The 144,179-nt window shown below is 32.2% G+C and overlaps 4 protein-coding genes, 1 long non-coding RNA gene and 1 other non-coding gene across 10 annotated transcripts; 4 read left to right on the plus strand and 2 right to left on the minus strand.

Moving 5' to 3' along the window:
* The first annotated feature begins 22,534 nt into the window (after window positions 1-22,534).
* LOC8264280 (isocitrate lyase) lies at window positions 22,535-26,015 on the plus strand. The gene is given in 3 exon segments (NM_001323712.1): window positions 22,535-22,587; window positions 23,959-25,561; window positions 25,636-26,015. Coding segments are annotated over 3 exon segments (1,731 nt in total). The 5' UTR covers window positions 22,535-22,557; the 3' UTR covers window positions 25,734-26,015.
* An 8,663-nt stretch (window positions 26,016-34,678) lies between these two features.
* On the plus strand, window positions 34,679-38,487 carry LOC8264281 (peptidyl-prolyl cis-trans isomerase FKBP16-3, chloroplastic). Its single transcript, XM_048377025.1, has 7 exons — window positions 34,679-34,812; window positions 34,923-35,173; window positions 35,601-35,684; window positions 36,473-36,522; window positions 36,969-37,017; window positions 37,485-37,559; window positions 38,204-38,487. Exons 1-7 carry the CDS (start codon window positions 34,776-34,778, stop codon window positions 38,321-38,323), a joined length of 666 nt encoding a protein of 221 aa, XP_048232982.1. The 5' UTR covers window positions 34,679-34,775; the 3' UTR covers window positions 38,324-38,487.
* Window positions 38,488-39,208: 721 nt separating this feature from the next.
* Window positions 39,209-46,804, minus strand: LOC8264282 (syntaxin-132). Of its 4 annotated transcripts, none has more exons than XM_025159205.2 (14): window positions 46,561-46,804; window positions 45,762-45,872; window positions 45,328-45,384; window positions 44,600-44,648; window positions 44,192-44,280; window positions 44,017-44,090; window positions 43,818-43,860; window positions 43,690-43,750; window positions 43,526-43,551; window positions 43,367-43,444; window positions 42,450-42,530; window positions 42,317-42,382; window positions 39,838-40,017; window positions 39,209-39,414 (listed from the first exon to the last, which is right to left on the minus strand). In XM_025159205.2, the coding sequence occupies exons 1-13, from the start codon at window positions 46,576-46,578 to the stop codon at window positions 39,856-39,858; spliced, it is 915 nt and encodes a 304-aa protein (XP_025014973.1). In that variant the 5' UTR covers window positions 46,579-46,804; the 3' UTR covers window positions 39,209-39,414; window positions 39,838-39,855. The 4 variants fall into 4 exon arrangements, with proteins under 4 accessions (XP_025014973.1, XP_015581197.1, XP_015581196.1 ...); XM_015725711.3 differs by having other exon boundaries at window positions 39,209-39,479; XM_015725710.3 differs by lacking the exon at window positions 39,209-39,414 and having other exon boundaries at window positions 39,541-40,017; window positions 46,561-46,803.
* Window positions 46,805-62,227: 15,423 nt separating this feature from the next.
* LOC107262092 lies at window positions 62,228-66,485 on the minus strand. 2 transcript variants are annotated; one of them, XR_001535992.2, is made up of 4 exons: window positions 65,687-66,485; window positions 64,782-65,065; window positions 62,570-62,826; window positions 62,228-62,476 (listed from the first exon to the last, which is right to left on the minus strand). It is a non-coding gene; the product is annotated as an uncharacterized LOC107262092 (long non-coding RNA). The 2 variants fall into 2 exon arrangements; XR_001535993.2 differs by having other exon boundaries at window positions 63,786-65,065.
* Window positions 66,486-71,608: 5,123 nt separating this feature from the next.
* LOC8264283 lies at window positions 71,609-72,535 on the plus strand. Its single transcript, XM_002529698.2, has one exon. It carries the CDS (start codon window positions 71,966-71,968, stop codon window positions 72,533-72,535), a length of 570 nt encoding a protein of 189 aa, XP_002529744.1. The 5' UTR covers window positions 71,609-71,965.
* Window positions 72,536-114,593: 42,058 nt separating this feature from the next.
* On the plus strand, window positions 114,594-114,699 carry LOC112536922. Its single transcript, XR_003080832.1, has one exon. It is a non-coding gene; the product is annotated as a small nucleolar RNA R71 (small nucleolar RNA).
* The last annotated feature ends 29,480 nt before the right edge of the window (window positions 114,700-144,179 follow it).

Here is a 144,179-nt window from a genome sequence, read left to right on the forward strand (position 1 = left end):
ATTTGAGAAAATAATAGAAAATAAAAAAGTTGTATTTGCTTGGTCCTATGATGATATTGCCAGGTCTAGATAGAAAAATTATAGAGAACCATATCCCAACTTATTCGCATATTAAGTTGGTCAAACAGAAAGTGAGAAGACTAAGGCTAAAATGGGTAGATAAGATACAAGAAGAGGTTGTCAAGTAGGTTATAGCTAATTTCCTCGATGCGGCTGACTACCTCGAGTGGTTGGCAAACATTGTTCTGATCTTGAAGAGTGATGGTAAGGTCCAAGGTCCAAGGCATGCCTAAGGACGACTTTACACTTCCCCACATAGACTTAATAATCGACAGTGCCGCTTCAAACGCGATGTATTCCTTTACAAATGTGTCGTATAGGTATAATCAGATCATGATGGCAGTAGTGGACAAGCTGAAGATATCTTTTATCACCGATTAGGGGACATACTGCTACAAGGTTATACCTTTTGGAATAAAGAACACATGGGAAACTTATAAGAGAGCAGCCACAATCTTGTTTCATGACATGATACATAAAGAGGTGGAGGTGTATATATTAATGGCATAATGGTAGAGTCTGAAACAAGGAAAGTGCACTTTTAAGCTCTTGATAAGTTTTTAGGACGAGTGGAAAGGTATAACCTGAGACCCAACCCGAAGAAGAGCATATTCGGAGTTACACCAGAGAAGCTGCTAGAGCACATAGTGAGTCAGCGAAACATAAAGATCAACCTGGACAAGGTCAAGGCTATTTAAGAGATGCCACCACCGATGATCGAGAAAGAAGTCAAAGGTTTTCTAGGACGCTTGCAATACAACAGCAGGTTCATTTTCAAGCTCACAATGGTCTGTGATCCTATCTTTAAGTTTTTAAGGAAACATCAACCTATTGTGTGGGATGAACATTGTCAAAAAGCTATTGACAGAATCAAGGATTATTTGATGAAGCCACCATTAATCAAGCCGTCGAAGGATGGCATGTTGATCCTATACTTGGCCTTAGAGGAGGAAGCTATAGAGGCAATGGTAGTGCAGTGCAAACTTAATGATGTAGAGCATGCAGTCTATTATCTCAGTAAGAAGTTGGTGCCTTATGAGTTGAAGTATAATCTCATGGAAAAGATGTGCCTAGCCATGATATAGGCTATAAGAAAGTTGAGACATTATTTTTAGTCTTATAAGGTCTAGAAAAATTCAAAAATAGACCATTTGAAGTACTTATTTGAAGCTCAATCTCTTACAAAAAAGTTGTCTAGATGGTTGGTACTCCTAACAGAATTCGATATTGAGTACATCACTAAGAATGTAGTCAAAAGTAGGGTTGTAGTTGAGTTTGTAGCCTAAAATACGATCAAAGGAGACGACCATTAGGATATGAAATTTTCTGATAAGAATTTGAGGGCAATTGAGATCCATGAGTTGAAGATATACTTTGATTGAGCTGTGAACGCAAGAGGTGCAGGCTTATGAGTGGCTCTGATTACGCTAGAAGGAGAGATACTAGCAATGGCCAAGATATTGGACTTTAAAGTGATCATTAACATGGCTGAGTATATAGCATGTTTATTTGGATTAGAAGCGGCAGTGGTAGCAGGAGCTAAGCATTTGATGGTCTACAGGGACTCCATGCTGGTAATCTAACAAGCCCTCAAGGAACGAGAAGTAAAAGAAGAGAGGTTGAAGCTGTATATCAATTATCTTAAAACTTTAGTGTGCAACTTCTCCAAGTTTTCCTTTGTACACTTGCCGTGGGACGAGAAAAAGATGGCGGATGCACTAGCTACTCTGTCGTCTATTTGGGTCAACTCCTTATGGATTTTGATGAAGCCTTTGGTGATCGTAAAATCGGGTGCCCCTTGGTATCAAGGGGATCAAATAATACAAGTTCAGATGGGACCGAAAGAGAAGCTATGGTTCTATGATCTAAAGCAGTTCATAGAAAGCAAGGAATATCCAGAGGAAGCGACTGCCGAGGAAAGATACGTGTTATAGATTCAAGCTAGGAACTACATCAGCCACGAGGGAGTCCTATATAGAAGAATAAAGTTGGGTGTACAACTCTGATATGTGACTAAAATAGAAGTTCAAGTAATGATGAAGAAAATGCACAAAGGAGTATGCGGGCCTCATATAAAGGGCATAGTGTTAACTAGGAAGATCATGCGATAAGGTTATTACTGGTTAACAATGGAGAAGGATTGCATAGCTAGTGATGAAATGCCGAGAATGCCAGCTGTAGAGTGACTTAAGTCATGTGTTTCCAACATCGATTGGGTAAACACCATACTCTATGGTTTATAGGATTGAAGTAATTTTGCCGGTTGAGTTAGAGTTGAAGTCTTTAAGAGTTTTATTGGGGCCTGGAATACCGAAATACTAATGGATTGCGTAAAGATACCAGCAATTGGCTTTGGTTGATGAGGAAAGGATGAAAGCCCTATACCACATGCAATTGTATCAAAAAAGGATAGTCAGGGCATTTAATAAGAAAGTAAAGCCAGGAAATATTAGAGCTGGTGATCCAGTATTGAAGTATACAAGGCCTATTGCATTCGACCCGAGAGGGAAGTTTAGGCTAAACTAGGAAGGGTCATACTTAGTAAAGAAGATTTTGCCTAGAGGTGTTGCTAAGATCTCAAACCTAGAGAGGAACGAGTTCACTAAGCTAATCAACATATATTGTCTCAAGAAATACTATGTATAATAAAAAAAATAGTAAGAATATAAGAATAATAGAAAAATAGCCTGCTAATAAGAAAACCTGAAATGGCGGGTCAGCCAAAAGTTAGGGCAAAAGAGAGAAAATAATTAGCTAAAAAATCTAAAAAGACTGGCTGATGATAGGAGTTATATCGTGAGAAATCAAAATGTATCCATTTGGACTTTTATTAAATGAATAAAATTGTTTAGAACTGTTATCAAACATATATATATCTATTTATCATCTTACGCACTAACTGAAAGGAAAACAAAGCTAAAAGTCCTAAGCAAAATCAATGCGATCTATAAAGAAGCATAATTTTTCTATCTTCTCATCCTTTTTTCGTCTGCATCTACATCCTTAGATAGAGCCTTGAAATTGTCATCAGTGGTAAGATCACCCTCGAACTCAAGGTTTCGCTCTATGTCTTGATGGGGCCACTTATCTAGAAAATCATGTCTGAGTGGGAAGCCTTTGAATTCAAGTAGAGATTCCAAGATTCATTCCTTTTGCCCGCATTGGCGGCAAAGTCTCGAAGGAGTGTATAAGGTGGATACTTGTATTTCAGATAAGAGTACGCAATCACCGTACACTATGAGCCTGACATGCTTAATTCTCCACTAAGGGCAAGTTTAGCGAATAAACGTGTCTGAAATGTCTGTCATCTAGGAATCCAGCCATCATGACCTCGTGGGATAACAATAGAACGGGTTTGCACAGGCTTCAGCTCGTACTTATCAATATCCCTCAGGATGGTCAATAAATAGAGCTTCTCCGCATCCAAATATGAAAAAGAGGTAAATAAAAAATGAAAAGAAAAGAAAAAAAAGAAAAAGCTAAGTTGAAAACTCGAAAGGGCGGCTTAGGCAAAAATAAAATCTGCTAAGTCGAAAACTCAAAATGGCGGTTTAGATAAAAGTTAAGACAAAAAAGCCTATTAAGTTGAAAATCCGAAAGAGCAGCTTAGGAAAAAATTAAGGCAAAACAATGAAAAAGTAAAAAAAAAAAAAGAGATTTAGTAATGTACCTATAAAAAATGAGGCTGACATTAAACCATTGATAGGTTTTATACATTGTCTAACTTAATGATGGTTTCAGCCAAGATGACTAGAACTAGATCTGCTCCATGCTCCACCTAATCAATAATGCCAACAATTCTGATATCTCCTTCTCCTTAAGGAGAAATCAGCAGAAATTGGGCATAAAGCCAAAAGCCCAACATCCGAATCCATGAAGGTGTGTCATTCTCCTTCTCACAACAAGAGATTAATGAAGTAAGGATAATATACTCGTCAACAGAATAGGAAAGTGCCTCAACTGGGGGATGTCGAATAAATCCACTAGTTTTTCAAGAAAGGGCTCATTGAGTTTTGACAGGGTGATAGGATGTGTAGAATCCTTGGGAAGACCAGTAGAAAATTCCTTAATCATGGGGCACAACTCTAACCCACCGAATCTAAAGACATAGTCCCTTGGACGCTAGAAGTTGATAGTATAGTGGAGAAACCCATAATCAAGCTTGGTGTGTTGCACGGCCTTAATAGATGAAAGATGGAATTTCCTAAGTTTGATCTAATCATTGCCCGTTAGATTTCTAAAAAGAGTTTATAGGCATTTGGCATTTTTCCAAGACATATTTTTTGACTTTTGAAATATAAAATCATGTATGGGAAAGTAGGAGGGGCTCATAGTTTATATAGGCCTTAAATTAGTGTTCGAATCGAACTCTACAACCGCAAAGCCGATCAACACTACGTACAGCCAATCGACTCAGCATACAACCGATCGACTATATGGCCTCCTAGGCCATTTTTGTAGGTTTTTTGGGTGATCACTTGATTTTTAATGCACAAAAGCTCTATGCAAAAATAAAGGAAATGAGCAAAAATAGAGGCAATTCAAAAGCCAAAATCATATTTTATACCTTCAAAAGTCAGAAGTCTACAAAAAGTTTTAAGTTCTACAAGCAATAAGAAGAAAGTACAAAGGAAGAATCAGAAGCCGGGGTTCTCTCCCAAACCCTCAATCTCGTCATCAAAGTCAGTGTCCATCCCTTGGGTCTGCAATGCTGATAGCTAAAGAGTTAGTGTGTCGATCCAACATTGCTGAGTGTCAATCTGATGCTGTCAGTCATCTAGTTGCCCCTGCAAGCCCTCATGGTCCCTCTATTGAAAACTCAAAAGGATATTAGTTAGTGCATTGCATACATGCATACATACATATTGCATAAGTCATTTTTTTACCCATTAGTCCTCACTAAGGATAAAGAATTGCCCTCTTGCAGTACCAACCAGTTGATGTACGTGCTTCAACTAATCCCTATGAAGTTGTATTTGCATAAATATGTCACTAACCTTTCAAGAAAACAAAGAGGTGAAAACACAGAAGAGAAGAGTAACTTACATGAATGCAAGTACTCAAATGAACTCTAGAGGGAGGCACTACTTCATGGCAAGCCGATGCTCCATCACATCATTTGGGTTCCAGTATAAAACCATCGGATCAAGAGGGAATAAAAAAATCCCTGGTACCACATCAGACATGGCCATGTGAGGTGCCTCAGAGGCTACACCGGTAGAAGAGCCTGCGATATGGGATGGCTTGGAGCATCGAGAGGACTGTCCCTGAGTCGGTTTACGAGCACCAAGAGCCTAGTGGATGAGCTGTAAATAACTGATTAAGAAAGTAGCACACAGTAAAAAGGGAATTCTAACTAAATTCAAGAAACTACTTGAGCTACAACATCATCGCCATGAGGCACGGCCCCCAATAACTGAGGGATGAATGAGGTATAGTCCGTCCGTTGGGATCAGATGGTAAGGTCTTCAGACTCGTCATACCCCGTCAAGCACTCTACTAATTTCTCCCCAGCAAGATATGATGTCCAAAACATGGAAAGAGGATGGGGATAATGGGACTTGACGCCTGCTGGAGCCTCATTCTTAGCTATAGATCCTCTCTCCTAAGTACCAAGCCCGATAGGCAGGTTCGGTCAGTAGGATCTTCCTCTGCTCAAGGTCAGTTGTAGACAACATATAAATAAAGCATGAATATAACTAACAAATTATATTTACCCTATCCCAAGTCAAGCTGTTGATCCACATGCAGTGCACGTGAACCTTAGACCACTTTAGAGTAACGGTCCTGATCGAACCCCAACAATTAAGCAAGGAAAAGCCCATGAGGTGCAGATGGATGATGAGTCCACCAGAAGTCTAATCTCTAGGGCCCAAACCTGCAGAGTAAAGAGTTGGATCGCATGCTAAAAACTGCATTCACTATTTTTATATAAGAAACTAAAGAAAAAGAAGTCAGTGCCTAATTTACGTGGATCGCATGCTAAGAACTACAGATCCTATTGTTGCCTCGGACGGTAATGTTCATCTGATGATACAAATATAAGAGAGCTGCAGATCCTAATTGTAAGAAGAGACCGGGTCCAAATCCCGTAGTGGTGCTAGATAGTGGAAGTTTAGTGAGTTCCCCGAGTCATTGAATAATGTTGTACCGAAGAGGTATACCAAAAATACTTGGGCCATCTAGTCAACCTCCCAAACATTCTAAGGAACGAAGCCCCGATAGTGGAAGGGGATGCGCTGATAAGCGATGCATCGTGATTTCTTGTACGTCGGTAAGAACGTGAGTAAGTCAGCTCGGATGTCGGAACACTGATTATGGATCACATCATCGAATGGCACATGAGTGCTAGAAAAGTCGATATTAGTGATAGTAGAAAAAGAAAGAGGAGAGAGAGTCAACTCACTAACCAGATTGTGGAAGGTATGGGCCGCGTCCATCCATCTCTCGAGCAAGGCATAGATAAAATTGTAATCAACCCTCTCGATGATTGATGGGACTGTGGCCACAAACTTACGGAAGCTAGTGTCTTTGATCCTGGCCTGAACTGAGCTAAAAAGTTCATCGAACCACTCACGAGCAGCATAGTAGATTTGCATTGGGCAGAGTCTATTAGCTCTGCATAGAGCCAATCAACATTGCACAGAGCCGATCAGTTCTACAGGTTAGGACACCAAATTTTTTTATTGATTTTTTATAATTTCTCACACATTTCGAACAAATAACGCATATATAAAGTCCTTTAGTTGTAGAAAATAAAGTTTAAGCCGAGAAATTACCTCTCAGACGGAAATAAGTGTGTAGTGGATGTTCAATTTTGCTAGAAGTGGAATCTCCTCTCCCATCACAAGTCCCAGATCATTTTGGCGAGAAATTAGAGCGGAAAACTCCTAATTTATTGCAATCAGAGTGCGCTAGGAAGTCTAGAAGATGAGCTTGCTATTTTGGGATGATTTTGCAAAATTTGATGAAATTTTGGGTGATGAATCGAAGAAAGAGTGAAAAAGGGTTTTTGAGAGAAAAGTAAGGAAGATGGATAAAGTAGAAGAAGTATGGAAATAAGGCTATATATGTGTCCTTGAGGAGGCAAAAATGTCATTTAGATCTCCAACTTATCAAAATCACATTTTAGTCTAAAAAGTTGATACAAGTTCGTAGAAGACATGTAGAAGCCGGTTGGCACCCCGAGGGAAAATTTTTGCAAAAATTATAAGTATGGTCTTACATTTTAGTCCCTAGATGGACTAAACACTGGTGTAGCTTCTAGACAGCATCAAAATAAATCAAAGCATACTCCAAGGTGGGAAATTTTAACCTAAGTACCCGAAAGCGAAAAGTTACCAAATTGATCCGAAGTGGCAAATTATTTCCTAAAATGGAAAATAGCCAGAAGAAAATCTCTACAGTCGTAAATTCAATGGGCATAGTTCCCAATTCAACGGGCGTAGTCCCTAAACAGCAGGCTAAGTCCTCAACTAAAGCAGGTGAAGTCCTCAACTTGAGCAGGCGAAGTCCTCTACCTAAGTACGTGAAGTCCTCAACCCAAGCAGGTGAAGCCAACCCAAGTGGGCGTGGCACTCGCATCAAATCAATGATCGAAGTTTAAGCTTACGGGGTGTGGCTTTTACAACTAATATAATATCCTTTTGCTATATCCTTGATATATATGATTTGTCTCAATTTATTTAATGCATTGCGTGCTTATAAATCTTGACAAATCAGGGGCAGCTGTTAGCATTCCTTTTTTGGATCTAGATATCGAGAGAAATACAAATAACCCTATAATGAAAGTTACCGCCTTCTTGGGTCTCGGAAGATAAGGACAGGCGAATCCGAGGTTAGGATTGAGGTTATCTAATTGGAATTACTTTTTTAAAATCAATTTAGACTCAATTATCAATAAAAATAAAGTTTGAGAGTTAAAACAGCAGTTTTCACAAATTCAGGGACTTAATTGCAAGTTTTTTTAACTTTTCTTGTGTAGAGCTATTCGGCTCTACATTGTGCTGATTAGGTTTTTTTGCACTTCGATGTCATTTCTCTCGATGATTTCACATCCAAACACATATTCTAGAAGATTTTTAATGATAATCATGAATTCTTAATGATAATTATTTAAACTTAAAGAATTAAATTTGGATATTTATGAATTTTATTTTTTAAAATAATTAAAATTATCATTTTTCATAGGATTTTCTTTGAAATTCTACCTCTATAAATAGAAAGAGGTGATTGGAATTAGGGTTAACAAGTAATAACAGGTAATAATGAGAGATAACAAAAGACAAAAAAGAACAATAACTAGAAACAAAGAGAAAAAGCTAGAGAGAAAGAGATAAAAAAGATTATCGTTCTTATTTGGGTAGAGAATTCAAGTCACTAAGAAAGAAGCCACTCAAGAAAGAACTGTTTTTGGAAACTTATTTTTAAATCGACATAAATTTTCTCAACGCCAGATCCAGTACCGGACTCCCAACCAGTCTTTGACTCTATTGCCTCATCATCATTTGAGACACACAAAACCATCAACTACGGTGACAACCTAAAGGCTTTACCAAACATGCATTCATCATCATATTAAAATCATGTTTTTGTCCTTTTAATTTTCTTTTTTTATTATTTATTGTTAGAAACATGATTAGGATTACTGTTGTTATTTATGATTAGTATTATTAGTTTGGGTTTCTTGTGAATCTGCGTATTAATTGGATTTTGAATATGATAATAAGAACTCTAGAGTTTTGAATTTGATAATTTTACCAATTAGAATTTTGAATCTAGTTAGACATATGCAACAGGATTAATAATTAGATTTATATTTTCATCATGATTTAGTTATTAAATATATTGAATAGGATTGCATGACTGATTTGATATCTTTTTATTACTGTACTTTTAGTTTCTAGGGTTTCTGTCAGTTTTAGGATTTTTGATTGTTCGATTGATTCCTATTGTTTTGATTTTTATTTTCATTTTATTTCTTTCATATCTAATTAATTTTACTCTTTATGCATGTGAAATATGACTTTGAGAATGTAAGATGCACTGATGAATCGATAGAAAACTCATTGGAACCCTAGAGCCGATTGGTTATGCATTCTTCAGTCCTAGATTTTTTTGGCTTTGGACTATTTTGATGTATTTTAATGTACTGTATTAGATTTTTAGGTATTTTTTCTTTACAACTTTAGTTATAGGCCGAGTTTTAATAATTAAATTTATTTTCTGCCTTTATTTTATTTATTTTACTTACTGTATGATTATAAAATATGTGATTATGTAATTGATTAATTAAAATTGGCCACATAGATTTAGGGTTAAAACTGGATCCAATATGAATATTGTAATCCAATAGGCTAATCAACATTAAGTGGACCTAAACCTAAAACTGAAGTAGATTCAGTGGGCCTTAGCATGTTTTAATAAGGATTGGACTTCAGTAGAATTAGGATTATAATGAACGGGTGTTATCATAATAAATAGTCCATTAAGTCTAAAGGTTGAAAATCAAAAGCATAAGATGTAATTAAGCTATATTAGGCAAGCTATATATACATAATTAACTAGTAATTTAGGCTAACAACTCCAATATGGGCTGGGCTTGAATAAAACGGGCTAGACCATGGTGAATTATGTGTGTTATTTGGTATAACTGTGTATAGATTACTTGCATTTATAGAAAATAATTTATTAGATAATAAAATTAAAAACTAATATACACAAATAAGGAAGTTGGCTTCCGAATCAATCTTTGGATTTTGTGGCATAAGCTTCCTTATGGAATATGAGAAGCGCCTTTCATTAGTAAAAGTGTCTCGGTGACTACTCGATGGTGACTCCCATCTCCGCTCTAGTCTCAGTGACTAGTTAGCGGATTCCCAATTAAGTAAAAAAGTCTTACAGTGCCATAGTCGCTAAAAACACTTAAATAAACGCCTAAGATTATTGCCCAGACACGCTATTATAAATTTATATTTATAAAATTTTACTTAAAAGAAAATTACCATCACAAAGAGACAATGAAAAATCTTAAAACCAAGAATCTAGCATCAGAACTAGCTGGATTGGTGAAGAATGGACTTGACTGGTCCAAAAATTGAAGCCTTGAAAATGTGATTATATGGCATGGGACACAATTTGTTCAGTTTTGACTTACTAATGTCATGGGCAGTTTAGGATAATCGTTGTCTATCATATGGACATAACAAAAATATTGAAGAAAAAAAGATAAGAACGGATGATTGGAGGCGGCTACCAGAAGGTCGAAGGATCAATCTATAGGATAGATTCAAACAGTCATGCTTTTATTGTCAGATATTATGGGAAAGAAAGATTAAACACAGATAGGAGCCGGGGATAGGGACAGGGATAGGGATAGGGATAGGGTTATCCTTAGTTTCTCCTCGGGACTCCAAACACAACCTCTTCTAACTGTTTCTTTCATCAGCTTCGTGACTAATTCCTCCAAAAAAGAGGAAAAAAAGAAAAGAAAAAACTACAAACTTTTCAAGTTTATCGGACGGATTTATTTTTTTTTCCTTTTGCTTTTTTACTATCACAGACTTATTTGGAATTATCATTATTTTAAGAATTAAATTTAAATTGTTATAAATTTTTGTATAGATTTATATTACTGGGTTTACTTTAAAAGATAATTTTTATTTTCTTCAAATATTACTTTTCATAATTAAGAAAACAAAACGAAACAATTTAGATAAACAGATTTGGCAACCTACATTCAAATAGAGCTTTAACCAGCATATTTTCAAACAGAGCTTTAATTAGATATCTTGTAAATTAATAATTAATAAAACTAGTAAGTTTTAAAATTCAAATCTCATCCAACTTAAAACAGATATATTACAAAATAAAATTTTAACTCTTTTTGTATTATTATTTGTAAAAAAAAAAAAAGTGTTTACACCAGCTTATATATAAAAATTGAACCACAAAAAACTTTCTGATATATATATTAATAGTTTTAATATATAGATATGACAATAATAAATTTTTCTCAAAAAGTAATAATTTATAACTTTATTATTTATTATACAATTATAACTAAATCGTTTTGCTAATTAACTAATGATTTTAGATCAACCAAATAGAAGTTTAATTTATTTTTCGAATTATATTTAACTAATGTATCTAGTTTTTTTAGTTATACGATGACTTTTAACTAAAATTAGTATAATAATTATATTATAAAATAAATTTTTAAAGTAATTAATAATATTTTTAATGTAATTTTTATATTTATTGTATTACAGAAATTTAAAATATTAAAAAAATATATGTAATATTAGGTCAAATGCATACATATATCAATTTAATTTAATAGGCATTTAAAATCTAAATTTCTTTAATTTTAAATACTTTTAGCTTTTGATCTAATTTATTATATATTTAAATTTCACTTTTTGATCATATTTAGATAATTACATACTATACATCGTAGATGTATTAAATAAAGGTATATATAAAATTTATTAAGAAATTATAAAATATGTTTAGATGTTAGTAAATTATATTAAAAATTAAAATATTAAACTGATTAAATTATCAAAGCTTAGAGACATAAATATCTTTAGCTGAAATTTTATTAATTTTTAATAATTTATTTTAATTGATAATTATAATAAAATAATAATAACAAGTAGAAAATGAAATAAAAGTTAGTCTTGTTAAAATCTCCTACATTTAATCCGAGTCTTTCTATCAAGATTTCTAAACTGCAAGATGTCTGCTATTGTGTTGTATATTCGCAATTAATGATGGTTTTGGTCTGTTATTGTGTTGTATGTTCACAATTGATGACACTTTTGGTATTTTATCTGTCTATTATTGTGTTGTATGTTCACAATTTATAATAGTTTTGGTCTTTTATTGGTAATAATAGTGACTAAAGTTGGGACAAGACGAAGCTCTTCAGGTGTTTAATTTTTGTAAATCAACAAATGTATTCTGCTAAAATTAAAAATAATAGAAAATCTTGATTTTACTTTTGGTAAATGATTAATGAAATAATGGAAGGGACAAAAGTCTATTCTCTTCTATTTACTAAGAAAATTCCCAAAAGGAAAAGAGATAAGAGTTGAACTGTATTTTAGGACTTTTTTCTTTTCCCTTTTAGTTACAAAAAGAAACAAAATAACAATTTTTAACACAAAGAGAAAGCAGAAAACCGCAAGGGGATAAGCATGAAATTATTGATCTTATTAAAAAACTCTTAGATAACTTGTTACTTAAGAAAATTAATTTTGTAATGTAAATATATAATGAAGTATTAAAAATTTATACTACTAAAATAATATAATATTAAATATATTTATAAATAATACATTTCCTTCTTAAAATTTAAATTATAAACTAATAAGGCAAAATATTTAGCCTTCCACGTGTCTTACAGTTATAATAGCCATGTGAAGACATGCATGACAGTTACGTGAACCTCTTCCTCTCCTTCTTGGGTAGACATCTTACGTTGGAGTCATGCACCGCTTTCTGTCCATGCAAAAATCAATTAAATAATATTAGCTCTTCACCATATTGTATTTTAAATTTCTGTTCTTTATGTTATATGATCGAGTAATCTTATACTTAATTTTTATTTATGTAATAACAATATATTCTATATATTTATTAAATTATTTATTAGTATTTCTAGATTAAAGTAAAATTCTATAAAAATATTATCTACCATATCATATGAATAATAATATTAGAATAAATATTAATAAAACATTTAACATTTTCCTATATTGTCGGTTAAAATATTGTTTCTTGAAATTTGTGTGTATTATTTTACCCGCATATTACTCGATCATATACATTTCAGAAGAACTCAATAAAACTTTAACTTTTCTTTTTAATGCTAACTTTTCGTACGGTTTCATCTCATTACTGAATTGAAGCATAGGTTGTAATGTATATTTATTTTTAAATATTATCTTATAATTTTGGTTTTGCGAATAATTGTTTTTCTTTTTAAAACCAATTATAAACTTAATAGATATTAAACATAAACCAACCAAAACCAGCAGAAATCAAAACAAAGTTAATTTCTTAAAGACGTAGCGTATTTTTAGAAACTCAAAATTAATAACATATATTTTTTGTTATTTTCTAAATTTTATATATTTTTGTAAAAAGATGGCTAACATAGCATTATAAACATGAGTCATCTTACTAGTGCATAATATTTATTTTTTAAAACTTTATTTGACTTTTTAATTGTATATAATTTTCCTATATTTTTTGGATAATAAAATAGTTTTGTTACAAACTAATTAGTTATAAAACTCAAAAATTTATATTTAATTAATACTTTTATTAAATTTTAAATTGTAAAAATAATTTTATTTATTACTAAATATTATTTATTTATTTATTTATAAGTATATTAATTATTATCTCCTTCATTTCATACTAATTAACCTTTTTTAGTATTTTATTTAGATTAAGAAAATATTTAATAAATTTAATTATAAAGAACAAATAGCTAATTGAGACTAAGTGACTTTTCCATAGATAGTAATGTGTGTATTATATTTAATAAATGTCAAGTGTACATTTGATGATGAACTAGTAGTTTATAGATAATGAATATAATATGTTTAACCTATAAATATTGATTTGTTTTATGCACAAACAATATATTCATTACTAATAGATTATGTATCTATCTATTATTAGTGTCAAGTTCATTAAATATAAATTTTAAATTCATCATCTATAAAGTGTATATTCATACTAATTAACTTTAATATTTTATTTAGATTAAGAAAGTATTTAATAAGTTTTATTATAGGAAGCACATAGCTAAAATGAGACTAAATAATTCTTCTATAGATATTAATGTGTGTATTATATTAAATGAACCTCAAATGTACATTTAATGAACTTGCAGTTTATAGATAATGAATATGTTATTTTTATAACCTATGAATAGTGACTTATTTTATGTATAGACATTATACTCATTACTTATAAAATGTATATTCATTTATTATTAGTATTAAGTTCATTCAACACGAACTTTAGATTCTTCACTTGTAAATCGTATATCCATATTAATTAACATTTTTTAATATGTTATTTAGATTAAAAAAGTATTTAATAAGCTTAATTATAAAAAATAAATAGCTAATTGAGACTAGACTATTATATAGATATTAATGTGTGTACTATATTAAATGAACCTCAAGTGTACATTTGAAGAACTTGTAATTTATAGATAATAAACATTCTATATTTTAACCTATGAATACTGATTTGTTTTATGTACAGACGGTATATTCATTATTTATAAAGTGTATGCTCATTTGTTATTAGTATCAAATGCATCAAATATGAACTAGATTCATCACTTATAAAATATACATTCATTTATTATTAGCATCATATTTATTAAATATATATTTTAAGTTCATTACTTGTAAATTATATATACATATGTTACTAGTATAAGGTTCATTAAATATAAAATATATATTCATTAACTTTTATTTATGAATCTATCCTTAACATATGAATTTGTTATTTATTACTTATAAAGTGTATATTCATTTATTATCACTATCAGGTTCATTAAACATAAACTTTAGATTCATTACTTATAAATTATATATTAATATATTATTAATGCAAGATTTATTAAACATATTAGGTTCATTATTGATAAATTATAAATTTATTTATTAGATTCATTAAATATGAAAAGTATATTCATTAATTTTTACTCGTGAACTTGTTCTTAACATATGAATCTTTTTTTAATTTATAATTTTTTAAGCTGTAATTTATGAACTTCGGTCATACGTGTGATGAATCTACGATTTACAACACACGAACCTTGAAATCATTTTATAAATTTAAATTATATAATAATAATGTTTGGAGAAAAAATGTTAAAATTATTATTATTCTTTTGAAAACATAAAATTACTTTTTATTATATTTACTCTTCATTATGTTAATAAAACTTATATTATTTTAATATATAGTATAATTTTTGTAAAAGTATTAACATATTCCTAAAAATAATTTTAGTAATATAGTAAAAAAGAAATATAAAATATATTAAATTATAAAAATTATAATAAAGAATATAATATTTTTTTAAATAATAACATAATATAAAATTAAGAGATGAGACATGATAAAATAATATTTATGGTATATTGATTTATCTATTTTGTAATAAATCTAAATTTATATTATTAATTTATTTTTATTTTCTTAGTTTATTAACTATTTAAGGATATAAAATGTCAATTAATATCTAATTAAATAAATCCTAATTTTATAATTTATTAAAACACACACTCTGATTTTATTTCTAACAAGACAAGTATGTTTGACCTTAAATATATAAAATTTAATGTTTCTGTGCATGATATAACAATCTTTCAAAGGATGCATCATTGAGTTCTAGACACCGGACCCACTGTACTTACTAGTATTTCATGAGTCTGTGATATAGCAAAAATATAATAAAAGGAAACTTTCTTATAAGTCTATTGATTCAAAACATACATAAATAAACAATCTTTTAATAACTTGTTGACTATGATTTAATGATTTGTCTTGTTTCTCTGATAAGTTTTAGACTGTCTCGTTATTTGTGATGAGGTTTTTCACTTGTATTTTTCTTTGCTTTCATATTTTACCATAGCGCTATTATATGGTAACACTACTAAAATGGAGTTATATGGAAGATTTCGCTGGCGGATGAGAAAGAATAAGGATTGATTCTTGATGAAGCTGATCTGGTTTCTATTCAAGCAAATCACTCCATGGTCAGCTAAAAATATCCATGGAGAATAGCTTTTCTGCCTATGGTGCCAGCTGCTTCATGAGCACTATAGATCCTTTCATGGATTGCTCTAAGGACAAATTGCCTTTCCTTCAAGATACATGTATACCAAGGATAAGATATTGATTTCCTGTACAGGATACCCTCTTGAAAAGAGTACATGGTCAAGGTCTTTACAACTTTAATTGCAGCATTCTTGTTCTCTTGTAACTTTCCTTCTTCGAGGTACTAGATGATCTCCTTCATCCGAGGGTCATATTCTTCAATGACCAAATACCTCTTCTTTTGCTATAGTCGACTTTTCATATATGTTGAATGGGACATCATTGCTCGACTCACTTTGTGAGGCGAGTTTGGCTAAGTAGTCTGCTTCTTTGTTCTCATCTCGTAGGACTTGGATGATGCTCCATTAGCCCTCTTAACATTAGATGCTTTGTCAACATGCAAGGCCCATTTAATAAGAGCTTCATCGACTTTTTATGCACTTTTTGGCTTGCTCATTCTCTACCAAAAAGTCGGCTAATATTTGCACTTTCATAGCTTTTCTAGGCTCATATCAAACATGAAAAGCCCCCACCTGAACTGACCAATGACAAGTCACCCAGATGTTTCTAGCCTCTATAGTGCCTTCCTTAGTGGTTGATTTATTCTAACTATCACTATTGTGCTTCAAAATACTATCTGAGCTTAGTAATTATGGTGATTATAACTAGGGCTAATTTCTCTATTATGGGGTACCGAGTTTCTACTCTTTCTAAAATCTTACTCGTATAATAGATAGACTTTTGTTCGCTATCATCCTCCTTGACTAGTATAGAGGCAATGGTTTCCTTAGTCACCACCATATACAATTACAAGCTTTCCTCACTCAAAGGTCTGCTGAGTAAGGATGGCAAGCTCAAGAACTTCTTTGTTTCTTCAAAAGCCTTCTGACATTCAAAATTCTTAACATTCTTTAGAGTTTTGAAGAAAGGTAGGCATCTTTTAGCCGAGCAGCGAATGAACCGACCAAGAGCTATTATTCGGCCATTTAACTTGTGTACTTCGCTGATGCTACTTGGTGGGTCTCATTTCTATGATTGCCTTAATTCTATCGAAGTTAGCCAATATCCCTCTTTGTAAGATACATGAATCCTAAGAATTTTTCAGCTTTGACGCTAAAAGCACACTTGTCAAGGTTTAATTTGAGCTGGTATTTCTCTAAGATGTTAAATGATTCTTTTAGATCTCTAGATAATCCTCGGCCCTAGCCGACTTGATGATCATATCGTCCACATATACCTCTATAGTTTTGCCTATCTGATCTTTGAATATAGTGTTTACCAATCTTTAGTATGTGCTCTAGTGTTATTTAGACCAAAAGGCATTATTGTGTAACAAAAGGTAATTATATTCGTGAAAAAAGAAGTCTTCTCTTCGTTAGACTTATACATCTTGATTTGATGATACCTTTGAGCAGTAATGATGGTGATGATAACTAAGGCTAATTTCTCTACTATGGGGTACCGAGTTTCTACTCCTTTCAAAACCTTACTAGTATAATAGATAGGCTTTTGTTCGCCATCATCCTCCTTGACTAGTATAGAGGCGATGGTTTCCTTAGTCACCGCCAGATACAATTACAAGCTTTCCTCACTCAAAGGTCTATTGAGTAAGGATGGTGAGCTCATAAACTTCTTTATCTCTTCAAAAGCCTTCTGACATTCAAAATTCTTAACATTCTTCAGAGTTTTGAAGAAAGGTAGGCATCTTTTAGCCGAGCAGGGAATGAACCGACTTAGAGCTATTATTCAACCATTTAACTTATGTACTTCATTGTCCTAAGAATTTTTCAGCTTTGACACTAAAAACACACTTGTCAAGGTTTAATTTGAGCTGGTATTTCTCTAAGATGTTGAATGATTCTTTTCGATCTCTAAATAATCCTCGGTTCTAGCCGACTTGATGATCATATCGTCCACATATACCTCTATATTCTTGCCTATCTGATCTTTGAACATAGTGTTTAATAATCTTTAGTATGTGCTCTAGTGTTCTTTAGACCAAAAGGCATTACTGTGTAACAAAAGGTAATTCTATTCGTGAAAAAAAGTCTTCTCTTTATTAGACTTATACATCTTATACCTTTGAGGAGCGTCAATAAAGCTATATACTTTATAGCCACTTGTTGAATCCACTATCTGATAAATATTAGGGAGAGGATAACCATCCTTCAGGTTAGCCTTATTTAGATATGTAAAATCAACACACATCCTCTATCTCCTATTTGGCTTCTTAACCAAAACCAAATTTGCTTTCCAGTCAAGATACATTATCGGCCTGATGAACCCGACTTTCAGCAACTTGTTGACCTCCTCTACTGTGGCGATTTACCTTTCAGGAGCAAAACTTCTCTTCTGCTATTTAACCGGCTTGAAGCCTGGATTGACATTTAATTGATGGGAGATTATATTCAAATCAACCTTAACTATCTTAGAAAATGAGCTAGCGAACATTTGCTTTTTCTCAATAAGCACCTGTTCTATGCTCTCAATCATTTGACCGGATAACTCAGTGTTGATCTGAACTATTTCTCTGGATCTATGCCTACAGAGAACTTTCTTAACTCTCCCATCGACTCTACTTTAGTTAGACCTTCCACCAGTGGATGCATTAAAGTTTCTATAAGGTGTGTTTGGCATGTCCTTTTTAGCGCAGTAAGATAGCACTTCCTCGCCATCTTCTGATTACCGAGCACAGTAATGACCCCTCTAGAAGTCAGAATTTTCATCTTCAAATAGTTACTACTTGTGGTTGCCTTTGTTTCCATCAGCATAGGCCGTCCGAAGGCTATATTGTATGCAAACAAAATATCAATTACGGAGAAGGAAGTTCGCCACTTTTTGGTCAAACCTTTTATTCTATCCACTTTCCTGGTTTCTTCTCTGAGCTCTACCATTAGCTCGGCTATTCTTAAAAAGCTGCATTGGCTAGCTATCTAAACCAAGCAATGGAATCGTGCATGGCTTTAGATGCATCACTCCCCACCAATGGCTTTGTAGCACTATAGACTCGTGATGTTAATTGCACTTCCATGATCCACAAATAACCTCCTTACCTAATAGTTCTCAATAAATCCTGAGACTATTAAGGCAATTTGGTCAGGCATTTCAATTCCTTCTTCATTATTTTCTAAGAAAACTATATCTAGGAGCTTTTCCTTCTCGGCCATCATAACTCGGCTTTTCCTCTTAGCTACAAACATAGCTCCTTCATAGATTACATTATTATCGCCCTTTTTAGATCTCTCTTTCTTGTGGATCCCTCCTGATCTCAATCTCTTAATCATCTGGAATCCCTAGAACTCCTATTCTTGTCTGAATGACCCTTTTTTCCAACAAGAAATCTCTTGAGATGTCATTTCTCAATCAGTCAATCAATATCTCTTTTAAAGTGTATACAATCTTCAGTATCATGGCTATGATTGTTGTGGAACTTACAAAACTTATTTTTGTTCTTGGTATCTACAGTTTGCTCTCTTATAGGGTTTGGATACCTGATATCACCTTTATTCTTCTAGATTTACATCAAGATGTTGGTCTTTGATGTGTTCAGAGGAGCAAAGTCTTTCTCATTACTATTTCTAGAATCATTCCTCCTCCTATCATCCTTATACCTTTGCTTGATTGGTCAGATTTCCATTTTGATCGATTATCATAGTCTCCTTCCAACTCAGTAATCTTCGTTTAATCTGATGAAGCTGTGAGCTCGGTCCATAAGCTCGGCATATGACTCTAGCGGGTCAATGGTTAGCGAATCTTTGAACTTGTTCATGCAGTTATTGTCAGTTATTGCATCTATGGCTGTATCTTGGTTAATGTTATCTACTTAGACAGCTTCTTTATTGAATCTCTCTAAAAAAAATATAGGCTTTTACCACGCCTCTGAATACACTTCTTTAAATCGTTGAGCCTTTGTTTCAGAGGTATACTGGTGATGAACTAAGCTTTGAACAGTTCAACAAGTGTAGCAAAGTTGTATATCGAGCCCTCTGGCAAGCTTTGATACTACTTTCGAGCACTTTTCTTTACGGTTGTCAGAAAAATCCTGCACTTAATTAGATCTGACACATTATGCAACCCTATCTTAATTTTAAAATTATTAACATGACCTAACGGATCCCCCAGACCATTATAGGAATCTAAATATGGCAATTCCAACTTCTAAGAAAAGTGCTCTGCTAGGATGCTCGAGCATAGGGGATTACCCTTAAAGAGGACTTCATCTCCCATTATCCTTCTCGTACGATCTTTTTCAAAGCATTAGCCTCCTCAATCCATGCAGAGTCATGATTCTGAGAACTATAACTCTCTTTCTCGGTATCTCTAACTCAGCTATTTCTTTTCAAGACCGATTATCCTCCGCCCGAGTATTTGTTCTCCTCAGAATTTGTATGTTGGTGGCGAACCAATATCAATAGTATGCCTGGTAATTGCTAGAATTCGACTGGTGCTTGTCGACGTAGCTTGCCTTTCAAGTGTTTGAGCCAGGGCACTCTCATAATACTTTTTCATCTCTTCCACCTGTCGATTATACATACTAACGATGCCCTTTGGTATTGTTGCTAAGGATTCTAAGGAAGACCAGACGGTGAAGGTCAGCTCTAAGGTGTAATAGGTAATAGGAAGAATGGTGTCTGAGGCATAGGTGTTGAAGGTCTCTGTACCTTCTCCGTTTGTCGTGCAACTGAAACATCTTCCGTGAATGGTGGATCTCTCTAGGTATAATTTCTACTGAAGATCTGCTCAAGCATGGGGTAATTATCAAAAAGATTTCTTCTTTAAGGCTAGAAAAATGGTATGATCAATCTTGGGGGACCCGAGGATCGCTGATTGGCTTGCGGAGAAATTAAAGATCCAACAGGTTGATTACTAGAACCAACCCAGTTTTCGGTGAGAGAACATCCCCACTTTGATCCTGACCAGATGCCATTTAGCTTAATGAGGTAAGGAAATAAATCTTTTTGCATAAGAGTTTCTCACAAATGGCGCCAATTGATAACTCAGTCACAGAGTGAGCTATCAAAAAGATTTTGAAAGGTTAACTTGATCTCCAAAGTATCTGCAAGAATGGGTAGAAAGTGTCGGACAGATTTTTTCAGTCACTTACTCTGATGATTAGGTCAGTAATTTGTGAAAGAGTAGCTTAAGTATAATGAGTGTATAAAATAGCATGTACCTGTAAACATTGTACCATAGTTTCTTATATAGATGTTGGAGGTCTCCTCGTCCTACTAAGACAAGAACTCTGTAGATGTAGGTCGTCCCGATTATATTAGGACTTAGTTCTCTTATTTGCCACCAGAGTTCTAAGTTAGATTGAACTTTTCAACTAGAGTCCGATCATGACACGATCTCTTAAATCCCCATGTTGCAGTGGAATATAAACTTGGTTAACCCTATTTTTTTATCATAGTAAATTGACCGATAATACTTGGTTATTATTAATTATTTAATTTATAATTAATAAAAGACTTTTTAATTCTTAACTAGACAAATTTGAACTTAATTTGTTTAATATAATTATTGAGTTTCAACTTCAACTTGATTTGTCTAATTAATGAGTAGAGCTCAAGCTCTAACATCAGAGGTAAACTCTTCTTTTGCATCCCTAAGGATAACCTTGGCTCTGTTTTTCTCTCTAGTATTTGTTCATTTGACTATTAGCAAAATTCTCTTGACAAGATGATCGATGCCATGAAATACTTTGAAAAATCACATTTTCAAATGTTAAAAGGGGCATTTCTATGGCGCACACATATGATTCTCTTTTTCTTCCCATGTCAAGCTAGTGTGATCACATAGAGCAGTAGGTTAGTAGTTCAAATGTTTTCATCAGGTTATAAGATTCTAAATTTAAATTTCAGAGGTCGTTTTTAAAGTATTTATACCTTTCTAATATCATTCAACTTACATTCTAATTAGATTTTTTTTATTTAGCTACAGTAACGGACTTAAATTCTAATTTATAGGTCTACAAACATTCTGTAATAAAAGAAAATCTATTTAATTACGTTCAATAGTCGCTACAAGTGGTGGCTCACTTTGTCTTATTTGATTGAAAAAAGAACTAGTGTGAAAAAAGGAAAAAGAAGAAAAAAAAGAATTCCATCTAACCCGGTTTACATTATTGACCAAAAAAGTTTTCATTATAATTCAGAGGCAGATGATGAATATAATTATTACAAAAGGAAATAAGAAAAAAGAAAGAAAAGAAGACAAAACAGAAAAACAGAAATCAGTTATAACATCAATAAAAAATGATGACATCATGGAACACTGGAATAAGACAGGAGCATGGTGGCATTAACGTACATGGAAAGAATACGTGCCTCCAAAATGCACCTCCCTAGGGACGTGTTTCGCTCACTTTCTGAAGATAAATATGCAACTATATTTTATTACGAATTAGAGATTAGATTTAATTCAAGAAAACAATTTAGTGATTAAAATTTCTTGGTTTTTGTAATTCTTTGAATTCTTTTCCTTATCCAGAAAATATTACAACATCATTCTATTCCACTTTCTTTTTGTGTTATAAATTGAGGAGCTTGCGGTGACTCTTACATCAACTTCTCTTAGTTCTTTACACAAAAGAAAAAGCTTGCTTCCTCTTCCGAACAATCTTAAAAGCTTTTGGCAATGGCTGCATCTTTCTCTGGTCCTTCTATGGTTAGCATAACAAAACCTTCTCTTCTATTTTTCTATGTTTAATTTGCCAACATTGGGGTTTCTTATTGTAAGAATTCAGAATTCATTCTGTCATAATGGCGAACTAAACTATTTTGGATGTAGTTCAATTAGTACTGAAATCATCTCATTTTTAGAAGCGTGAGTTCTCCGAATTAATTAATCCAAAAAAAATGAGGGCAGCCCATATATTTTAGCATATGTTATGATGGTTGCTAAGATTCTTTATTTGTTTTCTTAAATTTGAATTTATATTCTCCCTTTTAAGATCATTTCATGATCATATGAAGGGTTTGTTTCAATCAGAAATTTGAGAAAAGGAAAAAGTACAAATTGAAGAACTAAATTCTCAACCTCTGCATTATTTTCTCTGAGTCTGCATTCTAAAAGCACATTTTAGTTTCAGTTTATACACTTAATAGGCCCCTTTATATCTAGTCTAATTCACTACTTAAGGTCTATTTTATCGCATTTTTAATTAATTTTATGTATTAAACATTTTATATTTGAATAAGTCGCATTTTAAATTTATGCTAATAAGAGTATATTTAGCGTTAAAATTTGAAAAAAAAAAGTGTTTCTTTTTATCTTTATTTTATTTTTAAACTCTGAAATTATTTTTGCAAAAAGTAAATTAATTGATGTTTTTTCTGAAAAATAATTTAAGGAAAATTATTTATAAAAAAATTTAAAAAATTAATATTTTAGGTTAAAAAGAGATTCTAAATTTATTTTTTTCAACACCCAATAATAATATCAAACACTCCAAGGGAAGTTGTAATACACTTTTGTCTATACGGTTCAATAGAATAGTTCTATCATTTGTTGTTTCTCTATAAAGCAAGAACTTCATCACAAACTTAAACGAGATAAAGTATATATTAGATCATATTGTTAAGATATATTGGACCTCACCGAGCATTTTAGGCACCGTTTGGTCTCTTCTCTAATTGTTAATAATATTTCAAAACTTTTCAACTTTTTCTGCAATACGTCTAATACATGGTAATTACAGATATTCTTTTGTATTTTCTTTTTCTTTATGAAAAAACATAAAAGGCAATTATAAATGCTATTATGCTATGACTGTCTAATTCAATGAAGAGCCAGAATAATATTATATATCATTGTATAATTAATTTTTGCTACTAGGTAGTTTCCTACTGCACCTGTGATACTTTCAAGTGTTCATCTTATAGAAAGTAAATAAATAATTTACTTTTTGTCTCAAGTTCAATAAATTGAAGTTTGAAAACTCAGATCAATTTAGTATCAAAGTAACCTGTGAAGTGATCGCTAAGGTTTTGTTTAGTTAGAACATTTTGTAATGAATATGAAAATTATGATGAACAGATAATGGAAGAAGAAGGGAGATTCGAGGCCGAAGTAGCTGAGGTGCAAGCATGGTGGAACTCAGAAAGGTTCAAGCTAACCAGGAGACCGTACACTGCAAGAGATGTTGTAGCATTGAGAGGCAATCTTAAACAAAGCTATGCCTCAAATGAATTGGCAAAGAAACTGTGGAGAACTCTGAAAACCCATCAAGCAAATGGCACCGCCTCAAGAACCTTTGGTGCCCTTGACCCTGTCCAAGTAACCATGATGGCTAAACACTTGGACAGCATTTATGTTTCTGGTTGGCAATGTTCATCAACTCACACTACCACCAATGAGCCAGGTCCTGATCTTGCTGATTATCCTTATGACACTGTCCCCAACAAAGTTGAACATCTATTCTTTGCTCAGCAATATCATGACAGGAAGCAAAGAGAGGCTAGAATGAGCATGAGCCGCGAGGAGAGGGCTAGAACCCCTTATGTTGATTATCTTAAGCCAATTATTGCTGACGGGGATACTGGATTTGGCGGAACTACCGCTACCGTTAAGCTTTGTAAATTGTTCGTTGAGCGTGGAGCGGCTGGTGTTCATATTGAGGATCAGTCTTCTGTTACCAAGAAATGTGGTCATATGGCAGGGAAAGTGCTTGTTGCTATTAGTGAACATATTAATAGACTTGTTGCAGCAAGGTTGCAGTTTGATGTTATGGGTGTGGAGACACTTTTGGTTGCAAGAACTGATGCCGAGGCAGCTAATTTAATTCAAAGTAATGTGGATACTAGAGATCATCAGTTCATTTTGGGTGTTACTAATCCAAATCTTAGAGGGAAAAGCTTGGCTACCCTTTTGGCAACTGGAATGGCTAATGGTAAAACAGGAGCTGAACTTCAAGCTATTGAGGACAATTGGCTAGCAATGGCACAGCTTAAGACATTTCCCGAATGTGTAATGGATGCAATTAAGAATATGAATGCCGGAGAAGATGAGAAGAGAAGGAGAATGAATGAATGGATGAATCATACTAGCTATGACAAGTGCCTTTCTTATGAGCAAGGAAGGGAGATTGCTGATAGAATGGGGCTCAAGAATCTCTTCTGGGATTGGGATTTGCCAAGAACAAGGGAAGGGTTTTATAGATTTAAAGGTTCTGTTATGGCTGCTGTTGTTCGCGGCAGGGCTTTTGCTCCTCATGCTGATATTATCTGGATGGAGACTGCAAAGCCAGACTTCGCTGAATGCACCGCATTTGCAGAAGGGGTGAAATCCATGCACCCAGAAATCATGTTAGCTTATAATCTTTCACCATCTTTCAACTGGGATGCATCAGGAATGACCGATGAACAAATGAGAGATTTCATTCCCAGGATAGCCAGGTTGGGATTCTGTTGGCAGTTTATAACACTGGGAGGTTTCCATGCTGATGCCCTCGTGATTGATACGTTTGCAAAAGACTATGCCAGGAGGGGAATGCTGGCATATGTGGAGAGGATCCAGAGAGAGGAAAGGAAAAATGGGGTTGACACTCTTGCCCATCAGAAATGGTCCGGTGCTAACTATTATGATAGGTACCTGAAAACAGTCCAGGGAGGTATCTCTTCCACTGCTGCCATGGGGAAAGGCAAGTACTAAAGAAACTGGCAACAATTCTTAACAATTTTACAAATTGGTCATTCTAATGTTTTTTTTTTACAGGGGTGACCGAAGAGCAGTTCAAAGAGACATGGACAAGGCCTGGGGCGATGGAAATGGGAAGTGCAGGGAGCGAGGTGGTTGCCAAGGCAAGGATGTAGGAGAGCATGGCATTCGAGTATATGGTCAAGTAAAGCTCTTGCAATTTGAGATATTAGCCAGTTCCCATATTTTGGAACTGGGGTCAATAATTTGTGGCAATAATTTAATAGGCAATTAGGCTGTACCAGGATTTTGAATTATAGCCACCTCGTTCTTGTTTTTGGTACCTGCTGCTTTAGCTCTTCTCTAAAGCTTTTCTTAGAAATGGAACCTATTCTTTTTGTTTTCTGTAATTCAGTTACTTTTCATATGCTTGAATATAATTCAATTGTTTGTTTGTTATGATGTTGAGGCATTTCGTATTGTGTCATTGATGAGTCTTGATTCATTCAGTATATAAGAATCTAAAATATATTAATGGTTTAAATTTTTATTTATTTAATTTTTCTATGATAATTTTAGTATCATGAATATTAATAGAAAAAATAAAGGATTAAATATTTATTCTGCATAAGATTTCTCAATGTAGTTTTTATTTATAGATTTAATATTTTATGGGTGATATATTTTAAATAGCTTTTAAAGATAATTTGATATTTTTACAAAAAATCATTATCTTTTATATGATATTGAATTTTCACACATATTTGTATATAAAAAGTTATAATCATTAAATATAATTTGTAGGCTTATTAGTAGCAAGATGTAGATTCATTGAAAATTCATTGTTTAGTATAGTTATAGCAACAAGTTTTTTTTTTCTTGAAACATTAATAAGATTGTTAAATTATCGCTTATAGGTATATCAAAGATAAGGTATAGATTCATCATTTGTAAACTGTAAATTCATTAGTTAATATAAAAATTTATTTTTTATTTATGAATTTTGAACTATGAATCTACGAATTTTTAAGTGTAAGTGTGATAAACCTATGATTTATATATAATTCATGAATCTTTTATTTTTAATTTATGAACTTGTAGTTTTTTAATGTATTTTTGAATTATAATATATGAACCTTATATATACCTGCGATAACTTATAGTTATAATTTATGAATCTGTAGTTTTTATAATTAATATTTATAATTTTTATTAATAAATTTGTGTTCATAACTTATAATTATTGCTTTGTAATTTTATTATTATGAATCTAATACTATTAATTTTATTTCATTATAATTATTAACTTTAAAAAAATTAAATTTTTATTATGTAATAATAAAAATAATTGTTAGATGTATGTCCTAAGAGCCAATTGGACTTTTACTTTTTGGTTCATACATTATTATATTATTATGTAATGAATATTATTTTTTTTAATGACAATTGTCTGTCAATTATTTTTGCAGTAATATAATTATTGAATGTGTCCAGTAATATTTATTAAAGACGCCATTCTAAAGAGTTGAGAATATAAGTGACAGATAATTTTTAGAATAAATATTATAAATAGTTCTTGGTTGTAGAATAAAATATTGGACATCTTTAATCGAAAAAACTAACATAATGTGTTTAACCTTATGATTAGTATGAGATACTAATATATATAAGATGGTGAGTATCATTGCCATTTAGTATGAGTTACTAAGTTAATCATTATGGGTCACTTGTGAGATAAGTGGATTGAACATGACTTGAAAAAATAGTAAATCACATGTATGATTTATTTAAGTCATTAATTCGTTACTAAGTTATGATGGTATAACTAATCCTTAGACCTAAGATGACAGAGTTGTCTCATGTATATGTAATTGAAATTTGCTTATGCTTTAAGTATCTGTTTATAATTAGAATGGGTACTTGCAAAGAGTGGCTCTAGTTGCATATGCATGGAGGAGAGTGCTCATCAATAAGAAATCCATTACTTTGAGTAAGCAAGGAGAATATCATGTGCGATCTGATATCAACTTGACTAGAAAATCTCTAGCTTTCCTTTTTCCATTAATCATATTCAATCAAGACATATCTTGAATTTGGTCATAGAATCAAATTAGTGAATTTGACTACTTCATGATCCTCACTTGATCAGGATATTGTTCAATGGAAGGATTCGAATACATGATAATTATAAATAAAGGGTTCGTGGATAATCAATACTTTTATTATTAATTGGGTAATTATGAAATGTTGCTAGACATCACTTATAATTTATGAAAAAGATTAAGGGATAATTGATTAATTATTCCTTTAGTTGATTAAAGTATTTTAATTAATGTTAAAGATTTTAATACTAAATTCTCATTGTCAATTAATAATGAACTTAGAAAGTTATACACGTTAAGAATGAATGTCTAATTAATAATGAACTTAGAAAATCACCTCGAGTAGAAACACTAGCATCTTCTGAAGTTAAAGTCCATGAATATCTAACTAATGATAATTTATTATATATAAGTGTTATATATTGAAGGAGCTTGACAAATTTCATCATAAAAGAGTTTGTAATGACATGTATTTGTATAGCAGCTTAACATGTGTCATCAAAAAAAGGATTTTAGGATGACATGTGTTAAGAAAGTAGCTTGACACATGTCATCACAAAAGAATTTGATGATGTCATGTGTTAAGAAAGTACTTCGACACATTTCATCATAAAAGGATTTTATGATGATATGCGTTAAGAAAGTTGCTTGGCACATATCATTACTAAAAGATCTTTTGATAACATATGTTCAAAGCATTTGGACATATGTTATCACAAAAAAAGTTTATGATGACATGTGTTAAGAAAGCAGCTTGACATGTGTCATCAGCAAAAGGATTTTATAATGATGTGTCAAGAAAGCAAGTCGAGCATGCATGAAGGAGTCAGATGCCTTTTCTGTTCTTTTCTTTGGCGCAGCTGGGCCATCTTAGACTTGAACTAGAGACCTTTCCTGTGAAGTAAATCATCGCACCTATGGTCCAACTAATTGGGAGATAATCAATAGATTCCTTTTCAGGAGCGATTCATCCTTTCCGAACGCAACATACAATTCTTCATTGTACTGCACTCTCCAACTGTGCTTGTTTCTCCCCTTCTTCCTTACCGCGGTAAGTCTTTTTGAAATAGCTTCAACGAGAAGAAAAAAGAAGGCGTTAAGAGACCAGACACTCCTGGCCCCATTTTAGACACTCTAATATCTTTTTTCAAAGCTTCTCCCATTTCAAGTCAAGAGATAGATAAATAGACACACCCTATTGTACTGATCGAGGGCGTTCGTAGTGACTGAGGGGGTCGAAGATCTTAACACGTACAGACAATATAGCTTAACATGTGTCATCATAAAATTTTTTATGATGACATGTTTAATTGAGCGTGACACATGTCATCACAAAAGAGTATTATGATGACATGTGTTAATATTGCTTGACACATGCCATCATAAAAGAGTTGTATGATGACATGTGTTATTATTGCATGACATATATTGTTATAAAAGAGTTTTGTAATGATATATGTTTGTACAACTGTTAAGGATTATTAATACTATATAAGAGAGTTTTATACTATTATTATCATGATCAACATACTTACTATGAAAACAAGATTATCATAGTAGGAAACTTGAAAAAGGAAAAGGAGTTCTTCATTTTTAAAGATTGAATAGCTTTGCTTAAGATTGGTTGTATGAGATAATCTAGAAGATTTACAATTGAAATATCTATTTGATTCTCTAATAGAAACATCATCAAAAATCAAGAATTGAATTCTGCTCTTCAAAGGTTGTAGTATTTCTCTTTATGTTCTTCACGTTTATAAAAGAAAAGTTATTTCCCTTTTCAACTTAAATTATCAATTACAACTTGTAATCTTAATTTCCATAGGATGTGAAATACTTAGAACTTTCATTGCACCACTACATGTGTTCTTTTAATAGTAATTTAAATTTAAATTTTTAGAAATGAGATATAATATAATTTAATATGAATATAAATTAAAATTTGATTTAGTTATATATTTTTATAAAAAATTGAATCGTATAAAATCTAATTTTAATATAATAAAAATACTAGTATATTATTAAAAATCAATTTCAGTATTATAATAAAAAAGTATGAAGTACATCCAAAATATTAAATAAATTAAAAATCATAGCAATAAATTATTATTAATAATATGATAGGATAAAAAATGAAAACAGCCTAAAGTAAGTTTGATACACAACGAATCATGGATTCAGTTCATAATATAACAATTTTTTTGCCATTTACTTCTTTTTCACTTGTAATATGGTTTACCCTTTGTGATTTATTGCTAATTGTCATTAGTCATTATGTTAGTTGCTAAATCTTTTAAGATTCTTCTTCTGCTATTGGCCTCAGGTGTTATTGTTCTTGATGTCTAGATGTGTGTTGTTATTGTTTGTTCTTCTTGATGATATCATTTTCTTTTCTTTTTCTTTTCTTGGGGAATGAGGATTTAAGGACAATAGTAAAATAAGAATCTTAAAACAAGTGTCTGATACTTAGTTGCAACTAGACTTCAGTTATTACTTTGGTTGTGTGGTTGATATAATGTTAGTAATTTTCTGACTCTGGATATTAAGAATGGAGGATGGGGACAAATATCTTTATGGCTTGAAAGATATTCTGGCTTTACTTGTGCTTTTTGTGGCTTAGTGATGGGATTCGTTCTTTTTCTTATTTGATACATCTCACTATTATAACTAATGGGAAACCTCAAGTGAAGGCAAGATAAGAGATTATAAGGAAATTAAACCGATGGTTATGCTATTTCTTCTCAATGAAAATGGTATTTAATCTTAGATAGCTCGTTATTAATGTTTGATCGTTTGATTTAAAAATTTAATGATTCTTATAACTAAATCATGTAATTGGTAGTTAATAATGATACTTTGTAACCTCAATTATATCAGAAATATATTCATCATGCACATAGTTTAAGGAATCTTGATTGTGACTAGGAAACTAATGAGCTTCTAAAGGATATTGGTAGAGTTCATTCCTTCAACTGTGAGGAACTTGAATAGCTTTTTAACCTTCATATATAATATTAGGTGTCCGTTGACTTGGCTAAATAGTTTACCATAGTCATGATACTTGTCCTAAATAGTTAGATGAGAAAAGGAAACTTATATTGATGTGGTGTGAAAAATTATTAAGTAGATTCCGTCTATCATGTCATCCGTAAATAAAACTAATTAGTAAAACATGGTTTTATCTTTAGAATCAATACAAATACAACAACCAATATATAACTCCACATATCACTATATAATTAATTTTATCTAGGAATGACGTAGTAGATTAAGTGTATTTAAGAATTTCTTGTATGGTGTTGGCTTAGTGGTTAAGTTGGCCGAGTCTCAAGTATTCTCCTAGTAAGGTCTAGAGTTAGCTGAATTTCTTCTCTAAAAAACGGAATAATATGTTATGGAAGATGAGTACTATAATTTAGGAAGTAATTTTCTATTTATACAGCCATTACATTTCTTTTCTCTCACACTATGTAAACAAATTGAGCCTTAAAAAATCACTCACTAGCACCTATATGCACAACTTAATAAAAGCATGAAGCAGTAATTTCGGCCATAGCAAAAAGTAATCGGACTAGCCTTAAAAATCTTGGACAGTGCATCATGAACAAGGAAGTGCAACTAATTTATTTATAGAAAGAAAGAATTTAGTATACAGTTTATGCCCAAGTAAGCATTAAGAGCATAATTGCAGCCAAAACTAATATGAGTACCTGTAGATAGTTAAAACAATCAAGCTATTCTCACATTAATTTTCATAGCATGCTACTTTGCTTGTTGCATTACTTCATAAAATTGTAAGAAGAGAGTTCAAGCTTTCCAGTAAATAAGATACTATATCAAATAGACACAAGACTTAATTTATACACATAAATCATCAAATAGTCTAATGTAATACATCTAGAGTATGTGACAATACAAAAAAAATGAAAAACTCAGCTTCTGCACAATTAAATAAAGCATGAAAAACACTACTAGACCAACATTAACAATCTTGCAGGTTGTTTGACAACATGAAGCATGCATACATTTGGCTACTTATTTATTTATAAAAAAAATTAAGAATAGGGTTTGTGCCCTTGTAAGCAATAGTAGCAAGATAGCAGAAAAAATTAAAATGAGGGTCCATGGATTGTTGAAATAATTGCACCTTAACTTGGCCATCCACACATTCTATCGCTTGCTGCAATGCTTGTTTATGGTGTTTATTGTTTCAACATAAAATGGATTGTTATGGTAGAACATATTCTCTTCAAGCTTGTTGAATAGAGTAGCAACCCTTTCATTATCATGTGACCAATTCTCATTGACTCCATGGCGACAAAGTAGTTCCACATCTTTAGCAGAGTTGATGAGGGAATCCAAGAATGCAATGTATTCAGTGATGAATATTGAAATTTTCTAGGAAATTAGTTGTTCATAGGCAATGAATTTTTTTTGAAAATGGACTCTGTTTGATCTCCAATTTTCAGTTTAAGGATCTTCAATATGCCATTTTCAAATTTTATATCAAACAAACTACATCAATCAACCTTCTTGAACTTAATCCCTGCCTCTTAGAGTTCTGTGGCACTGCGTGTAAAACTTCTTTCTACATCCCCTACCATCCTCAGATAATATCTTCCATGCTTGCAGGCGAAGGTTGCCAATTGTCGTATATTAACCCCAGTATATGTTAGAATTGCTTCATCTCTTGTGAACTGTATTGTTGCTTATTTCTCATTCTACCAGCATATTAGTCATAGTAAAGTGAAGTAACTTTTAGTAATTATAATAATTATTAAAAAATTAAAAATAGACAAAAAAGATCTTGACAAGTCCAAAAATATAATATCATATAATGCCATATTTTAAGATTAATGGAATGTTTTAGTTTCAATATATTGAAAGATATTGTCTGTTTTTCTTGTTTTTAATTCGTTATTGAATATGCAAATAAAGTGTTTGACGAATTGACTAAATAATATGAGAAAACATAAAAGATGTAAATAGTTTACATTTATTCTATATATACATGTACTTTACTATTTTAGATTTTAATAAGACTACATTAGAATTATCTAATCCTTGTAATTTCTTTCTTAAATATTCTTAGAACAATTGTTGGTTTATATGTAAGATTCATTGTAACTCTTGAATTGTGAAAGGTTTTATTTTAATTCTTGATTTTTGAGTATGTTTTCAATTAATTTCAACAATATATTTATTTTCATTTCAAGATTTACATTATAAAAGTTTATGTGCTTCAAAAAATTAATTAAATTTATTGGTGTAATTTAAAGATATAAAAATTATAAAGCCATTATATTAAAATAATTATGCAAATAAGTAGATGTATATATTTTAAATTAAAGAACTAGAAAAATTAAAAATATATTAAATATTTTAAATACTAGTTAAAAATATAATTTTATCTGTTTCTTTTAATACAATCTAATAACATTTATTATATAAATTATATTATAATAAACATTAAAATGATATAAAACTGATACAATAAATTAAGTTTATGAAAATAGAATAACACATAAAAATAAATATATCAAAAGGAAATATACTAAATATATGAAACTAGATACCTTAAATATACTAAGTATATGCTAATTGGATATTAAAATATGTGAAATATATATGGACTAGAAACCAAAATGCTCAATACTATGTATTTATAAATATATATTTAATATATACTTTTATTTTATTTAAAAAAATTATTTTTAAATAATTAATTGGCATATATGTAAAATAAATCACATACCAGTTATATACTAATTATACATCAAATATATACGAAATAATATATACAGATCTATAAACTGTATACTATTATATAACTTTTGTTCGTATTTTTCTAAAAATATAAATATAGTAAGTATATTATATATACAAAGCATATATTAAAATTAGTTGAATTTATTTCATTATATTGAATAAATACTAGTATTATATATATTACTACTAGAAAAAAATGAAATATTAAAATTAAAATATGCCAAACAAATTTAGATTTTGATTAAAAGATACTAGACATATACATAAATTATCCCTAAATTAAAGTAGAATGGTATTAAATGTATAAATGTATACTTAATATATATGAAATACATACTAAAATATGTGAAATGGTACTAAAAGAATAGTTTCAAATATAAGCTTCGAATACCAGTTATGTATACCAAATATTATCAACCAGATACTAAACATATACTAAATATATACCAAACAACTTAATACTATAAAATTTTTGAGAACATATACCAAATTACTAATAACACATACTATTTTATAAAAAAAAAAAGTGTACCTAACATATATTATCATATTTTTGAGATAAAATTTTTAATTTATAGCATTTATGAAAAAAAATTTACTATGAAAAATGATATTTTTAGCATTTTTTAGGATATTTTTTAAAGTTAATATTCCTAAAAAAATCCGGTTCAGAGTAATTCTATGCATTGTATCAACAACCGTAACAAATATGAGTTATGTTAATTTATTAATTTATTTAAAAAGGCTTGTACAATTTAAAAGTATAGATAAGAATTTATATTCTAATATTATCATTATTTTAAAAATAATATACACATAATTACTATTATCAGTTACAAATACATTACTCGATAATTCATCATTCCATTGTTCAACATAACCTAACAAACTAGAATCATTATCAACATCAACACTAAAGCTACATTACCACCAACTTCTTTATTTATTTAAGCAACTAATTAAGAATTTAAAACATACAAAAATAATTAATATATATATTTAATAAAATAACATTATAATTAGATTATTTTCTAAAAGGGTTAAATTGAGATTGTGCAAAAAATAGAGTGGCCAAAGTGAGCCGATATTAGAAGTTGGGTGGCCATATTAAGCTTTATAACTTGACATTTTCAGAAAATGGGCTAAATCGTACCTATTAGAAAAGTTTAAGGATTAAACTGATTGCAAAAGTGAAAAAAGCCCAAAAATGGCCGAATTCAACCTTATTGCTGAGCATTAACTAACAAGATTTCGTTATCCACTTCTAAACATTACAAACTCACTCATTTCTCTATCAGAAACAGCAAGTGAAGAAAGAAAAAGAGGCGCAAGGAGCGAGAAACAAAAATGGCGGCTTCGGTTTCATCTTTAATGGTTCCAATGGGTAATAATCTTTACTGAATCAATCAAATATGATTTTTCATGCATACATATTTATGTCTTAATTCCAATATCCAATAAATGGTTGATATTAATATAGAACATCTGTGCTAGCCTCTGCATCCGTGAAGAATCTATCTACCACTCGCCGTGGCAATAAAGTTCGAGGTTTCACTGTGCAATGCTCCAACTCGGAGCTCAATTTTTGTTCAATTAAGCGTAGAGATATAATCGGTCTTGTTTTTGGAGTTTCAAGCAGCATTATGCTAGTAGACTCATCATCTGAAGTGGCCAAGGGAGCAGGGTTGCCTCCTGAAGAAAAACCAAGATTATGTGATGATGCTTGTGAGAAGGAGCTTGAAAATGTATGGTGAGATTGCATAGCCTCCCTGACCATCTGTTTCATTTTTTTTTTCCAATACATTTCTGCTTTGTTTTTGTTTTTGTTTTTATTTCTGGCATATAAATATTAGTAGATGTGCTTTGCCTACTTTTCAATGCAATAACTTGGATCAATAGTAACATTACCTTCAAATTTGTTAATATTCTAGACATGGGTAATCATCCATTGTTGCTCAGTGACCAATCTGCATTTTTTCTATTTCAAATTGAGGCTTATTTGAGGTTCTATAGAGTTGTTATAATATTATTGCTAGAGCACTATATCATTGTGGTAAAATATTTACCTGTGATCATGTATATAGTGGATCATTAGTTCTGGTTTATATTAGCTAAAGGCTTACAATAGATGATGTTTATTTCTAAGAATGGAAGTAATTCTCTTCAATGAAGGTACCTATGGTAACTACGGAGTCTGGATTGCAGTACAAGGATATTAAAGTTGGTAAAGGCCCTAGTCCTCCTATTGGTTTCCAGGTGCGTAAATTTCCCTGGCTTTTATGAAATAAAATTACAAATACACATATATGATAATGTATCAACTCAGGGTAACCCTTTAGGAGCTGAGCTGACTTGTAGCAAATCAAAATTAATAGGTAAGTTATTTAGCTATAGCTATCTTGGCCTACATAAGCTTTGGAAGATTTCCACATTTTCTTTAAACTCTATTAATTCATATAGACTTATTAACAAGTATTTTTTACAATCTGCTGTCAAGCTTATGAGTTATGATGTATTTCACGCTCCAAAAATTTTATTATTGCCTCCATGAATTGGAGATATATTTCATTACACCTACAGCTAACTGTATGTGGGGAGTTCGACAACTAGTCCCTTCCCCAAAAACCCTTTATTTTCAGTGATGCCAAAAATGAAATGGTTCACTGCCTTATCACTTTCAAACTTCCTAGTTCGACCAGAATTTGGCTTGTCTGCAGAGAGTAGCACAATTTCTTTTGGGTTAGGAGCACAGTCCAGAAAATCAATGGACTTTATACATAATTTCACCATTTATACACGTGGCTTGTTTTGTCAAAAGACGAACAAAAGTTGATTGAATTATGTTTTCTGAGATGTTTCTTAACTTAGGTAGACCAAACAATGATTCATGATAGCACCTTGATTAATTTAGGCATGACTAGTTGGCCCAACATTTTGTCCTGCCAATACTTGAATATTTATTTTACTCTTTCTCATTTTTGATTGCCTTATGTCAGTATGTGATGCCTGACTGTATCTCATGCAAGTACTGTTCGTAATCCCAGGTGGCTGCTAATTATGTTGCTATGGTTCCATCTGGACAAATATTTGATAGGTGAGTTTCATGAATGAAAATGTATAATATACAAGACATTTCTTATGGCTGTTTCTGGATACTTCATATGCTGCTAAATTTGAAATTTTACATGGTCTAGAAAATATGGCTATAAGAATAAGGAGGCCTTCATGTGAATATCTATATAAAACCTTGAGTTTGTGACTCTGTATTTTGTCCATATGAATTTGAGGTTTGTGATGTTAAATAGTTGGATGGTGGAGTAACTTGGTCTTAGAGGGGGCAGAAACCGTGGTTAATCTTTTATGCTGCAGGCTATTTCTGCATTTGTAGAAATATGGATTATTGGTGATTATTTGGCATATAAAATCACTAATTGTTCTTGCACTTCTTTGCATGGCTTGCTATGGTACCACAAAAACAATGAAAAATTTACAGTAAATATGTTTATGATATATTTTTATTTTCATTTGCTTCTTTTGCAGTTCACTGGAGAAAGGGCAGTTCTACATTTTCCGTGTTGGCTCTGGTCAGGTAAGCTCCATATGGGGTTCCTGATGAATATGGGTTCAAATTTCTTCAATTCCCCACTGCCAACTAAATCATTAACGAGATAATTAAGCTTAGTAGATATTCATGTATGTATGTGAGTTGTGTTGTTTAGCTGCATTTGCATCTCAATCTTTTAGATATGGCATAAAGCCTCTTGAGTCATCAAAACAAGTATTATATTCATATGTTGCTAATAATCCTAGCATTTCTTTATTTCATATCAGTGAAAAATATCACAATGTTAACAATGATGACTGGAACACATCTTAAAATGGACTACTGATGCCTTCTTTTTCCTTTTTCTATTTTTCTTTTTCCTGGATGATGCGGTCCTTAAATTTTTAGTAATAAAAGAAGCAAACTTGCTCACTATTTCACTTAAGAATGTTTCTGTCGCTTGTGATTCTTTCAGCCTTATTTCTCATTTTCAATTTGAATGACTAGAATAGGTGATCAAGGGACTTGATGAAGGGATTCTGAGTATGAAAGCTGGGGGGAAGCGGCGACTCTATATTCCAGGATCGGTAATTTAATATTGTTCTCAACTTTCTATTAAAATGATGAACATATATTACTAATTGAGCTGGCTGGATCTCGGGTTTATTTGGCCCTGAATTAGATAATAGTGGGACTTGCAAGATGGTGAAATTATGTTCTTTATAGTGCCTGTGTTTCTGGTTTAAGGAGTTGGAAAGATTCCAATACTTTAAAGGCATAGATTCCACATACATCAAGGACTGCCATCTGGATATTTAATAATGGCTCCAGTTATGCTGTCTTCATTGGGGATTTTCCCCTCACCCACATTTCTACCCATAACAAATTTCTTCAAGGTTTATGCTTTAGGGGGATGCAAAATTAAATTTTTATTTTGTGGTGTTTATGAGCTTGCCTTAATCTCCTGGATCATTCATGAACTCATTCAGATGCTTATTAAGAGATAATTTGGCAGGAAATATTTTTCACTGACATATTTCTTCACTTTACCTTCTAGGAAACTTGTTCACTAGACAATAAAATTATTTCAATTAGCTTGTTAGTTCCTAAGATGTCAAGTGCATTTCTTTATTTTCCAATCTCTTTGATGACAACCATATTAGAATTTCTATTATGAATAAATTATCATAACTTTGTAATAACTTGATTTCTATCTCATTCTTGTCATTAGTTGGCATTCCCAAAAGGTCTCACTTCAGCTCCAGGGAGGCCAAGGGTGGCGCCAAATAGTCCTGTAATATTTGATGTCAGTTTGGAATACATACCCGGTCTGGAAGTGGACGAAGAGTAGTAATGTTGTAAATCTTCATCCAAAATTTGTCATTAATTTCACCAATGTAAGTTACTTCATTGTATGCCTTCATAATTCAATTTTGTTATTCCTGTATAAATTGAGAAGTGTTCTTTTCTTATACAAGTTTAAACTTCTATGGCTTTTTACCAAGAAGTTTGACATCTCTTTTCTTTTACCATCAGAAGCCCCTTTTTTTTTTTTCAAATTATGTAAACGTTTATTATCTCAGTCTGTTTTAGTAACTTTATCAGGCTTTAATACTGCAGAAGTGAATATCAGTCCTGTAAGTATTGAAGTTTCCATGTGCTGTAATTTTCCTGCTCATATATTAGTTTCTGAGATTACTACATGAGATAGGTAGTGTCCTAACTCACAGAGCTTATGAGTCCCAAATGCATGACAGGGGAGTGCATACATCAATCCTATCTATTAATTTCCCTTTGCTTTTACAGAATAGTTCTGGATTTATTACTGGTAAAAATATCTACTTGATAAGTCATGTTGGTTATCCCTGGTCCAAATTGGCCAATTCTAGTTCAAATATTTTGTTCAAGAACAAACATACACTGCAAGGGAAAAAAAAAAAAAAAAATCAAATTTGTTTGAAAAACAAAAATGCTTGCAGGGAGATATTATCTCCCAAATGCTTTAGTGATTCAAATCTAGTGGTCTTGAGGTCTGTCTACATGCTATGGAGCTTCAACCATTTTGAAGACTCTTAAAAACTACTAGAAAACGTCTTAACAATGCTTTGTATTTCTTGTGCAATGCTTATGGATTCATGATGACCATTGCATATTTTGGCTACTGAACTTTTCATGACATGGGATAGTAGTTCTGATGTGCCTTTGTCAAGGTTTATGCTCTGAAGAAATTGAGATATGCATGCCAAATGAAAGTTTCCTGTGATAGAAAGTGCAGATTCAACTTTGTGGTTGACATGTGAAATTTTAGAATTTACTTGTATTCTGGTAGTCTATCAAACTAAGCTTTTCTTCTGTCTTGCCATTGATTTGTTTGTTTACTTACTGTTTTGGTGATTCATTTGAAAAACTTGGTACAGTACCTATTCATCAGCTACCTGTTTCCTGAATAATAAGCAAAACCCTCCATCAAATTTGAGCATGTGATGTTGCTAAGTTCTTGAAATTACCTGAAAATAAGTGTTTCATTTAAAAATGGAAAACAATAAGGTTATAAATGAGAGAACTGCATGCTTTGGAATGTTAAAATTTTGCATTATTTGTTAACAAAATCAAAATACAAGATGCCACCCTGCAACATGGTTTCTTACATTATTTGTTGGTTGTCCAAAATGAGAACCTAAAGAAATAAACTGAGGAAGAATTGTTCAAAAGAAAAGAAAATAATAATAATAATTATATATATATATTAATAACAAAGCTATTGCACATTATAATGGGTTGTTGTACTACTGGTGTTTGAGAGGATTGGTACTAGGAAACAGCACGCCTAGAGAGAGAGAGAGAGAGAGAGAGAGAAAATTGTACTTTCTTTCTTGCTGATGGTTACTTTTTCCAAGGTTTCAGAATAGAGAGCACAATGATGAGTGCAATAATCAGTAGCAAAATAATGGCAATCATCATGCATTTCCTTGACTTTCTCTGCAAGCTCTTTGCAGTTCGAAGAGCTTCTGTACCATTTTGAACATGGTCCACTGCATTTGTCACCTGTATTCAGATCAAACATGAATATCAAAAATAGCTCAAAGGATCATGCTTCTAGCGCTACACTGTAAGATAGTGTAGATTTGATATTGAACTAGGAAGATGAAATATAATTACTCAAAAAGAGTAATAAAGCTTCTCATCTTTGATGCACTATGATTTCATTAAATCTTTTAGATACGATAGCCTAGCAATAAAATAAGCCTATTTTCAAAATTGAATATCAGCGCTTAAATCTCATCATGCTAAAAGAATTCATATAACTTATTTAGATGATATAATAATTTTATTTTTTAAATATTTTCTAATAAGAACATTATTAGTATGTTAGTATGTCAGACATGAAAAAATAAATTTCTATATAACAGAAAATAAACCGCTATATTTAAAAAAGAAAGCTTTTAACTTCAACATTAAATGTATGGCTATCATATCAAAACATGGTGGATTAACATGTTAATTTTTTCTAAAAAAAAAAGAAAACAAGAAAAGAAAAGAAAAGGGTTAGGTTATAATTCTCAACTTATTTTTGCACTGCAATACCGAGCTACTAGTCTAATGGTAACTTGACTCTAAAGTTAAAGCTTATTGACATGTACCTCTCTCATTAGCTTGAGTTGGAATAATGCAAAGCAACCATCAACTCCAATTAAGTTCTTTTTCTTTTTTAATAGATCTTTAGTACTTTGCTAAGGGTTATTCTCAAAAAAAGGACAAAAAAGAGGTTCTCAATTCAATTCATCGATAAAAAGCCTACATCATAAAATAGGGACATAGAAAAAGAAGAGAACATATGAGAGGGAAGGTGAAGAAACTACACTCCTACAAATAAAGTGGTCAAGGGGCTCAAGCTAAAGAGCCCAATCAAATATTTGTCCAACTGACAAAGGCCATGAAAACTCTAAGTTGGTATTCTGTTTAAAAATAGTGGCAACAATGCTCAACAAGGCCCTTGGGCTATCAGTCCTGACACAGAGCTAATGTTCAAGAAGGCCCTTGAGGGCAGTCCACCCATACAACCTTTCCGTATCATAAAGGGTCAATTCACAGAGTCTTTTTCTTTGTAAAGAAGAATTACTTAGCCCTAACAATTTATAACAAACTCTGATAATGAATCAAAATATATTTATTTTTCAGTTTTGATGAGTTGAACAAAATTGCAATCATCTCAAATATATATATATATATATGTATATATATATATATATATGTTTTTTTTTATCTGAAAGGAAACTTTTGAAAACTAGTCTTTACTTTCCATTAATTTTGTGATAGAATTTTGAAATTCAATAAAAAATATTTTCAATATAATAAGAGTGATGTTTTATATTTTTTTTTTTCTACATGAAAACTACCCTCTTCTTTTTCTTTTTTCTTTTCCACCCATTGTATTTCACCAAACTCCACATTCTTAGGTGTAATAAGATCATAAAGAGTCTTTAAAATGGACCTAATGATGCTATATGTTCTTCTTCTTTTTTTCGTGTACACCAATAGATTAATTAGAGCAATTCTAGCTCATATTCTGTAAGGCTGTTGCTGCTACCTATTGGTGAAATCCAACTCCTGTATGTATTTCTTTCATTTATTTCTCTAATGTACTCAATAGGATTCTAATGTACTGGCAAGAAAATGACATTAGAAGATGTGCATCCCATATGATTGCAAACGATATTAGGTTTGCAATATCAATGGGAAAGGATAGTAAAATCAATACTATGTTGATCACCAGCATAAATCAGATAACCAAATTGCACAAATAAGCAGAAAGCTCCTTTTTCTATCAAAACGAAGTATTCCCATTTGTCAGGACAATTAGTATATATGGTTATGTTTAACATTTGACGCACAAAAATCAAGCTCTGCACAAGCAGTAAAACCGCACCCAGAAAGAAAACAGAAAGATTTTTGAAAAAGAAAGAGGAAAGGGGGAAAAGGGAGACACACCAATAGGACCCAAAAACCATTTCAATCACATATAGGTACAAATGGTCAAGCAAGAAAAGGGCAGACTCAAGCACCCTTGTTACTCTTCCAAGGTTTGATGACACCGACGACTATAACAGCTACTATAATCAAAAGAATTATAATGGCAATGCACATCCATTTTCGGGAATTCCTCTGAAGTTTCTTTGCATTTTGAAGTGCAGTTGTCCCTGTTTGGACATGATTGACTGCATTCGCGACCTGAACAACATTTCCATTAACATACAACATTCTAGCAAAATGCAATTTTGCTGCAAACCATGGAAGTACACATACAATCACCAAGCCTAAAAGACCTGTGTAGAGAAAAACAAACCTGGCTTTCAATGTTATCTAATATCTCTCCTTGAGCCTCAACAAGAACAGCCATATCAAGGTAAATCTGGCAAATAGTAGTCAGATTAACAAGTTTGAATTTGATAGTGCACAACTAGGTCTAGCTGCAGTACCTGGTGAAGGTCAAGAAGCTTTTTCTCAATTTCCTTCACAGCATCATGCCTCTCCTGGATTTCTTCGAGGGTATTTAGCACCTGCAATTGCAGCTCAAAATTAGAAACTCAATGGAGAGCTTTCCAATTGAATTTAGGATGACCTATGAACAACTTGTGCACATATCTAGAGCACCCACAAGGGGGCAATTATCTATTAAACGTTTTTTATTCCTTAATGCTTGCCCTAATGTTTTAAGACTTGCTATAAAAGAGCTCCTTGATGCAGGAAGAACAAGCTTTTATACTCGAAAGATGTAGTGTCTACCTGCCTGTGGGACCCAATAGAAGAAAATATTTAGACAACTAGTATTCCCTATTTGATAAACTTCATGCAACCCTTGAAGCATGATTCGTATACCAGAAGAATAATGGATGGACAAAGAGGTCTCATAATCACAGGCAATCTCTTTCAATTCAAGTGCATGCCTTCAAGTTATTATGGATAGGATAAATGTATGGTGTGTAGAGAGGTTTGTAATGCAAAATAAGACCCAAACTGTTTCATGCAAGCTGGAAATAATGTAAAAGTCTTCTCCTGGGAACTCAATCTTTGAACAGAAAATCATCAAAAAGTCTTGAATTATCAACTCTTGCACTAACCCTCATAAGCAAGTGAAGATTTACTTTAAATAATATTTCAGGATAGTGAAGTAACTTATATAAAGCTTAATATTTTTCAGTACTTTTCACTTAGCACAAGACATAGATGAAATGAAACAAAGTAACATATTTGTAGGAAATTCCATAATTGAATTCTAAGTTGCAATATACAGTACATAGATTCAATTCTACTAGATGCTATGCCAAATATCAACAATGAAAAGAAGTTTGGAATCTTCCATATAACTTGGAGGTGGATAAAATAAGAGATTTACCTGTCCACGGCCCATTTCTTGAATTGCCTTCTGAAAGATTTGCTCACTATTTCCAGTTTCGATCAGGTTGTCAATTGTCTAATGGTAAGTAGATTTTGACAGTTATGATGACATTCATATCCATATATGCATAATTTATAGTTTCAAAATCAGGCTCACCTCTTCATCTGGTTTAGTTCCAGTTACTGCTCAACCATACATAGCAAACATGCAAATTGTTATTACTAAAACTGGATCTGCTGATTTAAAAAGGACAAAGAAAGTACTAATTTGCAATCATCCTACAAATTTACTTCCTATAATTTGCAAAAGACTTTTCAAACCTGTAATGACCCTTCTCTCCACAACTTCACGATACTCGTTTTGAATCTTTTGTCTTAAGGTCTGAAAGAAAATGTAACAGTTAACAAAGAAAGCAACTATGATTAACTGCCATAACATGTAGATTTACCTGGAATTCTATCATCAAATCCTTGAACCTTTTTGTTAAGGAACTGCGCAGGATTATGAAATCATATATAAATAAAGAATACAGTTTATGATATGCACAAATATTTATACAGCTAGTAGTCTTGTGTAAGAAGTGTATAAACTTTGTACGATAAGAACAACGACATTAAATATTAAATACATCTTCACAGGCAACTCACTTTGTAACATTCATCCTTGCTCTGTCAACCCCAGTGCCCTTTTCACATCCAGGTTTCTGTCTATTAGCTAAATTCTAGAGACAACAAGAGCAGAAAAGAGGAATTAGAAGAAAAAATTTGATAGCCTTGAATATTGTTACAGAAATGAAAAGTGAACTAGTAAAAGAAGTATTACTTCTTTGTTAATTGCCTCTATTTTGGTTTTTATAGCACGGGCAATCCTACCCACTTCGTCAACATCTTTTTCCATACGCTTCTTGATAGCTACAGAAGTTTGACAATATTCTCAGAGTGCAACAAAAGTAAGACTACAAACAACAATCACGAGAATTTTTAAGATGAGGGAACTACAGGTTTATAGAACACAACTACAAAGTCTCTAAACCAAGTTTCAAGAATGATTCATAAATTTACTCAAGGTTTTCCTGGATTAGGGTGGCCGAGCTTTTAGATGTAGTTTCCATTCTGTGACTCAACCAGTGGTGAGCCTACACCAATATGGTTTATAGAGCATCCTTCATAAATGCCAGACTCGCAGTTCAAGTATTTTTATATGGACAATGGGTGTAGACACAGACTCTACCTTTCATCGCGGACGCTTTTGTTACAGATTTGGACTCCTCATTAGCTTCCTGCCAGAAGTTAACCTTAGAAGTTAGAATGCTATATGAAAACAAATGCTTCCTTCATTTTCTTCTCAGGTTGAAATCCATGATTCTCCAGTGTTCAGCAACAGTTGTTGATACACTACTTGAATATGGTTTAAAAGGTTCTTTGGAGAAATAGCAAAATAAAGGATACATGAAAATAGCATTGATCATATTTCAACTACAATAAATCATTACTGTTTTGGACAACAAGCTAAGCAGTTCTCCAGCTAGGTGAATGGATGGTATACAAAATTCAAACAATTATCCACGAAGTGTACATAAGTCAACATGGAAAAAACTCCTTAATTTGGATTATTTTTTATCCAGTTAAAATTATTATTGGCTATTGCAGGCCATATAACTAATGTTAGAAGTTGTAGAACTAAACTAGAAAAACTACATTAGTCCCTTCTTTCAGTTGCTTGTTTGGTTATTGTTTTATTACGAATACACTGACATTATTTGCACATTGCAAGATCTGCTCATAAATTGAAGATAAACGTCCGATCAGTTGTACACAAGTATATTAGAAATGTTATATGTGATAGGATGATTTAAGCATGCAACTTTTGCTTCTATAAATCTCTCAGCAATTCAAGCCAACGTGATTAATCACTAAGCATTAAATTGGAAGAGTGGCCTTGGCAACCATCAAACATACCTTCAATTTCTTGAGAAGTCCAGAGACCATATCGACCTGTCTCTCAACCTCTTGTATCTAAGACAGAAGAACAAGGAAACCAATGAGAAGCTATGTAAACAAAGAAGCAGAGGAAATCTATCATAGAGTCATAAGTCAATCAAGACACTGCAGAAGAAAGAAGAATGAGATGAATAGGCTTTACATGAACATTCAATCTTGTGATTTTACAATTTAGTATGTATACATATATATATATTAGCCAAAACTGTTTGAAGTAGAGAAAGATAATCCATATAGCTTACCCAATTAATTGGCAAAGGCTTAGCTGAGTTGAATTATCGATTGTGTGTGTGAGTCTCAAGTGCATAACTAAAGCAAACATTCTTTTATGAATATTTTCTGCATGAATTTTGCTTCTTGAAAGAACCACAAATAATTGGAATACAAGATACCTGCTTATTGAAAGCTTCCATTCCTGTGTCAGAGTTGCTTCTTTGCATTGGCATCCCCATTTCGATATCATCATTGTTTGGAGGCCTTTTGGCATCACCAACAAATGAATCCTGTGAATGGAACACGTTAACAGGAAATAAATCCCCAACTCAATAGTAGGTAATAGAACAGCTTGACAGAACAATCAAATTTCCATGATAAAAAAAGTCACAATCACTCTCAATGCTTCAAACAGAAGTATTATCTTTAAAAGGAAACAAAATTTCATTAATTAATAAAAAAATCCAACACAAAGTCTTCATAACTAGGAAATGAGGCGTTTTCTTGGTGCTGTAGGAGTTGTATTTGTAAGAAACGAATACAACAAACACTGGCCTCAGACTCATAATCCTTCTAAATTAAAGAATTAACTTGAGAACTATACTACAGTTTCTTTTCTTTTTTTCTTTAACTTAGTCTCCAAGTGAATACATGCCAATTCAAATTCCTTTTCATCATTCACAAGGTTGAATTCAAATAAAATCCCTACAGGGAAAATAAAAAACAGGAATTAAAATTAAACTGTAAGCATGCAGAACTAAGCCAGCTCCAAATAAACCAAATTCAAGAAACAAATGAAGCACTAAACTAAAATGAAAACCCATAATTAAGAAATAAACTTTTGATGATCTCAAGTAACATACTCTAAACTACAGTCACCAATCCGCATATACAAATACAACCCACAAACTAAACTAAAAATTCTGAGAGAGAAAACAGTTGACTTCACAAAGCAAAGAAAAAGGGAAATCAGGTTACCGTGAGCAAATCGTTCATGTTGATCAAACCAAAGAATAAGGGGAGAGAGAGGCAAGAAAGAAAATGTGTTTGTTTGTGTTGAAAAGGAAAGAAAAGAGAATGCGAAAAGAAGATTTTGTATATGTTATTAATATGTTGGCCGGCAAAGACGTTATTTACTACAGAAACACCTTTGAAATCTACAGTCTCTGTCTTTCAGTTTCTAATAATAATAACAGTAACAATAACATTGTTTTGCTTCGTTGTGAGCTGTAGAGATACTTTAGGATCTTCTTGATGTTAAATATAAGAGAAAATCATAAATTTATTGGCTTAATTCTTTAATTTGATCCTTCTATTCTTTTTTATTTAATTAAATATTTAAATTTGTTAATACATATATATATATTTTTATATATTTTATATATTAAAATAATAATTTAAATATTTTATTATTTATTACTTACAATTTTTTCTATTTATTTTTTTATATTCTCTCTATTTTTTATTAATTTTTTTAAACAATAAAAAGTAAGGTACGTTAAATTAATTTTTATTTTTTTAATTTTTAGAAAGAAAAATATTTATTCATCATTTTTAGTTTCTTTCCTTTTTAATATCTTCCCCCTTTGGTGCTATTATTTCCTTAAACGACATGCTCTGGTGTGTATTTATTATGCTTCAACTGTGCTTGAAAAGAGGGATTTTGAGCCCAAGATAAAGTGGACGCAACCACAGGGAGAGAAAAGCCCAAGGAAAATGAAATTTAGAGACCCATTGTGTTCCACCTAGGCTGGGCAGGAATAAACAAGAAAGCTGCCCGAACAAGGTAGAAAACTAAGAAGTAAGTCTAATTATTCCATTCGAATCAGGCAAAATGAGAGACAGAGGAGGAACTCGAGTTGGAAGCTCTGTCAGTTGACCCGAACTCTGCAGAAGTTTGTGGCAACCTGGTCTAGTTTGACCCTGGAAACTCCTGAATAATATTAACACTTGGACACTTATCCTGGGGACGTATATATTCAGCATTTGAAGATTTTTAGGGTAAGAAATATGCTTCAGGGAGCCGCTTTCCCTCTAAATCAACCCTTTGTTATCAGCAAAAAAGAAATATAGACATTCCTTAGAACTTTTTGAGTTTCAAGTGCATCAAGAGAGTAATTTGTGACTGGGAAAGAGCATATTAAGTCATCTAGTAAGTGAAGAGTATATGGAGAGCGAGAAATCAATCACTCCATTTTTCTAGAGTTTATTGATACTTTCCTGTTTGCGCTCTCTCTTTTTACATACTCAAATTTGTGATGACTTTCAAATTATTTTTTATCTTGTTTACATACTCAAATTTGTGATGACTTTCAAATTATTTTTTATCTTGTTCTCATTGTTTTCTTAACGATGAGTAACTAGAACATTTTCATCATAGAGTAAGAATTAAGAGAAAATTGATGTATTTATAATTGAGAAATATTAGGCGTGCCCATATATATATATATATATATATAAACGAAATTCTCCACTTATTCCTAATGTAATTAGGACAATCAAGACTGAATCCTAATTAGGCTATATTACATGTTTACAGCTTGTAACAATTCGCTAGAGCTATGATGTAGTTTTATAATCTTGATTTGGTAATTAATTGGAAGTTTATTATGAAGCATCTGATTATTTTTGCATTTATTGTTATTCTTGAATGTTTGGCCATCATTTGTTACTTATGTGTGATATTGAGATATGTACACATAAAGTGATTAAAGAAATACCAACACAGGGCCTTGTATATAAAGATGCCCTTATCCCCTACTGTCCCTTCTAGCAAGTAAGCTAAGAATTGATTTTCTTTCTCAAGATCAAAATAGGTAAAGAGGATGCTGCAACCGAGAATGAGCTTTTAAAGGACATAAAATACTAAAACAAGCATTGGTATGACGTACATGGATTTAAAATATACAGATCTTATTCTCGTAGTATATTAATAATCCTCTTCGTTAACAGATTCTAAAACAGATAATAATCAAGAAAGAATGAAATACAATAGTTAAAAGTACGAGTGAGTTTGCTAACAAATGCGAAATTAAAAGATAAATTACATTGACAGTCCCTCAAATTTGTCCTATATATCACAATAATTCTTAGATTTTAATTTGTATCACAAAACTTCTTAGATTTTAATTGGAGTATCATTAAATTACTTTCCGTCATTCTCCATTTAAAAACTTGACGGAGAAGTGATGTGGCAGTCCAATTGATAACTTTTTTCTAAAAAAAATTACATATTATTATTACATGCCATATCAACATATCAAAACTAATAATGTTAAAACATCGGGTTGATTTAATAAACTTTTAATTTACAAGTACTTAATATAAACTTTAAACATAGGGCTGAACCTAAGAAATTGTGTAGAATGATTTTACAAGTAGCTGAATCAATTGTTTGTGTTTAATGTGCCTTAAGATTTAACACACATACTTTGAGCTCAATTAAATTGCTAAACTTGAATTGAGTAATTGTCTTTCCTTTTCTTGTCCAAATGTTGGTTGACAATTATGAGATTGTTATTTTTGAAAATTGGTTGAGTAAGATTTTCGAGTAATATTTAGAGTTATTTTAGTTTTGTTGGTAGTTATTACTTGAGGACATGTAACAACTCAAGTGTAGTGGAGTTTGATAACTCTATTTTATAAGCATATAATTATAGTTTTTATTATGTGTTTATTAGGCAATATGCTTATAATTTATAGAGTTTTAATATGATTTAGTTACTTAATTTTATTTATGTGTTTTTAAGGTATTTTGGCAATACTGACAAAACTCAAAGCCTTTTTGGAATATACATCGACTCTTGGATCGATTAGGAGAGTGTCAGAGGAGTGACTTAAGTCATGAAATTGAACTTTTAAGCTGAATTGGTTCACCAACAGGTTCAAAGGAAGCAATTAGACCATAATCGGTCGAAGGACCAGTTGGACCTTGAAGAGAAGATGAATTTTACTATGAACTGGTTCTCTGATCAGTTCAGGTGCTTAAAAAGGGTCAAGATCGATTGGAGAACCGATTCATATCGAGAAAAGAAGTTTGTGAAAAAGGCAAATTTCAGCATTGGTCGTAGTAGCTTCAATGAGGTGTTTTATAATCTTAATGGTCTAGAATTGGAAAGTGAACTTCATCATCTTTGTAGAAAACTTCTTAAGCTATATTTTTCATGAAGGGTTTAACTATATATTAGATTGCTAAGGATGAAAAAAACTTGGATCGAAGTCAAATATTGTGTAGTGCATTTTTGTTTAGGTCAATCTTAGTGTTTGGGTCTTATCTAGAGCTACAAATGTTCAATTGAGGTGACTCAAAAGCCTAAAGTAATCTACTCTTCAAAGACTAGAATTCTTATGAAAAGTCTAAGTCCAAATTCGATTTATATAAGGTCATAAAATAGCCTGTAATATAAAAAATGGAAAAAGATATTTATGAATTATGTTTAGATTTTCTTTGTATTGGCCTATAAATACATCATTATAACTTAGATTTTACAGCTGCTATTTTAGTTTTAGAGGGAGACATTCAATTGAAGAGAGTAAAATACTTTCTAGAGAGAGAAAGTGGAGATTACTATATGATTAAAGGGAGATCTCATAATTTGTTGGAGATTAAAATAGTGTTTTTCTCTAACCCTCAATCTTAATTATATTTTTTAGTTATTTATTATTTTTATTGTTGATATAGTATGAGTAACTAGTCTCTCTACTAGAATGAATGATGTAATTTAATGGATTGATGGATTGATAGGAGATGTATAGATCTAGATCTAGGAGATCAAATATAGTGATTCTAAGTAAAGAAATATATCCAATAGAGTATGATGCTTGAATTATTGCTTAATGGGTTTGATTATGTTTATTACCTTAAGAACTAGTAATATCTTAATTGAATATAATCTAATAGCTTGAAAGAATATTAGAATATCTTATGAATAATTGCATTAAGAATTCAGAATTTGATTTGACTTCTATGATAATTATCATTAAATGAAATCTAGATCTCTAGTGTTTTTAACTAATAAAGTTCCATCCTTTTTATTAGTTTCTTTTAATATTTCAATTCTCAATCTTTACAATTTAATTCTTTTAGTTTACATAAGTTTTTAGCAAATATCAATTGAGTTGTACTCGTGGGATCGACCTTGATTCACTACTCTATACTGAAATTACCATGTATATTTGCAGGTGAAGATTTTAGCGGTCAAATATTATTTAGTTGAGGATATGACATCAAATAGCTACTATTAGACTAGCAAAAGGGCTGAACCAAGACACGTTGGATGTAGATGCCTTAACTGCCCTTTAAGCTCAAATTGCAAACCATATAAAAGCAGTTGAGTTCAATGAATTACAATACGACCAAGAATCCTAGTGTTTTGGTGTGAGTTATTTAGAGAAAATGGGCATACTAGTGTGGATTGCCAAGTAAGAAAACCTTTCTCTTCATCGTCATTCAAACAAGTTAACTATATAAGGAACTTCTCTAATAGGCAAGTCAATAATCCATATTCTAAACATCCTTAGATAGGGAATCATCCAAATTTTAGTTGGATAAATCAAATTAATGCTCTAAGACCTCAAGTGCCTCCAAGTTTACAATAAGAAAGGTATTTAAAACCTCAACCTCAAGTTCAAGAAATGAAGCAAGCTTAGGAGATTGCCTTACCAAATGCCACAAGGAGACTTACCGAGCAACAAGGATTATTTTAAAGAGCATTGTGAAGCCATTTCTCTATGGAATGGCAAGGAATATATTTAAAAGTGGTGAGGGATGTGGATAAAGGGAAGAGTGAGGTGGACAAGGCCACCAATACAAAAGTAATTAAAGAGGAAGCACCATCAAAGCAACCTAATAAAGATATATAAAGGGAGAAACCTATTCCTCCTTTCTTAAGGTCAATTACTACACTGCCAAATATTTATCTTAAAGAATGAAGAGGTACACTGATATAAAGTAATATACAAATTTTTTAGAAATGTTGAAAGCTCAAAATCCCATTTATAGAGGCTCTTCCATGTATGCCCAATTATGTCAAATTATGAAGGAGCTGATTTCAAATTAAAAGAAATTAAAAAGATTATAACACAATTATGATGATAAAAAGACTAAGATTGAGGGAGTTTTACTATTCATTGCAATATGGATGATTCTAAATTTAAAAAAGCATTACTAGATCCAAAGCTCCTTGGTCTTGTAAAAAGATCGCTAAAGCGCGAGGGCGCCTTCAAAGCACACAAGTGCTTTTCACATGGTCAGAATTATACATGGTGTTAAAAACTTCATCTAACATCTTGCCAATGACAAAGTGACACCTGAAAATCAAAGGGTTAAATCCTCAAGAAGCACGAGGGTGCTTTATAAGCGGGAGGGCGATCTAACTTGAAGCATGAAACTCAATATGGCAGTTCATTTCGTGATGAGAAGCACGAGGGCAGTTTTGAGTGTGAACAAGACAAGCGCGAAGGCGGTTTTCGTAATTAATGCAATGTTAATAACCGTTGAGATATCAACCACCAAGTCAAAGCCACGTGTTTGGAGCCGTTGGAGCCTAACGTCTCTTTTTAGAAAGCGTGAGGGCTTATGAAAAGCACGCTTTTTGCCAAGTCACCTAATTTGCATTAAATGAGTTTGGAAACCTTTGTGACGTCTCTAAGGGCTAGGTTTGAGTATAAATACCTCTCATAAAAACTTAAAAAGTAAGTGAATGATTGTGTCTTGTCCAAACTCTTACAAATTTATTTTTGAACTTTCTACACTCAATTTTCTTCTTTGTATACTGTATTAAGTTAAATCTTATTGTTCAACTAAAACTCTAAAGGGTTGTTGTGTGAGCCTAGATATTAAAAATATAAAGAATTAGTTGTTGAGTAACTATTAATACTCAAGGATTAAGGAACTTAGTGAGGAATTAGTTTACTAAGGGAAGAGGTTTAGTGTTAGCCTTGTAAAACACCAGGTTGTTGGGTGAACTTGTAAAACCAAAAGGTTGTAATCTTAAAGATTATAGTGGAACACTCAAGTGTGATATTGAGGAGTGGATGTAGGGAGGATTGTTCCCAAACTACTATAAACCTTTGTGTCAATTTCTCTAACTCTAACTCTCATCCAATTTTCTTTACTCTTTCTTAAATCCTTGTGTGTCACCTAAAATTATTCAGTTTCGTAATTGAGGTCACCAATTCAACCCCCTTTCTTGGTTCTAAGGGACAACAATTGGTATCAGAGCTAGAACGCTCTTATCAAGCTTTATTTTGAGTGAAAAGACCACGGCAACCAATGAAGAAGCTCAATAACCTCAAGCCATTTTTTAATGGATCTGACTGTAGCTTTTAAAAATTCTGTATGGAAATCTATTTGGATTCATATGGCATTAAAGTGTGGGATCATGTGGTGAATGAATGGAAGGCTCCCACTGAAGTTAAAAATGGTGAAGAAAGAATTCTCCTTAGAGAAGAATAGGTGGATGCTCACAAGAAGTATAATCATAAGCAAGCAATGGCCATTCATGTGAGTTGATTTTCTAGAGAAGAATGTGGAGAATGCAACATTGCACTACGGCTCATCGAATTTGGAATATCTCACGAAGGCACCAAGCAAGTTAAGTCAAGAAAGATTCAAATGTACATCACCGAATATGAGATGTTCAAGATGAAGTTAAGCGATTCAGTACTGACATGACAAATAGGCTTCTCACTATCATAAATATATGAGAAAACTTAGAAAGCATTATGAGCTAGTGATTATCAACAATAATATCCTTAGGAGTCTTCCTTTGGATAAATATGGTGCTAGAGTAGCTAGTGTTAAGAAGAGAATGAGAATCTTAGAAAGATACCTACTTATGTTTTCATAGGCAAACTTCTATTGTCAAGGATGAATTTGATAGAGATGGTGGAAAGAAGAAGGCACTAGCACTCAAGGTTAGCATAAAAGCTTAAAAAGCAAATGGTGTCCCAAGTAATGATGAAGATCAAAGGGAAGCACAAAGTGAGAGTGATGATGTGGCCTGCATCACCAAACATGTCAAAGGAATTCTTAAGGCCAAAAGGAGAAGAAGCAATGAGTCTTTCACAAGCAACAAACCCTTATTCAAAGCAAGAAAGCAAAACAAGAAAGATGAAGTCATTTGCCACGAGTGTGGAAAGCACGAACATATCAAGCTGAATTGTCCCAAATATTTGAAGAAAAAGAAGAGAAAAAAGAAAGGGCTTGAAAGCTACATGAAGCGATGCTTCCTCATCCTCTTATAATGAAAATGAAAGAGAAGAAGAGGCCAATCTTTGCTTCATGGCCAATATGGAGGATTCTCATGAGGTATGTTCTACTTCTTATTCATAGAATTCTTCTTTTTCCTGTTCATCTTCTCACTCTTTTGGTGATGATGTGTTGGATGATTAGAATAAAATTTTATAAAATATACCTTCTAAAACTAAGTTTTTATAAAAACAAGTGCTCAAGCTTGGAAGAAGACCTTAAGAGGTCAAAGGAAGAAATTGCTTCTTTAAAAACTTCCAATGACAACCTAAAGAAATCATTAGATGAAATCTCAAATGAAAAACTCTTTAAAGAATATAATTCTTTGAAAATGAAATTGAGGAGCTTAGGAACTCAATCTCAAGATTTCACAAAGGAAAAGAGTCTCTTGATACACTAGTTGTATCTCAAAGACCTCCCCTTGTGAGACATAGACTTGGGTTCAATGGAGCTTCCACTTCCACACCTTAAACATCCAACACCATAATTTTGTTAAGGCCACTCATCCTCCAATCATTAAGAGAAACTCTAATAGAGTCTCAAAGGATAAAGCACACACTAAACCTCCCATTCAAAAGAAAGTGAAAGGTACACATGCTCAAAAGTCTAAGCCAAAAGGAGCAAAACATGCATTTATGTATAAGACATTAAAAGTCAATAAATTTTGCTCATGCATGTGTGATGATGTGAATCGTGTGAGGTCCAAACCTCAAGTAAAAGTGGCAAAGAAGACCAAATCTAATTCCAAGGTTGCTACTATTGCATGAGAGTTGGACATATCAATGTTAAAAATCAAATAAAGAAAATGCATCTCTTCATAGATGGATCTTCAAAAGCTAACTTGAAAAGGCCAGACCTTGTTTGGATACCTAAAATCAAGTGATTTAATTCCTTTTTGTAGGTCTGTCTTAAATCCACAAGCATAAATCTTTGGCATGTTGATAATGGATGTTCAAAGCTTATTTTGGGTGACAAAAACCTCTTTGTAAATGTCAAGAATTGTAATGGAGGCAAAGTCATATTCAGAAATAATGCTAAGGGTAAGGTAATTGGCATTGGCTCCATTGATAAGGATGGTAAATCTTTTATTGATGATGTTCTCTTAGTTGATGGATTAAAATACAATTTATTAAGTGTAAGTCAATTATGTGACAAAGACAATAGAGTCACTTTTGACTCCATTGGATGTCTTCTCAATGCCTTAGGACAATGTGATATTCAAAGAAGAAAGAAGTGGCAACACCTACACAATTGGCCTACACAAAGTTGCTAATCAATCTTTCAAGTGTGTTGTCTCTATTAGTGATGAATCTTGGCTATAGCATAGAAGACTTGATTATGTAAGTATGTAGTTTTTACACAAATTAGCCAAAAAGAAACTAGTAAATGGACTCCCCAAAGTGAAGTTCATCAAGAACAAGCTTAGTGAACCATATCAAATGGGAAAACAACATTTATCATCTTTTAAGTCTAAAACCATTGTAAGTACTTCTAGACCACTTCAACTGCTACTTATGGATTTATTTGGACCTACAACAATAGCTAGTTTGGGTGAAAAGTTTTATGCATTGTGATTGTAGATGACTATTCTAGATTTACTTGAGTTAATTTCCTTGCTCACAAGAATAAAGCTTTGAACAATCATTTGCAAAACATGTTCAAAATGAAAAGGGATATCTGATTTCTTTTATAAGAAGTGATCATGGAAAACAATTAAAACACACAATTTTTTAATCTCTTAGGACACCACAACAAAATGGAGTTATGGAAAGAAAAAATAGAACACTAGTGAAAATGGCTAGAACTATGCTTAATGAGTATAAACTTTCTTTCTACTTTTGGGTGGAAGTCGTTAACATTAGTAGTTATATTGCAAATAGAGTTTTCAAAAGAACTTTGTTAAATAAGACTTCTTATGATCTTTGGAATGAAAAAAAAGCCTAATGTTTTATATTTTAGAGTATTTGGATAAAAATGCTACATCTTGAATACTAAGGATAATCTTGAAAATTTTGACTCTAAAATCAATATTGGAATCTTCCTAGGCTACTCCACCTCAAGCAAAGCTTATAGAGTCTTTAACAAACGTACTTTAGTAGTTGAAGAGTCTATAAATATTTTATTTAATGAATCTAGCAAGCTTGATCTTGGGAAAGGTACTTCTATAAATGATCTTGTAAGTGCATTTGAGGAGCTAGATGTGAATCTTGATAATGTATTAAAAAAAGTTGACAAAGCCATAGAAGAGAATCAAAAAGATCAATAAAATCATGATGCAACTCAAGATCCTCAAGCATTGGAAAATCCACAGTCTTCCCGAGGAGTGGAGTTTCAAAAAAGATCATCCTTCCACTCAAATTATTGGAGACTTATTAAAGGTTGTAAGTACTCGTTCCAAACTCGTAGCTTTAAATAATCTACCCTTTATTTCTCAGTTTGAGCCAAGGACTATTGATGAAACTCTAAATGATCAAAGTTAGGTGATTGTTATGCAAGATGAACTTAACTAATTTGAAAGAAACAAAGTATAGAAACTTGTTCCTAAAACTAAGGACCACCAAATTATAGGGTGTAAATGGGTGTCTACAAATAAGTTAGATGAGCAAGGCTCTATCAGAAGAAATAAAGCTAGAATAGTTGTAAAAGGATACAACTAAGAGGAAGGCATTGATTATGATGAGACCTTTGCTCAGGTTGCTAGATTAGAAGTTATTAGGATACTTTTAGCTTATACATGTCATATGAATTTCAAATTGTTTCAAATGGATATGAAAAGTGCATTCTTAAATAGATTTATTGAGAAGGAAGTCTATGTTATGCAACCTCTTGATTTTGAAAGTCATAAATTTTCCAATCATGTTTCCAAATTATCTAAAGCCTTGTATGGATTGAAACAAGCCCCTAAAGCTTGGTATGAAAAGCTTAATTCCTTTTTAGTTGAAAATGGATTTTTAAAAGAAAAGATTGATACTACACTATTATAAAGAAACATAAGCATGACACTCTAATTGTTCAAATTTATATTGATGACATTATGTTTGATGCTACTAATGAATTGCTTTATGAGGATTTTGCTAAAGGCATGATTAGGGAATTTGAAATGAGTATGACGGGAGAGCTTAAATGCTTTCTTAGTCTTCAAATCAAGAAAAGCAAGGAAGAAATATTTATCAACTAATCCAAGTATGCAAAAGAATTCTTAAAAAATTTAAGATGGATGGTTGCAAAGTAGCAAAGACTACCATGAGTCTCACAACTAAATTAGACAAAGATGAGAAGGGTAAGAGCGTTAATAAAAAGCTCTATTGAGATATGATCATATCTCTTTTACATTTAACTGCTTCTAGACTCGATATTATATATAATATTTTTTTCTATATGCTAGATTTCAATCTTGTCCTAAAGAGTCTCACTTGAATGCCGTCAAAAGAATTTTGAAATATTTGCATGGTACCTTGCATCTAGGTCTTTGGTATCCTATAGAAACATCCTTGGATATTGTAGGATATTAGGATACAAATTATACAAGAAGTCCATTAGATAGAAGAGCACTTCCGGAACTTGTCACTTGTGAGGTGAATATTTAGTATATTGGTTTAACATGAAATAAGTTGTTTCTCTCTCCACTGCGAAAGCTGAGTATGTGGTGGAGGACTGTTGTTCCACACAAATCCTCTGGATGAAGCAACAATTAAGAGATTATGGGAGAGAGGTTAATCAAATTTCTATAAAATGTGACTACACTAGTGCCATGAATCTCTCTAAGAACCCTATTCAACACTGTAGGAGTAAACATATAGACATTAGGCATCATTTTTTAAAGATCATGTGCAAAATGGTGATGTCATTTTAGATGATACAACTAACCGATTGGCTGATATCTTCACAAAACCTCTAAATGGGAAAAGATTAAGTTATATTAAAAGAGAATTAGGAATGGTTGATGGAAGCACTCTAGATTAGTCTTTTTGTACAAATTTTATGACTCTCAATTCGTCATGTGTTTAGCAAATTCTTATATGAAGATATCTCATTTGCATCTCTATTTTGATATTGAGTATTAACATTTCACTTTGCATATGAGGTGCTCTATTACTCACTATGCATTTTAATATTTTTAAAGAAAAAGTGTGGTCAACCTTAATCTTGCATGAAATTTTAAATTTTACATTTATTTTGAAAAGCACACTCATGATTCAGAAGGTTTCTCGCGCTTTACAAGTCGTTATGAAACTGAAAGACCGACCTCTAAAGCGTGCCCGTATTTCTAAGCACCTTAAGTTCTTTCTCCTCTCAATAAAACCTTCCTTACCCCTTTTATTTCACCTATCTCTTTAACTTTAGCATTCTTTAAGCATGCAAAAGTCATAAGACTTGGGCCTAAATTGAAAGTTGATGGTAAATTCTTTCTTGTCAGTAGGGAATATATTGATTATAGGAAGAAGAGAAAAAAGAATCACAATGCCAAAGTGAATCCACTCCTACCTTTCATAGCCCTCCTTTTCCTTTGAAGAAAAGGTTCTAAAGCAAATGGAAAGGATTTGAAACCACTTCATCACTTGCATGCGGATCTAATGAAGATTTAAAAAGTCTATAAAATTCCTCATTATCATGTTGAAGATTAAGAAAAGAAGAGGTTCTAATTCCCCCTCTTTAAGCTAGTACAAGTGGATGAGGCAAATGAAAGGAGTCTATGATTCTAGAAGAAGAAGAAGAAGAAGATTGATCTCTTTTTTTTTCTTTTTTTCTTTTTTCTTTCTTTTTTCTACTCCTTCTATTTTCTTTTCAACACTTGTTCTTTTATTTCATGCATTAATCTATCATGTTGATCATATATCTTTTAAGTAATATGATTATTCTTACCTTCGTCCTTCTTATCAAATATCTCTTTGTGCTCTTTTCTCTTAATTAATTTTTGGTTCTTCTTTTTAATTTTGGCAAAGGGGAAGAAGTTGGTACAATCTTAAAAATTGATTAAGAAAAGTGCAAAGAATTAAAAGGAGACAGAATGCATGTATTAAGGGGAAGAACAAGGGAACACTTTATTCTGTATCTGACTACATGACCAATTTTGTATTTTTAATCAATTTGGTATCAAAATCGAAAAGGGGTAGATTATTGACCTAAGAGTCAATTGATCTCTATTTTGATATTAACAACCAAATTGAGTATTGCTAACGTCATGTTTGAGTGTCTATATGGCAGTGCATTAAAAGATTTCTGATTGGCCAAAGCTTCCTTGAACTTTCAAGCAAGTCTTATAAAAAGACCCAAAAGCGCGCGGGCGCTTTTCACATGGTCAAAATTATACATGGCATTGAAAAATTCATCTGACATCTTGCCAATAAAAAAGTGACACCTGACTATCAAAGGGTCAAATCCTCAAGAAGCACGAGGACGGTCTAATTTAAAGCATGAAACTCAAAATGGTAGTTGATTCTGTAATGAGAAGTGCGAGGGCGGTTCTAAGCACGAACAAGACAAGCGCGAGGGCGCTACGCAACCATGAGGGTAGTTTTACAGTTAATGCGATATTAGTAACTATTGAGATATCAACCACCAAGTCAGACCACGTGTCTGGAGCCTTTGGAGCCCTAACGTCTCTTTTTGAAAAGCGTGAGGGCGCTTGAGAAATGTGGGGGCGCTTTTCATGACTGCAGATAATTTTTTGCCAAGTCACTTTATTTGCATTAAATGAGTTTGGAACTCTTTGTAACGTCTCTAATAGGTAGGTATGAGTATAAATACCCCTCATAAAGACTTAAGAAGTGAGTGAGTGATTATGTCTTGTCCAAACTCTTGTAAATTTATTTCTCGACTTTCTACACTCAATTTTCTTCTTTAGATAGTGTATTAAGTTGAATTCTATTGTCCAACTAAGACTCTAAAGGGTTGTTGTGTGAGCCTATGTATTAAAAATACAAGGAATTAGTTGTTAAGTAACCATTAATACTCAAGGTTTAAGGGACTTGATGAGGGATTAGTTCACTAAGGGAAGAGATTTAATTTTAGTCTTGAAAAACACTAAGTTGTTGCGTGAACTTGTAAAATACAAATGTTGTAATCTTAAAGATTATAGTGGAATACTTAAGTGTGATCTTGAGGAGTGGATGCATGGAGGATTGTTCCTGAACCATTATAAACCTTTATGTTAATTTCTCTAACTCTAACTCTCCTCCAATTCTCTTTACTCTTTCTTAATTCCTTGTTTCACCTAAAATTATTTAATTCCACAATTTGAGATCACCAATTCAATCTCCCTTGTTGGTTTCAAGAGACAACCGAATCCATGAAGCAATATGAAGAAAGAGAGGCCACTTGTATGGGGGTAGAAATGCTTGAGCAAGTAGTAACGAATTTAAAAAGGAGGTGTTTGAAAATGAGGATGTGGAGGAAGAAAAAGACTACTATGAAGACGTACAGGAAAAGCTCTAAAAGTAAAAGACTCAAACTAAGGAGGTGTTAAAAGTGAGGATGTAGAATAAGTAAAAGAATGCCCTAAAGACTTAAAGGAAAAGCCCTAAAAACAAAAGACTCAAACCACAACATCCTTCACTAAAATCCTTTCAAAGAAAAAATTAAGAAAAGACTTAACCCTAACACCTACTTCTATCCAAAAGCCGCCTAAACAATAACTTAAATCTTTATCTTTTCACCTTAGGTATGCTTTTTTGGGACCTAATGAGACTCTTCTAGTTATCATTTCCAACAAGTTCACACTGTATTAAGAAGGTTGTGAAGGTGATGAGAGGATAATAAGAAGCTTTAGATTGGTGAATTATGGATATCAGCAGCATTGATCCATCCTTTTATTATAAGATTTTATTAAAAGAAGGTCATAAGGCAAGCGTGGAGCATTATTGAACCTATCAGTTTCAATTATCCTATTTTGATGAGCTACAAATTATTTAACATTTAATCGTTCTATCTCTAAGTGTTTTCTCAGTTAGAAGTTAAAAGATCAAGTTACACATTGTAAAAGAACAAAAAAAAGAGTATTATAGCCCTCATAATAGGATCCCTTAAGACTTTAAAACTTCTTAATTTAATAAAAGAATAAAAGTCTTCGCGACTTAGGCATGCCGTACGACCAAAGGTTCAGTCGTAACCATGAGAACTCAGTATTCTTTGCGATAAATCATGACCTTGAAGATTAAAGATCTTTAAAGGTCCATTTGCAGTTTGAAAAATGCCCTCGCATTTATCGATGAATTACTGACAATTGCAAATTACTGGCAGCTACAAAAAGTATGCAGTATGATTGTCAATAAAATATTTACTAATGAAAAATAAACAATATGTAATTACTGATTTTATTTGTAAATCGCTATTTACTTACCAATAAAATATCTCTAATATTTTTAAAGGAGACAATTTGGCGATAAATTTTTTATCAGTAATCCATCTATAAATTATTAATAATTTTAAAGAAATTTATTGATCCTTCAATAAATTTTTATTATTTTTATGAGTTTACCACTAATTAGTGGAGAATTTTATAATATATTTTGAAAATAAAAATACTAGTGAGTCATCCATCAGTAATTGTAAATATCTTTCCAAAAATAAAAAATAAGTTAATAATCTATTAGTAATTCTTAAATACTTTTTAAAAATAAATAATACATGTGGATAATATTTTCTACAAAAATAAAAATTTCACATGTAATTCGTAGACAAAGTTAGTTTTTTTTTTAAAAAAAACAAATATATTTATATTTTTTTAAATTAAAATTTTTAGGATAAATATGAAAGTAAGAAAATGAAGAGAGTATAAAATTAATTAGTAATCTTAAACAAAACTTATATTTATTAATATTAAATTATATTTTGAAACTAAAAATTAATAAATAAAATCTAAATGTTTGTGTGTAAAAAGAGACGGGGGAGGAAGTATGAGAGCTAAAAACTTAATAAGCATAAGAAAAGAAAATTTGAGAGCTAAAAACTTTGTTAAGGTCCTTTAGGAATATAATAAACTGTATATCACTAACCTAGAAACCCACTAACAAATTAAATCAAATTCTAGAATCACTCTATATCAATATTATAAAGTTGATCATAGAATTAGAACTTAAAAAAAAAACTAAGTTCTTTAAACCCTAATCCTAGCACGCCATAAAAATAGATTAAATCTTTGATAAATGTTAAATGCATTCAACAAGAATATAAGAATTCTAGCAAAGGTTGCTTATAACAATGAAATATCATTAATAATCAAAACTTCCTGTAACATACGACTTGATTCAAGTTAAATAGACTTGAAACAAACCTTAGAAGACAACTAATAAGAGAAAGATTAATCTGCCCTAAATAAACTAATATTTAAGAATAAAACTAAACCAATGCCTAAAAGTACATTTCGGCCTTAATTAGTTCTTTATATTGGAGTGAATAAATCCCAATCTTGATGCTCCTTAATAGTTGTGGATCTTGGGCCTTCAAATGGACTCTTTTTGCTAGCCCAATTTTATGTATAGCCATTTAAGGCTTGTTGCAACTTCTTGGCTCTAATCCTTGTTGTTGGGCCTTGTGCCAAGTTTAGGCCATCTTTAGCATCATTAGCTTTCCTTGCGTACTCCTCCTCAAGCCCATCATCTTCAAGCTTTTCTTATGCTAGCCCGTCTGTATCATTCCCTCCTTCTTTTGGATGATTGGTTCATGAATCAAGCTCATCATTTACATCAAAAGGAATTAGATCAGCAATATTAAAATTACCACTTACATTATACTCACCTTATAAGTCTACCTTGTATGCATTATCATTCATCTTCTCAAGAACTTGAAAGGGCTAGTACCTCTTGGACTCAATTTTGACTTTCTTTAGTTTGGATACCTTTCTTTTCGAAAATGGACCCAAACCCAATCATCAGGCTTTAACAAAACTTTCTTTCTTCCTTTGTTTACCCTTTCGGCTATCCTTTCATTTTGCTTCTCAATCCTATCTTTCACTTATTTGTGCATCTTCTTCACTAAATCTACCTTGGAAATACCTTCAATATTAACAAGCTAATTAATAGACAAAGGAATCAAATCAATTGGAGATAAAGGATTAAAGCCATACATTATCTTGAATAATGAAGTATGTGTAGTGCTATGAACAACCATATTATAAGCAAATTCCACATATGCAATAAATCTTTCCAAGACTTAAGATTTCTAGAAATTAGAGCACGAAGCAATTGCACCAAGGTTCTATTGACTACCTTAGTTTGACCATCTGTTTGTGGATGGCAAGTAGTAGAAAACACTAACTTAGTGTCCAATTTAGCCCACAACACACGCTAAAAAAAACTCAAAAATTTCACATCCCTATCACTAATAATGGCCTTAGGTACAACATGAAAACACACAACTTCCCTAAAGAACAATTAGCAATGATATGCATCATTTGTTTTATAACAAGGAATGAAATGAGCCATCTTACTAAATCTATTCACAACAATAAATATGTTATCTCTACCCTTCCTGGTTTTAGGTAAACCAAGTACAAAATCCATAGACAAATCACTCCAAGGCATGTTAGGAACAAGTAAAGGTGCATATAAGCCATGAGGTTTCAATTTAGATTTAGCTGGCATGCAAAAAACACATTTATTACAAACCCTTTGTATATCTCATTTCATGCCACGCCAAAGAAATACTCCAAAATAATATCATAGGTCTTACTTATCCCAAAGTGACTTGTTCATCCGCCACCATGTGCCTCCTTAATAAATAACACACGCAAAAGCAATTTCACACACATAATCAATTTTTCTTAAACAAAAATCCTTCAAACACATAGAATCATCAAAGGCAGCTCTATTATTACACATACCGTACACTTTGCTGAAATCTAAATCATCAACATACAATTCTTTTATATACTCAAATCCCAATAACTTAGAATCAAGAGAATTAAGAAGTGCATACTTCCAAGATAAAGCATTAGCAATCATATTTTTCTTACTTTTCTTGTGCTTGATCACATATGGAAAGGTCTCAATGAATTCCATCCACTTTGCATGCCTTCAATTTAGCTTGTCTTGCCCTTTAGGATGCTTCAAAGATTCATGATCTATGTGCATTACAAACTCTTTGGGCCATAAATAATGTTGCCAAGTTTGCAATACACTAACCAATGCATATAGCTCCTTATCATATATTAGGTACCTTAATGCTGCCCCATTCAATTTTTCACTAAAGTAACATATGGGTCTTCCCTCTCACATCAAAACAGCCCCAACTTCAGTGCCACTAGCATCCCACTCAATCTCAAAGATCTTATCAAAGTTAGGTAAAATCAATAAAGATGCATTACACAATTTATCTTTAAGTAAATTAAATGCATATTCTTGTGCATCACCCTAATGAAACCCAATATTTTTTTTAACTATCTCATTTAATGGTGCGGCTAAGCTACTAAAGTCCCTAATGAACCGCCAATAAAAGCTAGCCAAACCATGGAAACTTCTAACTTGGCTAATGTTATGAGGTGTCGGCTATTCTTGGATAACTTTAACCTTTTCTTCATCAACCTTTAAACCATTAGAACTAATTACAAAACTAATAAAAATGACTCGATCTAAACAAAGACCACACTTTTTAAGATTGGCAAATAGCCTCTCCTTCTTAAGAACATCTAAGACACATCTAACATGAAAAATATGATCATCAAGATTCTTAGAATAAATTAAGATGTCATCAAAATATACAACTACAAATTTGCCAAGAAATTCATGCAACACATGATTCATTAATCTCATGAATGTATTAGATGCATTTGTTAACCTAAATGATATAACTAACCACTCATATAGACTATATTTGGTGTTGAAAGCTGTTTCTCACTCATCCCTAGTTTTCATGTGAATCTGATAATGTGATTTATCTTAGTAAAAAGACATGCACTATGTAGCTCATCAAGCATATCATTTAATCTTAGGATAGGATGACGATACTTTACCGTTATTTTGCTAATTGCACGATAGTCGACACACATTCTCCACGTGCCATCCCTTTTTGGAACTAAAATTACTGGAACTGCACAAGGACTCAAGCTCTCACGCATATACCCTTTTATTATTAGCTCATCCACTTGTCATTGAAAATCCTTTATTTTTTTGAGATTGCTTCGATAGGCTGGTCTATTTAGTGTGGCAGTCCCTGGCACGAAGTTGATTTTATGTTCTATACCCTTTTCTAGTGGTAAATTGATTGGCATATCTTCAGGAAAAAATCATCAAACTCCTGTAAAAGGTTACCAAACATGTTTGGTAAGGAAAATCAAGGTCAGCAGTGTTCAAATATACATCCTTATAAGTTATAAAAATACTACCCTATCAGTATGCAATGCATGCCTAATCTCAACTTCCTAGCCAATAAACTACATTTTTTCAATTTAGGTTGCCCACTTGATTGATTACCACTATCTTTACCATTCTTGAGTGGTTCAATAACACGCTTGACATTTTCAGTGTCAACCCTTTTTTTTTTTCTAATTTACTTTGGTCATCGTACAATTCCTTGGTGAAAGAGGTGTCAATGTAACTTTTCTCCCTATTCTTCATAAAACTATACCTATTAAGAAAGCCATCATGATGAGCTTTCCTATCTAATTGCCACGGTCTACCTAACAAGATATGGCATGCATGCATTGGCACTACATCACATAGCACCTCATCTGTGTATCTACCTATTGTGAAGGGTACAATAACCTGCTTATTCTTTTTAATCTCACCAAAATTGTAAGTTCATAGCAATCTATATGGTCTAGGATGAGGTATCAAGTTCAATCCTAGTTTTTTAACCATTATAACATTAGCATATTAGTGCAACTTCCACTATCAATGATAAGGATACAAGTCTTACCTTGTACATGGCACTTAGTATGGAAAATATTATCCATTTACTGTTACATATCATTATCCTTCATTTGTGCATTGAGTGTACACCTAACAACCAAAAGATCACCCCTTATTGGCTCTTCAACACCATCATCACTGCAATCTCCTAATTGTGGATTTTTGTTATCTTCATTGTCACTATCCTCACTTTTGGATTCAATCTCGCCATACTCTCTAACCATCATAGCTCGCTTGTTTGGACATTAGGAAGAAAATATGTCCATTTCACAAACACTTAAAGTACTTAATGTCTCTACTTCTGCTTTTGTTCCATTCAGGTTTAATTTGTACTTTGGTGTCCGAACTCCCTTTTACTTTGTTATCCTGCAAAACAGATTTGTTATCATCTTATTTACCTCTTTTCCAAGAGTTGTTCCAATTTAGTTCAAAACTAGAATTGCCCTTGAAGTCATTCTTTACTGGTAATTTCAATTTGAGTTATTTTTTCACTTTGATGGCAATGTGCATCATCTCATCAATCTTCACATAATGTTGTAACTCAACCCTATCAATAATTTCTTTGTTTAATCCTCTAAGGGAACATGCCATTATGACTTCTCTATCCTCCACTAAATCTAGCCTAGTCATCAACATCTTCATTTCCTTAAAGTAATCTTCAACACTCTTTGTACCTTGCCTTAAGTATTAAAGTCTTTAAATCAAATTGTCGCACTTGGAGGGAATTATGGTAATAGGCACAATGTTGGAGTAGATGTAGGGCAAGAAGATCATAGACAGGAACCTGTTAGGAATTATAGATATTATGATTAACTTTATGAGGATCATGGTAACCCTACATTCATGGGAGCTGATAGAGGAGGATTTGGTGTCAATTATGGTATGGGTATAAGAGCTAGCGAAATCTTAACTTGGGTAGAGTTGGTAGCAATTATGGTGGTAATGGGTATATTAATGATAATGTTGACCAAAACCTAGGTAATATCAAACCTAGGATACTTAACTTTGCAGGTAAATTTGACCTTGAAGCCTATTTGAAGTAGGAAAAATGGGTTGATTATATTCTTTAATTGTGATAGTTTTTCTGATGAGAAGCAATTGGCTAGCCTTCATAGTTCTAGTCATCTCCCTTGTACCTAACTCCAATCTTTCCAACCTCTCATTCAAACCAATTATGTTTCGTTGTAATCTCTCATTTTCATGCATTTATGGCAAATGAATAGCAGGTTGTTGTATCCTAGCCTCATTATCATTGCCACCATTACAACCATTTAAACCACTTGGCATGGCTATAATAAAATGTTAGAAATACAATAAAACAAAAATAAACAAAAATTAAAGTTCTCGCACACTCCCTCACGTGTTTGCTCTTAAATAATGAGGATGTTCATTCATGTTTCATACAAATAATTATATTCTCATAAAGTTAAACTTCACACCACTCAAGCTTGTTTTCGAATATTCTTGTGTGAATCAAGAATCACTATAAATTTTATCACTCTCTTTATAGCACGCAAGAATCAAGCTTAAAATACTTAATTAAAGTAAACGAATTCAAGAAAATATCAAGATTATGTTCGGATCAAGAAACTAGGAATCAAAGATTAAAGAAACTCGAAAGGAAGCAAATGACATATAAAAAAGTTATCTAGAAGCCATAATATATAAAATGGAAATAAAAAAACAAGGCAAGAAGCAAATCAGAAATTTTTAAAGAAATACTCTCTACCACTTTTAATGATTCAAGAACACTAGAAAACAACTAAAGAAGCAAAGAACATATGAATTAAACACTCAAAGCATGCAAAAATCAAGAAAATATATTCAAGAATATCAAAACTCTAATTCAGCCTAATCAAGAAAATACACCCTAAACAACTTTGACTTGACCAAACTTAATGAAAATCACTAAAGATGCAATGCACATGTGAAAGAAACAAAAACTAAGACTCAAGAGTCAAGAAAAACAATTAAGAATCCAAAATACCCAATTCAGCTAATTTTTTAAAATTTTGATATTACAACAGAATTAAATCAATCAAGAATGATGAAAGACCATAGGAAAACAATAGAAAACACTACAAAATAGAATTAGAAGAAAAAAATTGAAAGAAAACCTCCAAGAAAGCAAGATTGCAATTCGAGTTCTTATATTCTTTCTCTAACCAAACAGCAACCAAAACCTAATTTTAAGCTTCAAGATTAATATAAAACCTTCAAGACTGTTGTTTAATTAATACAGGATTAGATTAAAAAGTGAATAACCCTTGCACACTAATTTTCTCAATTTTGCCCAAATGCTCAAGAATAAGTAAAAAGAAGAAGAGAATGAGAAAATTCGTGGAATCAGCAAGCAATTAGGATATGAGATTGTATTTTTTAGAGTTCAATCTCTTCTCAAGTTAGTTTGTTGTTAATATAATCAGATCTACCGCCCAAATCCTCTTATCTCTCTAAACTGAATGGATTAGTTGCTTTGTAGCTACACCTCTTCGTAGAATATATAAAACTTGTGTTTGCCTAGATTAGGACTATTTTTTAACCCTAAGTACTAAGAAAAAATGTGATTAACAAGATCAGCCCCTACATACACTCAAAAATAAATCAAAAATTAAGATTAACAAGATCAGCCCCTACATACACTCAAAAATAAATCAAAAATTAAGATTTTCAAGAAAACACATAAGATAGTTCAAGAAAATCAAGATATTCAAGGAAGCCTTCAAGATTCAATTTTCTTTTAATACCTTTCTTCTTTCTTTTTTTGATACTTTTTTTTCTTTTTCTTATCAGATCCGAATATGAAATTACACAAAATAAGAATAATAATGTAAATCAAGAACACAACCATACCTCCATTCCTAGATCTCCAAGAAGCCAAAATACCTTCACAAAAACTTAAAGAAACAATTAATACCTTAAACAAACTAGCATACGCAATCTGATTTCCAAAAGTCAAAGCTCTAATACCAAATATTAAGAACCTTTAAGAATAGAACATACAAACTCTAATAGTTATAAACCCGTATATCATTAACATAGAAATCTACTAAAAAATTGAATCAAATCCTAGAATCACTCTAGATCATATTATAAAGTTGATCAATAGAATTAGAACTTAAAAAAACTAAGTTCTTTAAACTTTTATCCTAGCACGCCACAAAGATATATCAAATCTTTGATAAGTGTTAAATGCATTCAACAAGAATACAAGAAATCAAGCAAAGGTTGCTAGAACAATAAAATATCATTAATAATCAAAACTTCTTGTAACATACGGCTTGGTTCAAGTTAAGTAGACTTGGAACAAATCCCTAGAAGACAACTAATAAGAGAAAGACTAATTTGCCTTAAATAAACTTAATGTTTAAGAATAAAATTAAACCAAGGCCTATAAGCATATTTCGGCCTTAATTGGTTTTTTATGGGCTTGGACCTCCAATAGAGTAAATAAAATCCAATCTTAATACTCCTTAATAGTTGTGGATCTTAGGCGTTCAAATGGACTCTCATTGCTAGCCCAATCTTATATATAGCTATTTAAGGCTTGTTGCAACTTCTTGGCTCTAATTCTTGTTATTGGGCATTATGGAAACTTAGCCCACCTTTAGCATCATTAGCTTTCCTTGCTTGCTCCTTATCAAGCCTATCATCTTCAAGCTTTTCACGTACTAGTCCATCCATATCAAACTTCATAAGCATAAGATAAAGAAATATTAAGAAAAAACTAAAATAAATTAAATTCAAGATAAAAATTTAGTAATCTTTTTAATACATATTAATGAAAGTTAAAGAAATATGAATAATGAAGTATAAAAGCTCAGAAAACTATTAAAACACTTAAATCTAAGAATTTTTCAAATAAATTTCTATTGAATGGCTAATAAGAACTAAACAAAGAATATAAAAAGGTAATTAAATAAGAAATAAATAAAATAAACTAAATTATAAACATGTACGAAAGAGAAAAAATATGAAAAAAATAGAAAGTAAGAAAAAAGAGTTTATGATGTAAAGGAAAGTAAGAAGGAAGAGAAGAAAATTTCTTGTTTGGTCTTTTCTGTAATTTACGTACGTTTTATAGATAAAATTTTATCTGTGAATATTTTAAATAAAAATTTTGATAGAATTCTTTTAGATTTTTTAAATACCTACAAAATTGTAGATAATTTTATTTTTAATTTTTAAATATTTCTTACGAAACTTTGAAAGGAATTTTTCTTTAAAATTTAAATTCTCAATGAATTACCAACTAAATTTTTGTCAATAATTTTAATTTTATTATTTAATATTTTAACAAATCCTAAAGGAAAATTATTCTCCAAATTTACATAACTTATGACAATTTGATTCTATCATAATTTAGTAAAAACAATTAGTGATAAATTAATTTCCCTCATAATTAATAAAATTTATAATTCTTTTAGAATTAGTTTAATGAGGAAAATAAATCACCGAAAAATATCAAAATAAAAAATAAATAATATTTTATTTTATTATTGATTTTCCATTGGCAAAGATGGCGTCTAATTTGGCAATAAAAAATTTTCTATAAAAGTCGTCGATAAATCATTAAAATTCTGTCATCGTTAATTATTCATGCTATTCTTAAGCGCTTTATTTAGTGATGAAAATAATGATCTTTACGAAATAATTATCTATAAATTTTTCACGATAATATATCAAGGATTTTTATTATAATCTTTCATTCACTACCAGTACTACGGTCATTGAATAAGTAATTTCATCGGTAAATTTAATAGCTAAACTATGATTTTCTTGTAATATTGGTTATTGTAATATAATAAAAACTCAATCAATTTGAAAGAAATAAAATATGATATTTAATGTCTAGACCTAAGAATAACTCTTTGTAACAAACAACGACAAGCCAAATAAGTGCTTTTTTCAGTAATTAGATTAATGACATTTTTGCAAGTTAAAAATAATTCTACGTCATTTAATTTCAATCCCAATGATAATCCCTTCCAAAAATTCACTAGATTTCCTATTCCACATCCAACTTCAAATCCTAATTCCTTTCAAAATTTTACTTATCTTTAATATATAGCATTATGATGATATTTAATTTTAATTTTTATTATATAATTAATTTATTAAGCAATAAATTATTTTTCTAATTAAATTATAATTCTAATCCTAGATTTAGCATTTTAGTTATATCCTTAATATTATATTATTTACTAAATTAGTTTTAAATTATATAATGATCTTTAATCTTAAAAATAGCTTATTAATTATATAATCAATAAATTTAAATATAATTTCTTTTAATATGTGTATTATTTTCTATACATAAATATTATATCGACGTGCTTATAATTATTATATTAACTAATAAATTATTTTCCTAATCAAATTGACTCTAATACTAAAAATGATATTTCAATTATACTTTTAATTTTATATCAAATAAAAAATTAGTTTCCTGATTATATAATAATTTTTAACCTAAAATACAGCATCAATTATATTTGTAATTCTTATGTAAAGTTGATAAATAAATACATAAATATTTTAGAAACGATTTTACATTTATTGTATTAAAAAAATTTATAATATTAAAAGTTTTATTAAAAGAGATCTATTAAAATTATTTTGAATTATTATTATTTTTTAAACTATAATAAATAATTATAGAATATTAAAAAACATTAATTTTCTTATAAATTTATTTTAGATCATTATTTACCAACAAAACAATAACAACAGCTGTGGATAAACGAGTAGTTGCTATTTGAATTCAAGAATATTAAATCTCTTTCCCTTTACACCGCCATCACCTCTGAATTTCATTTTAAAAGTCTATCAAGGTGGCAATCTAATCAAACGAGCTTCATTGGTAATGTGGGGCGGGCCAGTACACTTCCCAAAATACATGCTGCTGCACTGGGCTCTCATTCTCAACGCGCGGGCTTCTCTTCTTTTTATCTTCTTTTCCTTTTCCACCTAAAATTTGGAAACGAACCAAAATTGATGTCAGGAATAGCCTATGAATTGTGAGTTAAAATAGAAGTGCGCAGTTAGAAATTTTAGATCAACACCACCTCTAATCAGGTTTTAGCATTCAACAGAATTCCTAGCCCTGGAAGGAATAGGTTGAGATAGAAGTAATTAACACCGCCACAAACTCTGCTATAAAAACCCACCAATACAAGCTTTATTGATTCATCATCAGCTTTTATCGATTGCGTACTCTAAATCTTCTGTTCAAGGCAAGAACATCCAGACCAACCTGCACCTGCTTTTGATTTATCTAACAGGCATGGAGAATAGCAAAGGGTCTTCACGTAGAGGCCTAAAGATTTTCTGTGGCGTAACAGCGATTTTCTTGATCATTGTAGCTGTAGTTTTCGTATCTTTAGCATTTACTATCTTCAAGCCCAAAGACCCTCAGGTCTTCCTGCATCCTTCGGGTCTCGAAAACCTGCAGCTCGCCAATATTACATCTAATGTGACAATGGACATGGTCATTACCATTGGCAATCCCAATTATGGTAGCTTCAAGTTCAGGAACTCAACGGGTTATGTTAATTATCGTGGGGATGTCGTCGGGGAAATTCCTGTTGCGGAAGATTTAGTGCCTGCACGTTCTAAGACTAACATCACAACTTCTGCAGATTTAATGGCGGGTAAGATAATGACAAATCCTGAATTTTTTGGGGACTTTTTGCTTGGGAACTTGAACATGACCGCAACTGCAGTTTTACATGGGAAAGTGAGCGTGTTAAAGATCTTTAATTTGCATGCTACTACCTTTACTACGTGTTATATTTCTGTGTTTGTAAACTCCAGAGATATTCAGTCCACTTGCAAGTCTAAGATCAAGCTTTAATTGTTAATAGTTTTTATGCTAGATTACAATTTTGTTGTGTTTACAAGCATCAAAGAGCTTGATTCAGTACCTATATATTGATTCTGACAATAGAATTTTTGTGCTTATAATAAGTTCTGATAGCAAAACTATACGTCTCAAATCATAGATCATTTATTTATATATAATTACTCTCATATTAGTCTTTTTTTTTATTCATTTAATTAAGTTTAAACTCGTGACGAGTACACCCAATTTGTTCTTTTTCTAAGCACAAGAAGATAGAATAGGAATTAAAGCAATTCGTGGCAAAGGAGAAAGCACATTATAGATTAATTGGGAAGCACATGTTTTAACCTTACTTAGTTAGCAAGTGTTTTGATTTATTTCTTCTTTAATTCCTATTATGGCAGTCTGGCGAGTCGAAGTAAAATGTGTCAATATCAGTAGGGAGGGAATACTTCATGAATTTTTTGTTTGTTTGGTGTTGCTATGTGTGCTTCAGACACAATAATTAATCATAGCCATGATATTGGCAAGCTGTTTTACAGTGCTCTTGTTCGTTATTCATAGGCAATAATGACACTTAAAAGAAGACAGAGCCAGTGTCTTATGGCTTCTATCTTTCCGCACTGAGAACTAGGAATTATGCCAATAGGTTCAGTAATTTGATTGATTTAGATTTTATCAATTTTTTTATTTAATTAGTAGTTTTGTTTCATTATAATATATTATTTTATTATTTTAGTTTTTATCTTACAATTTTGTTAATATTTATATATTAAATGAGTTAATTAAATTTAGATAAATTTGAATAATATGCAAATAGTACTAACTGAATTCAGAACAAATACTGATAATAAAGTTAAATTATTAAATGGGTTTAAAATAAATTTAAATAAATATATTTTAAACATATTAATTCAGATACCTTAATGCCCTATGCATTTCCATTCATATTCTGAATAAAACATTCTTAAAAGAATTTGCAAGTACTGGCAGGAACAGCTGCACTTTAAGAATCTCATATGCAAACATCGAAATTCATTCCGATGAAAATACTGTACTTGCATAGAGTTATTGTTGCAAGAAACAGTTTGCAAATAATTTTCTTGTACTTTTCCTCCTCATGGGAGTTTTGATGGATAAAACATTTCAAATTCATATATATTTTACTTGGATATTAAAACGGAATGTGAATTTGAATATGTAAGATAACTCTTATTAGCAATTGTATAAATTCGTATTATCGACAGGATTTAAAACAATTAATTCAAAAAGTTACTTAATTAATGAGGGTTTTGAAATGATTTCTAACTTTATATTATTTGCTACTTGTATATCCAGAATTTAATATTTCAAATACAAAATAAATTAATGAATCTATTTAATATTAATTTTTCTAAATAGAATTAATCTTACAAGTTAATTAATGATAAGTATTTATTATTTAACACTTATATATCTAAAATTTAATGTTTTAAACTCATAATTCCAAATTAATAAATATATTTAAAATTACATTTTTCTGAATAGAAATAGCCGTAAAAATTTATATGAGTTTCTTTATGGGTCTTGGAATTGTTGGGTTGAACTACTTCTGTGGCCATGTAAATGGGTTAGAATTCATTTTACATAAAACTAATTGAATAATATTAAAATTCAATATTCCCAACTTATAATAACTCTTTATCTATTTATAAATTTTCATGAGATTATAAGGATGTTTGATTTAGAGTTTTTGTATTGCTAGTAGTTGTTTTTATCTAAAATTATATCAAAGCCGTTTGGTAAAATTTAAAAATTAGCAGCAGCTTATTCATTCCAATCAGTTGCTGATTTTATCAGCTATATTTTAAATTTTTTTTTATAAATTAATAACTGATATGATTTCTTTAATTTATTTAGATAATATTATTCTTATAAGAAATTGAAAAATTACAAATTTGGTGTTTTAACTTTTTTATTTTTTCTATTTCGGTATCTAAACTATTTTTTTGCTCAATTAAGTATTTGAATCTGTTAGTATCTCTAGTCGGTTTTACATGTTAAAGTGTTTATTTGACTCTCTTTAAATAGTAAATTGACTTAAATACCCTCTTTTAAAATAATATCATATTTATTTTATTTTCTCTTTTATTTTTTTATTTTAATCGATTTTCAACACTATATTTTTTTAATTCATTTATTTCTCAAAAGATTAAAAGAAAAAAGTAAAATTATTTAGTTTTTCTGCTTCATTCAAATAAAAATTGATAAAATTAAATGTCATTTATTTATTCTTTTATTTTTGTGTATTCACCTAAAAATAAAATAAAATATATTCTTTCACTTCAAAACAATAAGCGGAGAAAGAAGAAGGTATTAAGTTTTCTAAAAAACTAATTTTTAAGAATTAAAAGATGATGAGTAAATTTTTTTTAAAATAAATAAAAACTAAAAGAATTTTATCCAATATTCTTTTAGTGCTAAAAGAGAATTTGATAGAAAATAAAAAAGATAAAAAAAGAAGAAAAAAGAAGAAAAAAAATTGTAAGTAAGGATGAATAAGAATATTTAAGTCATTTCATGTATAAAATAAATTAAATTATTATTTTAACTTCTAGAATCTATAAAAAATACTATAATATATATAAATTAGCAAGTTCAGATATTTGATTGAATAAATAAATTCAAAAACTAAAATAAAAAAATTTGAGAAGTTAAATACTAAATTTTTAATTATCCCTAAAAAATATTGATAGTAACTTATTTTAATTTAATCTCATATAATTAATTTATTATAATTCATAAAAAGTAATTATTATTTTAAAATTATACTTAAAAATTAAATAATTTAGATATTTATAATTATAATATTTGAAAGTAGAAATTTTTGTATTAATGGTATTTAAAGTTTTATCTTATTTTTAAATTAATTCTTATAAATATTTTAATAATAAATAAAAATGAATTAAATAAGATTAATTATTATATTTTTATTAATTTATATTATTGAGATAATAATATTAAATTAAAATACATATAAAAATATATAAACTCTTATAGTTATTTAATATACTAATTATAATAATTAATATAATTTTATCAAACATTTTAACTATCTACTGATTAGCCATATGAGCTCCATTTTATAACAATAATAACTAAAATGTGTCCAAGATAGAATGGGAGGAATTCTTGTCATGCAATCCTCATTTAGCAAAGCATTTATTTTGAATTGGAAGTCTGATTGCCAAACTAGTCTTAGTCAAGTGATTGTTACCCACTTTGAAATCAAAGAAAAAGAAGGAAACATATTATTTCAGATGTAATTTTTAGATTGAAGTGGCTGTATATTCCCATCCCCTCGATCCTTACAAATCCTTTATTTGCAAACAAAGAATTTTTTGAAATAAAAAATTATAAATTTGACAAGTCTAAAACTGAGTTAAGAAATTTGAATTTTTTAGCAATTCAGATTCTAAAAGGAAATAAAAAAAAAGCCCAAACTTTAACTTCAAAAAGCTGTAATTTTGCTCATTGCAGGACAAACTTTAGTTCAAGATTCTAAGGGGGTGGTTTAATTGTGGAAAATTTAGCATGTTTTCTAGAAAATTACTCCACAAAATTAGAAAATAGATTTTAATATTTAGTTGAAAATTGTTCTTAAAAATAAAACTGAAGATATTTTTCAAATTCTCTCTATTTATACTGCTAATAGAGAATTATATTTATTAATTTTTTAAATTTATTATAAAATACAAAATAATGAGACAAAATAGAAAACATGATGTTCTATTTCAGCGATCAATTATAAGTTCTATTTCAGCGATCAATTATATGTAATTTTCAAGTTTAAATTTGACGAATTAAGTCAAATGCATTTCTTTTTCTCCTTTTTTAAGAAATTATTTTCAGTTTAAAGAATAAATAAGTCAAAAACTAAGAAATGGAGAAGGAAACTAGAAAATGAAAGCATAAAATATTTTCTAGAACTAAACAAGGCCTAAGCCTTATCCTTTGTTTGGAAAAGAAGTGGGTGAAAAGAGGCAAAAATTAGTGCTCATTCTTTCTGTTTGAAAATGAGTGAAAATTGGTAAGAGAAAATGCAATTAAATAAAATGTTATTAAATATATTAGTAAATACTAATAAAAATAAATTTTAAATATTTAATATTACAATTATAATCCTTTATATATATAATATAATAAAAAAAAATTATTTCCTTCATTTTCTCACAATTCTCATTTTTGGTGGAAATATGTTTAGTAGGAGGTTTCTTAGAAGAAAAAGTGGATGAAATAAGTTGTTATTGAAAAAGACGATGATTTGTAGATAGTTATTAATTTTTTTTTCTCTCATTCAATAATATTAACAACGCCGAACATGAAAAAAAGATTTTGCTTTAAAGTTTGAGTGACAAAATAAAAAAGATTACATTTTATTTCATATATTTTTTATTTTTTATTTTTAGTCCAATTAATGATATGTAATATAATTAATAAATTAATAAATTAAACTTTTTTTATACGTGTTAAGCCATATCAGCTTTTTGACAGTCTCTCTGTCAGAAAATGGTATAAGAAACTTTTGTGATATTAGAATTTAAATTTAAACAGTTTAGTAATATAAATTAAAGTTTAGAGACTCTAATGATAATAGCCCTAAAATTCACGGACGGTAATTGCAATTTAGCCGTGTATCCGAATACATTGACCATTAGATTGTGAGTATCCATGTGGGGGGGGACTAATATTCAATAGATAATATGGGTGTTCACTCGAGGAAACAAACACAATTCAGCCATATAATGGACAAAGAACTAAAGTCATTCCAACAGCTTGACTTGACTTGATTGAAGATTTTGCAGGATCATTAACAAATCCATGTGCCGGTGAAGGATTTTCCAATCATATAGTTTAGGCTGACATTTCCAATTAAAAAGTACAACTGAAGAGACCCTCTTCATTCAATGATTAATTGAAAGAGAGAACATGTCCTTGTTGACTCTGCTATTAGGTTTGTGTAGTATTATCATGAATTGGACATTTTTTTCTTACAAGGTATACAATTCAAGAAAAAATGACATTCGTAACAGGCTGTTTATCACTTGCAAAACTGCAGGGATTTAATGGCAATGGAGCAACACATTTTTAACTTGTTTCAAAAAGGCAATGTGGTTTTAGGTAAGCCATTAAGTAGTCAATTTTTATTTGAAAGATCACTGTATGATGTTCATAGTAAATAGTATTTCATGTCCTGGGAATTTAAAGAGCTAATTAACAGTAAATTTGAGTATTTTTAAGTACTTTGATGAGAATTTACAATAAAGTGGAATTTTTGTGGGAATGAACTTATCATGATGCCTATTGTATAATTCAGTTGATCGGGGAGAAAGGGTTATATCCTATTGGAGAATCGACCTATTATGGCAAAAGTATAAAGAAATAAAATGATATATAGCTAGAAAAATTGAGTCATAGATTCATATAAAAAAGCCAACTGATTTTCATAAAATAAAATTTCAACCCTAATCATATGGCCGCTTACGTAGTTTGGCTATATGTTATATGATATGGATGTAGAGATTAGTCCAATGACAGAATAATTCTAAATTTTTCTTTTTTATCAAGAGAAATGAAATTCATTTCAACTAACAGCCCAAATATAGGGAGGAGCCGAAGCCCAATTAATAGACTAAGCTCAAATTACATTGTCTTCTTTAAGCTTAATGAAACCCTAGACTAGAGATCTTCAACATTAATGGTCATTTAGCAACCAACATCAGAGGCAGCGGTGGCCTTCATAATCCCAGCGTGCTTCCAAAATTTCAGTTCCGGTGTAAATGGGTGTAATAATATTCTCAAATCTTCCCGCCAGCAGCTCAATGGTAAATTTGAGATCAAGATATAAATATAATGAAGAAGATCAAACACACCCAAAAGGCTCCCTCAACAACACAAGAACTCTTCTTTTCATGTTTAACCCATATATATATGGTGTTGGCTCTAAAAAATTCCCCCCATATAGAAAAAGTATCACAAAAAGACTCCACCATGGGAGATACTAACACCTCTTTCAAGAGAGGATAAACTGAAAAACTTATCATGAAATAACTATATCAAACCATAAAGATAGTAAATCTTAAGATTAAGATCTAAAGATCCTAGTTCTAAGAAATTAGAATCTTCTATTAAAAAAAGGAAGAAACAAATGAAGAAAGTAGTTACATTTACAAATCCTAATAAACTTTTTGATATAATGTGAAAGCTAACCTATGTTAACTATTGAAATTTGAAAAATTTATTTTAACTCCTTGCAACTGTCATTAGTAACAAAAAAAAAAAAAAAAAGCACATATGTCAACTTTTGATCGATAAAAATCAAACAGAATTATCTTAATGATGTGTCTGGGTTGGAGTTAAGGAAAATTAGAACTAATAGCTACAAGAGTAATAGTTAAGAGTGTGACAATTACAAATATAATTATTAAATTATTGATTTTGTTTTATAATATTTACAATGTAAGAAATAATGATTAGATTATTAGTGGTTAAATGTAATTAATATAATATATTTTTATAAGATCATAAAAATTAATATTTTAAGATCGTTCATATCAATCAATAATAAAATAAAAATAATAAAATTTATTTATTTTACTCTTAGAATGCGCGATAAGAAAATTAACCATTTAATATATAGTTAAACTATAACAAAAATGGATACTAAATATGAGTAAAAGAAATTAAGTAATAACTCCTTATACCTCTTTAACCCCAACTAAATACTTTTAAGAAAAACTAAAAATCATAAATTTATTGAGGATAATGAAATAATTTTAATGAATATTAATAAAATCAAAATAAAAAGCATCATTAGGAATGGAATTAGGGCATATGCGGGGTGACGCGGGTTTTGAAACTTTTATCCTCGCTCCATAAAGAATCAGGTTAGATTGAGGTAGATAATTTTTAGAGTGGAGTATGGGATAGGAGCGTAATACCCTTTTATTCTTCTAAAATTTTATTAATATTTAAGAATTTAAAATTTATATATTTGATAAAACATTATATATATTTGTGGAAAATTTATTAATTAAAATTTAAAAATAAAAAAATTAGATACCCAATAATATTTTTAGAGAATATATATATATATATATATATATATATATATATATATATATATGCACACATATATTAATGTTCCAAAACTCGGATCGGGAATCAGAGTGGAACGACTCAATCATGTTCTTACGCCATCGCTATAGGTAGGATGGAGATCTTTCATCGGATTTAGGATAAAGATAGACTCTCTGTGGAAACAGATCAAATTTTGCTATCTCTAACAACCATGATCCAAACTTTTATCCTCTCTCCGCTGCTAAATACATAAAAGAACAATTAAAAAGTGATTTTTGATTTTTTTTTTGGTTGAAAATCACTCCCTCCACCTCCATTTCTTTGCTTTTCCTGTAGAAAAATATGAACTTGATAGAGCAAAATCACAGCTAATAATTTGAGAAAATAAAGATAAAGTAAGACAAAATACACAATAGAACACACAGATTTACGTGAAAAATTCCTAAACAAATTAGGGTAAAAACCACGAGCAAGGATAGAAGAATTTTACTATAAGAAAATAATAGGAGTTACAAACTCTCTATTTATAAAGGAGAAAATATTAAAATTCTCTCTTTATAATAGGAGAAAATAATTGCTTAACTCTCTAATATTTTTCTCTTATTTTTTGGATGATTGAATAACAAGGTGAGGCCTCTATTATATAGGCTTGGAAAGTACCTCAAGATTGTTAACTTAGCAATGTGGGAGAAATACTCCTAAAAAATTAATAACTTAACAATGTGGGAGAGACACAAATCCCTAAATATCAACAATCTCCCACTTGAAGATTTGATTGAGGATCAGTCAGATCTTCACACCGTCCTTTCTTCCTTGCCTTTCCATGCTGCTTATACTTTTATCAGGCTACTAGAGGATTGACACCAAATAAGTTTATCAGTGTTAACTACCTTCGTTAAAAAATCTGCTAGGTTGTCTTTAGTATAAATTTTTTGCATATCCACAGTGCCCTCTTCTATTTTTTCACGAACAAAGTGATACTGGACTCGTATGTGCTTTGACTTTGAATGAAAAGCTGGATTCCTTGCGAGATGCAAGGCACTCTGATTGTCACAGAACAAAGGAATATGCTCTTGTTCGTGCCTGAGTTCCTCCATCATCATTTTCAACCATACTGCTTCCTTACTAGCTTGTGTAGCTGCTACATATTCATACATTGTTGATGTTGCCACAGATCGCAGTTTGATACCAGCTCACAGCTCCGCTAGTAAGTGTGAACACATACCCTGTAGTAGATTTTCTTTTATCAAGATCACCTGCATAATCTGAGTCAACATATCCTCTGATAATAAAGTCTGATCCTCCATAACACAATGCAACATCTGAGGTTCCCTTAACATATCTTAGAATCCTCTTTACAGCATTCCAATGCTCTCTGCCAGGATTCGCCATGTACCGACTTACTACTCCCACTGCATGTGCAATGTCTGGTCGTGTACAAATCATCGCGAACATTAAACTCCCCACTATTGATGCATATGGTACTCGAGACATTTCCATCATTCCTTCTTCACTGCTAGGACTCATACTGGAGGATAATTTGAAACTAACAAGAAGTGGGGTAGAAATTGACTTACAATCTTCCATATTAAAGCGTCGCAAGACCTTCTTCAAATAATTTTTCTGAGAAAGCCAAATCTTCCTATTGTTTCTGTCTCGGTGAATTTGCATCCCTAGAATCTTGTTTGCTGGTCCCAAGTCCTTCATTTCAAATTCCCTAGCCAACTGTGCCTTTAGTTCTTTAATATGATCTTTGTTGGGGCCTGCTACCAACATGTCATCTACATACAACAGTAAGATAATAAAATCACTTTTACCAAACCTCTTGAAATATGCACAAGGGTCTGCATTAAGTCTGTTGTATCCAAGGCTCATGATGAAGGAATCAAATCTCTTATACCAATACCTCGGCGCCTGCTTTAAACCGTATAAAGATTTGTTCAACCTACAAACCAAGTTCCGCTTTCCTTTTTCTTCAAAACCTTCTGGCTGGAGCATATAAATTTCTTCCTTAAGATCTCCATAAAGAAAAGTTGTTTTCACATCTAACTGCTCTAGATGTAAGTAAATGTAGCACACATCGCTAGGACTGCTCGAACAGTTGTTAATCGAACCACAGGGGAAAATATTTCGTTGAAGTCAATCCCCTCCTTCTGAGCATATCCTTTCACCACCATTCTTGCACGAAACCGCTCCACTTGATCATCACTATTTCTTTTGATCTTAAAGACCCATTTGTTGCTAATGGCCTTTCTTCCTTGTGGTAGTGGCACAAGCTCCCAAGTCTTGTTCTTATGTAGAGCTTCCATCTCTTCTTGCATTGCTGCCATCCACTGAGATGCATCTAAACTGCTCATTGCTTCTTGGAGAGTTGATGGCTCCCCTTCCTCAGTTAGAAGACAGTATGCGACATTGTTGCCTATATCATAATCTTTCTGCCAGGTTGGTATAAATTTTATACATTTTCCCTTTCCAAGTTCTGACTCTTCAAACTCGGCTGGCTCTTCAAACTCGACTGGTTCTTCCTCTTCGTGCTCAGGTGCTACTTCAGAAGAATCTTCTTTTGTAGACTTTCTTTCCACCTGTATAGTTGTAGTCTCTGAATTTTCTTTTGAAGTGCTATCATCTTCTCCCTTCAATTTATCTTCTAAGAAGATAATATCCCTACTGATTATAACCTTATGGGCAGTGGGATCCCACAGGCGATACCCCTTCACACCATCAGCATATCCCAAGAACAAAAACTTCCTAGATTTTGGATCCAACTTTGTAGTTTCTTGGGTATTATACATCACATATACAGGACTTCCAAATATATGGAGGTTTGAATAATCAACTAGCTTCCCAGTCCACATCTCCATCGGTGTCTTTTGATCTTATTACCTGAATCAAGTTCAACCCGCGCTTTGTAAGTTTTGAAAACTGTAAATACATCTCCCTTGCTCTTGATAGGATACACCCAACATCTCCTGGAGTAATCATCAATGAAGGACACAAAGTACTTAGCTCCTCCTAGTGATGAAACTGGTGCTTGCCGTACATCAGAGTGAACTAATTCTAGAACATCCTTGCTTCTAGAATTGGATGTATTAAACTGTAGTCGATGCTGCTTGCTTGTTATGCAATGCTTACAAAAGGGTAATGACACCTTTGTGAGACCAGGAAGTAGATTTTTCTCAGTAAGAACCTTCATGCCTTGTTCAGACATATGTCCAAGCTTCTGATGCCACACCATTGTAAATCTCTCGCTTGAACTACTTGAAGCAACAGATGCTTCTACTTCATGCACAGTCTCTCCTAAAAACATATACAAATTAGCAGCAATTTTTTCTCCTTTCATAATTACAAGCGTTCCTCGGCTAATCTTCATGATTCCTTTTTGAACTTTGATAATGCAATTAAGATCATCCAGCTGTCCCAGAGATAACAAATTCTTCTTCAGACCTTCCACATGTCGCACTCCTTGAATAGTGCGGACTGTACTGTCATGCATCTTCAACTTGATGGTTCTAATGCCTATGATCTTTAAGGCATTATCTTCATAACTATACACAGATCCTCCTAAGATAGGTTCATAATGATGGAACCACTCTCTTCGAGAGGTCATGTGATAAGTTGCTCCTGAGTCAAGAAGCCATACATCAGCAAATCTCTTCCTGCTCTCAGTTGATATTGCTGCTTCACAGCACAATATATTTCCATCATCTGAAGTGTATGTCACATTCCCTTGAGGATTGGAATTCTTCAAACTCCAACAATCCTTCTTCAGGTGACCTTTCTTACCACAATGGTAGTATTTATAATTCTTCTTACTCTTTGATTTTGGTCTACCAAGATTATGACTCCCATTTGGGCCATGTTCTGTTGATTTCCCTCTCATCACCATCAAGGCTTCCACTTGTTGTGAACCTGCCTTCTTGTCTTCCTTATTCCTTCGCCGATTTTCTTCTTCAAGAATAGCGGCTGCTATATCATCAAAGACTAGAATTTCGGTAACAACATTATTTGTCAAACTGATGATGAGTTGATCATACGAATCAGGTAGACTTTGGAGTAGAAGTTCTGCACGTTCTTGTGACTCTATTTTATAGCCCAAAGATGTGAGTTGAGAAAATAGAGTATTCAAGACATTAAGATGCTCTGTCACTGAAGTAGATTCTGACATTCTTAAGGTGTAAAGTTTCCTCTTAAGGAAAATTTTGTTGTGTAATGACTTGGCCTTGTACAGTCTAGTGAGGTGGTCTCAAATCTCCTTTGCCATTTTCTTTTCTTCTATGCTGGACAAGATCCCATCTGCAAGTGCTAGATGAAGGTTTGCAATAGCATTCCCATCCATCTCGTTCTACTTATTATAATCTGTGAGTGTTGTCGATTACGTTCATCGATAGCCTTGAGACAATTGTCTTTTCTCAATACAGCCTTTATTTTTAATTTCCACAGTGAGAAATTACTCTCGTTGAATTTTTCAATCTCAAATTTTGCCGCCATTGCTTCTATCACAAACGGTGCCTTTTAGCTTGTAAAATGAACCGCAGTAATGAACACAACTCACTAGGTAAGTTCCTAGGAAAGATTGAAGGGTCACAAGTGGACCTCTTAAGTACCACTCTCCTTAGACAAAATCTTTCCTAAATTGTAAGTGTTCTTACAACTCCACACAAGCTCTTTTGCACCAAAGAAACCTCAAAAAACCCTCTTATGATGTGAAAGATCAAACTGGGCTACAACCACCGAAGTTTAAGAAATTTCTTGCCAACCAAACTCTGATACCAATTGTAGAAAAATATGAACCTGATAGAGCAAAATCAGAGCTAATAATTTGAGAAAATAAAGATAAAGTAAGACAAAATACACAATAGAACACACAGATTTACGTGGAAAACTCCTAAACAAATTAGGGTAAAAACCACGGGCAAGGATAGAAGAATTTTACTATAAGAAAATAATAGGAGTTACAAACTCTCTATTTATAAAGGAGAAAACATTAAAATTCTCTCTTTATAATAGGAGAAAAATAATTGCTTAACTCTCTAATATTTTTCTCTTATTTTTGGGATGATTGAATAACAAGGTGAGGCCTCTATTATATAGGCTTGGAAGGTACCTCAAGATTGTTAACTTAGCAATGTGGGAGAAATACTCCTAAAAAATTAATAACTTAACAATGTGGGAGAGACACAAATCTCTAACAGCCATGATCCAAACTTTTATCCTCTCTCCGCTGCTAAATACATAAAAGAACAATTAAAAAGTGATTTTTGATTTATTTTTTGTTCGAAAATCACTCCCTCCACCTCCATTTCTTTGCTTTTCCATGTTTTACTCTTAATTGATTAATGTTCTCTAAGTTTTTTAAACCTTCCCCTAGGAATTTGTTTACTTTTCCCTTTTCAGCTTGAAGATTTATTAGTAATTTGCTCCCCCATAAGGTTTAATGAATTAAATTGAAATTTTTTTATCACCTATTTCAAAAATATGGGTTTGTAACTTCAAGAAAGAAATGCAATTTGAATTTCTCCTTCTTCTTTCTCTTTGCTAGGCAGGACATTTTATATGTTTTCAGGATATTTTATTGATTGTTGATTTTTCATATTCCACTAGATATATATATATAGTAGTAGGAACAAGAGATATTCTAAGGCTTCAATCAGACTATGAGTAGTTCTAAAGGTTTTGTGTTTGTCTTATTGTGATGATATGACCATATTTGACTCTAACAGTTCCAGCTTGGGAGTTTCTTTGGGTTTATTTCTCGAAGGACTGACCCTTCATCCCTTCACGCGTTTGCCCTAAAATTTGTAGTTATAATGTGGAAGTTTCATGGCTTTGCTGCCTGGTTGAGGTTTCTTTGCTCGTTTTGTTTGCTTCCGAACATGCATAAGCTTCAGATTAATTTAGAGTCAAATTCATTACTTGGTAGTGTCGGTACTAAATCTTTGAACTTAATATCCAATTGACATTGATATTTCAATCTTTTTATACTAAAACTTCTATTTTCTATTTCAATTTGGAATACCTAACACTTTTTTGGCTTATTTTTACTAATGTCATCTTTAGAAATGAAAATTCTTAATTGATTTATCATATTAGCAATATCAATTTACTAATAACTTATCCTACTAAGCATTGAGGACCTGCCTTTTTTAATTTTTCTAAACTAGGCATTTAGAGATGAGCCTCATATGTTTATCAAGGTGAGGCCTCTATTATATAGGCTTGGAAGGTACCTCAAGATTGTTAACTTAGCAATGTGGGAGAGATACTCCTAAAAAATTAATAACTTAACAATGTGGGAGAGACACAAATCTCTAACAGCCATGATCCAAACTTAATATAACAAATCAATTGAAAATATTTTATTTAAAATAGTCACATTAGTAAAAGTAGGCTGAAAAAGTATTAGATATTTAAATTGAAATAAAAAAAATAAAAGTACTGGTATCAAAAAGAAAAAGTCAAAGTGTTGGTACCAATTGGATATTAAATCTAAAAATCTAGTACCAATAGAACAATTTACCCTTAATGCAAGATGGCCCTTATGATCTTCCTAATGTATGTCAAGAGATATAAACTATTCTTGAAGCTTTACTTTATAACTCAAACTTTTAAGTGGATTAGTTCTTTGACATAGTCTCAAAACTTCTATAGTCAAAATATATAGAACTTGATATTTGAAAATCCTCATACTGTTAATTAAATGTTTAAGTATAAAGCAAAGTATATGTGTGGTTGTTAACACTTTAAGCTTAATAGACATTTACATGTGAAAATATATTAAAAGTATAAAATAATTATTGAGACTTTTCTACCAATACAAATTAGATTTTCTATACTTTTGAATTTATTTAGACAAATTTTTCCTATACAGTTATATGTATTTATTAATTTTATTATTTTTGATTAGTTCTTTTATTTATAATCTGATGCGGTTTAATTAAAAAATTAAAATCTATGGTCAAAATAAGAAAAAAAAAAAAGGAATCTTATTAAGAGAGAGTATACTAAAATCTATCTTTTGCATTAGTCAATCCCTTTCTATCTCCATCGGTTATTCTCTGTTTTTTTTCCCTTTAGCAAGACAAACAACATCAACTCTTTTGTTTCTTTAAGACAAAAACAATATCAAATAGAAGAAATTCTAAACCATATAGATCATTAAATCCAATCATGCAAACTTCCATCATTATGCTGGGCACTGCATGAGGATGTAAAGAGAAAATTATAAGAGCCTATTATTATTTGACTGTAACAACACAATTCTTAGTTGAAATTGGAAAAAGATAGAAGTGTTTGCTTATGTGAGTATCTATTTCGGGCATACTAGAAAAAGAAAAGACCAAGAGAATTGAAAATAAATAATTCATTTTTTATTAAATTTATATTTCATAATCAATTATTTATATATATTATGTCTTTTTAATTTATCATAATTTTATGATGATTCTATTTATAACTAAAGTGTCATTGACAAAAGTTCAGATTGCAATGGTCAACATCTATAGGTTTTATCTGGTGGTAGATACTTGTTGTGAGCTGAATAATTTTCAATCTCTTTATGGCCAAACTGTTCTTTTTGAACTTACAAAACAACAAGTTTGAGGCCCAAACGATGTGCCTAAAAACTACTCTAATGGTTAAGTTAATAATGTATTTAGATGAGGTGTTTAAAGGATTGTAAGTGCATATCTGCTCCTCACAAATCTTAGGGTATTTATAGGGATAGTCTTGAAGTTAAGTCCCATGGACATCGTTTCTATATAAGTGGAATTAGTGGAGTAATTGGCTCCTATGTTTTAAGGAAGCGAAAGACTTGTCATTCAATATGGTATGAATACCTTTGCTATTGTTGGGTGGTCTTCACCATACGTGAACGATCAACAACTTGGTGAACTCATAGCTTGCTCGGAGTGATTCGTCTAGTCGATGATGTACCGATACTTATTTTAATTTTACAAAAGTCTTGAATTTAAATTTTTTTAACTAAAAAAAGAGAAAAGATTGCAATATTAAATATAGATCAGAGTTCATATATATATCAAATTTAATTTAATTAGAATTTTAATTGAAAACAAGATAAAGGGTTGAGGGGTTTTTTGGTGCAATGATAATCAATGTCATAGACCTACACAAATATATCCACATAATTAAATGATTTGTTTATTAAAGAGTAGAGTGGTGGAGAATATTTGAATTAATATAGACGGTGTCTTGCATTCATTTCTCACATATTATAAATGTATATACGTATATATTTATGTATATTTCAAGATACACAAAGATATGTTTGCAAGATTGTTATGCTCTTTTTAAATATTTTATTTTATGGCTGTTGGAGGCCGGCAAAGACGAAGATCCTTATACAATGTCTACAAGCAAAGAAAATATATATAATTGCATATAATTATTTAATTACTTCAGGGATGTTTGGTTGTTGGAATTCGACTTTCTCATTCGTAATTACTTTCTCTCGAAAATTGGAATTTATCTTTACATTCAACATCAAGCTTTTCCAGTTATGTGCTGATATTATGTTAGAGGGGTTTGGAATTTTCTTTTTTATTTTTATTTTTATTTTAACTATTGCATATTGAGGCAAATCCATGCTAATATGAGGCTGCGTTACTCCCATAAAAGAGAAATTATATAACTCTAAAAAATACCTTGAAAATATTTTTATTGAAACTTATTAATATAGAATACATCATAAAAAAATTATTAATATAAAAAAATCATTGTTAATTTAAAACTGATCAATGGTGAGTCAAAATATAAAATATAATAATAACAAAAAATAATGACAGAGATAAAAAAAGTGAAAAGCAACTAAAATTTTTAATTCATACCGAACATTAAAAGAAAATAAAAGGAGAAAATATTAGATTCTCAATTCGCCTAATATTAATTTAGATCAATTTGATTTATCTAATTTAGTTTAATTTCACTGTGAAAATTTGTCAAGACAAACTGAACTAAATTTGTGTGATTAAAATCGCGACAAAAAAGCACAAGATATATAGAATTTTTATTTTGACATGTATATTTATTTTTGATTTATAGAATTCAAGCTTATGTATAATCTTATAATTTCTTTTATGTTAGTTTATCGATTAATAAAGTTAAATTTCTAATTAAACCATGATTATAATATTTAAAAATGACATTTTACTTATATTTTTAATATCATTTATTAATGAATTAATTTTCTAATTAAAAAATAATTTTAATTCTAGAAAATAATATTTTAAATTATATTTCTATATAACATTAACTAATAAGTTGTTTCTTATTATATAAATGATTTCTAATCCTAAAAATTATTAAATATTAACTATATTTATAGTATTATATTTATATAATACCATGAGTAAATTATTAAATATTTAAAAATAATTTTATATCAATTCACTAATAAAATCTTAAGATATTAATTCTTTTAAAAACCACTTAAAAATATTTAAATTATCATTATTTTTTAAAATACAATAAACAATTATAAAATATTAAAATTTATATAAAAATTTTATTTATAAAATCAATTTATATTATTACTGGTAAAATAATAACAAGTTATATGGATAAATGATTGTTATATGTTAAATTCCAAGATAGAAATTTGTTTGATGTGTCATTATTTTGATATATACTTATTTTTTAAACGTATATTAATTTTTGATACAAAATTCAAATTTATATGTAATTTTATAATTTTTTTATTGATTTATAATAATAAATTATATTGGTAACTAAATAACGACCTTAATTCTAGAAAATAATTATTTTAGTTAAACTTTTAATATTATATTAACTAAAAAATTGATTTTCTAATTAGACAATGATTTTAATTCTAAAAATTAATATATTAAATTATATTCTTAATATTATATTAGTTAATAAGTTAGTTTTCTAATTATATTATAGTTTGTAATACTAAAAAATTAGTAATATCAACTATATTAATAGTATTAATTTATGTAATATAAAAATTAATTAATAAATATATTTAAAATAAGTTTTGTGTCTTTGCACTAATAAAATTTTAAAATACTAAATTTTAGAATACATTAAATTTATTGAAATTAATATTATTTTATAATATTATAAATAATTATTAAATTTTATCTATAAGTTCAAATTACATTATTATTTATAACTAAAATAATAAAAATAGTCATGCAATACACGTAAAATGAATAGTATATATTAAATTTTGAAAGATAATTTTTTTTTGACATTTTCTATTTAACAAGTAGAATTTTTATTTAACATATGTACTTATTATTGATAATAAAATTTAAAATTAAATAAATTTTATAAATTTTTATAAATTTATTAATTAATACATTACATGCCTAGTTAACCAAAAATTATAATACTAGAAAATAGAATTATAATCATATTTTTAATGTTATACTAACATATTAATTATTTAATTGGATAGCGATTCTAATTTTAGAAAATAACCTTTTAATATTATATTTATTAATAAATTAGTTTTGTAATTATAGAATAATTTTTAATTTTAAAAGTAATATATTAATTATATTTATAATATCAAATTATATAATATTGAAAATAAAATAATAAATATTTTTAAAATAGCTTTATATCATTGTAAAAGAAATCATAGAATATTGAATTTTTAAAGAAAGACACTTAAAATAATTTAATTTATTACATTTTAAATACTATAAATAATTAAAAAATATAAAAATTTATTTATATAATTATTTATAATTAAAATAATAAAAATAATCATACAGCACTGACATTATATTAATAACTAACCATCGCATTCCTAATCTTAAAATATCCATTTCTAATTCTATAAATATTTGTTAAATCATCACATCATATGCCCTTTTTATGTATATATGTGCGATAATTCAAATAGTATATAGATTCTTGCAAAAATACGGTAATTTTTCTTTTATTTTATTAATATTGATATGTTAATGTATAAGTCCATAATTGTAACACCCGGAATTTTTATATATTTAATAATAAATTTTTATTTAAGTTAATTTTAGCTTTATTTTTATTTGGTTTAATTGAAATGATTTAAATACAAATTTTGAATTTTTATGTTAGACAAACAAATGAGTTATTTTCCATATCCAATTAGTTTGATTTTTAAGGAGTCAATTAAATAAATTATTTGAGGAATAAATTATATTTTTATTTGGTTATTTAAAATTTTTTCAAATGTATATATATATAAATAAAATTATATATTGAAAAAATTATGGTAGAAATTGTGAGGGATGTTTATAAAATAATTTTGGAGAAAATTGGTATTATAATTGATTAGTAGTATTAAATTTTAAGTTGGAAATTTATTATTTAAATTAATTTTGTGTTAGGACAAAATTGGAAATTTATTTTTGGATGAGGATTAAAAGTATAATTTCATTAATATGAGGTTTTAATGGAAATTTCTGAGTTTGATATTTTTGTAAATAAATATGTCAGTCAGGAGTATTTTTGTAATTATGTATTTTTCCATAATTCTAATTTGGCCCAAATTAATTATCTAGGGGCTTAATTGAAAGGCTAAAGGAAAGTTTAGGGGTTAAATTGAAATTCTGCAGGATAAGATTGTAAGTAATTAAGAAAGTGTAGGGACTAAATTGTAATAAGAAAAAGTTCAGGGGTCAAATGTCGATATTGAAGGAAGAAAGAAAGAAGGAATGGAATCGGGGAAGAAGAGAGGAAGAGAGAGAGAGGGGCGGCTACTTCCGTGACTGACCGAGGGCGTCTTGGCAGCGGGACATGTGGCGGCCGAGCATCGTTCTGGCCGTTTCCTTTCCGGCCGATCTCGGTGGCGATCGACTCCCCTTGAAGAGAGCTTCATTTTGGGGGTGGCGGCGTCGGTTTTGGTGGCTGGAGGAGAGAGTTCCGGCGAAGTGGAGGCAGCCGGCGTTTTTGGATTTTTCCGGCGAGCTCCGGTGAGCTATGGGCGATCGGAGGACGTATCCCGACTCTCCTCAGCTCAAGCTTCGCGATGGCACCGGTTTCGTGGCGATCGGGCTTCGTTTGTGAATCGACGGCCGTGATCGTCCGAAAATCTCTCCGGATGATCTGGTGTCAGATCAGAAAATCGGTAGCGGCGATCGTCATCAGCGCGTCGTTGTGAGTCCGATGGTGTGTTCAGATCATCGATCGGACTCCGGCGGCCGGAGGCGAGTCGATCGAGCGATCGAGCGTCGCGGTAAATTTTCTCTGGCCTGTAATTTTTGGAAATTCTTGGTTTAATTGTGTGTCTATTGGATTATATTGAGTATTTGATGATATTTGTGAGTCAAAAATAATTGTCGGTCAGTTTGCCTGCCTCATATTTTGTGTTGTGTGGCGGATTCGGGAAATAGTGAAGTTTGGGGACCCGACTCCTGTTGTTTGAATTGTTAAGTATTTGAAGTGTTTTTCTAGCAGGTCCTGGACCCGTTTTTACAGGGGGTAATGTCCGTGTTGTAGGGGAGGTTCTGCGGGATTTTCGGTAGAATTCTCCCGAGTCGAGATTCTTAGACAGTGAGTCCTAGGAGTCTAAACCTAGGATTAATGATCTATTGTTTCAGCGTTTTGATAAATTATTTTCCGTGACTAGATTGTCCGTTTGTTCAGCTCGCTCCAACCGAGGCACCGGAGCAAAGCTAGGAGGTCGCCCAATTCTGTGAATTAAAGTCATTTAATCATTGCACTATTGCTAAGTCTGATTTTAATATGCTATTTTAGAATTTGTGCTTAATATGATTATTAGTATCGCAAAATAAATAATTTCACTTGATTATTAATTATTGAAAATAATATAAATATTATTATCAGTAACGTTATAATAATATAGATATTATTATTTTCGACACGAATTGCACGTTGCCTTATCCTAAATTTTTAATCTTTATTTCGATATGTGTTGAATGATTTCATTAGACAATGATATTTATTAAATGTGATGATTGTGTTTTGAGAAATGTGGCTTTCGTAGAACATGCCACCTGGTGGGTTACATCAGGACCGCATGCGCACCGGTAATGATCATGGATATAAGATTATTATGGATTTGTTTGCCCTGATCGAGCATTGCTCTCTGGGCCGAGTTCAGTTGATTGTCGGAGTTAAGGTCCCTGATCGGGCAACGCTCTCTGGGCGCCGGCTTATTTGGAATTCAAGTGTTCAGGCTAGAGGTAAGGACCCTGATCGAGCTTGCTCTCTGGGCGCCAGACCTGTTAGATTAAGAGAGCCGAAAGGCTACTAGAATTTGGGGTTAGGGTTCTACTGAGCCACTCATCCCGTAAAAGTAAAAATATATTTTATTTATTTATTATGATATGATTATAATATGATTTGTATATACGTGCATGGTTTGATATACTGATTCAAATAATTAATATTTTTCTGTGAAAACTGCAATAGTCTCTAGATTACTTGATTTTAACTCACTCTCGAGTCTGACAATCTCAATTTACTTTTTTTTCAGATGCGTGACTGTTAATCTTCCCGCGACTCTTACTCAGTAACCCGACTTTTTCATCATTGGGTGGTGTTTGATTTGGTATGTCAAATTGTAAAAATCTTAGATTCTCCGCAGTAGTAATAGTAGATGTATCAGTTGTAAATTTTATGAGTTTCGGGTCTCGCCTAATTTTTCTGACAGGCCGAAGTATTTATGTAGAATGTAACTATTAAGATAATTTATGGCTTTAATAATATTAATTTGAGATGAGATTTGATTGAGTTAGTGAGTTTCAGGCTTACTACGGGATTCGGTGGCCTTAAGCCTACCCATTCCCTAGTGTCGGTCACGGGTCCACGGGTGGGGTTGTGAAAAATAATAATTTTTTTTCTTAAATAAATTTCTTTGCTTATTTTACTATTTTGTGATTATAAGTTAACCAATTAAGCAACACGAAAAAGATAATACTAACAAATAAAATATATTGTTAGATTTATATTTTCAATAGTATTCAAAAAAATGAAAATAACATTATTAATTTTATATGATTACATATTAATAATTTTAAGTATGTATAATATTTATTAAGACTTTATTTCTATGCTGTCAGATTCTGTTGCTAAATTTATCTGGCCTAATAGTTATATTTTAAATTTTAAAAAAATTTAAATATGTAATTATAAATTCATGTATTTTTTAGTTTAAATATACATTATTTTTATCATAATAAATTAAAGTATATATTTTTATTTATTAGTAAAAAAATGGTATTTCGTTATAATTAAATAGTCTCATCTTTCATGTGTCACATTAGATAAATTAAGATTTGAGCAAAAATTATATAGTGATATACTTTTGTTTACTAATGAACAAAAGTAAGTATACTAATTTATTATGTAAGGTAAATATAAAATTTGAAATTTATTAAATTACATGTATATTTCTCTTCAAATTTTCTTATGCAATATAATAATTTACTTAGTATCTTTTATATTTATTATTATTCAAATTCAAAGAAAAATTCAAATATAACATATGTGTCAAATTAAGATTTAGTAGTCGTTTACCCGTTAATTAATTTTAATATTATATAACTTAATACTATAATTGATATTACTATTTTTAGGAGTAAAATTTTATTATATAATTAAAAAATTAATTTATTATTAATTATAATATTAAAAATATTATTTTAAATATTACTTTCTAGAATTAAAATTATTGTCTAATTAAAATTAATTTATTAGTTAATATAATATTAAAATATAATTAATATGTTATTTTTTAGAATAAAATTAGTATTATTATCCGATTAAAAAATTATTTATTTATTTTGATATATTTAAAAAATTATTTATTAGTTAACACAATATTAAAATATAATAGATATACTATTTTTAGGATTAGAATCAGTGTTTAATTAGGAGTATAACTTATTAATCAATAAATTAATAAAAAATTATAAAATTACACGTAAATTTAAATTTATATAATAAAAATAGTACACATATCAAAATAAAAATCTTACGTGTCAAAAATTAAATATACATGTCAATAAAAATTTAGATCTCATAAATTAATATATAATAATAATAATAATAATAATAAATAAATAAATAAATTATTATTATTAATTAACAAATTAATAAAATATTATAAAATTACTCGTAAATTTAAATTTTATATAGTAAAAATAGTATACATGCCAAAATAAAAGTCTTACGTGTCAAAAATTAAATACACATATTAAAAAAATTTAGATCTCATAAATTAATATAATAATAATAATAATAATAATAATAATAATAATGGAGAACAAATATTCCTTGATTGTTAGGGAAGAAAGTGCAAGACTTTCTGATAAGGATTATGTGGAGTCACGGGATATAAGTAAGTGACTTAATTCTTTAGTCACGGGGTATAAGGAAACATATGTCTTGTCTTTGGTATGAAAGTCAAATACAAAACTCATGACTAAAAATACTTCGTTCTCTCTCTCTCTCTCGGTCGTAAAATTTTGTGAGCACAGCACATGGGTTTATCAATTAATATGATTAATTAATTACCGAGCTTCGGTTGGCCATCTTGATTTATCAATTACGTATCTTCCTCTTTTTAGTTCACCTTTTTAGTTTGTACCTTTCCCGAAAATCACGCCTACACCTTTCTCTTTCTTTTTTTATTTTTATTTTTTATTTTTTATTTTTTATACTTTGGATAATTATATTTTTGAGTCAATATTTATCGAAATGCGATAATTAAGTAGTTAAATCTTTAAAATTGATAATCAAATGAAATAATTTATTAAAAAAATGACAGAATAATATTTTTAATAGGTCATACATTATAAATATCTATATTGATTTTTTTATTAAAATGAGATAAAAAATAAATAATAATTTGTAGCAAAAACAATGAAATGACAAATTTATTCATTATATATAAATGTGTTTTCACTAAATCATTAAAATTTTATAGTATAATAAAATATTAGAATTTATGATTGGAGATTAAGGATTAGGATTACCGAATTGGGAATTAGGAATTGGATTACATGGATTTATATTAGTCCATGATGCATTTTTTATACAATCCATAGTCTTTTTATAACAGAAATAGAAATGAGAGAAATAAATGTTAGATAAAGATAGTTGAGGAAAAGAGGTTCCAAAAACATATATGAGATAAAAATTTACCAAAGGCGTCACTAATAATTCCACTTTATTTCTAGTATGTTTAACAATTTTTGCTCTCCCATCTAAGAATTTTAAGAGAAAATTGAAAGTCACTTGCTAAAAACACAATTTTGATATTTTTTTACTGGCTGCTATACTTAGTTGTTGGTATTAAAAATTCAACCACTCGATTGTTATTTTTTGATATGTTCAAACACAAAAAATATAATTAATTGTTGGGGCATAATTAATTTATGATTAATAAAATTTCAAACTTTAAAATAGTTTTTAATTTTTTACTGATTTCTCTAAAACAGGCTTAATTTTTAAAATATTTCTTAATTATCTATACTTATATTATCATTCACCCAAAAAAGAAACTCCCCTTCTCATATGAATAAATAAAAAAAATAGTTTATGAATCACAATATCTTTCCTAAGCTAAATTATCTTTACTCTCTCTAGCCTTTGGGGCGAATATTTCTAAAATTTTCTGCTCACTCTTATGAACCAAGAAAAGGGTTGAACTGGTAAATGAAAGAATGATGACAAATTAAAAAAGATTAGAAAGAGTAAAAAATAAAGGACATAAAATTATAGCAGTTCAGGGATTAACAAACCTTACATTCACTCCTCAACACCCAATTGGGTGTTTCACTATTGCAACACACAATATAATAAATTTTTACTCGAGCTCACTCTCAACTTAGCGTTTAGAGCTCACATCTAACCTTACACTTGTGTTTAAGGTTCACACATAACCTTACAAGAGTTTTCTTTTTTAAATGCCAGCTCTCAAATCCTACCTAAGTGTTTAGGCTAATATTCAAACCCTCACAAGAGCATTCAAAGCTCTACAACAACTTGTACAAGGTTTAGATACACACAAATTAATCAAAGAGATATGAAAATGTTAAGCAATAAATTTGGCACAATTGGAGGTTGTTGATCAACCATAAACATTGTTTGGAATGGGTATTTACATCCCCAAACTACTAAAAGAGATATTAGTCTATGTCCATAGCCCAAATCTTTACTTAAAGCTCTAGAAAGTGCATTAAATGTATTATTAGAATACAATCCTTGTCGCTACACCTAAATTGCGCTCGCGACTAGGATTTCATAGTCGAGAAGCTTGTATTGCAATCACGATACTTAAGGTTTCAATAGTTATAATCTACATGGCACTTTACGATTCATCGTGTCAGAGATAATCATTAGTGGTCTTTATAATGGATATGAACATCACGATCATGATGGCTACGTCGTGATCGCAATCTCCTAAAGTAAAATATCTAAGATAGCAAGCTGGACGCGATTGCGATGGTGACCGCTATCTTTACTGCCTTCGTTTTTCCATCTCTCGTGGTCGTAATTTAGTCTCTTCTGCTACTGTCACATAAATGCAAATGTTATGGTCATGACATGCTTATGGCGATCACGATAGAAGGTAGAAGTAGCAATGTGATCTTTCTAAGGCAAAGAGAATGCCTTCAAAAGACACACTTAAAAGCTAACATTAGAACTACTAAATTTAATTATTAAAGTTAAAATCAAGGTCCTTGTAGTCATGAAAGGAGTTAGACTAACATCTTTAATCTTCAACTTATAACACTAAACTCCTTGAATTTTAATTTTAGTATCATTAAATTTCATATTGTTAATTTCTAATAAATATTTAAGTGGCAAAATGATGTGGCAATTTACTTGTAAAATTTTTATTCTTTTTGAATAATATGTTTTTTCTTTTCTTTTTCAATTATCTAATTTTCTTATTTGATTGTTTTCCCATGGAATATAGAAAAAGAGAAAGATAAAGAGAATGAGAAATAAAATGAGGTAGAAATGGCTCAAAGCATCAAATTTGAGATAGATCTCAACATCTTTTCCTGGCATGGTACTTGTATTGGCTTTTAAAGAGACAAGTAAATCATCACTTCTTTTTCTTAACTAATATTTATTATCTCACCATAACCAAAAGTAAAATCAAAATAAAATCCATTAAAAACTAAAATCATCTAATCTCATCAATGTTATTACAATCTGAGAGTTTCAATTAGCCTCACTTTAGCCCCAACCTTGATAATTGAATGTTTTATTTTCTTGTGTAATTTTAGGCAAATATGAGTTTAGATAGAGAAGAGAAGAAGAAAAAGAGAAAAGGAGTAGAATAAGAAGAAGAACAAAAGAGAGAGGCCAAAGAGAGAGTGAGATGAAATAAAATAAATGGAATACAAAAGCAATGTGTGTCCACTTAAGTGACATGGAGCTTTTTTTCTTAAAAGAGATAAGTTTTTCTTGACACTTGAGCTGCCATGTCATTTTTTCCTCATAGTGTTTAATGGACAATCACAATGGGGCTTTAATGATACCAAAATTAAAATCTACAGGATTTCATGTTGCAAATTAAAAGTTAGATACTTTGACGATACTAGCCCCAAAGTTCATGGACGATGAAAGTAATTTAGTATCTTCCTTGCAGGTAATGTCTCATTCTCTATATATATGAGACTTTTTTTTACAGTGTAGTTTGAGTTGGATTCCTGAAAAGAAACAATATAATGATATATCTTTATTAATGGGTTGATTATCTTTTAATGCAAGAAGTTGATTTCTTTATGTGCAGTATAGTTTCTGACTTATTATTATTATTTTTATCATAATAATATTTTTATTAATATAAAATTAGAAAAAATGTGTAATTGAGGAGAACTATTCTAAGCCAATAGGCTTTCTGAATACAAACCTAGATAGAGTTCCCATCTCCCAATTGCAAGTAAAAAAAAATCCTAAATACCTCAACGTTACAAAGAATAACGAAAATAACTGCAAAACTAATAATTGAAGATTAAGTGTAAGTGCAAGATAAACTATGAAGTAATATTAAAACACATAAAGCTTAACAAAATTCACTAGTGACGCTATAGCCAAAAAATCCAATCAGTTTCCTTTGAAGTTCCTTTCTTTGCTAGACTGTTAGCAACTGAGTTTGCTTCTCTGAAGATGTGTGATACTAAGATAAGAGGCCAAATTGACAATAGCTTCTTAATCTGATGCATATGATTCCATACTCTCCAAGGCGAGTTATTAACATCTTCTTTAATCCAATTAACAGCTACATGCGAATCAAATTCAATGCATAAAGATTTATCAATTAAGAAGTCAGGTTTGCTAGTTAACTCCACAGCTTTAAAGATTGCAAGTAAATATAGCTTATTATTATTAGTTATTACTTCAGTCAAAGTGAATGAAGTGTATTGGATACATACATTTCATCTTGTTACAATTTCTTATTAAATCTTGTTTCATTTAAAGAACTTTGAAGTTGGGTTATTGTGTGTGTGTGTGTGTATATATTATCTTATTGAATTATGAAAATTAGAGTTAGGTCCTGTATATAATTAGCATTTGATTTTATAGAAGGTTTTAAGACTTTGTCTTATTGCATTTAATTGGAGCTTTTTTTTATGAGTTTGTAAGGAAAAATGATCATAAAAGGAACTCTCCCTATTGTGTAAGAAAAAATGACTTCCATGAAAATTATGTCATTTATAAATTTATATGAGATGGCCTATAAGTTAAAGCATCACTTAGATGTAAAAATCCCAAATTTTACACTTTTTAAAAGAAAGAAACCTAAACCACGCACCTAATTGAAAAAGGACCAGAACTGTCAACATTACCAATATAAGACCACCTCAATATTATTCTACAATTACATGACCCATAGCCAAGATATTTGCGTGCCTTAAACAACAAGGATAGGCAAAACCACTTGATCTAGAATCTTTGCTTAGTAAAGTATTAGGTAATTAAAACTCAAATATCTATTACAACTACCACCAACAACCTAGTGTTTTATATCAATAACTGCTAAAACTCAATAACCTTTAAAACTTTATGGTCAAGGCAAAAATAACCAAACACTAACCATGCTAAGCCTTCAACTAAAATCATTCTTTATCAAACCACTTTAATCAAAACTCAATTGGCATATAAATGATTATATGGATGAGTCCAATAAGGATAAAGTCCTCACTTCAATTAAAGAAGTTGACTCGAAATAAGTAGTTATTTAGAAAGATGAAGATTTTGAAGAAGAGTCAGATTGCTTATGGAGGTAAGCTCAAGAACATTGACTAATAGTAAAGGAAGTTAAGAGAGTAAAAAGCATAAGTGATACCATAACTATGTTATTTTTATCAATTTAATACCTCAGCTCAATAATCGTAGTATCCTAAATCACCATTAATGAATCAAGTGAGGGTATCTTTATACTTTATGGCCATTTTATGTTGATGTGACAGTCAAATTCTTTCTCTAGCTTCCATGTTAACCACTAACTTGTACATAATTAGTTATAGTAAGCCTAAAAATCCTAATTTTAAACACAATTTAAATATATAGGTTCAAGGTAGAGGAGCTGAGAGAATATTTAACATCTAATTAGAATTAGTTGTGTCCAAATAATAGGTGATATGGTAGTTAGTGAGAGAATTTGGCTGCCACATTATTACATAATGACTAAAAAGGGTAACCTGATTCATTGTTGGTCAGTTAAGGTATCACATTTTATGATTATTGAGTTAATGTACCAAATGGATACAATAGCTATAGTTATAGTACTATTTATGCATTTTACCCAAGTTAAATGAAAAAAGAAGGAATAATCTTAAATTGGTCATCTAAGGAATTATTTAAATATGTATTCATGTGTATATATAGTTATCCTTTCCTTTATCCTTTCTAAAATAGATCCACATCTTTATGGTACCAATAAACATGCTTGCCAAAGTTATTAAATATGATTATCTCCTTCCATAGACTTTTTAAAGTTGAGACCATACTATCCAATGTATTACATAAAACTCTATTACCAGTGTCAAGAAGGCATTAGGCATGATATAAAGCATCATTTTACAACTAGAATCCATATTATATGAGAAATTTTTCATATTGGATCCTCAAGTCTTACAACATTTTCCTTTTAGTGGATTCAAGAACCAACGAGGAGGTCACCCATTTTGAGAACTTTCTTTGAACTTTAATACATTTAACTTTGTAGTTTTTTCAACTCAACAACCAAAGTTTGGAGTTCCTTCAGCTCTACAGCTAAACAATCAAAAGGTGCCTTATGTGATTAGTTTCAGCTAACCTAAGTGTTATTCTATTGCTAATACTTAAACCCTTATAATAAAACAACTTTAATTGCTTTCAGCCCAATTCTTTTTACCTAAAAGTATTTAGAAACTATTATAAGATTGTAATAGTATTACAATAAACCCCAACTCACCTTTTAAAAATAAGCTTAATAACAAAAGTAAGTGACCTCAAAATCTTCACATAGAAAGTTTCAATATTATGAATAAGAATAAAAAGGTTCTATTATTGAGTGAGTTAATAAAAGTAATTTAAAATTAAACATTAAATATTTTTCTACTACCTAAATACATAAGAAAATAATATAATTATACTTAAACACATGAATTAGAGTGGTTAGAGCTTGAACTAAAGTTGATTTTTTTGTTAAGAGTTAGGAATTTTCTCATATATAAGCTTATGTCACTTTAGTTTATTATGATCATATTCATGATGTTGAATGTTTTATCTTATATTTGTGCACTTTTTTATTTGGCTATCAAGACAAGACATATATATACATATTGTACAAAAAATCAATACAAGTGATTCTTTCCAAAAGATACTCTTAACATTAATAATTCTCTGTTCAACTACTAAATAAATGCATTTCTATTCATTTTTCATATAATATGCATGATTTGTCATAGGGTGATATTTGTTATAGCTACGAAATTAATTCGTGATAGTTATGGAACTCAAGTGTATAGAAATTTTGATTCAATCTTATTGAATTACTTAATTACAAGGACTTATATAGATTCCTTTATAAGACTCCTTGATAGGTAGTTGTATTATGCATAGTGCATAGTGCAAAGTTGCTTTTATTTACTAAAAACTTCAAACTGTTAGAGTACATATATGTGGAATGCAAGTATGAGAGAAAAGGATGTGTTAGGGATAAAAACGGTTAGATACCTTAAATGTATCAATTATATGTTTGATTAAAGACAGTTGATTCAAAAGCAGATTTAAAAAATTATCTTCTCGCATGAAATTCACTTTTGAAAAATAAGACAAAACATGACTTTTAAAGGTATGCATGAATAAGTTAAACATATAAACTATTACAGTGTGCAAAAAAAATAAAGAAAATGATTTTATGTAAAGCTAATCCATTTTACAAGATGTCAAAGAAACAACTTAACTTTCTATGATTTTAATAAATAGTTATACTTATTGTGTTTAAGTCCCTTACATTTTGATTGGATAATGTGCTTAATTATGGAAATTATGATCTAGGTGGTGAAATATCAAGGATTGAGTAGAATTCAGCCTAAAGATGTTTTAAGGCATCACTTGTCAGAAACCAAGTCTTTTGGAGGAAGAGCCAAAATTTGTGCAGAAGATCATTTTCAATAAGGCGTGACCACGCCTTACAATCCATGAGCTGCTGGAATCTGCAGAAGAGAATTTCGAATTTTCAAGATAAATTCGTGGTGGATCCAATTTTATGTAATTTTCTTTATTTTGGAAATGCTGGATAAAGAAAACTGACTCCCATATTATTTAGAATTTTAATTTGTTTAGATTACCTTTTATTTTATCCTTCCTTATAGGGATAAGATCATATATGAAGTTTGTTTCTTTTTTATAAGGATTATCTTATTAGGGTTTAGGTTTCATTTCCTATATAAGGAGGCTAGTTCTACCAAGTAAAAGGGGGGTGAGTACTTTAAGATTATTATTATTATTCTTCTATCTTCTTCTATTCTTTTCTTGTGAATTTATATTCCACCATGTGTGGCTAAGTTTTTAGTTTCTGATTCAAGAGTGAATAAATTTCAATTGTGATTTTGTGAGGCTTTGTGCTTAATAGAATTCTTCTTTAATTCAAGTATTCTTTATTTCTTGTTTTTATTATTTATGAATTTTTTATATTGATTGAACTGACGACTCAACTTTAATATTGATTTTTCTATTGCTAAACTTTGAGTTTGTGATCCGTAATTGTCACGAACGATTGACACAAGTAGCAAGGAGCTGGCTCATGTGTGTGTGTGATTGCAGCCTTTTCGAATTACATAGCTTGCATGATAGGCTCTAGGGAAATAAAGGAACAAGGTTAATTCAATTGCAACTATCTCAATTAATTAATGTTGGTTTAGTCATTCTCATTATTCTTAATGCTATCATTGAGTTGATATAGAACGCTATCGTGCCCAGTTGACTAATGGTAAGTTTTGATTTGGATGCTGGGTTTAAGTCAATTATATTAGGAGAATTTACACTTGTTGCGGCTTTTCCGAATAAGTAGACTAAGTACTTAAATAGAAAAATTGATATTTAAGCCTATGATCATGATTACAATTGGATGGAATTAGCACTCTTGAATTGGATATTTGTTAAGATTGATTTTTATTTACTTTAATATTCAGCCTTCATTATTTTCTGTTTATTTATAATTTTGATTCAAACATTCAAAATCCCCTCATTTTTATTTAACTTTGAGAAGCTATTCACATTGGTTCCCTTAGGATTCGACTTGGTTTCACTATTTCTACGAGTTAGTTTAGGAAAATCAGTAATTTATTTTAAAGGGCTTCGATAACCCGTTCAGTAGGTTAACAAATTAAATAAGGATTGGGCTTAAATAAAATGAGCAAAACTTAGGAGGATCTCACATGTTGTAATGGATGCTTGTAGGAATATGATCGTCGCATTTATAAGGAATAGTCCATTAAACAATAAAATTAAAGATAAAAATACACAAATAAGGGAGTTGGCTTCCAGATCCATCTCTAGATGTGGCGAAGCTTTTTTATGAAACCAAGAAATGCCACGCAATTACAAAAGTGTCCTAGAGAATTATTCTAATGGCGACTCAATCTCTGTGTTAGTCTCTATGATTAGTTAGCATGTTCTTATTTGGGTGCGCACTTGAAAATACCGCCTACACTCAATCCATAACTTAGAGATTTAAACGGGGCAAATTGCTAAGTCCTTAACTCAAAGGCCACAAGGAGCTTTTCAAGCAACAATGAGAATTCGAAGGAACATTATAAAGCCATTTCTCTTAGAAGTGGGAGGAAAGTAGACCTCAAGGTGAGGCTAAAGAAGGAGGACAAGGGTAAACTTAAAGTGGAAAAAGCCACAACTCACATTGACTTAGAGGAAGATGCACCAATTTTCTCTAATCCATAAGAGCTTGTGAAAGAAGACAAGGAGGATCCAATTCCCCCACCAGTGAAAATACCCCCATATGTTCCTCCCATTCTATATCCTCAAAGGTTGAAGAGGCACGCGGATGCAAAGCAATATGCCAAGTTCTTAGAAATGCTCAAGAAGTTCCAAATTTATATTCCATTTGCGGAGGCACTTGTCCATATGCCTAATTATGTCAAGTTTCTTAAAGAGCTCATCTCCAACAAAAAGAAATTGGAGGAGTATGATACCATATTAGTGATAGAAAATTATAGTGCAATTATGCTCTACCTAGATGCTATAAAAGCTTCAAGATCTAGGGAGTTTTACTATCCTTGCACTGTTGGTAATGTTGAATTTAAAAAAGCTTTATTACATTTAGGTGCAAGTATTAATCTTATACCTCTATATATTTCTAAGAAGCTTGGACTATATGAGAATGCAACCAACAAAAAATGTACCTCCAAATAGTAGATCAATCAATGAAGCAACCATTGGGAGTAGTAGAAGATGTCCTCGTTAAGGTGGATAAATTCTTTTTTCCTAGTGGATTTTGTTGTCTTAGATTGTGAAGGACAAAGAAGTTCCAATCATCTTAGGGAGACCTTTTATGATGACCGGTAAGATCGTCATTGATATTTTCAATAGTAACTTGTATTAAAAGATGATGAAGTGAAGCTAAATGTTTTTCAATCTTTGAAGTATAAGGATGAGAAAGAAGTGACTTGTACGAGAGTCAAGATTCTAGATGAGGTAATGAAGGAGTTTATGAAGAAAGTGATTTTAGATAGTAAGGAAGTGAAAGAAATTGAGAGTACAATGGAGGAAGTGGGAAGTAAAAATGAGTCACAAAATTCTTTTTACCCTAAACTCTTAAAGAATGATGAGTTAAGGTAAAAATTAACACCAACTCTCATATTCATCACAAACCATCAAAACTAGAACTAAAACCTCTACCTTCCAGCGTTAGATATCCTTGTCTTACATCTAATGAAACACTTCCAATAATTATCTCAAACAATCTTACCCCGGGGTAAGAAAAACAAGTGATGAGGGTAGTGAAAGTTAGTTGGAAAGCTTTAGGGTGGCAAATTTCTGACATCAAAGGGTTTGACCATTCATTTTATATGCATAAGATTCTTTTAGAAGGGGTCATAAGCAAAAAGTAGAGCATCAAAGGCAGTTGAATCCACACATGCAAGAAGTGGTAAATGTAGAGGTTATAAAGCTTTTAGATTCTAGGATTATTTACCCTATCTTGAATAGTTCTTGGGTAAGTCCCATCCAATATGTATCTAAAAAAGGGGGATGACCATGGTAAAGAATGAGAAAGATTAGTTTATCTGCATAAGAGTAGTCAATGGATGGAGAGTATGTATTGACTATTGCAAGTTGAATTCAGCGACAAGAAATGACCATTTCCCTTTTTCGTTCATTGATCAGCTTTTGAAGCGTATTGCAGGTCATGCATACTACTTTTTTCTAGATGGCTACTCAGGTTATAACCAGATAATGATTGTCCTCGAAGATTAAGAGAAGACTACATTTACATGTCCTTATGGGACATTTATTTATAGGAGGATGTTGTTTGGTCTATGTAATGCACCGACTATTTTTTAACAGTGTATGTTAGCTATCTTCTTAGATATGGTGGAGGATTGCATTGGAGTAATTATGGATGATCTCTCAGTGTTTGGGGACTCCTTTTATAAATGCTTAAAGAATCTTGATATAGTACTTGCTACATGCAAGGAGACAAACTTAGTATTAAATTGGAAAAATGTCATTTTATGGTTGAAAAAGGGATTATGCTTGAGCACAAAATCTCTAAGGAGGGCATCATAGAGGTGGATAGAGCCAAAATAGAAGTCGTCGAGAAATTGCCTCCACCAACTATAGTGAAGGGGACAAAGAGCTTTTTGGGCCATGCCGAATTTTACCAGCACTTCATTACAGAATTTTCTAAGATTTATAAACCTTTATGTAATTTATTAATCAAAGACATCCCATTTGATTTTGATAATGATTGTCTACTTGCATTTAACAGGTTGAAGAAAATACTCACATTATCTCTAATTCTAGGCACTCCGAATTGGTCACTACCATTTGGACTTATGTGTGATGCTAGCGATATGGCTATTAGAGTTATCCTTGGTTAACGGAAGGAAAACAAACTTCATGTCATCTATTATGCTAATAGAACTATGAATGAAGCATAAGTGAATTATGCGACCACAGAAAAGGAATTGTTGGCTATTGTATTTTGCTTTTGAAAAGTTTAGGTCTTACTTGTTAGGGTCGAAGGTGACGGTCTTCATAGATCATGCAACCATTAGACACCTTCTTGCAAAGAATGATACAAAATCAGGGTTGATTCGGGGGATTCTACTCCTCTAAGAGTTTGATTTGGAGATTAAAGATAAGAAAGGTTCAAAAAATGTTGTGGCGGACCACTTGTCTCGTTTGGAGCATGGGAGTGAAGTATGTGATGAGTCCAATCTGATCAATGAATCTTTTCCAAATGAAAAGCTCTTTAAGGTGAAAGAGGTGAAAGTTCCATGGTTTATTGATATTGTAAACTACTTGGTGTGTGAATCATGCCATTTGATTTTTTGAATCACTAGAAGAAAAAGTTTTCCATGATATGAAGAGCTATATTTAGGATGAGCCATTTTATTTAAATCTTGCAATGATGGGTTAATAAGATGTGTTCCGGAAGAAGAAATGAAGAGTATCTTAAAACATTATCACTCAATGGAATATGGGGGTCACTTTGGTGCTAATAGAACTGTAACGAAAATTCTTTAATGTGGTTTCTTTTGACCGACTTTATTTACAGATGCTCAAATCTTTATGAAATTTTATGATCGGTGCCATAGAGTGGGAAATATTTCTAGGCGAAATGAAATGCCTTTAAATTCAATGTTGGAAGTGGAACCTTTCGATGTTTGAGGTATACACTTCATGGGTCCTTTTCCACAATCCTCTGGTTGACAATATATCCTTAGTGGCGGTGGATTACATGACAAAATGGGTGGAAGCCAAAGCTCCAGCCACAAATGAAGTCGAGGTGGTAGTAAGTTTCTTGAAGAGTTAATATTTACTCTGTTTGGAATACCAAGGGCTATAATTAGTGATAGGGGGACGCATTTCTGTAACTGTCATTTTGAAGCTCTCCTAGCTAAATTTAGTATGCACCACAAGGTAGTGATCATACCATTCCCAAACAAGCGGAGAAGTTGAGATTTCCAACAGAGTGCTTAAGTGGATCCTTGAAAAGACGATCAATGCTTCTCGAAAAGATTGGGTGACAAAGCTTGATAATGCATTATGAGTGTATCGTACAATATATAACACACCTATTGGGATGTCCCTATATAGGCTGGTCTATGGTAAATTGTGCCATTTGCCCATTGAGCTAGGACACAAGGCATTTTGGGCCATTAAGACCTTGAATTTTTATATGAGGAAAGCAATAAATAAGAGGCTTCTTTAACTAAATGACCTGGAAGAATTGAGGCATCAAGCCTATGATAATGTCAAACTTTATAAGGAAAGTACTAAGAGGTGGCATGATAACTTGATCATTTGAAAGACTTCTCATGAAGTTCAGTTTATGTTACTTTTCAATTCAAGACTCCAGTTGTTTCTTAGAAATCTCAAATCAAGATGGTCTGGACCCTTTAAAATGGTGCAAGTTTTTTGTATGGAATAATATAGTTGAAGAATCTTCAAGAGGAAAGGTTCAAGGTTAATGGACAGAGGGTCAAGGCTTACATGGGTGGGGCATCCTAAAACATGTAGCTATTATAGCTTTGCTCGCCCCAAAGTGGAAAAATGGGTAGGGCATTCCAAAACAAGCGCTCCTGGGAGGCACCTAAAGTTTTAGTTGAATAGTAAGTATAATTTTGTTAAAATAAATAATCTCAAGCTAAATTCAATTTTGTCTTCAATGTAGGTTAAAACACCAAAGTGTGGGAGCATCGAATAAAGAGTAAAAATGAAGTAACCAATAACGCGAGTGATATCTCAATTTTTTTCTATTTGTTTGTTCATTGTTTTGACTTGAGGTGTTATATACGTTGGTATGTTGTGAATCTTGCTTCATTGAAATGTTTAATCAATATAGTATTTGGGCAAAGTGTAGAAATGGAGAAGGATGGAATGAGAGAGTGAATTTCTCAGCAATCAGTGGTGGCATGGTCAATGTGAGTTTTACCTTAGAAGTGGCATGGTCCATGCGGGGATCTAAAAGAGCTTCTGTTCTACTGCACGGTCCATGCGAGATATGATGTGAAAGAAATATAAAGATATCTTTTTAAGGAATCTAGGGCAATATCTCTTTCTAAACTTTAAACTTTAGTCATCAACCACCTTTCTTTCCTTTAAAACACACGTTTTCTCTTCTCTATATATTTTCATCTTGTTTCCTTCTAAAACTTCCATTTCCATCTTTTTCCTTTTTAAAACCCTAAACTCTTGGTTGCAAATGGTAAGTGGCCTTAAGGTAAGAAGAAAATCTATAGCAAAACACCACAAGAAGGAGAAACCAGAGGTTGATACTCTATTTCCATGGCTTTCTTTCTTTCTTTCAGAAAGGAAAATAAATGAGTTTGTAAGAGATGGGGCAAGAACCAAACTGCTATTTATGTGAAGATATATTAAGGAAGTTGGGTTTATGGTAGAGAGCATGTGTACACATATCCAATGTAGGGTGGAACTACTTTGTAACAGTCAAGCCGAAAGCCTGTTGTAAATTAACTCTCCTTTTCTTGAGCACCCTAAGTATAAAAGGCTCAAAGCAAAATACTCAAGTACGTTTTAAGGTAAATGAGCACCTGATGTTCAAGAGGTCCTTAAAGGACATTAATGAGTCATTTAATTTTCCCAAATCTGCTACCATTGAGGAAGACCTTGATTTTGATAAACAAGCATTCTGAAAGGAAATTGTGGGGTCATCTGTGGAATATGTTTCAGCTAAGTCCACTGCTTCTAAAATCAAAGATCCAACATTAAGGTATATGCACCGACTAATGTATATTAAGGCATTCAAAAGTATATAGAAATGAGCTTTATATTCTATAGTGCATGAGGCGGTGGGTAAAATTGAATAATGGTTATTATCATATGAACCATTTGAAGCAAACAACAAATCACAAGTATGATCTAATGGTAGGAGGTATGATCACATGGATAACAATGATGGCTAGGGCTTTTGATCTAGAGCAAACTGAGTTACCCTCAATTCTCGAATGCTCTATATTGAATTTGGAAATTTTAAAGTCTGTGTGAATGATTCATATGCTCAATAGGGAGTATGTGATTAATAAGGGGCAAACAAGTAGTAGCTGGAAATAGGATATTATGAAGGGGATGACATGGCAGTTGGTTCTAATGATCAGGATGAGAATTCTTCTAGCACGGCTAAAACTTTAAAGATATTGCAAAAGCTAGAGAGGCCAGGAAAAAGATTTGTAGGATCAAAGGGGTGGTGGCTGACATGCAGACTGAGGTAAGCAACACTAATAACAATGTTGCATATATTACTAAATTCTTAGGAGTGCCATCGCGATCTTATATGGAAATCTCATCTGATGAAGATGAGGATCTCCAATCTTCTCTCCCTATGGCTTTACATAATGCTAATGTTGATGCCCATTCTAAATGAGTCGAACATATTAAAGTATTTTCTTTTAGTTGTTTATTTTGTGTGAGGTAAATTTATAGTTTGTTTATCTTTGTTGATTTCTAGTGGTTCTTTATTAATTTGACTTTCATAAAATGTGATTGTTCTTGACTATCTTTTATTTTTATTTGATTTGAATATGTGGGGCATATGTTTCAAAATTCTAAAAAAATGTATGTGCATGTTAAGTTGAGTTTTGTCTTTTTTATTCTTTTAGTTTTGAAGCATAAGGACTTTTATCTTGCACGATCCGTGAAAGAGTAGAAAAAAAGAGAGAAGAGTTTGTTTTGTCACATGGTTCGTGCGAATTCTAAACTGAATCTTGCAGGGTCCATGTCATTGCATAGAAACTAAAAAGAGAAGTTGGGGAGTTGCATGCACCGTGCCATCCTTTGCACAAAACTTGCACGGTTTGTGCAACTCATGCAATATAAATATGTAGTTAGGGCTTTTGGGATTATTTCACACAAAATGTTGAGATTCAAACCTAGCTGCTACAGTATCTCTAATTCCTCTCTAAAATTTTTACACTTTCTCATTATTCTCATCATCAATTTGCTTCATTTTTCTTATTTATTTGTCATTCTTACAATTAAGCACAGGCCGTGTTTATCAACACACGTCGTGTTGGGAACCATGCCAAGCCTGTGTTGATTTTACCCAATCCTTCCTACTCACCCCCATGATTTTCTCTAAGATGCATTTCAAACCCCTATTAGTAACCTCTAGTTGCCCACTAGTCTGCAAGTGATAGGGTGTAGAAAACCTGTGGGTTACTCTATATCGCTGAAGTACTTTCTCCAGTTGAGCATTACAAAAATGAGTCCCTCTATCACTAATTAGTGCCCTCGGTATGCCAAACCTAGCAAATAATCGCTTAAGGAACTTAGTAACAATTCTAGCATCATCAGTCGGGAAAGCTTGCGCTTCCAGCCACTCAGAAAAATACTCACAACAACAAGGACATACTTATTGCCAAAAGAAGAAGGAAAGGGCCCCATGAAATCAATGCCCCAAGCATAAAAATTCTCAACCGCTTGAATGCTTGTTTGGGGCATCTCATCACGAGTAGAGATGTTACCTGACCTCTCGCAAGCATCACAAACTTGCACAAATTCTCTAGCATCCCGAAAAATGATCAGCCAATAGAATCCAGCATCAAGAACCTTCCTAGTAGTATGGTTAGCTGCTTGATGACCTCCCGTTGGTCCATATGACAATGTCTCAAAATCTGGAGGATCTCCTCCCCATACATGCATCTCCGAATTACCTAGTCTGGAAAAACTTGAAACAAAAAAAGATCTTCCCAAATGTAGTACTTCAAATCAGCAAAGAATTTCTTCTTTTGTTGAAATGTTATATACCCTTTGGTAGGACCTTTGCAACCAAGTAATTCGCAAAATCGAAAAACCAAGGATATTTGAAGATTCCTAAATAGAGCACAAGTACTCATCCGAAAAACTGTCATCAATAGGCCTCTCATCAAGTGCATTTAGGCTTAGGTTCTCCAATCTTGAAAGGTGATCTGCGGCCAAGTTCTCCGCACCCTTCTTATCCTTAATCTCAATGTCCCCTGCAAAAGCAAAATCCAATGAATGAGTCTCGGCTTAGCATCATGCTTTTCAAACAAGTACCTCATCGCCGAATGATCCATGTAGACCAAGGTCATGGATAGCACCAAGTATGAGCGGAACTTATCGAAAGCGTATACCACAGCAAGCAACTCCTTTCAGTAGTAGTATAGTGCTCTTGGGCATCTGTCATGTTTTACTAGCATAATAGATCAATTGGAACTTATTGTCAATCCTCTGTCCTAAAACAGTTCCAACTACAAAATCACTAGCATCACACATTAGCTTAAAAACAGCCCCAATTAGGCGAAACCATAATAAGGGCTGTAGTTAGCTTCTCCTTAAGTAACTTAAAAGCCTGCAAACAGTCATTAGAAAATACAAATGGAACATCTTTTACAAGCAATTGAGTCAAAGGTCTAGCAATCTTAGAAAAGTCCTTAATGAACCTTCGACAAAAACCTGCATGACCAAGAAAACTCCTAACAGCCTTAATCGAGCTAGGGGGTGGCAACTTAGAAATGGTCTCTATCTTAGCTCTTTTTACCTCCATCCCTGCATGTGAAATCTTATGCCCTAGGACAATACCCTCTCTCACCATAAAATGACACTTTTCCCAATTTAGCACAAGATTAGCCTTTACATAGGGTGCAAGCATACGCTCTAAGTTAAGCAAACAATAGGAGAAAGAGTTACCAAATACTGAGAAGTCATCAATGAACACCTACATAGACTCTTTAATCATATCATGGAAGATCACCATCATACACCTCTAGAAAGTGGCAGGTGCAGTGCATAGACCGAATGGCATCCTCCTGTATGCAAAAAACGTACCATAGAAGCAAGTAAAAATGGTTTTGTCTTGGTCCTCAGGTGCAATGGAAATCTAAAAATAACCTGAAAAACTGTCAAGAAAGCAATAAAACATATGCCCTGATAAGCGCTCTAACATATGGTATAAAAGGAAAGGAAAATGATCCTTCCGAGTTGTATCATTGAGCCTCCTGTAATCAATATAAACTCAGAAACCAGTTACCATCCTAGTCAGTATCAGCTCATCCTTTTCATTCTTGACCACTATTATACCTCCCTTCTTGGGCATAACATGCAAAAGACTAACCCAAGAGCTGTTAGAAATAGGGTAAATCAAACATGTAAACAAAAGTTTAATTACCTCCTTCTTGACTACTTCATGCTCGGGTTCAAACATCGTTATGGCTATACCACTAGCCTGTAATTATCCTCCATTAGGATCTTATACGTACAATAGCTGGGGTTAATTCCAGGAATGTCTGCAATCTCGTATGCAAAGGCCTTGGGATACTTCCTGAGGGAAGCCAAAGTCATCTTCCTCCCTTGAGGAGTCAAATCAGCTGCAATGATCTCTAGCAGCTTCTCCGCCTCATCTAAATAGGCATAGGTCAAGTGCTTAGGCAACTCCTTCAACTCTAGGGCTGGTGGCTCCTCATGTGAAGGTCTCAATTTCTACACCCTTGACCTGTCAATATCAGCAAAATGGTTAGTAGACCTACTAGGCTCAGTAACCAGCAAACAAGTAAGTTGCTCCAACACATCCTCGTTGGACAACTCCTCCTCCTAATCAGCTTGTAATGCTACCTGTAAAGGATCATCAAGTAATATCTTCTACAACTGAGACTCCACAATATCATCCAAAACATCCACATAATACACATAATCATCATGGTCAAGTGAATGTCTCATAGAATTTCTAAAGTCAAAGGTAATAGTCTCATCACCTACTCTAAGCTATAACTTCCTGTCACACACATCTGTAACAACCCTAGATGTTGCAAGTAAAGGTCTACCTAGAATTAAAGGCACGCTACTCTCACCCTCATATCCATAATAACAAAGTCAACAAGAAATATAAACTTGTCTACCTTAACAAGTATATCCTCAACTATTCTCTTAGGATATTTAATAGTCTTATCTGCCAACTGTATGCTCATCCTAGTAGATTTAGGCTCACTCAAACTTAATTTTTTAAACAAACTGCTAGGCATTAGATTGATGCTAGCTCCTAAATTTGCTAGAGCATCATTAATAGGCAAATCACCAATAATACAGGGTACCGTGAAACTCCCTAGATCATGCCTCTGCACTGATAGCTTGCTTTAAAGAATGGTTGAGCACTCCTTATTTAATATCACAAGTCCCAAGTCCTCCAGCTCCCTCTTGTTGCTTAGAATCTCCTTTAGGAACTTTGCATACCTAGGCATCTGCGATATAGCCTCAACAACAAGTAGGTTAATCCTCAACTGCTTAAATAAATTCAAGAACTTAACAAACTGTTGATCAACCTTTTCCTGCTTCAACCTAGCAGGATATGGTTGGGGCTAGTATTCCCTCACAGGACTCTCCTTCTTGTTCTCGGTTCGTGCAGGCTCTGGCTCCTTCCTGGCTGGCTGATCCTGCACAATAACATTATCATCAGCCATAGGTAAAGAACTAGCTAACTGCTTACATGATCTCAAGGTGATAGCCTTGACATGCTCCCACGGGATTGACTCTATGGTATTGGGGAGTGTCCCTGGCTGTCTCTCAGTCAGCATCTTAGGAACCTGGCCTATCTGATTCTTCAACTTCTATATGGAGGCCTGCTGATTTCTAAGAGTTGTGTCCGTCTACTGAAACCTGCTCTCTAGAGTGGACATGAACTTCATCATCAACTCCTCTAAATTGGGCTTCTTCTCCTAGTTCTGAGTGAGTTGAGGAAGAAGAGTCTGCTATTAGGGCTGTTGCTGGTGCAATCTCTGAAATCCTGGTGGACCCTGGATATTGTTATTTCGCTACCAAAAGTTAGGATGGTTTCTCCATCCTTGATTGTATGTGATGTTGTACGAGTTATTCTAATGCCTAGGTGCATTTTTCATATAATCAACATGTTCATGGTCAGCAAAAGAAGATGAAGAAGAAACAAACATACCTCCCGCATTACAGTTTGCACTGTAATATGGGCTACCATAAAACTTGCAGCCATGTTGTGCTGCTTGGACTAGCATCTAGAGTTGGTCGATCTTCTTGGCCGAAAGCTCTACTTGAGCTACCAAGACTGATGTAGAATGTACCTGGTTCATCACTCCTTGTCGTCCTGGCCTACTCCTGGAAGACTGCCATTGATATGTGTTCAGGGCCATCTCCTCAATTAAGTTTTGGGCCTGCTATGGCGTCTTACTATTGATGGCCCCACCTGCAGCTGCATCCACCATTTGCCTCATGGTTGAGTTCAAGTCACTGTAAAAAGTCTGCACCTGCACCCATAATGGCCAACTGTGGTGTAGGCAACATCTCAGCAAGTCCTTGTATCTCTCCCACACATCATACATGCTCTCATCATCAAACTGCACAAAAGAAGAAATATCATTACACATCTTTGCAGTATTAGTAGGAGGAAAGTACTTATAAATAAACTTTTCAGCCAAAGAATTCCAGGTGGTGATGGTGTTAGCTGGTAGGGACTGTAGCCATCTCTTTGCTCTATCCCTCAAGGAAAATGGAAACAGCGTAAGCCGAATGGCATCATCAGTAGTTCCATAAATCTTGAATGTATCATAAGTCTCCAAGAAGTTCATAATGTGGGCATTCAAATCTTCACTGGCAAGCCCCCAAACTGTACACTCTCATGCACCATCTGAATGACATTTGGCTTAATTTTGAAATTATTCGCTGTAATAAGTGGCCTCAATATAGTAGTGTGCGTCCCCTCCAAGGAAGGTCTAGCAAACTCGTACATCGTCCTGTTTGCTTCAACAATGTTGTTGTTGCCGTCACCTGTGTCTACTGGTGTATGGAAAGGAATCTCAATCTGCTCCTCCTCCTCACATCTAATCACTTCCTCAGTTGCCTGAGGGATTGCTCTAGTTTGGATAAAGGGTCTACTGGTGCAGGATTAGAACTCCTAGTCATAAACTACCTGAAATGTACATGACAGTAACAAACCAAACAAATAAATGAATGAATAAATGAATAAAAAGCAATGACAAAAATAGAAAAGAAAAATGGCTAAAGTAACAAATAGCAAATTTCACTCTAGTTTTCAAACAAACTTCCCTGGCAACAGCCCAAAAAACTTGGTGCGATGCTTATGCAACTACAACTAAGGCAGTGAACCTATCGATGCAGCCTAGATTGTTGAGTCTGATTATGCTACCCGTGGATGTATTCTAAACTAAATTCAGTTTTCCTCTTGAGACAACCGAATTCCTAAACCTAAGAACCTGAAGTTGGAATCTCTTCCTAACAATTGATTATTAAGTTAGCCTTAAGCTTTAATTCGCCTCTATTAAGCTTTTGTTGATTCTTAATCTGGCAATTTAATTAACCTTATCTCTAAATGAAAATTGTTGATTCTTAATCTGGCAAATTAATTAACCTTATATCTAAGTGAAAATTAACTTATTCTTGCAATTAAATTTCTAAACTCAATTAGAAGTTCTCAATTGGTAAAAGAATTCTATGAACAATAATAATACATTTAATGTAATGAAAATTGGGTCTTTATTATTATTTGCAAAAAGAATACAAGAAAAGAAACTTCAAACAATCTTAACAATTCAGTACAAAGCCAACATAGTAAGGAACTCTAATAGGTTTAATCAATTTAGCTACAAATGTTCATGTCCAAAACAAATAAGAATTCAGTTACAATGAAAGATTAAAGAAATTGAAACATATACACCCTTTTTCTAGAATTGGATGAGCAGCTCAAAGCCTTGATCTACACTGCAAATGATCTCCAGGACTACCTTTTTATTTGCTCCAAAACTCTTCTCCAATCTTCAATCGGATCTCAATAGTCATAAATCTAATGTCAAAAGGTGGAATCAGTCTTCTACAAGTTGTTTTGGGATATCTGAAGCGTGTCTAGAAAAAATTACAAGGGAAGATGATGAGTCAAAATAGATCTAGTCACAGACCTTGAAATTGAAATCATAAATGCACTAATTATGCAATTAATGGGCATTACTCCTTATTCAATGGATGAAAAGAGCAAAAGTGATGAAAAAAGGGAGCAAGAAGTATGGGAAAACTAAGATGAGCAAAAGAAAGGGGAGAACCATGAGCAGCTGATCATGCAAACAACTTGGATGGCTCATTTTAAAATTTTAGAATAAGAGCATCGCGAGACTAGACAAGAAGTAAGCAAGCAAGAGAGGATATCAGGGCACTCACAACAATGATGGAATCCTTCTTGTGCTTCCAGGAGTATCCACCATCGACACTAGAGGAGTAGTTGGTTACTCTAATCCATGAAAATCATTTCTCTTTTGCACCTTTATTATTTGGAACAATTGTGTTTCTTTTATTTTATTAGACTTTTGTACTCAAGCTTTTATTACTTATGTGTATTGAATTGGGTTATTTATAGTTTTCTTTAATTAATTGATTATTGTTATTTGTTTAATTCCTCCAGTTAGATGTGGATGGTTCAAAGTAGGATTTGATAGTTTATTTTGGTAATTAAAGTAGAATTTGATAGTTTATTTTGGTGATTCATTGTGCACGAAATATATTTTATGTGGAAGTTGGTTGAGATTACAGGTACGTTAGAATGAGTGTCTTTTAGTCATCACCATTGCAACTTAGGGAAGTCATTTTCCTATCTTTTCAATTATTCCTTAGTAGTCCAACATTAGAGACTATTGAATTTAAGCTTGGGGTGGGAGTGTTCAAAAGTTAATCTTAGTCAATTTATGTTTCTAGCTAAATTTTGGTTTAATTTTGAAGGTAAATAAGAGTTTAAATTGGATGAAATTTTACTTTAAATTGCTAGGAGAAAATTTGATTTTGTGCTTGTGAGTTTTATCCTTTGGTTTAAGAATTGATTTTCGTTTGGTGATGTTGGTTTGGATAATTGATTTTGGCCAATGATGAATCAGATGGTTGATTCTAGGGCTCGAGAGTAATTGCAAATGGGAATTGATTAACTCCATAGTGGTATATTTTAACTTCAATTGTGATTTATATGAGAGATCAAGAATGACTTCTTTTTATTTATGACTTTGAAAGAGTGGAAAGACCTTCTAAGGGTAATGGGAGAATGGAAGTAATCATTTAACCCTAGAACTAAGGATGTCAATCTTTCAAGGCGAAATAACTAGCATTTGCAAATTTTGAGAAATAATGTAGGCCATAATTGAGAAGCTTCTAACCAAATCATTCTACCATCAATGTGAATATATATCCGTAGTACCCTTTTTGAGCCTTGTAAATTCATCATCCAATTTTTTAATCACCCAACCCCAAACACTAACCTTATAATTTAAACACAAACTTTACCATTAATGTAATGATGTGAGCAAGGAATTATGGTATCCTAGAGGAAGAAAATCTATTGGGAGGATGTGAAAACCTAAAAGAAAAGAAAAATAAAAGAGAAAGGTTGTCAACCATCCAAAAAAGTGAAGAAAAAAGGAAAAAAGATAAGAAACAAAAAGAAAAATTTCTTGAATGATACAAACAAATTGATAGGGTTGACATCCTAATATTATATTAACAAGCTTTGTAAGAGTACATTGCCTCCATCACATTCAAAGGACATCCTTCCCTTCGCATTACTATAAAACCTCTTAGAGCGTTACTTTTTCTAAAGCTATCCTATTAATTTTTATTTATTTATAACCATATTTAAACCCCTAGCCCAATTATAAGCCAATAATGTCATAATTGATCTTAATCTTTGTAAGTGCTTATATTAGTGGAGATAGGTTGTTATCCATCGCATATAGGGTTGAGGAGAGTTGGATTCCGATCATTGTCACTAGTTCTATCTCGCTCTCTAGAAGTACTGTTATCCTCTCATATAGGTTCTAGAATTAATTTAAAGTTTGTTAATGTGGGATTTGACTCTCTATTTGTGAATATTCTAAGTAAGAACAATCAACCATTTATGAGGATAGTTTGTGAATTAATTTCTGAATCAATGATCCTAAACGAGAGTTAATTGTGAAAACTTATGGACAAAATTCAACAAGTACAACCTTTGCAAGCGTTCATTATTTTATAAAATTTTGTATGAAATTCTAGACTTAGTGATTCTTTTCAATTTGCTTGAGGATAAGCAAATGTCCAAGCTTGGGGGTATTTGATGTAATGGTATTTCACTTACAAATTAGACTTATTTATGGCCAAATTTATCGAAATTAATGCAAATTTAGATAAAAATGACAAGTCTTCACACTTTTGTTTCTCATTCTTATAAGATCGAGCAAAAGAGGAAAAAAATTTAAGGAAAAAGAGTGTGAAAGAAGGGATGAGAAAAAAGAGATGAAAAAGCATCAAGAATCCAAGAATTTTCTATGACTAAGTGTCTGGCACAAACCATGCAAGATTATACATAAAACCCACATGATTTATGTCACTCTGAAGAATAGCTCTTGTCTTATAACACGCCCTATGCATACTAATGAAGAAAATCCACACGATTTGTGTCACTCTGAAGAAAAGCTACTGTTTCACAACACAAACTGATGCAATAAAGACAAGAATTACAAATGATCCTTTAAGCTTTCAAGGAGGTCCAATGACAAGATCCAAGTCCAAAAGTATGCAAGAAGCTTTGTTGGGCTTAATTAAAGACATTTGGAGTGTTCAAACACAACAAGGCTCAGTCCAAGATTTAGGATTGCAAAAAGGATCCAAAATCATCAATTTAGTGCAATAAGTTTGGGCTGAACTCATAGGTCCAATAAGATTCATTTGAAGCCTTTTTTTTTTTTTCATTTTATTAGGTTTTCTCTTAAGTTATGGTGTGATTAGTTGTCTTTTAGAGTTACAAAATAGATGCACATAATTAGTCATAATTTGGAGTTACAAAATGGATGCACATAATTAGTTGTCATTTGGGAGTTACAAAAATGAGTGACATCAATGTAAAAACAGCCACTTTTAATAAGTTTTAAGGGGAATTAAAGGGGGAAACGTGGGGAAGCTCAAAAGACATCCATTTAGGTTTCTTTGTCTTGTTTTGGCTATAAATATCAAAGCCAAATTCATTTGTAAATATAGAATTTTTGAATGATAATCTTTGTTTGCTCTTTGTGAGTGTTTTTGCTTAAGTTCTTGCATGAACTTTGAACTTATCAAACTATTTTTAGTTTGTGGCGTTCTCTAACCAAAATCTTGTGTTTGATTCTTAACTTATCAAATCATACTTGGTTTGTGGGCGTTTGGAGTTGAATTCAAGTGCTAGTTTCATTGTTGGAACTAGTTTTGTCCTAACTTCACTTGAGGAGATCCTTGGGTTTTGGAATCATCTTGATTGGAGGGTGTTTTCTTGCATTCCATATGTATCATAACTCATTAGTTATTGGGGTGTGTGGTTGCTAAGATGATGATTTCCTATCATTTGGTATCAGAGCTTGCTTCAAGTTGAGGTTTGCTTATCTTTGTGTTTTGTGTGTTATTAAAGTTTCTCATCTTCTTTATTTTTTTTTTGTGCCAAATTCTTCTTGTTTCAATATTTTCCTTCTAAGTACTCATTCTTTTCAAAGTTTACACCTTTGTGCGCATAAAGTAAAACTTCGTTGTCCCTTGCAAAAAAAAAAAAAAAAAATTGTGTTGTTCATAATTTCTTTTCAGTTGTGTTATTATCATTAAAAAAAAAAGAATCACAAGATCAAAAAAAAAAAAAGAAAGTTTGGGTAGCATAGAAATCATATTCTATTATTTTATTCTATTGCTTTCTTGTGTCTAGCTACTTTAAATTTGGCCTGACCTAACAACTTAATCTAGACCAACCTTTTTTTCTTTCTTCTTTTCACTCCATTGAATTGCCATAATCTGATTTGGTTTGTTTAGGTGATTAGTTCATCTAAGAACCTAAAGCAAAAGCAAGAGAGGTAAAAGGCAATAGTGGTGAGACTAGCATCGAGAAAAGCCAAAACTTTGAGTGAAACACGAGCGGTGTGACATTTTAATTGAGAGACACACGCGAGCGAGTGTTTTTTTGTGAGGCTATACTAACTTGTTTTTCAAGTTTTTCGCACAATGTCAAAAGAACAAGTTTCAAGTAGTGTTGGAGCATCCATTGAGCAAACTTTGCAAGCAATGCAAAAAGAGTTTGAAAGAATGTATAGGCGAATGGATGATGTTGTTGAAAGTGTGAGAAGGCAAGGTGAAACTATTACAAGAATTCAAAACGAGCCTAGAAGAGAAAGGCAACTAGCCTTTGAACAAGAGGATTATGATGCCGAAGATGATTTGGAGGATGACCAAGCAACCACTTTTGGTGGAGATGACCATCCTAGGAGACACAATAGGAGATCAAGGCAAGATGGTGTAGATCGCAACCTAGGCAAAGATCAAATGAAAATTCCTTCCTTTCAAGGAAAGAATGATCCTGATGTCTACTTGGAATGGGAGCAAAGGTGGAGATGATCTTCGAATGCCATAACTATTCGGAGGAGAAAAAGGTAAAACTTGCCGCCGTTGAGTTTTGTGATTACGCTAGTGTTTGGTGGCATCAATTGTGTAGGAAAGGAGACGAAATGGAGAAAGACCCGTAGGGTCATGGATGGAGATGAAACGCATCATGAGGAAGAGGTTCATTCCTAACTATTACTATAGAGATTTGCATCAACGATTGCAAACTCTAAGGCAAGGAACCATGAGTGTGGAGGAGTACCACAAAGAAATGGAAATGGCTATGATTAAAGCAAATATGGAGGAGGATAGAGAGGCTACCATGGCAAGATTCTTGAATGGTCTAAACAAGAATATTGCTGATCTTGTGGAGTTGCAACATTATGTGGAGCTTGAGGACATGGTGAATGTGGCCATGAAAATTGAAAGGCAACTCAAGCGAAAAGGTGCAAGTAAGTTTGATTCTAAACTTAATTCGAGTTCTAGTTCTTCTAATTGGAAATCGAATTGGAGCAGAAAGGATGATAAATTTGCTAAGCCTAAAGTGGATGAGAATAAGAATAAAAATGAAATAGGCAGCAAAAACAAAGTTGAGAATCAAGCTAATCAATCTAGAAGCTTGAAGTGTTTTAAGTGTATTGGACATGGTCATTATGCACGTGATTGCCCTAATAAGAGGACCATGATTGTTAGAGATGGAGTTGTTGAATCTGAAAGTGAAAATGAAAATGATGATGAGAATGATGACATGCCAACTTTAGAGGATGTTAGTGATGTTGAGTATGCTAAAGGGGATGTGTTAGTAGTACAACGCACACTTAGTTTGCAATGTAAACACGATGAACATGGAGAGCGTGAGAATTTGTTTCATACTCATTGTTTAATTGCTAATAAGTTGTGTAACATGATTGTTGATAGTGGAAGTTGTACTAATGTTGCTAGTACTTTGCTTGTGGAGAAATTGAAATTACCAACTACCAAACACCCAAGGCCTTACAAGTTGCAATGGTTGAATGATAGTGGTGTTGTGAAGGTAAATAAGCAAGTGCTAATTTCTTTTCCACTGGGAGATATAAGGATGAGGTGCTTTGTGATGTAGTTCCCATGTATGCCGGACATGTTTTATCGGGAAGACCTTGGCAATATGATAGGCGTGTGATTTATGATGGGTTCAAGAATCGATATTCCTTGACTATTGATGGACAAAAGTTCAATCTTGGACCATTACCTCCCAAGGCTATTTTTGATGATCAAGTGAGAATTAAACAACAATATGAAGAGCTTGAATCTTCATATGGGGAATATCAGGGAGGGAGCAAGAAATAGTGAAAAAGAAAAAGGTGAGGTAAGTGGTAAAAGTGAGTGTAATGGGAAACACAAGGTGAGAGAAAACAAGGGAGATGAGAATGAAAGAAAGATGAATGTGTATGCAAAGCCAAGTGATGTGAGGAGAACACTAACCTTGAGGCAGCCCTTACTTGTACTCATGTACAAGGAAGTTTTGATGATTTCTAATGATCTTAATAAGGATTTGCCTTGTGTTGTTCTTGAGCTTTGCAGGAATATGAAGAGCTATTTCCGAAGATGTGCCTAAAGGATTACCACCAATTCGAGGGAATTGAACATCAAATTGATTTCATTCCGGGTGCAAGCATACCTAATAGGCCAGCATATAGATGCAACCCCGAGGAGACAAAAGAAATCCAAAGGCAAGTGAGTGAGCTTATGGATAAGGGGTACGTAAGAGAAAGCATGAGTCCTTGTGCGGTTCCCTGTAATTTTAGTGCCTAAGAAAGATGGTTCATGGAGGATGTGTGTTGATTGTCGTGCAGTCAACAAAATAACGGTAAAGTATCGCCATCCTATACCTAGGCTAGATGACATGTTGGATGAATTGCACGGTGCTTGTGTGTTTTCTAAAGTGGATTTAAAATCCGGATATCATCAAATAAGAATGCGTGAGGGTGATGAATGGAAAACCGCTTTCAAAACAAAACATGGATTATATGAGTGGTTAGTCATGCCGTTTGGTTTAACTAATGCTCCAAGTACTTTTATGCGATTGATGAATCATGTTTCGCGCTTTCATTTGGAAAGTTTGTAGTGGTTTATTTTGATGATATTCTTGTGTATAGCAAATCTTTAGATGAGCATGTAATACACTTAAAGCTCGGTTTTGATGTGTTAAGGCAAGAGACATTATATGCTAATCTTAAGAAATGCACTTTTTATAGAATGAAATTACTTTTCTTGGATATATTGTTAATGACAAGGGAATTCATGTTGATCAAGAAAAAGTAAAAGTAATTAGAGAGTGGACAAAACCTACTAGTGTGCATGATGTTAGGAGCTTTCATGGTCTTGCTAGCTTTTATAGGAGATTCATTAAAGATTTCTCTACAATTCGCACCTTTAACCGAATGCATTAAAAAGAATGTGGGTTTCAAGTGGGAAAAGAACAAGATGATGCTTTTAACTTGCTAAAAGAAAAACTTAGTTCAAAGCACCTTTACTTGCTTTGCCCGACTTTGCTAAAACCTTTGAGGTTGAGTGTGATGCAAGTGGAATAGGTATTGGTGGAGTCTTGATGCAAGAAGGAAGACCAATTCGCGTTCTTTAGTGAGAAGCTAAGTGGAGCAAGTCTAAACTACCCAACTTATGACAAAGAGTTTTATGCTTTGGTAAGAGTTTTAGAGACATGGCAGCACTATCTTTGGTATAAGGAATTCATTATACACACCGACCATGAGTCTTTGAAATATCTCAAAGGACAATGTGAAGCTAAGCCGTAGGCATGCTAAATGGGTGGAATTTATTGAATCCTTTCCATACATCATCAAGTACAAACAAGGTAAAGAGAATGTTGTTACGATGCTCTATCTAGAAGGTATGCTCTAATTTCTACACTTGATGCAAAATTATTGGGTTTTGAGTTCATTAAGGAATTATATAATTCAGACCATGATTTTGCTAATGTATATGGGTCATGTGAGAGAGGGGGGTTTGACAAGTTCTATAGACATGATGGTTTTCTTTTAAAGAAAATAAGTTATGCGTGCCTCAATCTTCTTTAAGAGAGTTGCTTGTGAGGGAGGCACATGGTGGGGGTTTGATGGGGCACTTTGGTGTGAGAAAAACTTTAGATGTTTTAGAAAATCATTTTTTTGGCCACAAATGAAAAGAGATGTTCAAAAATATGTGAGAGATGCATCACTTGTAAACAAGCTAAATCTAAAGTGATGCCTCATGGGTTGTATACTCCACTTCCCATACCTAATGAACCTTGGGTAGACATTTCTATGGACTTTGTTCTAGGATTACCTAGGTCAAGGGGAGGGAAAGATTCTATTTTGTTGTTGTTGACAGGGTTTAGCAAAATGGCACATTTCATTCCATGCCACAAGACAGATGATGCAACTCATATCATGCGGGGTTGTTCTTCAAAGAAATTGTAAGATTGCATGGGGTTCCAAGGACAATTGTCGTTGATAGAGATGTCAAGTTCCTTAGCCACTTTTGGAAGACACTTTGGAGCAAGATGGGAACAAAGCTTCTATTCTCAACAACTTGTCATCCACAAACGGATGGACAAACGGAGGTGGTTAATAGGACTCTCTCACAACTATTGAGGGCAATAATTCAAAGAAATTTGAAGAATTGGGAAGAATGTTTGCCACATGTTGAGTTTGCATACAATAGGAGTATTCATGGTACAACAAATTGTTCACCTTTTGAGATTGTATATGGGCTCAATCCATTAACTCCAATGGATTTATTGCCATTACCCATTGATAAGGCTAATTTTGAAGGCAAGCAAAAGCTGAATTTGTTAAAAGCTTACATGAGAATGTGCGTACTCAAATAGAGAAAAGAAATCAACAATATCAAAAGCAACACAACAAGGGGAGAAAGAAAGTTGTATTTGAACCGGGTGGACTGGGTTTGGGTACATTTGAGAAAGGAAAGATTTCCAAGCCAAAGGAAGTCTAAATTAATGCCAAGAGGGATGGGCCATTCCAAGTTCTTGAAAGAATTAATGACAATGCCTATAAGATAGATTTGCCAAGTGAGTATGGCAATGTGAGTGCTTCTTTTAATGTTGCTGATCTTTCTTTATTTGATGTAGGTGATGAAGTTGACAATGAGGCTGATTCGAGGACGAATCCTTACGAGGAGAGAGGGAATGATGCAATAAAGACAAGAATTACAAATGATCCTTTAAGCTTTCAAGGAGGTCCAATGACAAGATCCAAGTCCAAAAGTATGCAAGAAGCTTTGTTGGGCTTAATTAAAGACATTTGGAGTGTTCAAACACAACAAGGCTCAGTCCAAGATTTAGGATTGCAAAAAGGATCCAAAATCATCAATTTAGTGCAATAAGTTTGGGCTGAACTCATAGGTCCAATAAGATTCATTTGAAGCCTTTTTTTTTTTCATTTTATTAGGTTTTCTCTTAAGTTATGGTGTGATTAGTTGTCTTTTAGAGTTACAAAATAGATGCACATAATTAGTCATAATTTGGAGTTACAAAATGGATGCACATAATTAGTTGTCATTTGGGAGTTACAAAAATGAGTGACATCAATGTAAAAACAGCCACTTTTAATAAGTTTTAAGGGGAATTAAAGGGGGAAACGTGGGGAAGCTCAAAAGACATCCATTTAGGTTTCTTTGTCTTGTTTTGGCTATAAATATCAAAGCCAAATTCATTTGTAAATATAGAATTTTTGAATGATAATCTTTGTTTGCTCTTTGTGAGTGTTTTTGCTTAAGTTCTTGCATGAACTTTGAACTTATCAAACTATTTTTAGTTTGTGGCGTTCTCTAACCAAAATCTTGTGTTTGATTCTTAACTTATCAAATCATACTTGGTTTGTGGCGTTTGGAGTTGAATTCAAGTGCTAGTTTCATTGTTGGAACTAGTTTTTGTCCTAACTTCACTTGAGGAGATCCTTGGGTTTTGGAATCATCTTGATTGGAGGGTGTTTTCTTGCATTCCATATGTATCATAACTCATTAGTTATTGGGGTGTGTGGTTGCTAAGATGATGATTTCCTATCACAAACCGTGCAGAATCATGAAGGAAACCTCCACGGTTCATGTTAGGCGGGTTTCAATTTTAGAGAAGAACCCCACATGGTGACATGGTCCATGCAAGAACTAGACTAAAACTCGCACAGTGCTTGTCAAGCTGGAAGTTTCATTTAAACTAAAGGACATATGGGCAATAACAAAGGGGCATATAAATACCAATCATTTAGACACTTAGGGGAGGTTGGTACATTTGGGAGCCATGAGAGAAAAAGAAAAGACCCTATAATAGATACCAAAAAGGAAACTTGGTAGATTTTTCCTTAGAAGTGGAGATTTGGGGCTGAAAATCAAGTTCTAGATAGGTGATTTCAAAAGAGAAGTAAAAATCAACAGCATTACAAGTGAAGTTGGATAACAGACCTGTTAATTTTTAGTTTATCATCATTATTTTAGTTGAATCATTATGCTTTGTGATCTTATAAGCTTGTCATAACTCTAGGTTCTTTGTTTTCTTTCTTAGAGATTGCATTTTGATGAGGAATAATTAAATCATTGCGAGGGCTATGGGTTAACTTTGTGAATATTGATTTTACTTTGAGTCTAATTAATTTGAAATCCTTTTATGTTTATGCTCAAGTTTTCAGTTATAATTGCTATCTATTTTGTTTGCCCAGCAAATAGAAATTTATTCTTGCTTGTGTTATGAATTGAGAGGTTTGCTCACAAGGTGCTTGTTGAAATGCTTGCCTTATAGGTTTTGCTAAGTAGAGATACTTTTCAACTCTAAGTGTCACCACTAAACCTATTTGCAATTGTTGGATTTTCAAAATCCTTGCGATTATAGGTATTTCTTAAGTGAATAGGTGAGAGTTTCCCTCAAGAAAATGAATGAGTCCTTTTGGAAATTGAAGATAGGAGTTCCATACTTAGAGATGAGTGTTGACTTATTAACTTTAGGTGGATGAAGCACAATACATTATGAGAAAATAATGTACCCGAACCACTATAATGCACTATCTAGAGCTTTAAGCAAATATTTGGGCTATAAGAAAATAATAACGTATCTTTAGTAGCTTGGGAATACCCCATCAAGATAACATATATGGTTGATCAACAACCTTCAATTATGCCAAACTTACTGCTTAACATTGTCATACCTCTTTGATTAATTTATGTATATCTAAACCTTGTAAAGATTTTTATAGAGCTTTGAATGCTCTTGTAAGGGTTTGCGTTACTTAGATTGGGTTTGAGAATTAGCCTTTAAGAATGACCCTTGTAAAAATCTAAGTATAAGGTTTGGTATGAGCCCTAAATACTAAGGTGGGAGTGAGCTTGGGTAAAACTCCATTGTATTGTGTGTTATAATAGTGAAACAACTAATTGGATATTGCGAAATAGGTATAGAATTTGTTAATACCCGAACCACAATAATTTTCTTATGTTATTTCTTCCTTACTCTTTCTAATCTTTAAAATTTTAATTTGTCATCATTCTTCCATTCACTAATTCAACCCCCATTTTTGGTATATAAGGGCAGAAAATGAAATTTATTAAAATACCTTAAATTCATTAAAGTAGAAAGTTCTTAGTTTTTGTGACAGCCTGGCCCAGAGAAGCGGTCTGATGAGGGTGGAAAGTGGACGCCGGGGCATGAATAGGATGCTTGGAGAAGGAGTGGCTTTTGGCAGGCTTCTAAGCTGGAAACACTCTAAGGTACGGGGATACATGAATGAATCAAATTGCACATCGAAATGGGGTGGGGAATTATTGATAAAATATATGTAAAGAGTTTGAACTAATCACATAAGGTGCTTTTTGGTTGTTCGGCTGTGGAGTTATACGAACACCGAAGTTAAATGTGCTTGGTTCAGAGAAATCTCAGGATAGGTAACCTTCTAGGAAGATCTCAAACCAGCTAAAAGGATAAAAATGTGAGGCCAGTGGAGCCAAAGCAGACAATATCTCATGTAATCTGGTTCCGAGTCGTTACAGTTTTCTTAGAAATGAACTTCCACCTAATACCCTTTGTGTCTATCTTCTCCTAAAAAATCTTTCAAATCTTGCATGAACAAGACCCAAATGGCTCCAAACTGTAACAGAACATATAAAACATAATAAATATGAGTGTATATGAATCAATAAATAATTATTTGCAAAACATTACATAATAAAATAAAGTATATATTACTTTGTGCAAGTGAACACGTATTCGACTATGTATCGACCCAGAATCAACATGGGCTGCAGATCCAGCTATTGATGGTATCCTAGATACTGTAGGCATTAATAGAAGTAGAGCTTGTACATCCATTGATGTAGATGGTGATGGAGAATAGGTACTCGTAGGGCTAGGTGGTGGATGTGATGATGAAGGTTGTAAAGTCAAAGCATGTGTAAGAGGTAGAGGTGGAAGTGATGTGTAGGTGATGGTAGTGGGTGGAGATGTCATAGGTATAATAGATCGACGCTTACTAGCTTCTCTCATATTAGGTGCCATGTGTATAACCTACAGACATTTACACCATTTCGATTATAAAATAAATATAAATGCTCAGAAAAATATATCACGTTAGTAAATTATATTAAAATCAAGCGTAAAAATTACAGTTTAGGCTAACATGTTTAATAAATAATTTTAAATAAAGATAAGAAATACATAACCAAACTAATCACTATCACTAGCACATGCATTCTTCTCTTCATCTTTCTCTTTCAAATCTGACTCAAGTATTGGTTTATCTTCATTTTCATCATCAACCAAATCAATAAATACTCCTTCAGCATCATTCAAGAGCACAACTTCATCAATGACCGCAGATGTGTCAATAATACGTAGATTTACCAGCTCGTATTCTTGAAAGTTGTCTTACCGATTGTTGGTGGCTCAATTTTAGTAGGAACATCGATAATTGGCCTCGCATTTATTTTGCATACAGCCAAGTAGTCATACTTATCTTTTCTCAAGATGGGATAAGGGATGTAATAGACTTATGCAGCTTGTGTAGCGAGGAAAAATGGTTTATACTTATTGTGTCTGCGCTTTTGGTTAACATCCACTAAAGGATATAATCTATGCATCTTCATCCTGACATTATCAATAAGATCAAACCATTCCCATTTGAACAGTATAGTCTGCTTAATTCTTAACCTTGGATATTCCAACCGTAGAATCTCTATTAATCGTCCATAATAGTCACTCTTGGTTTCTCTGTAATTTGAGCCTTTTATACAAACTCCGTTGTTGGAAGTTAATTTAATCAAACCATAAGCATTTGTATGGAAGTTAATTCAACCGTATGTAAAGGCCTTCTTGCAAGCTCTTGGATGAACTCGTTTCCAATATTATGGTGAGCCTACAACAAATTCGATATTCAATTTTTGGTAAAATAATGTGTGTCATTTATAAAGAATTGCTTTTAAGTTTGAACTCATTACTTACATAGGTCTCTAACCAATCCGCAAAATAGTTGTCAAGCATTTCATCAAGCCTAGAATCAATAATTTGAGGCGATATTCATTTCAACTCATACATAAATATGCTAAACAAATGAAGGAATATGCTAAATAACTTAGTTGACATATGGATTATCTTTTAAGTGTTAAATAAAAAAATGTTTACTTACTTGACATATGGATCAACATCTTCAAAATTTGATAAAAAATACATTTGTGCAACCTTTTTAATTTTGACCACTCATATGCATGACCAAGATGTTTGAAAATTGAGGGAGTTCCTTCAACCTCTTTGACATCGCCACCACCATCATCATCATGAGGAACTCTCTGCAATCTCATGTAAACATAGGGTTTAAAATAATAAGAATAAGAAGTGAACGCTTCTTCCACTAAGTATGCGTACAAATGGAAGCTTCCACTTTCGCTTTATTATTGACATTTTTTCCAAGTGTCTAAGAAATCTATTAGAAGATAAACAACTTCATATAAGTAACAAGTTAAGATAAATTAATAAAAGTTTAAATTGATACATCTATTGATATTGCAATGAACCAACCATTTTTGCCTCATATGGCAAGTGTACTGGAAGATAATCCATTGAGTTAAAGAAATTATAAGGGAATATACGCTTCATTTTAAAAATAATTACTAGAATTTCTCTTTCAAGTCTTTCCATTTTTGCAACTACAAATGTTGTGGTTGTTAAGTTTTTGAACAAAATGCTCAACTTTATCACTGTTTGCCACACATTTGTCTACAGTAGCTCACACAAAGCAATAGCAATTAACCTTTACATAAAAACATGGCAATCATGGCTCTTCATCCCAAACATCTATAATTTTTTCATTTCTATACATCGTCCATGTTGAAAATATAACTATCAAGAAATTCTAAATTTTTCACCCAGTTAAGCAGTACTTATTTGGATGGTTTATCCAATGGGTAGCACACTTTTAGATATTTCATTGTTACTTTATTTTTTCCAATTTAGGCCCTCTTGCCTTCTCATTGTCTCTAGTTTCCCCCTGAATATTCAAAACAATATTAAAAATTCTCAAAGACATTCTTCTCAATATAGTTATGTCTAATGAGGTTCGGACTTTAGTATGGCAAATCTTAGAAGATACTCCTTTTCTTCCAACCACAACTCTTATAAAAATGCCTATCAATCTCTTCAGCATCAGGTTTAGTGACTTTCTTTAATCCCAATTCATCTATCATCTACAATATTTCTCTCTAATTCTTATAAGTAGCGATGGTGAGAATATCCACTTTGTTTGTTAAGAACTAGTTCTTATAACATTCGAAATGATGATTAATAGGCAGAAACTTATTGTGGTTGTCAAACCATGATGTGTTCCTACCATTGCTTAACATGAATTCCTATGTATGTTCCATGTAGTAAGAGCAAGCTAATCTTTCAATCATTCTCTAGCTAAAAAGCATCGAGTATACAGGGAAACCACTAATTGTCTATATAAGAGACGCTCTTATTTGAAAATTCTACTTTCAAGAAACATTATAAGTTTCAACTCCCACATCTCATAGACTATTCAGTTTTGCAACTAATAGTTAAAGGATATCAATTCCATTTTTAGGATTGTTAGGCTCAGAGATTATTAACAAAAACATATATGCTTGTTAGCACTGGTTTTATATATCTAGATATAAAGAGAATTATGAAAAATCTAATGATGAAAGTTACTCATTTTCTCGAGTCTCGAGATGTTAAGGAAGGCCAAACCCTAATTAGGGTTATGAATAATCAAACCAAAATTATTTTTTGAAATTAATTTGGACTAAATTGATAGAAAAATTAAGTTTGGGAGTGAAATTGCATATTTTAAAAGTTTAGGGACTAAAATATAAAAGATTTTAGATCTTTTGGTTCACTAAGCCAACCGGCTCTGTGTACACACAAAGCCGATTGGCTCAGTTAGAGCCGGTCTACTCTGTATAGAGCCTCGATTGGGGTCTCCATTTTGATTTTTGAAGTCGTTTTACGTGTTTTCTTAATTTAAATGGCTAAAAACACCTTCTATAACTTTTAATTGATAATAATTTGAATTTAAAATATTTGTTTAATATTTATTTGATATTTATCAATAAAACATCCCGATAAATATAAAATAACTTATTTTTAATTATTAATATTATCAATTACTCTAGGATTTTCTAAAATTCTACTTCTATAAATAGAAATAGAGGCTTTAAGTTTAGGTTTAGCAATTATTACCAATCGACAACGATAATTGGCAATACTCAGCCACTAAAAAATCCTATTTTTGGCAACTTTTAAAGAACAATATAAAAGCTTTTAGAGGCAGTATACACTTTCAAAGATCAAATACAAAAATAAATTCCAAACAGTCTAGATCCTTACCCCATATTTGATTCTACCTCCTCCTCCTCATTATTTGAGACTCGAGGATCTGCACAATACTGTGACAATCTAAGAGTTCTGAAATCCAGTATCATCATCATTTTCTTTACTCTTTTCTTGTGATTTCATGTTATTGAAAACATGCTAGGGTTGATCTATGATTACTCTTAATGTTTTATATGTTCCATATGTTTATATCTAAGGTTTTAGTAACCTTACATGTTTTATGACATGCATGCTTGTTGGATTTTGAATTGATGTCTTTTTTTGGATTTTGCATCCGATGATCAATGAGAAGATTAACATGCTAGGATTATTTTGCTTTGATAATAACATACATGTTTTGAATGATTAGATCTAGTTTTATATATTCATATTATTAGCTTTAAGAAATTGCCATAAAAAGAAGTCTTGTCTATTATAAGTTTGATCTTTGATCATTTAATATTTTTTTTGCTTTAAAGCAGCTATTTTACGTTTTATATCATGAATTATGTATGTACTAATCATGTTTTATGTGTTTTATGCATAAAATACAAGAGTTTTGGGAGTGGGGTTCAAAGTTAACCAAAAATCGGTCTACTGCAGAGATGCAGAGCTGCTCGGCTATGGGTTGAGCCGACCGGCTTTATGAGGTCACCTAATTGGTTGTTCATCCTATATTCGTCTTGTTTCGAGATTCTGACGCTGATTGTCATTTTTGGCATTTTTAGACCTAGATTAGATATTTTCTAAGCTTTTTTGTGTAGGAAGGGTTGTAATAATTTAGGTTTACTACTTTTCTTTAATTTTTTAATTTATTTTTTCTTTATTATGTGAATGAATGGAAAATATTTGATGCTTGATTGAAAATTAAAATTGAACACCTAGGCTTTGCATGTAAAACTATAGTCCATTAGGTTAAATATTGGTAATTTGGGCTTAAATTAAAATCTATTTGGACTTAGTGAGCTTATGTCATATCTAAAGTCAATTAATGGATTCACTTATAGGATGACCTAATTGGGACTTGGCATATAAATGAATAGTCCACTTAGGTTAAAAACTTAGTAATCTAAAGCATAACCTATAATTATGCTAGACTAAGTGGTTTTCATTTATAGTTAAAGAGTAAAATTAGGCTAACAAAATAAATGAGGATTGGGCCTAACTAAAATGGGTTAGACTTAAGTGGACCTCACATGCTGTAGCGATTAATTGTAAGGTTAAAATTATTATGTTTATAGGGAATAGCTTGTCAAAAATAAAATTAAAAATAGGGATATACAAATAAGGAAGTTGACTTTTAGATCCATCTCTTAATATGGCGAAACTTTCTTATAGAATCTAGAAACACCACTCAATTAGTAAAAGTATCCTAGAGAATTACTAGACTGGTGACTCTTTTTCTCCGCGCTAGTCTCTATGACTAATTAGCGTGTTTCCAATTAGATTGAAAAGCCTCGTAGCATCATAGTCGCTAGAGATACTTAGGTGCGTACCTAAAACTACCACCCACAACGCCTCTTTCATACATATCCACAAAGGCAAATTGTGAGGGGTAATTATGAATTTTCATGAAGAATATTATTGTTCTGACTAACCAAACAGTTGAAAACCATTAGTACACAAGCCTAGTTTTATATTGCGGCTCTCATAAGTAAACCAAGGATGTGTTCAACTGAAATGTCCCCATGCCTCGGAATAAAAAGGATGGCACATTATTCTATCTTCTTATTGATGTTCATCATGCCATCTCATATGCCCAGTTGTTGCTTCTAAAGCATAAAGACGTTGCAACCTCGGAGTTAAGGAAAAGTACTATATAACCTTAAACGATAAGTTTTTACAGTGCCCTATTGATCCCTTGTTTTTTGTGAAACGAGGCTCGTCGAAGACTTTGCAACTAGTTAAGTCGTTGTCACCTTTCTAGTACATCATACATACATTCTTGCAACAGTGAATTTTTTCTACTGAAAGACCAAGACGACCCCTAACCAACTTCATTTAGGAAAAATTATCTATCATACTATTTCCCTCAAGTAACACCTCTTGTAAAAATTGAGTAAAGTCATCAAAACATCTATTCAAAAAATGGTGCTTTAACTTCATATGCAACAAACGTGCCATCTCTGACATATGAGAATGTTTATTACATCTATCCCACAATTTATCATCAATAATATTCAACATGTAAAAAAAGCTTTATGGACTTGGATTAGGTGCTTCATTCATGCCTTTTGGCTCCAACTCAAGGCCAACTGAATCAAGAATCATTTGTCGTTATAGATCTGTAAGTGCTTCTGTATAAATCTCCGATGATAAATGACATTTGAAGGTCTATCTGTAGGTGCTTCTACATATAATAATCCGCAATAAACCCCTTTCTAAACAAATTCATTCTAACTACATCCAATTTTTGAAACTTCCAATATGACAATTCTGACATGGATATCTTATTTCCCTCGCATCATTCATGCTCGATAGATTTACACGCAAAAGTGATAGTCTTTCAACCACTTCCACGTACTATCAATATTAAGCCTATTATATATTCATTCACGGTCCAAATTCATTTTTACTTCATGAGCACAATATAACTAACATACTTAGTCCTTATCATAACATATTGTTTATTAAAATAATTTATTAACTCCTAGAAACATTCTAAATATTTTTAAATAAATCTACCAAAAATCTGACAACATCTACCTTTCATAAATGAGTCTATTTTCTATAATAAAAAAATTAAGCACTAATAGATTATTCACAAAAAATATAAAGTTTGCACCTCAAATACTCTTTGGCCATCAAATGCTCGACATTACACAAAAAATATAACTCCAAACAAAAAAATAAAAAAATAATTGCACATCAAATTACAATACACATTTTTAAATTATATGCAAAAAAAATATAAAGCCTACGCCTCCAATACTCATCGGGGCACCAAATTTCCGGCATTGCATGATAAATTCACCACCAAACACATAACTAAGATTTAATCACACATTACATATACGTAAAACATGTTTTTAAAAAAATATACAATCAAATTAAAATACGCACTTTTAAATTATATGCAAAAAAATATAAAACATGTGTCTCTAATACTTCCCGAGGTGCCAAATACCCAACATTATATAATCAAATGTCGAATAATAACCTAAAGTAAAATAATTAAATTTAAGGTAATACCTAACAATTATTTTCACCTTAAGTAAATTTAATGCACTACCAACCTAACAATCATAAATTTAATTACTTAGATTAACTAAATTAAACAAAATTAAATTTACTATTTACCTACCTAAACGTTCATTATTTTTTACCAAGTTCAATTTACTAAAATAAAAACAAATTAGTTACTAAAATTAAAAAAAAAACTAAAATAATTAACTATTAAATTAACTAACGAATTAGTTAAATGTTTTTCTAACTATTTAATTTACTATCTATTTGTAAAAGAAATTAATTTACTACCTATTATATTAAAAAAAAAACATAATTTTAATTTACTAACTTTTAAATTAAAAAAACTGAAATAATTAAATATTAAATTAACTAACTATTTAGTTAAATATTATTCTAACTATTTAATTTATTTAAATTACCATCTATTTGTAAAAAAATTAATCTACTTCCTAATAAATTAAAAAGAATTTTAATTTATTAATTTACTAATTTTTCTAACTATTTCATTATTTAATTTACTATCTATTAAATAAATTATTAAGTTAAGTAATTTACTATCTAACGATGGAAAGGCTGTGTTTCATTAAGCGGGTTACCTACGGATATTTCATAGGTAAATTGTTCAAGTTAAACGCAATGTTTCAGCTGACCAATTTATTAAAGGAATATTACGTTAGTAAACTGCTTACCTAAAACACAATGTTTATTAAGTCATTTACCAACAGAATAAATTGTTTGTAAATTAGAGACTACAAAGAATGTCGCTAAAGAACTCATCACCGTTGATAATTAATGGCGCTAAATTTGCGCCATTATTTACCGACGATTTGGTAACCATCACTAATTGTAGTAAGTAAAATCGTCCCTAATTTGTTGACAATTTTACCGCCAAAATTTGGCGATGAAATTACCGACAAAAGATGTCGATAGGTAAATGGTTCTTGTTGCTAAACTTATATAATTTCTGATAGTTGATATTCCGTTGGTAATTATTGTCGGTAAATTGTTATTTTCTTGTAGTTTTAATAATAATTTATCAAATTTTAGTAGCTCAAAATAAGATAAGTAATGTATACATATCTAATAAGTCCAAACACTAAAATCTAAATAACAAAATAATAAATTTAAGTACATAAATATCAATAGGATTATTAATCTTATAAATAAAATAATTAAAAGATAAAAAATATAAATTGTAAGAAAATAAATTATAAGCATAAACACTAAATTTTTAAAACATTTTTTTTTTTTCAAATCTCAAGTTGTATTAAACAACATTCAATTTTTATTGTTTCAATCTATTTTTATTTTTTTATAACCTTATTTTTACAAATACAAGTTAACTGACCAATTGAACTAGTTTTTTTTTATAGTTTATTCGTGATTCTGATTATTATATATAATTGGATCGAATAGACTATTACTTTCTAATTGAATCAGTTGAACCAGTCGGTCCGATCTAATTTTAAGAATATTGGACAAAACAAAATCAACACAATTTAAACCATCAATGACTGACCATTTGATTTTATTCTATCCTAATTTTTTATTTTCAAATAATACTCAAGTCTCATTGATGATTGATGAAGAGTGTTGAAACCCAAATAAAAGGGACTAAAGATACAATCCCTATGAGATGCAACCACAAATTATATGTTATCTTGTATTTCAGCCTGCGAACAACTCTTCTGTCTCACTCTCCCACTTCGAGTAGAGGGGAAAAGTTGGAAACATTTACAGATATATATATATATATATAAAAGAAACCAAATCCTTTGAGCTCTATGACTATCCCCTAATAGCTAACTTTTTTGAGCAGCCACTTGTGTCACGTGCCCGCCTCGCAACTAGGCCAGGAAGGCTACCGATGCACCGAAAACTGCCCAACGAATGCCCGTATGGACGGACACGGCCGTGTTGGTTTCAACACTGCCCGTGTTGGTTTCAACACTGCCCGTGTTGACCAACACGCCCAAGGACACGCCCGTGTTAGTTGAATACAAATGCGAAAGGCCTAGAAGCTTCGGGAAACACGGCCACAGTAGGTAACACGGCCAATTACCCCAAACCGTGTTCCCAACACGGCCTTGAGCACGGCCATGTTCCCAACACGGCCAGGAACACGGCCATGTTGGCGGACAGGGGGAAAAGACTATAAATACCTCTTCCTTGTATCATTTGGAAGGGAGAAAGAGAGAGGAAGAGAGAGAGAGAGAAAAGAGAGAAAGAGGGCTGGAGAGTGAGAGTCCATAAAAGGGAACAAGGGCAGAAATAAAAGAAGAGTGTGGGCACAAGGTGTGCCAAAATGTAGCCATATAGAGGGAAAGAGTGTTGTTGCTCTACATAGAGCAAAGAAAGATGCTCTATGTAGAGATTGTTGTAGGAAGTAGTTATGTAAATTAATACATGTTATGAAATGAAGGAAGAGAGCTTGTAGAGAGAGAAAGTGTGCTCATTGTAAGTAGCTTTAGTGTGAATTAATCAATACAAGTATACACTTCCATAACTCTTGCGTCTCTTTGTTCCACTTTCGTGAATTTACTTCCGCTAGCGTATTTGCTATTATTCTGCCGGGTTTGGCAATCAAGGGTAGGCTGACTAGCTATCTTGACTTTCAGGGAAATTAAGCAAGCTAGGCCGCACGTGGGCAAGGTTTTGGTTAGAAAACAAAACTCACGTGACAGTTGGTATCAGAGCAGGTTCGAGACAAAGCCAAGTTCGAGACAGAGCAGGTTGGTATTACGCCACAGTTGGAAGTATAGCGCGGGTAAGTTCTTTAGGAGAATTCTTGCACGAAGTAATGGCCAAAAGTGGTGAGCAATCCGCTTCTACCGCTCCTCTAAGGGAAGGAGGAAAGGGTAGCGGAAAGGGCTGAAGGGATAAGTCCCGAGTTGGTGAGCAATCCACTTCTACCGCTCCTCTAAGGGAAGGAGGAAAGGATAGCGGAAAAGGGCCGTAGGGAGAAGTCCTGAGACGTGGTTGGCGCGATGGAGGAAAGGCTAGTCGAGGGGAGACTGCCATGTCCGATTGGGTTAGGATCGAAGACATGGACCTTCGCATCCAGAAGCCAAAGTCCAAGGGGGACATTAGAGAGCTTCGCGAGGAGATGGAAGGTGCCTTAAATGATTCTCTCCGACAGTTTATCGAGGGACTATAAGGCTCCTAAGAAGTGGACCTTCGCATCGAGAAGCCAAAGTCCAGGGGGGGACGATAGAGAGCTTCGCGGGAAGATGCAAGGTGGACCTTCGCATCCAGAAGCTAAAGTCCAAGGGGGACGACGGAGAGCTTCGCGAGGAGATGGAAGGTGCCGTAAATGTGCTCGAGGGACAATGAGGGACAAGAAGTGGACCTTTGCATCGAGAAGCTAGAGTCCAAGGGGGACGATGTAGAGCTTCGCGGGGAAATGCAAGGTGCCTGCAATGTGGCTCTTAACAAGTGCAAGACCGCGTTGGCAAATAGTGGGGGAGCGCAAGGGAGCTTAACTTGTGCAAAACCGCGTTGATAAGCTCGAGGGAGCTTAACTTGTGCAAGACCGCGTTGGCAAATAGTGGGGGAGCGCAAGCAGTGACGGTTCGCAGAGTCGATGCTCCTAAACTAAAGGCCTACGGTGGGGCTAGGAGTGCTAGGGAGATCGGCGAATTCTTGTGACAATTGGAAGGATATTTTGTTACTTTGAGCATAGTGGACGACGCCATCAAGGTAAAGTCCGTATCTCTCTCTACTTAAGTAATACTGTTACCAAGACGGAAGTACGAAGGAAGTGACGAAGGTGGTGGAGATAGAGGGAAAATCTTCCGCCAAGGATGGTAAGGCTTCATGCAGGGATAAGGGCAAGTGGAAGAAGGAAGACAGGTGTAGTTCTTCCCCGAGAAAGCTTGCCTGCTTCATCTGCGATGGACATCATCGTGCATATGAGTGTCCAAAGCGTGGGAAGCTTGGAGCATTAGTAATCACCGAGGAAGAGAGGCAAGAAGAAGAACGAATACTTGCTTTCCTTCGACTCCTCAATGCTATCCAAGCTAAAGTGGAGCAAAAGTCTCGTGGTCGGATGTATGTGGAGACGAACATCGGAGGCAAAAGCATTCAAGCCATGGTAGATACCGAAGCTGATATAGTATACATGGCGAAAGAGGTGGCTGACTCTATAAAGCTGCCTTATGAAAAGGAAAAGGGCTTTATTAAAGGGCGAAAATGCAGAGAGGCTACCTATCATTGGCATGGCGAGGAGGACTAACATCCGAATAGGCCAATGGCAAGGTAAGGTCGATATCACCATTGCTCTTATTAATCAACGGTTTTATCTTGGTATGGACTTCCTCGACATGGTGAAGGCTTTCTTGGTTCCTTACGCCAACACCATGTGCACAATGGAGAATGGCCAACCTTGTGTTGTGCCGATAAAGAGGGAGCTAAGCCAAGATATGTTGGTATCGGCCATACAGCTCTCTAAAGGAGTAAAAAGGAAAGAGCCAACCTTCCCAACAACCCTCAAGATGGAAGGAGGTCCTCTTGTTGAGTGTGCTATACTTTCAAGCCCTATCCGAGGCATGCTTGACGAGTTCGAAGATGTTATGCTGCCTGAGCTGCCAAAGAAGCTTCCTCCGCGATGAGAGGTGAACCACGAGATCGAGCTGGAATTGGGAGCCAAACCACCCGCCTTTGCATCCTATCGTACGGCGCCTCCGAAGTTAGGGGAACTAAGGAGCCAATTCAAGGAGTACATAGAGCTTCAAAGGCTAGGGTTGAAAGCCTTGAGGGGTAATGAGCTCTATGTCAGAGAAAAATGCTCATTTGCCCAACGGGAAGTGGTATTCCTAAGGCTTATTGTTGGCGATGGAAAGATGGATGGATTAAGGGTGAAGGCCATCCAAGAATTGGGAGCTGCCGACCATGGTGACCGAGGTGAGTTCTTTCCTTGGTTTGGTGAACCATTATCGGGAGGTTCATCAAGGGCTATTCTTCCATTGCCATTCCGGGTGTATTAAGGAAGGGTTGAACTTGGGAGTAGTCTACGAAGTACCAACAAGCCTATGAGAGGCTAAAAGAAGGCCATTATGGAGGAGCCTGTCTTAGCATTTCTGGACCCTACGAAAGCATGCGAGACCCAAATCGATTGGGCAAACCAAGAGTCTGCAGGCAAGAGTCCATTCGAGGATAGTTATGGGTCGGCAACCCTACACACCAGGTACTCTTGCCTTGATCTGGACAAGCCGCAGTCTACCCGTCTTCAAGCTTGCGAAGGAATGGAAGGAGCAAGACGACGTTGCTCGAGCCTATTTTGGAGAAGGCATTCAAGCAAGTGAAAGAGCGGGCAGACAACAAGAGGAGACCAATGGAGTTCAAGGACGGGGATAAAGTGCTTGTCAAGTTATACTGGCATGGCAAAGACGACGGACTTCATTGGAGACTCCGGAAAAGGTATGATGGACCTTTCCTCATTAATAAAACGAGTAGGAAAGGTAGTGAATAAAGGTAGAGTAGCAAGGTAGATCTTCCACAAAGGCATCAAGATCCATCCCGAGCATGTTGAAGCTTTATAAGGAGGATCACGATGACCCAAGCCGGGGTAAGTCTATAAGAGCTCTTTGGAAGGTGCGGGCTCAGTAGGACAAAGAGGTGGACTACATCATCTCCCATCGTAAGGCGCCACAATACAAACAACCTCCCATGACGGAGTTTCTTGAGGAAGGGACTCCCCGGAAGTGAGACAAGTTGGGAGCTGATTCGTGATTTGTGGCAACTCGAGGAGGAAACCAAGAGCTTACGAGGAGAAGGCAACGAGCGCGTTGCCGGATTGAGTGGGGGAGAATGTCACGTGCCCGCCTCGCAACCAGGCCAGGAAGGCTACCGATGCACCGAAAACTGCCCAACGAATGCCCGTATGGACGGACACAGCCGTGTTGGTTTCAACACTGCCCGTGTTGACCAACACGCCCGTGTTGGTTTCAACCCTGCCCGTGTTGACCAACACGCCCAAGGACACGCCCGTGTTAGTTGAATACAAATGCGAAAGGCCTAGAAGCTTCGGGAAACACGGCCACAGTAGGTAACACGGCCAATTACCCCAAACCGTGTTCCCAACACGGCCATGTTGGCGGACAGGGGGAAAAGACTATAAATACCCCTTCCTTGTATCATTTGGAAAGGAGGAAGAGAGAGGAAGAGAGAGAGAGAGAAAAGAGAGAAAGAGGGCTGGAGAGTGAGAGTCCATAAAAGGGAACAAGGGCAGAAATAAAAGAAGAGTGTGGGCACAAGGTGTGCCAAAATATAGCCATATAGAGGGAAAGAGTGTTGTTGCTCTACATAGAGCAAAGAAAGATGCTCTATGTAGAGATTGTTGTAGGAAGTAGTTATGTAAATTAATACATGTTATGAAATGAGGAAGAGAGCTTGTAGAGAGAGAAAGTGTGCTCATTGTAAGTAGCTTTAGTGTGAATTAATCAATACAAGTATACACTTCCACAACTCTTGCGTCTCTTTGTGCCACTTTCGTGAATTTACTTCCGCTAGCGTATTTGCTATTATTCTGCCGGGTTTGGCAATCAAGGATAGGCTGACTAGCTATCTTGACTTTCGGAGAAATCAAGCAAGCTAGGCCGCACGTGGGCAAGGTTTTGGTTAGAAAACAAAACTCACGTGACACTTGTCACTGCTCCTAACTCGAAACAATTAATTTAAAAAAATAAACCAAACCCACTAATTGTGCAAAGCCATTTTAGTATTATAATTAACCCTTGACCCATAATTGGATTGTTCCATTGATGTCATCTGCCAGCCTGTGGAGGCATTTAGTGTACTCTTTGATCATGCTGACTTAATGCATATATATATAAGAAAACTTCAGTCACATGTGATTATTACCCGAAAAATTAATTGTCCATGCCATGTACTATTCATGTCGTCAGCTTTGCCCTCCAATTGATTCTGCACCTTAAAAAAAATCCATAAATTATAAAAATAATTAAATATATTATAAATATAAGTATTATTAATATAAAATATTATATAAATAAGTTCACAGAGATTGATGCCCTTCAAAATTTGATATTTTATGAATATCCATTCTGTTTTGTGCCCACAATTTAGAAAAAGAAATTTGAACTTTTAGATTCTTTCTTAGCTACATGAAATTTGTATTTTACCATTTATTACAAAATTAAATCAGTACTAAGGTATTTTCTTTTATGCCATGCAATTGATTTATTTTTATAAAAGTGTTGGCCATTAGTTATTAATATAAAGAAAAAGAGTTATATATATATATATATAAAAGATCGAGTCTAACATTTTGGAAGTACTTAATAGTTTTAGAAAAATAAAAGCATATATAAAAAATCCTTTTATTTTTTATTTTTTATCAAGTTTGTATTTTTCTATTTTCTTTTTTCTTTACAGTGTTAAATATAAAAGATAATATTTTTGACTTTTATTTAAATTTGCAATTTTAGTTTATTTATTATTATTTTTAGTTGTTTTAAAAAAATAATTAAAATACAATATAAAATAACTAAAAATTAATCACACCTTAAACTTTAAATTTTAAAAATTTATACAGTAAAAATAATATTTTTATTAATTTTAATATATTTTTAAAAATTATAAAAATAAAATTTAAATCATTTTCAAATATAATATTATTAATAATAAAAGTCATCAACAACAATAATAATAATAATAATAATAATAATAATAATATAGATAGATGGATAGATAAAATATAACGTTGAGAATACAACTTGTCCAATCCAATATACTATCTCAAATACTTAGGAAAGAAATCTAAGTGTCTCAATTGCTATGTGAAAAGCTTAGAAATTTCAATATAATACCAACTCTAGTCCATAATCATAAATTACACATAATGCAACAAATAAAGCCAATTAATATATAATTAAATTTTAAAAAAAAAAAAGTCGATACTCCTTTCACTTTTTATATGTAAAATTTTTAATTAAATTGTCCCAATCAAATTATACTATAATTTTTTTTAATACAAAGATGAGGCATAAGCCTTAGAAACTAAATAGCCACATTTCTAAAATGAGCAACACCACTTATATCCTGCTGCATCCACGATATAAGACCCGATGGAGGAGCAAACAACCGCTGATAGTCCAATAGGAAATCACCAGCAAGAAAATCTACTGCAAAATTAACTTCACGTTAGGCGTAAACAACTCGAGTATCCCAGTCCAACGCTAATAAACTTTTGATCCGTACAAGTAGACTGTTATGAAGACCCATATCCATAGAAGGGAGCAAAATAAAATCAACTACACACTTACTGTCTAGCTCCAAAATCACTTTTCTATACCCCATATCCAATGCTAAGGAAAGCCAGCATAACATTTCTGACTCAACTCAATCCTATATGCATTAGAAAACCTCTTAACCAATTACCAACATAATCCCTAATAAGTCCACCAGCTCTCACCATTCCCGATGTAGACTCAAAAGCTCCATCTGAATTGACTTTTACCCATTGTTCAAGAGGAGCAGTCCAACCTATAATAACTCTTATGTATATTGCCAACCATCTTTATCTCGATGGTCCTATAAAGAACCTCATGAATCTTACAACCTCGAGCTCTTCCATTACCTCCAAAAACCTCTTTATTCCTCCATTGCCAAAGCTTCCAAATAGTTACTCCAAATACATAAGCCCAATCATCAACATGATGTATGCCAAACTGATTTAGCAAATTCCCATGATCAAGTCCCTAATGTCTTTCCTAAAGAATGAGGCTTTGACATTACTTGGAACAAGTATATTCCAAACATGTCGAGCAAAAGGGCAATCCTTTAGGATGCGTAAAATACTCCCCACTGCCCTGCTACAGCGCCCATAAAAACTCATCATCACTCATATGCCTTAGTTTTCTTTGTTAATTTGTCAGCAACTTCCCTTTGATTAGTAACCTCATAGGCTATTTATGTAGCTACAATCTAAGGCTATTTATGTAGCTACAATCTAAGGCAGTGAACCTATCGATGCAGACTAGCACTAATAGTGAGTATCAAGGTCGTATTCTCGGGAAAGGGTGATCCTAGAACTACTCCAGCATCTTATATTATCTAACCTTAAACAAAATTGATGAAGTTACTATTCTACGACTAGATGCAAGCTAAGTGATTAACTAAATGTCAAACAATCTGCAAAGATTTAGTGAAACAATCAAAGGGAGAAAGCAAACCCAAGGGGACCTAAGCTAGTTGGATTTTAGTGCAGGTAGATATTATATTGATTACCAATTGTGATTATCCGTGAGTGGATTCTAAATTGAATTCGATTTCCCTCTCGAGAACATCAAATTCCTAAACCTAAGAACCTAAACGATGGAATCTCTTCCTAATGATTAATTTTAGGTTAGCCTTAAGATTAATCCACTGCTATTAAGAGTTGTTAATTCTTAATCCGGCTAGTTAATTATTCTTATCTCT

The sequence above is a fragment of the Ricinus communis genome, chromosome 7 (genome assembly GCF_019578655.1).
Source record: "Ricinus communis isolate WT05 ecotype wild-type chromosome 7, ASM1957865v1, whole genome shotgun sequence".
Taxonomy (NCBI): Eukaryota; Viridiplantae; Streptophyta; class Magnoliopsida; order Malpighiales; family Euphorbiaceae; genus Ricinus; species Ricinus communis.

Coding starts and splice junctions, on each gene's coding strand:
- LOC8264282 (XM_002529697.4), bottom strand. Junction 45,385..45,761: donor TGGAAGCTTTCAATAAGCAG/GTATCTTGTATT, acceptor CTTCTGTCTTAG/ATACAAGAGGTTGAGAGACA. Junction 42,531..43,366: donor AAGAAATGGGCCGTGGACAG/GTAAATCTCTTA, acceptor CTGCAATTGCAG/GTGCTAAATACCCTCGAAGA.
- LOC8264283 (XM_002529698.2), top strand. CDS start 71,966: ATGGAGAATAGCAAAGGGTCTTCACGTAGAGGCCTAAAGATTTTCTGT.
- LOC8264281 (XM_048377025.1), top strand. CDS start 34,776: ATGGCGGCTTCGGTTTCATCTTTAATGGTTCCAATGG. Junction 35,685..36,472: donor GTCCTCCTATTGGTTTCCAG/GTGCGTAAATTT, acceptor TCGTAATCCCAG/GTGGCTGCTAATTATGTTGC. Junction 36,523..36,968: donor TCTGGACAAATATTTGATAG/GTGAGTTTCATG, acceptor CTTCTTTTGCAG/TTCACTGGAGAAAGGGCAGT.